The sequence below is a fragment of the Hordeum vulgare genome, chromosome 6H (assembly GCF_904849725.1).
Source record: "Hordeum vulgare subsp. vulgare chromosome 6H, MorexV3_pseudomolecules_assembly, whole genome shotgun sequence".
Taxonomy (NCBI): domain Eukaryota; kingdom Viridiplantae; phylum Streptophyta; class Magnoliopsida; order Poales; family Poaceae; genus Hordeum; species Hordeum vulgare.
The window spans coordinates 278,308,600-278,452,778 of NC_058523.1; positions in this window are offsets into that span (position 1 = coordinate 278,308,600).

Here is a 144,179-nt window from a genome sequence, read left to right on the forward strand (position 1 = left end):
TGTCACTCCAAGGCTTACGGAGGCCACCATGCGGGAGATAGAACTGCACACAAGGTATTGCAATCCGGTTTTTATTGGCCCACTCTCTTCAAGGATGCTCGTAAGTTTGTCTTGTCTTGTGATGAATGTCAAAGAACAGGTAATATCAGTAAATGCCAGGAAATGCCTAACAATTATTCACTTGTTATTGAACCATTTGATGTTTGGGGTTTTGATTATATGGGACCTTTTCCAAAGTCCAACGGATATACTCATATTCTAGTTGTTGTTGATTACGTTACTAAGTGGGTAGAAGCTATCCCAACTAGTAGTGCTGATCATAACACCTCTATTAAGATGCTTAAAGAAGTTATTTTTCCTAGATTTGGAGTCCCTAGATATTTAATGAGTGATGGTGGTTCACATTTTATACATTGTGCTTTTCGTAAAATGCTTGCTAAGTATGATGTCAATCATAGAATTGCATCTCCTTATCATCCTCACTCTAGTGGTCAAGTGGAGTTAAGTAATAGAGAAATTAAATTAATTCTGCAAAAGACTGTCAATAGGTCTAGAAAGAATTGGTCTAAGAAACTTGATGATGCATTGTGGGCTTATAGAACTTCTTATAAGAATCCCATGGGCATGTCTCCGTACAAAATGGTTTACGGTAAAGCATGTCATTTACGTCTTGAGCTAGAGCATAAGGCTTATTGGGCAATCAAAGAGCTCAACTTTGATTCCAAACTTGCTGGTGAGAAGAGGTTATTTGATATTAGCTCACTTGATGAATGGAGAACTCTGGCATATGAAAATGCCAAGTTTTTTAAAGAAAAGGTTAGGAGGTGGCATGATAGAAGGATACAAAAACGTGAGTTCAATGTAGGTGATTATGTATTGCTATACAATTCTCGTTTAAGATTTTTTGCAGGCAAGCTTCTCTTTAAATGGGAAGGTCCTTACATTGTCGAAGAAGTGTATCGTTTCGGTGCCATCAAAATCAACAACGTGGAAGGTAATTTTCCGAGAGTTGTAAATGGGCAAAGAATCAAGCATTATATCTCAGGTACTCCCATAAATGTTGAAAGCAATATTATTAATACCATAACTCCAGAGGAGCACATAAGGGATGTTTACCAGTCTGTTTCAAACTCCGAAAGCAAAGAGGTATGTGATTCGGTAAGTAAACCGACTCTAAAATTTTCCAATAGCAATTTTTCTCCGTTTTGGAATAGAAAAATACAAAAAATTTAAAGTAGTCCGGAAAGCGCACGAGATTTCCCGTTCTTGTTTTTCTTGTTGGGAGCTTTCCCGTGTAAATAGTTTTCTTTTTCTTTGGGTCAAGGTAGAAACCATGATTAAAATGATTAGTGGCTCTCATATGCATTATTATTTATCTATCAAAGAGCCCGTATTACTTTGTCTTCTCCTCTGAGTTTGCTTGCAGATTCCAGCTTAGTCCAATGCACGAACACCCTTATTATTATTCACATCATTCGGTCGTGGAAGTGAAAGGCAATAATAATGATATATGATGAAGTGACTGAGCTTGGAAAAGCTGGTATGAACTCGACCTATTTTGTTTTTGTAAATTTGACTAGCTCATCGTTCCTAATTCAGCATTGTTATGAGAGAAACATGTTTGAAATGACAATTTAGAGATCATAGTTTCTGATGCCATGCTTAATTATCTAGGAGCTTATAATGGTTTGTCTTGGATGCCAACATGAATTTCAAAATGATTATGATGTAGTATGATAGGATGGTATCCTCCTTTGAATGATTCAAGTGGCTTGACTTGGCACATGTTCACGCATGTAGTTGAAACAAAATCAACATAGCCTCTACGATATTCATGTTTATGGTGATTTATATCCTACTCATGCTTGCACTCAACATTGGTTAATTTCAATGCATATAAATGACTATTGTCGCTCTCTAGTTGGTCGCTTCCCAGTCTTTTGCTAGCCTTCACTTGTACTAAGCGGGAATACTGCTTGTGCATCCACTTCCATAAACCCAAAGTTGTTCCGTATGAGTCCACCATAACTACCTATATGCGGTATCTACCTGCCGTTCCAAGTAAATTTGCATGTGCCACTCTCTAAATCTCCAAATAATAATATGTTCTGTATGCCCTAACCGCTCATGTGGTGACAAGGGGCGGTCAGTATCTTCCATGCTAGGCGTGTTATCCTCAATACGTGTTTATTCACTATCACTCACGAGAAAGGGGCCGATAATCGGAATGCCCAGTTCCATGCTCAAATCAAATCGAAAATATAATGGCAAACAAAACTCCCCGTGGATTGTTGTTGGTATGGATGGCACCCGAGGATTCGGCTAGTCGTGGAGCGTGATTGATCGGTGGTGGGGGAGTCAAAACTTTACTATTCTGTTTGGGAACTGCCTATAATATGTGTAGCATGGAAGATGGTGAAACTCTTGGTCATCGCGTTGACAATGAAAGCATGCCACCCAAAATTATTTATCTCTGTTTTAAAAGCTTGAGCTTTGGCACCTCTGCAAATCAATGCTTCCCTCTGCGAAGGGCCTATCTATTTACATTACTGTTGAGTCATCCTCTTCTTATAAAAGGCACCAATTAGAGAGCACCTGTGTCATTTTTATGCTTTGCTATTAATTGATATTGAGTATGACCGTGACTGGATCTTCTTTGCCATGAATCACAATGTTCAGTGAGCCCTTGGTCTTTGAAGGTTCTCTGCATTTATGCTTTGCGGTCTCAGAAAGGGCTAGCGAGATACCATCTGTTCATATTGTATCATGATTGTTTTGATTGAAGTGTTGACGTTTGAAACTTATTATTATTGCTCGCTAGTTGATTATGCCATTGATATGAGTACACCATGAGACCTAAATGTTATTGCTTATGTGGTTAGCTTATGATCTTGCTGAAAATATGAATATGAGTAAGACATAATTACAACAACAAGATCAAACAAAGTTCGTAAAAGTTTTTCTTTTGTCTCTTTCAGTTTGTCAACTGAATTGCTTGAGGACAAGCAAGGCTTTAAGCTTGGGGGAGTTGATACGTCTACATCGTATCTACTTTTCCAAACTCTTTTGCCCTTGTTTTGGACTCTAATTTGCATGATTTGAATAGAACTAACCCGGACCGACGCTATTTTCAACAGAATTGCCATGGTGTTGTTTTTGTGCCGAAATAAAAGTTCTCAGAATGACCTGGAAACTTACGAGGATTTTTTGTGGAATATATAAAAAATACCGGCGCAAGAATTACTCAAAGACACGGAGCCATGGGCCCACGAGCCCAGGAGGTGTGCCCCCCCTACGGCGCGCCTGGCAGGCTCGTGGGGCCCACGTGGCTCCGCAACCTCCAACTCCAACTCTATATAGTCTGTCTCGCCCAAAAAAAAATCAAGGGAGAGCTTTCGGGAAGAAACGCCGCCGCCACGAGGCGGAACTTGAGCAGAACCAATCTAGAGCTCCGGCAGGGCCATCCTGTCGGGGAAACATCCCTCCCGGAGGGGGAAATCGTCGCCATCGTCATCACCAACACTCCTCTCATCGGAGGGGACTCATCTCCATCAACATCTTCATCAGCACCATCTCATCTCCAAACTGTAGTTCATCTCTTATGTCCAATCTCCATCTCACGACTCCAATTGGTACTTGTAAGGTTGCTAGTAGTGTTAATTACTCCTTGTAGTTGATGCTAGTTTGTTTACTCGGTGGAAGATCATATGTTCAGATCCTTAATGCTATTCAATACCTCTATGATCATCAACATAATTACGCTTTGTGAGTAGTTACGTTTGTTCGTGAGGACATGGGATAAGTCTTGCTATAAGTAGTCATGTGAATTTGGTATTTGTTCGATATTTTTATGCTTTGTATGTTGTCTTTCCTCTAGTGGTGTTATGTGAACGTCGACTACATAACACTTCACCATTATTTAGGCCTAGAGGAAGGCATTGGGAAGTAGTAAGTAGATGATGGGTTGCTAGAGTGACAGAAGTTTAAACCCTAGTTTATGTGTTGCTTCGTAAGGGGCTGATTTGGATCCACTAGTTTAATGATATGGTTAGACTTTGTCTTAATTCTTCTTTCGTAGTTGCGGATGCTTGCGAGAGGGGTTAATCATAAGTGGGATGTTTGTCCAAGTAAGGACAACACCCAAGCACTGGTCCACCTAATTATCAAACTATCAAAGTAGCGAACGCGAATCATATGAACATGATGAAAACTAGCTTGACAGAAATTCCCATTTGTCCTCGGGAGCGCTTTACCTTACATAAGAGTTCGTCCAGGCTTGTGCCTTGCTACAAAAGGGATTGGTCCATCTTTCTACACCTTTGTTACTATTATTACTTGTTACCCGTTATGAATTATCTTATCACACAACTATCTGTTACCGATAATTTCAGTGCCTGCAGAGAATACCTTGCTGAAAACCACTTTTCATTTCCTTCTGCTCCTCGTTGGGTTCGACACTCTTACTTATCAAAAGGACTACTATAGATCCCCTATACTTGTGGGTCATCACTTGACAAGATTTTTTTTGCCTTTTCCCTATTTTAGTTTAGAGGCAGCTTTGGCTTTTATGGAAAGTCAAGTACACCCTACACATGCAGTTCTAAGAGTGTAGCAGTGGAATGTGAAACATGCAAGTGTAAAGTAAAGGAGTAAGGTAGGGAGATCAAACGCATGAGGTGGACACAACGATTTTTGGCATGGTTCCGAGAGGTGGCGCTATCGTACGTCCATGTTAGTGAAGACTTCAATCCACGGAGGGTAATGACTGCAAGAGTCCATGGAGGGCTCCACCCACAAGGGGTCCATGAAGAAGCGGCCTTGTCTATTCCACCATGGCTTCCGCCCATGAAGGATTAGCCTTACTCATGGTAGATCTTCACGAAGTAGGCAATCTCCTTGCCCTTACAAACATCTTGGTTCAACCCCACAACATGAAGTAGGAGGGTCCCAAGCAACACCTAACCAATCTAGGAGGCAGCACCCTCCAAAAGGTAATAGATGTGGTGTTGGGTAACGTAGCATAAATTCAAAATTTTCCCACGCCATATTCAGATCTTCCTATGGAGATACCAGCAACGAGAGAGGGGTGAGTTCATATTCATACCTTTGAAAATCGCTAAGCGGAAGCGTTGCTAGAATGCGGTTGATGGATTCGTACTCGCGGTGATTCAGATCGCGGTGTGATTCCGATCTAGTGCCGAACCACGGCACCTCCGCGTTCAACATACGTGCAGCCCGGTGACGTCTCCCGCACCTTGATCCAGCAAGGAGGAGGGAGAGGTTGGGTAAGATCTTTGGCAGCACGACGATGTGGTGTCGATGGAGAGACGAGGTCTCCCGACAGGGCTTCGCCAAGCACCGTGGGAGAGGAGGAAGAAGAAGAGCAGGGCTGCGCCGAGAGAGAGATGAAAAACCGTATCTCCAAAGGCCAAACCCCCCACTATATATAGGGGGAAGGGAGGGGTGGCGCCCCCTTTAGGATTTCCCCCTTGAGGGGGGCGACAACCCTAGATGGGAGAGGGGGGGGCAGGGACGAGAGGGGGTGGCGCACCCCTAGGTGGGCCTTAGGCCCACCAGCGCCTAGGGTTTCCCCTCCCTACCTCTCTGGTGCGCCTGGGCTGAGTGTGCGGGGGTGCACCAGCCCACCTAGGGGATGGTTCCCTCCTGCACTTGGCCCATGTAGCCATACGGGGCTTGTGCCCCTCCCGGTGGGCCTCTGGAACCCTTCCGGTGGTCCCGACACTTTGCCGGTGGTGCCCGAAACAATTCCGGCGTCCAAACCCATCCATCCTATATATCAATCTTTACCTCCGGACCATTATGGAACTCCTCGTGATGTCCAGGATCTCATCCGGGTCTCCGAACAACCTTAGGTAACCTCGTATAACAATTCCCTATAACCCTAGCGTCATCGAGCCTTAAGTGTGTAGACCCTACGGGTTCGGGAATCATGCAGACATGACCGAGACACTCTTCGGCCAATAACCATAAGCGGGATCTGGATACCCATGGTGTCTCCCACATGTTCCATGATGATCTCATCAGATGAACCATGATGTCAAGGATTCAATCAATCCCGTATACAATTCCCTTTGCGTGTCGGTATAGAACTTGCCCGAGATTCGATCGTTGGTATACCTATACCTTGTTCAATCTCGTTACCGGTATGTATCTTTACTCATTCCGTAGCACATCATCCCGTGACTAACTCCTTAGTCACACTGAGCTCATTATGATGATGTTCTACCGAGTGGGCCCAGAGATACATCTCCGTCACACGGAGTGACAAATCCCTATCTCGATTCGTACCAATCCAATAAACACTTTTGGAGATACCCGTAGTGCACCTTTATAGTCACCCAGTTACGTTGTGACATTTGATACACCCAAAGCACTCCTACGGTATCCTGGGGTTGCACAATCTCACGGTCGAAGGAAAAGACACTTGACATTAGAAAAGCTTTAGCATACAAACAATACGATCTAGTGCTATGCTTAGGAATGGGTCTTGTCCACCACATCATTCTCCCAATGATGTGATCCCATTATCAATGACATCCAATGTCCATGATCAGTAAACCATGATCATCTATTGATCAACGAGCTAGCCAATCTAGAAGCTTGCGAGGGACACATTGTGATCTATTTATTCACACATGTATTACTGTTTCCTGTTAATACAATTATAGCATGAAAAATAGACGATTATCATGAACAAGGAAATATGATAATAACCATTTTATTATTGTCCCTAGGGCATATTTCCAACAGTCTCCCACTTGCACTAGAGTCAATAATCTAGTTACATTGTGATGTATCGAACACCCATAGCATTGTGGTGTTGATCATGTTTTGCTCGAGGAAGAGGTTTGGTCAACGGGTATGCAATATTTAGATCCGTGCACACTTTACAAATATCTATTACTCCACTCTAGACATGGTCCTGGATGCAGTTGTAGCGTTGTGCTTGGTGTTCCGGTGAAACCTGGGCTCCTTGGCTATGACAATGGCCCCAGTGTTATCAGAGAAGAGTGTCATCGGACCCGACGCGCTTGGTACCACTCCAAGGTCGGTGATGAGCTCCTTCATCCAAATCCCTTCATGAGCCGCTTCTGAAGTAGCTATGTACTCCGCTTCACATGTAGATGCTGCCACGACTTCTTGCTTGCTGCTGCACCAGCTCACTGCCCCGCCATTCAAAACATACATTTATCCGGTCTGTGACTTAGAGTCATCCGGATCTGTGTCGAAGCTAGCATCGACGTAACCCTTTACGACGAGCTCTTCGTCACCTCCATAGAAGAGAAACATCTCCTTAGTCCTCTTCAGGTACTTAAGGATATTCTTGACCGCTGTCTAGTGTTCCATACCAGGATCACTTTGGTACCTCCCTACCAAACTTATGGCAAGTTTTATATCAGGTATGGTACACAACATGGCATACATTAGAGAGCCCACGGCTGAAGCATAGGGGACAGTACTCATCTTCTCTCTATTTGCTGCCGTGGTGGGTGACTGAGTCTTACTCAATCTCATACCTTGCAAAGCTGGCAAGAACCCATCCTTTGAGTTTTCCATATTGAACTTCTTCAATATCTTGTCAAGGTATGTACTTTGTGAAAGACCTATGAGGCGTCTCAATCTATCTCTATAGATCTTGATGCCTAATATGTATGCAGCTTCTCTAAGGTCCTTCATTGAAAAAATCTTGTTCAAATAGGCCTTTATGCTCTCCAACAACTCTATATTATTCCCCATGAATAATATATCATCCACATATAGTATGAGGAAAGCTACAGAGCTCCCACTCAATTTTCTTGTACAGACAGGCTTCTCCATAAACCTGTATGAATCCAAACGCTTTAATCACCTCATTAAAGCGAATGTTCCAACTCTGAGATGCTTGCACCAACCCATAGATGGAGCGCTGGAGGTTGCATACCTTGTTAGCACTCTTAGGGTCGACAAAACCTTCTGGTTGCATCATATACAACTCTTCCTTAAGATACCCGTTAAGGAACGCTGTTTTGACGTCCATTTGCCAAATTTCATAATCATGAAAAGCGGCAATTGCTAACATGATTCAGACTGACTTCAACTTTGCTACGGGAGAGAAAGTCTCATCGTAGTCAACTCCTTGAATTTGTCGAAAACCCTTTGCGACAAGTCGAGCTTTGTAAACGGTCACATTACTGTTTGCATCAGTCTTCTTCTTAAAGATCCATTTATTTCCTATGGCTTGCCGATCATCGGGCAAGTCCACCAAAGCTCATACTTTGTTCTCATACATGGATCCTATCTCGGATTTCATAGCCTCAAGACATTTGTTGGAATACGGGCCCGCCATTGCTTCTTCATAGTCCGAAGGTTCACCGTTGTATAACAACATGATTTCCATCACAGGGTTGTCGTACCACTTTGGTGCGTATCGTACCCTTGTGGACCTTCGGGGTTCAGTAGTAACTTGATCCGAAGCTTCATGATCATCATCATTAACTTCCTCTTCAGTTGACGTAGGCGTCACAAGCACAATTTCCCGCGCTGCACTACTCTCCGGTTCGAGAGGGGGTGTAATTACCTCATCAAGTTCTACTTTCCTCCCACTTACTTCTTTCAAGAGAAACTCTTTCTCTAGAAAGGATCTATTCTTGGCAACAAAGGTTTTACCTTCGGATCTAAGATAGAAGGTATACCCAATAGTTTCCTTAGGGTATCCTATGAATACGCATTTCTCCGCTTTGGGTTCGAGCTTTTCTGGTTGAAGTTTCTTCACATAAGCATCGCAACCCCAAACTTTAAGAAACGATAGCTTAGGTTTCTTGCCAAACCATAGTTCATACGGTGTCGTCTCAACGGATTTAGACGGTGCCCTATTTAAAGCGAATGCTGCAGTTTCCAATGCATATCCCCAAAATGATAGCGGTAAGTCGGTAAGAGATATCATAGATCGTACCATATCTAATAAAGTGTGATTACAACGTTTAGACACTCCGTTACGTTGCGGTGTGCCAGGCGACGTCAGTTGTGAAACATTTACACACTTCCTTAGGTGTGTGCCAAACTCGTGACTCAAATATTCTCCTCCACGATCAGATTGTAGACACTTAATTATTCTGTCACGTTGATTCTCAACCTCACTCTAAAATTCCTTGAACTTTTCAAACATCTCAGATTTGTGCTTCATCAAGTAGATATACCCATACCTACTCAAATCATTGGTGAGAGTGAGAACATAACGGTAGCCACCGCGAGCTTCAACGTTCATTGGACCACACACATCAGTATGTATGATTTGCAATAAGTCGGTTGCTCTCTCCATTATTCCTGAGAATGGATTCTTAGTCATCTTGCCTATGAGGCACGATTCGCATGTGTCAAATGATTCAAAGTCAAGAGACTCTAATAGTCCATCAGTATGGAGCTTCTTCATGCGCTTAACACTGATATGACCAAGGTGACAGCGCCACAAGTATGTGGGACTATCATTATCAACTTTACATCTTTTGGTACTCACACTATGAATATGTGTAACATCACGATCAAGATTCATCAAGAATAAACCATTCACCAGCAGAGCATGACCATAAAACATATCAGTCATATAAATAGAACAACCATTATTCTCTGACTTAAATGAGTAGCCGTCTCGCATTAAGCAAGAACCTGATACAATAATTCATGCTCAAAGGTGGTACTAAATAACAATTATTAAGGTTTAAAACTAATCCTGACGGTAGATGTAGAGGCAGCATGCCGATGGCGATCACATCGACCTTGGAGCCATTCCCGACGCGCATCGTCACCTCGTCCTTGGCCAGTCTCCGCTTATTCCGTAGTTCGTGCTTTGAGTTGCAAATGTGAGCAATAGCACCGGTATCAAATACCCAGGAGCTACTACGAGCGCTGGTAAGGTACACATCAATAACATGTATATCATATATACCTTTAACGTTGCCGGCCTTCTTGTCCGCTAAGTACTTGGGGCAGTTCCGCTTCCAGTGACCTTTTCCATTGCAATAGAAGCACTCAGTCTCAGGCTTGGGTCCATTCTTTTTCTTCTTCCCGGTATCTAGCTTACCGGGCGTAGCAACGGCTTTGCCGTCTTTCTTGAAGTTCTTCTTACCCTTGCCCTTCTTAAAACTGGTGGTCTTATTGACCATCAACACTTGATGCTTGATACGTCTCAAACGTATCTATAATTTTTGATGGTTTCATGTTGTTATCTTGTCAACTTTGGATGTTTTATGTACCTTTTATATCTTTTTTGGGACTAACTTATTAATTCAGTGCCAAGTGCCAGTTCCTGTTTTTTCTATGTTTTTGACTCTTTTTAGATCTGATTTTGGAACGGAGTTCAAACAGAATAAAATCCCCGAAATAAAGTTTTCCAGAACGGAAGAAGATCAGGGGACTTGAGGGCCAAGGCAGGAGAGCCACAGGGGGCCCACAAGCCCTGTAGCCTCCACCAGGGGGGGGAGCTACCAGGCTTGTGGCCTCCCTAGCGCCCCCTTCCCTAGCTCCTTCGCCTATATATTCCCTAAAATCTAGAAAAAAATAAGGGCATCCACGAAAACACTTTTCCGCCGCCGCAAGCTTCCGTTTTCGCGAGATCTCATCTGGAGACCCTTCCCTGTGCCCTTCCGGAGGGGACTTTGGAGTTGGAGGGCTTCTACATCAGCATCATCGCCTCTCCAGTGACTTGTGAGTAGTTCACTTCAGACCTACGGGTCCGTAGTTAGTAGCTAGATGGCTTCTTCTCTCTCTTGGATCTTCAATACAAAGTTCTCCATGATCTTCATGGAGATCTATCCGATGTAATCCTCTTTGGCAGTGTGTTTGTCGAGATCCGATGAATTGTAGATTTGTGATCAGATTATCTATGAATTATATTTGAGTCTTTGCTGATTTCTTATATGCATGATTTGATATCCTTGTAAGTCTCTCCGAGTCTTGGGTTTTGTTTGGCCAACTAGATCTATGATTTTTGCAATGGGAGAAGTGCTTGGTTTTGGGTTCATACCGTGTGGTGACCTTTACCAGTGACAGAAGGGGAAGCAAGGCACGCATCGTGTTGTTGCCATCAAGGGTAACAAGATGGGCTTTTATCGTAGATATGAGATTGTCCATCTACATCATGTCATCTTGCTTAAGGCGTTACTCCGTTCTCATGAACTTAATACACTAGATGCAAGCTGGATAGCGGTCGACGTGTGGAGTAATAGTAGTAGATGCAGAAAGTATCGGTCTACTTGTTTTGGACATGATGCCTATAGATATAATCATTACCTTAGATAAAGTCACGACTTTGCGCGGTTCTATCAATTGCTCGACAGTAATTCGTTCACCCACCGTCTACTTGCTTTCATGAGAGAAGCCACTAGTGAACACTACGACCCCCGGGTCTATTCACAACTATCGTTTCCACTTTCGCTTTTACTTTGATTTGTTTCTTTTTGCTTTCAGTTCTCACTTTGCAAACAATCTATAAGGGATTGACAACCCCTTCATAGTGTTGGGTGCAAGCTCTTTGTGTTTGTGCAGGTACTTGTGACAATCCTTCACTGGATCGATACCTTGGTTCTCAAAACTGAGGGAAATACTTACCGCCACTGTGCTAGATCACCCTTTCCGCTTCGAGGGAACACCAACGCAAGGCTCCAAGTCCACGGGGGAATTCTTTGCATATTTGCCAAGGAAGTCCCTAAAGGCGTAGCCGTAGCAGAAGGATTCCTGGTGCCATTCCTGAGGAGTATCAAGACAAGAATAGTCTCCCGTCAACACGCTTGTTTCTGGCGCCGTTGGAAGGTCTTTTGTTGGAGTAGCAGAAGTATTTCTGGCGCCGTTGCCGGGGAAGGAGAGATCTATCCAAGTAGGTGTCACAAACTCATCTCTTGCATTTACCTTTTTTGCCAGTTGCCTCTCGTTTTCCTCTCCCCCACTTCACATTTGCCGTTTTCATTTTCCTTTCTCCTTTGCCGTTTCCTTTTGCCTTTTCGCCATTTTCCTTTGCGTTCTGTTTTGCCTGCCTACTTCCTGCTCGTTTGTGTGTGGGATAGTCCATCAAGGGCTAGACCCACCACTCCAAACGATACCTCTGAGAACGAAGTTCTCAATTTCAAGTAGATTGAGGAAGAAAGTTTAAAGGACGCTTGGTACAGGATTTGCAATGCTCAAAGTAGATCTACTCGTAAGCAATCCACCGCCGTTCTTCTTCACAGTTTTTATGTTGGAATCTCTCCTTGGAATAGGTATATTCTTGATACCATTGTAGGCAGAAATTTTTTGGGGAGCCGTACTGTTGACTCCTATGGAGCTATCATGAATTTGGTAGGCTCCCCCCCCTCATGGTTAATGGGACTACCTTGACCTTGGAACACATGATGCAAAGGCTTGATGCTATTGAAAACAAAATTGCCACAATTTAACTTATTGAGGGTTTGGACAGAAAGATCCATAATCAAATTACTCAGTATGGATCCAAAGTGGGAATGGTCTTGAAAAACTTAAGGGAGAAGGAACCTATAGTTAATGATTCCTCTAGAATTGGCAAACTAGAAGATGTCATAACCAACTTGGGTTCCGCTTTTGCCACTGTGCAAAATACTCGAAATCTCACTCTCAAAAAGACCGTCAAGTCTGTTTTTGTTCCTAAAGCTAGTGGTGAGTCATCCAATAAAGATGAAGATATTAAGATGATAAATGATCACGCTACTTATGGTTTGAGCACCAAAGATGACTATACATGATTCCATCACCTTTTGCCTAGCTAAGGGCGTTAAACAATAGCGCTTGTAGCGAGGCAACCCAACGAATCTATCCTTTTTCTTTTTGTTTTGCGTTTTCCACACTTTCATAATTCTGTTATGATTGTGCTTTTTGTGTTTCTTTTTCCTTTTGTGCCAAGCAAAACCGTTATGATTAGTCTTGGGGATGATCGTTTGGTCATGCTGGAAAAGACAGAAACTTTCTGCTCACGAAAAGAATTTTCATTTTTTTTCTGTAAGAGCTTTTGAGTTGATTATTTTGGCTGCTGATTGCTACGCAAATTCTTCCGACTGTCGTAATTGTTCAGAATTGTTGAACTAGGACAAGTATACGAAGTATACAGATTTCTACAGACTAGTCTGCTGTTAACATATTCTGTTTTTGTTGAGTTGGTTGCTTATTTTGATGAAACTATGGATAGTATCGGGGGGTATTAGCCATGGAAGATTGAAAACACAGTAACCCAACATCAACATAAGTATTGCTACAGTACCTAAGGAAGTGTTGGTTTGCTTTCTTATACTAATGTTATCACGAGTTTCTGTTTAAGTTTCGTGTTGTGAAGTTTTCAAGTTTTGGGTGAAGTTCTTATGGACAAAAAGATAAAGAGTGGCAAGAGCTCAAGCTTGGGGATGCCCAAGGCACCCCAAGATTATTAAAGGATTCCATAAAAGCCTAAGCTTGGGGATGCCCCGGGAAGGCATCCCCTCTTTTGTCTTAAATCCATCGATAACGTTACTTGGGGCTATATTTTTATTCACCACATGTTATGTGTTTTGCTTGGAACGTCTTGTATCGTAGGAGTCTTTTATTTTTGTTGTGTCACAATCATCCTTGCTGCACACCTAGAGATAGAGACATGCACTCACCGTGATTTTGTCGAGCTTCACTTACATCCTTTGGTAGACAATTCAGCTCACATGTGCTTCACTTATATCTTTTGAGCTAGTTGATTTTTCTCTATGTGCTTCACTTATATCTTTTAGAGCACGGCGGTGCGTGGCTTGGTAGTTGATCTATGCTATGAAAGTAGTCTCAAAAGGGGTTGTTACCCAAAGGGATATCAAAACTTCCACCTTCATGTGCATTGAATAGTTAGAGAAGTTGTATTCATCTCAATCAGTTTTGAGTTGTGGTTGTGGTAATATTGAAGTTATATTAGTAAGGTGTTGTGGATCTAGAAATACTTGTGTTGAAGTTAGTGATTCCGATAGCATGCACGTATGGTGAACCGCTATGTGATGAAGTCTGAGCATGATTAGTCTATTGATTGTCATCCTTTGTGTGGCGGTCGGGATCGCGCAATTGTTTATACCTACCAACCCTTCCCCTAGGAGTATGCATTGAATGCTTTGTTTCGATTACTACTAAAACTTTTTGCAACAAGTATATGAGTTCTTCATGACTAATGTTGAGTCCATGGGTTAGATGCACTTTCACCTTTCACCATCACTATCTTCTTTAGTGCCGTGCAACTTTCGCCGGTGCACAAAACCCAGCATATAGCCTCCCTCAAAACAGCCACCATACCTACCTACTATGGATTTTTCAAAGCTATTCCAAGATATATTGCCATGCAAATACCACCATGACATGTGCCACCACTTCTACATTGCCATTGCATGATCGTAAGATAGCTAGCATGATATTTCCATTAATGTCTATGCCATGCTAGATCATTGTCACGGTACACCCGAAGGCATTCCATATAGAGTCATCATTGCTCTAAGTTTTGAGTTGTAAGTGTGATGATCATCATTGATGGAGCATTGTGCCATGTGAGGAAATAAAATAGGCCAGCGAAGCCCATATACAAAAAGAGGCGAAAGATGCCCACCAAAAAAAAGAGAGGCCAAAGAGCCCACAAAAAAATGATGAGAGAAAAAGAGAAAAGGGAAAATGATACTATCCTTCCACACTTGTGCTTATTAAGCACCATGATCTTCATGATTGAGAGTCTCTCGTTTTGTCATCACCATATAGCTAGTGGGAAATTTTCATTTTATAACTTGTCTTGTATATTCCAATGATAGGCTTCCTCAAAATTGCCTTCGGTCTTCGTGAGCAAGCAAGTTGGATGCACACCCACTAGTTTTCTTTAAGAGCTTTCACATACTCTTAGCTCTAGTGCATCATTTGTATGGCAATACCTACTCATTCACATTGATATCTATTGATGAGCATCTCCACAGCTCATTAATATGCCTAGTTAATGTGACCATCTTCTCCTTGTTTGTCTCGCAACCTCCACCACACTCCATTCCACTTATAGTGCTAAAATCATGGCTCACGCTCATGTATTGCGTGAGAGTTGAAAAGGTTTGAGAAAGTAAAGGTGTGAAAACAATTACCTGGCCAATACCGGGGTTGTGCATGATTTAAATTCATTGTGGAAGGATGATAGAGCATAGCCAGACTATATGATTTTGTAGGGATAACTTTCTTTTGGCCTTGTTATTTTGAAAGTTCATGATTACCTTGCTAGTTTGCTTGAAGTATTATTGTCTCCACATCAATAGCAAACTATTGTTTTGAATCTAATGGATCTGAACATTCACGTCACATAAGAGGAGTTACAAAGGACATCTATGCTAGGTAGCATGAAAGCATCAAAAATTCATTGTTTATCACTTCCCTACTCAAGGACGAGGAGGAGTTAAGCTTGGGGATGCTTGATACCTCTCAAACATATCTATAATTTTTGATGGTTTCATGTTGTTATCTTGTCAACTTTGGATGTTTTATGTACCTTTTATATCTTTTTTGGGACAAACTTATTAATTCAGTGCCAAGTGCCAGTTCCTGTTTTTTGTGTGTTTTTGACTCTTTTCAGATCTGATTTTGGAACGGAGTCCAAACGGAATAAAATCCCCGAAATAATTTTTTCTAGAACGGAAGAAGATCACGGGACTTGAGGGCCAAGGCAGGAGAGCCACAGGGGGCCCACAAGCCCTGTAGCCGCCACGAGGGGGGCAGCTACCAAGCTTGTGGCCTCCCTGACGCCCCCTGCCCTAGCTCCTTCGCCTATATATTCCCTAAAATCCAGAAAAAAATAAGGGCATCCACGAAAACACTTTTCCGCCGCCGCAAGCTTCCGTTTCCGCGAGATCTCATCTGGAGACCCTTCCCGGTGCCCTGCCGGAGGGGACTTTGGAGTTGGAGGGCTTCTACATCAACATCATCGCCTCTCGAGTGACTCGTGAGTAGTTCACTTCAGACCTACGGGTCCGTAGTTAGTAGCTAGATGGCTTCTTCTCTCTCTTGGATCTTCAATACAAAGTTCTCCATGATCTTCATGGAGATCTATCCAATGTAATCCTCTTTGGCAGTGTGTTTGTCGAGATCCGCTGAATTGTGGATTTGTGATCAGATTATCTATGAATTATATTTGAGTCTTTGCTGATTTCTTATATGCATGATTTGATATCGTTGTAAGTCTCTCCTAGTCTTGAGTTTTGTTTGGCCAACTAGATCTATGATTCTTGCAATGGGAGAAGTGCTTGGTTTTGGGTTCATACCATGTGGTGACCTTTCCTAGTGACAGAAGGGGCAACAAGGCACGCATCGTGTTGTTGCCATCAAGGGTAAAAAGATGGGCTTTTATCGTAGATATGAGATTGTCCATCTACATCATGTCATCTTGCTTAAGGTGTTACTCTGTTCTCATGTACTTAATACACTAGATGCATGTTGGATAGCGGTCGACGTGTGGAGTAATAGTAGTAGATGAAGAAAGTATCGGTCTACTTGTTTTGGACGTGATGCCTATAGATATAATCATTGCCTTAGATAACGTCACGAATTTGCGCGGTCCTATCAATTGCTCGAAAGTAATTCGTTCACCCACCGTCTACTTGCTTTCATGAGAGAAGCCACTAGTGAACACTACGGCCCCCGGGTCTATTCACAACTATTGTTTCCACATTCGCTTTTACTTTGCTTTGTTTATTTTTTCTTTCAGTTCTCACTTTGCAAACATTCTATAAGGAATTGACAACCCCTTCATAGCGTTGGGTGCAAGCTCTTTGTGTTTGTGCAGGTACTTGTGACAATCCTTCACTGGATCGATACCTTGGTTCTCAAAACTGAGGGAAATACTTACCGCCGCTGTGCTACATCAACCTTTCCTCTTTGAGGGAACACCAACGCAAGGCTCCAAGGCCAAGGGGGAATCCTTTGCATATTTGCCAAGGAAGTCACTAAAGGCGTAGCCGTAGTAGAAGGATTCCTGGTGCCGTTGCTGAGGAGTATCAAGACAAGAATAGTCTCCCGTCAACACGCTTTTTTCTGGCGCCGTTGGAAGGTCTTTTGTTGCAGTAGCAATGCTCTTTCTTGATTTCTACTTCTGCAGATTTCAGCATCGAGTACAACTCGGGAATGGTCTTTTCCATCCCTTGCATGTTGTAGTTCAGCACAAAACCCTTTTAGCTTGGTGGGAGAGACTGGAGGATTCTATCAATTACAGCGTCATCCAGAAGTTCGACTCCAAGCGAAGTCAGACGACCGTGTTGTTGGGGAACGTCGCATGGGAAACAAAAAATTTCCTACGCGCACGAAGACCTATCATGGTGATGTCCATCTACGAGAGGGGATTTCCGATCTACGTACCCTTGTAGATCGCACAGCAGAAGCGTTAAGAAACGCGGTTGATGTAGTGGAACGTCCTCACATCCCTCGATCCGCCCCGCGAACCGTCCCACGAACCGTCCCGCGATCTGTCCCACGATCAGCTTCGATGTAGTGCCGAACGGACGGCACCTCCGCATTCAGCACATGTACAACTCGACGATGATCTCGGCCTTCTTGATCCAGCAAGAGAGACGGAGAGGTAGATGAGTTCTCTGGCAGCGTGACGGCGCTCCGGAGGTTGGTGGTGATCTAATCTCAGCAGGGATCCGCCCGAGCTCCGCAGAAACGCGATCTAGAGGAAAAACCGTGGAGGTATGTGGTCGGGCTGCCGTGGCAAAAGTTGTCTCAAATCAGCCCTAAAACCCCCCTATATATAGGAGGGAGGGAGGGTAGGAGGCAGCCTCAAAACCTAAAGGTTTGGCCGAAATTGGAGGTGGAGGAGTCCTACTCCAATCCTACTTGGAGTAGGATTCCACCTCCCCACTTGGAAACTCTTTCCACCTTGTGTTTTTTCCTTCTCAAACCTTATGGGCCTTAGTGGGAACTTATTCCAGCCCACTAGGGGCTGGTTTATCTCTTCCCATAGCCCATGAGACACCTTGGGGCGTGACATCCCTCCTGATGGTCCCCGGCACCCCAACCGGCACTCCCAGTACACTACCGATGAGCCCGAAACCTTTCCGGTAATGCACGAAAACCTTCCGGTAACCAAATGAGGTCATCCTATATATCAATCTTCGTTTCCGGACCATTCCGGAAACCCTCGTGATGTCCGTGATCTCATCCGGGACTCCGAACAACATTCGCTAACCAACCATATAACTCAAATACGCATAAAACAACGTCGAACCGTAAGTGTGCAGACCCTGCGGGTTCGAGAACTATGTAGACATGACCCGAGTGACTCCTCGGTCAATATCCAATAGTGGGACTTGGATGCCCATATTGGATCCCACATATTCTACGAAGATCTTATCCTTTGAACCTCAGTGCCAAGGATTCATATAATCCCGTATGTCATTCCCTTTGTCCTTCGGTATGTTACTTGCCCGAGATTCGATCGTCAGTATCCGCATACTTATTTCAATCTCGTTTACCGGCAAGTCTCTTTACTCGTTCCGTAATACAAGATCCCGCAACTTACACTAAGTCACATTGCTTGCAAGGCTTGTGTGTGATGTTGTATTACTGAGTGGGCCCCGAGAAACCTCTCCGTCACACGGAGTGACAAATCCCAGTCTCGATCCATACTAACTCAACGAACACCTTCGGAGATACCTGTAGAGCATCTTTATAGTCACCCAGTTACGTTGCGACGTTTGATACACACAAAGCATTCCTCCGGTGTCAGTGAGTTATATGATCTCATGGTCATAGGAACAAATACTTGACACGCAGAAAACAGTAGCAACAAAATGACACGATCAACATGCTACGTCTATTAGTTTGGGTCTAGTCCATCACATGATTCTCCTAATGATGTGATCCTGTTATCAAGTGACAACACTTGCCTATGGTCAGGAAACCTTGACCATCTTTGATCAACGAGCTAGTCAACTAGAGGCTTACTACGGACAGTGTTTTGTCTATGTATCCACACATGCATTGTGTTTCCAATCAATACAATTATAGCATGGATAATAACCGATTATCATGAACAAAGAAATATAATAATAACTAATTTATTATTGCCTCTAGAGCATATTTCCAATAGTCTCCCACTTGCAGTAGAGTCAATAATCTAGTTCACATCACCATGTGATTCCAACGAATCCAACACCCATATAGTTATGGGGTCTGATCACGTCTTGCTCGTGAGAGAGGTTTTAGTCAACGGTTCTGAAACTTTCAGATCCGTGCGTTCTTTACAAATCTTTATGTCATCTTATAGATGCTGCTACTACGTGCTATTCGGAAATGCTCCAAATATCTACTCTACTATACGAATCCGTTTCACTACTCATAGTTATTCGGATTAGTGTCAAAGCTTGCACCGACGTAACCCTTTACGATGAACTCTTTAACCACCTCCATAATCGAGAAAAATTCCTTAGTCTATTTAGTTACTAAGGATAACTTTGACCGCTGATCAGTGATTCAATCCTGGATCACTCTGTGTACCTCTTAACAGACTTGTTGCAAGGCACACATCAGGTGCGGTACTCAGCATGGCATACTTTAGAGTCTACGGCTAAGGCATAGAAGACGACCTTCGTCTATTCTCTTTATTCTGCCGTGCTCGGGTTTTGAGTCTTACTCAAATTCACACCTTACAACACAGTCAAGAACTCCTTCTTTGCTGATCTATTTTGAATTCCTTCAAAAACTTGTCAAGGCATGCATCTTGTTGAAACTTCTATTAAGCGTTTTGATCTATCCTCATAGATCTTGATGCTCAATGTTCAAGTAGCTCAATCCAGGTATTCCTTTGAAAAACTCCTTTCAAACAACCTTTTATGCTTCACAGAAATTCTACATTACTTCTGATCAACAATATGTCAACCACATATACCTATCAGAAATTCTATAGTGCTCCCACTCACTTCTTTGGAAATACAAGTTTCTCATAAACCTTGTACAAACCCAAAATCTTTGATCATCTCATCAAAGTGTATATTCCAACTCCGAGATGCTTGCACCAGTCCATTGAAGGATCGCTAGAGCTTGCATACTTGTTAGTATCTTTAGGATCGACAAAACCTTCTGGTTGTATCACATACAATGTTTGCTCAAGGAAACCGTCGAGGAAACAATGGTTTGACATCCTATGTGCAATATTTCAAAAATAATGCAGCAACTACTAACATAATTCTAACAGACTTTTAGCATCGCTACGAGTGAGAAAGTCTCATCATAGTCAACTGTTTGATCTTGTCGGAAACATCTTTGCGACAAGTCGAGCTTTTCTTAATAGTGACTTATCACCATCATCGTCTGTCTTCCTTTTAAAGATCCATCTTTACTCAACAGTACTATGACCATCAAGTAGTTCTTCCAAAGTCTACACTTTGTTTTCATACATGGATCCTCTCTCGGATTTCATGGCTTCCAGCCATTTGTCGGAATCCGGGCCCACCATTGCTTTCTCCATAACTCGTAGGTTCACTGTTGCTCAACAACATGACCTCCAAGACAGGGTTACCGTACCACTCTGCAGTAGTACGCGACCTTGTCAACCTACGAGGCTTGTAGTAACTTGATCTGATGCTCGATGATCACCATCATTAGCTTTCACTTCAATTGGTGTAGGCGCCACAGGAACAACTTCCTGCGCCCTGCTACACACTGGTTGAACTGATGGTTCAATAATCTCATCAAGTTCTACCACCCTCCCACTCAATTCTTTCGAGAGAAACCTTTCCTCGAGAAAGGATCCGTTTCTAGAAACAAACACTTTGCTTTCGGATCTGAGATAGGAGATGTACCCAACTGTTTTGGATATCCTATGAAGATGCATTTATCCGCTTTGGGTTCGAGCTTATCAGACTAAAACTTTTTCACATAAGTGTCGAAGCCCCAAACTTTCAAGAAACGACAGTTTAGATTTCTCTAAACCTCAGTCTATACTGTGTCATCTCAACGGAAATACGCGGTGCCCTATTTAAAGTGAATGCGGTTGTCTCTAATGCATAACCCATAAACGATAGTGGTAATTCGATAAGAGACATCATAGCATGCACCATACCAAATAGTGCGTGGCTATGACGTTCAGACACATCATCACACTATGATGTTCCAGGTAGCATGAACTGCGAAACAATTTCCACATTGTCTTAACTCCGTACCAAAACTCGTAACTCAGATATTCATTTCTATGATCATATCGTAGACAGTTCATCCTCTTGTTACGACGAACTTCACTCCTGAAACAGAATTGAACCTTTCAATATTTCAGACTTGTGATTCATTAAGTAAATACTCTTGTATCTGCTCAAATCGTCATTGAATTAAGAACATAATGATATCCACCGCGTGCCTCAGCACCCATTGGACTGCATACATCAAAACGTATCACTTCCAACAAGTTACTATCTTGTTTCATCTCAATGAAAACAAGGCCTTGCTCATGTGGTATGATTTGCATGTCACTAGTGATTCAAAATCAAGTGAGTATAAAGATCCATTAGCATGGAGCCTCTTCATGCAATTTATACCAACATGACTCAAGCGGCAGTGCCACAAGTAAGTGGTACTATCATCATTACCTCGTATCTTTTGGCACCAATATCATGAACATGTGTACCACTACGATCGAGATTCAATAAACCATTGAAGGTGATTATTCAAGCAAATAGAGTAACCATTATTCTCTTTAAATGAACAATCGTATTGCAATAAACACGATCCAATCATGTTCATGCTTAACGCAAGCACCAAATAACAATTATTCAGGTTTAACACCAATCCCGATGGTAGAGGGAGTGTGCGACGTTTGATCATATCAACCTTGGAAACACTTCCAACACGTATCGTCACCTTGCCTTTAGCTAGTCTCCGTTTATGCCGTAGCTTTCATTTCGTGTTACTAATCACTTAGCAACCGAACCGGTATCCAATACCCTCGTGCTACTAGGAGTACTAGTAAAGTACACATCAACATCATGTATATCAAATATACTTCTTTTGACTTTTGCCAGCCTTCTTATCTACCAAGTATCTAGAGTTGCTCCGCCTCACTGACCGTTCCCCTCATAACAGAAGCACTTAGTCCCGGGCTTGGGTTTAATCTGGGGTCTCTTCATTAGTGCAACAACTGCTTTGCCGTTTCACGAAGTATCCCTTCTAGCCCTTGCCTTTATCGAAACTTAGTGGTTTTACTAACCATCAACTATTGATGCTCCTTCTTGATTTCTACTTTCGCAGTGTCAAACATCGCGAATCGCTCAAGGATCATTGTATCTATCCTTGATATGTTATAGTTCATCACGAAGCTCTCACAACTTGGTGGCAGTGACTTTGGAGAACCATCACTATCTTATCTGGAAGATCAACTCCCACTTGATTCAAGCGATTGTCGTACTCAGATAATCTGAGCACACGCTCAACGATTGAGATTTTCTCCTTTACTTCGTGGACAAAGAATCTTGTCGGAGGTCTCATACCTCTTAACAAGGGCACAAGCATGAAATCACAATTTCATATCTTTAGAACATCTCTTATGTTCCGTGACGTTTCAATACGTCTTCGGAGCCTTGCTTCTAAGCCATTAAGTATTTTGCACTGAACTATCGTGTAGTCATCAGAAACGTGTATGTCGGATGTTCACAACATCTACAGACGACGCTCGAGGTGCAGCACACCGAGTGGTGCATTAAGGACATAAGCCTTCTGCGCAGCAACGAGGACAATCCTCGGTTTTACAGACTCAGTCTGCAAAGTTTGCTACTATCAACTTTCAACTAAATTTTCTCTAGGAACATAAAAATAGTAGATCTATAGCGCAAGCTACATCGTAATTCGCAAAGACCATTAGACTATGTTCATGACAATTAGTTCAATTAATCATATTACTTAAGAACTCCCACTCAAAAAGTACATCTCTCTAGTCATTTGAGTGGAACATGATCCAAATCCACTATCTCAAGTCCGATCATCACGTGAGTCGAGAATAGTTTCAGTGGTAAGCATCTCTATGCTAATCATATCAACTATACGATTCATGCTCGACCTTTCGGTCTCATGTGTTCCGAGGCCATGTCTACACATGCTAGGCTCGTCAAGCTTAACCCGAGTGTTCCGCGTGTGCAACTGTTTTGCATCCGTTGTATGTGAACATTGAGTCTATCACACCCGATCATCACGTGGTGTCTCGAAACGAAGATCCGTCGCAACGGTGCACACTCGGATTTTGTCTTGAAATTTTAGTGAGAGATCACCTCATAATGCTACCGTCGTTCTAAGCAAGATAAGGTGCATAAAGGATTAACATCACATGCAATTCATAAGTGACATGATATGGCCATCATCATGTGCTTCTTGATCTCCACCACCAAAGCACCGACACGATCTTCTTGTCACCGGCGTCACACCATGATCTCCATCATCATGATCTCCATCAACGTGTCGCCATCATGCTATTACTACTAAAGCTACGTCCTAGCAATATAGTAAACGCATCTGCAATCAGAAACGTTAGTTTAAAGACAACCCTATGGCTCCTGCCGGTTGCCGTACCATCGACGTGCAAGTCGATATTAACTATTACAACATGATCATCTCATACATCCAATATATCACATCACATCGTTGGCCATATCACATCACAAGCATACCCTGCAAAAACAAGTTAGACGTCCTCTAATTGTTGTTGCATGTTTTACGTGGTGACCATGGGTATCTAGTTGGATCGCATCTTACTTACGCAAACACCACAACGGATATATATGAATTGCTATTTAACCTCATCCGATTCAACTAAAGTTGGAGAAACCGACACTCACCGGTCATCTTTGAGCAACGGAGTTACACATAGCGATGAAACCAGTCTCTCGTAAGCGTACGAGTAATGTCGGTCCGAGCCGCTTCGATCCAACAATACCGCGGAATCAAGAAAAGACTAAGGAGGGCAGCAAAACACACATCACCGCCCACAAAAACTTTTGTGCTCTACTCGAGAAGACATCTACGCATGAACCTAGCTCATGATGCCACTGTTGGGGAACGTCACATGGGAAACAAAAATTTTCCTACGCGCACGAAGACCTATCATGGTGATGTCCATCTACGAGAGGGGATTTCCGATCTACGTACCCTTGTAGATCGCACAGCAGAAGCGTTAAGAAACGCAGTTGATGTAGTGGAACGTCCTCACATCCCTCGATCCGCCCCGCGAACCGTCCCACGAACCGTCCCACGATCCGCTTCGATCTATTGCCGAACAGACGACACCTCCGCATTCAGCACACGTACAGCTCAATGATGATCTCGGCCTTCTTGATCCAGCAAGAGAGATGGAGAGGTAGATGAGTTCTCCGGCAGCGTGACAGCGCTCCGGAGGTTGGTGGTGATCTAATCTCAGCAGGGATCCGCCCGAGCTCCGCAGAAACGCGATCTAGAGGAAAAACCGTGGAGGTATGTGCTCGGGCTGCCGTGGCAAAAGTTGTCTAAAATCAGCCCTAAAACCCCACTATATATAGGAGGGAGGGAGGGGAGGAGGCAGCCTCAAAACCTAAAGGTTTGGCCGAAATTGGAGGTGGAGGAGTCCTACTCCAATCCTACTTGGAGTAGGATTCCACCTCCCCACTTGGAAACTCTTTCCACCTTGTGTTTTTTCCTTCTCAAACCTTATGGGCCTTAGTGGGAACTTATTCCAGCCCACTAGGGGCTGGTTTATCTCTTCCCATAGCCCATGAGACCCCTTGGGGCGTGACACCCCTCCTGATGGTCCCCGGCACTCCTCCCGGCACTCCCAGTACACTACCGATGAGCCCGAAACCTTTCCGGTAATGCACGAAAACCTTCCGGTAACCAAATGAGGTCATCCTATATATCAATCTTCATTTCCGGACCATTCCGAAAACCCTCGTGACGTCCGTGATCTCATCCGGGACTCCGAACAACATTCGGTAACCAACCATATAACTCAAATACGCATAAAACAACGTCGAACCGTAAGTGTGCAGACCCTGCGGGTTCGAGAACTATGTAGACATGACCCGAGTGACTCCTCGGTCAATATACAATAACGGGACCTGGATGCCCATATTGGATCCCACATATTCTACGAAGATCTTATCATTTGAACCTCAGTGCCAAGGATTCATATAATCCCGTATGTCATTCCCTTTGTCCTTCGGTATGTTACTTGCCCGAGATTCGATCGTCAGTATCCGCATACTTATTTCAATCTCGTTTACCGACAAGTCTCTTTACTCGTTCCGTAATACAAGATCCCGCAACTTACACTAAGTCACATTGCTTGCAAGGCTTGTGTGTGATGTTGTATTACCGAGTGGGCCCCGAGATACCTCTCCGTCACACGGAGTGACAAATCCCAGTCTCGATCCGTACTAACTCAACGAACACCTTCGGAGATACCTGTAGAGCATCTTTATAGTCACCCAGTTACGTTGCGACGTTTGATACACATAAAGCATTCCTCCGGTGTGAGTGAGTTATATGATCTCATGATCATAGGAACAAATACTTGACACGCAGAAAACAGTAGCAACAAAATGACACGATCAACATGCTACGTCTATTAGTTTGGGTCTAGTCCATCACATGATTCTCCTAATGATGTGATCCCGTTATCAAGTGACAACACTTGCGTATGGTCAGGAAACCTTGACCATCTTTGATCAACGAGCTAGTCAACTAGAGGCTTACTACGGACAGTGTTTTGTCTATGTATCCACACATGCACTGTGTTTCCAATCAATACAATTATAGCATGGATAATAAACGATTATCATGAACAAAGAAATATAATAATAAGTAACTTATTATTGCCTCTAGAGCATATTTCCAACACGTGTAACCCACAAATTCTGAGTATATGCTCACTAACAGAACTGTTCTCCTCCATTTTACAACTAAAGAACTTTTCGGAGACTTCATATCTCTTGACACGGGCATGAGCTTGAAAAACTACTTTCAGCTCCTGGAACATCTCATATGCTCCGTGTTGCTCAAAACGCCTTTGTAGCCCCGTTTCCAAACTGTATAACATGCCACACCTAATTAGAGAGTAGTCATCACTCCGCGTCTACCAGGCGTTTTGAATGTCCTGGGCCGCTGCAGGAGCAGGAGGGTCACCTAGCGGTGCATTAAGGACATAAGCATCGAGGATGAGCTTCAAGTTGCGGACCCAGTCTGCATAGTTGCTACCATCATCTGTCAGCTTGTTTTTCTCTAGGAATGCGTTGAAATTGTGGTTGACAGGTGCGTTGGCCATTGGATCTACAATATTTGTAAAGACAACTTTTAGACTAAGTTCATGAAAATTAAGTCCATTTAATCAAATTAAGTATGAAATCCCACTTAAATCGACAACCCTCTAGTCATCTCAGTGATACATGATCCATGTTGACTAACCCGTGTCCGATCATCACGTGAGACGGACTAGTCGTCATGGTGAGCAACTTCATGCTGATCGTATTCAACCATACGACTCATGTTCGACCTTTCGGTCTCTTGTATTAGAGGTCATGTCTGTACGTGCTAAGCTTGTCGAGTCAACCTAAGTGTTTCGCGTGTGTAAATGTGGGTTACACCCGTTGTATGCGAACGTTAGAATCTATCACACCCGATCATCACGTGGTGCTTCGAGACAACGATCCTTAGCAACGGTGCACACTTAGGGGAATACATTCTCAAAATTTTATGAGGGATAATCTTATTATGCTACCGTCGTTCTAAGCAATAAGATGAAAAACATGATAAACATCACATGCAATCATATAGTGACATGATATGGCCATTATCATCTTTGCTCCTTCGATCTCCATCTTCTGGCATCGCATGATCATCATTGTCACCGGCGTGATACCATGATCTCCATCATCATGATCTCCATCATCGTGTCTCCTTGAAGTCGTCACGCCAACTACTACTACCACTACTACTATAGCTAACCGTTAGCAATGAAGTAAAAGTAGTAAACACATGGCGTTGCATCTCGTATAATAAATTAAGACAACTCCTATGGCTCCTGCCGGTTGAAATACTCATCGACATGCAAGTCGTAAATCCTATTACAATAACATGATCGTCTCATACATCACACATGTAACATCACAACTTTGGCCATATCACATCACATGTCAAACCCTGCAAAAACAAGTTAGACTTCCTTTAATTGTTGTTGCAAGTTTTACGTGGCTGATTTGGGTTTCTAGCAAGAACGCCTTCTTTCCTACGTGACAGCCACAACTATGATATGCCAAAGCTATTTACCCTTCATAAGGACCCTTTTCATCAAATCCAATCCGACTAGAGTGGGAGAGACAAACACCCGCTAGCCACCTTTATGCACGGTGTGCATGTTGGTCGGTGGAACCCGTCTCACGTAAGCGTACGTGTAAGGTCGGTCCGGGCCGCTTCACCCCACAATACCGCCGGAAAATAATAAGACTAGTAGCGGCAAGCAATTGACAAATCAACGCCCACAACCTTTTGTGTTCTACTCCTGCATAGAATCTACGCATAGAAAACCTCGCTCGGATGCCACTGTTGGGTAACGTAGCATAAATTCAAAATTTTCCTACGCCATATTCTGATCTTCCTATGGAGCGACCAGCAACGAGAGAGGGGTGAGTGCATCTTCATACGTTTGAAAATCGCTAAGCGGAAGCGTTGCTAGAACGCGGTTGATGGAGTCGTACTCGCAGCGATTCAGATCGCGGTGTGATTCCGATCTAGTGCTGAACCACGGCACCTCTGCGTTCAACACACGTGCAACCCGGTGACGTCTCCCGCACCTTGATCCAAGAAGGAGGAGGGAGAGGTTGGGGAAGATCTCCGGCAGCACGATGGTGTGGTCTCGGATCGAGAGACGAGGTCTCCCGGCAGGGCTTCGCCAAGCACCGTGGGAGAGGAGGAAGAAGAAGAGCAGGGCTGCGTGGAGAGAGAGAGATGAAAAACCGTATCTCCAAGGCCAAACCCCCCACTATATATAGGGGGAAGGGAGGGGTGGCGCCCCCTTTAGGGTTTCCCCCTTGAGGGGGCGGCAGCCCTAGATGGGAGAGGGGGGCGGCGGCCAGGGAGGAGAGGGGGTGGCGCACCCCTAGGTGGGCCTCAGGCCCACCAGCGCCTAGGGTTTCCCCTCCCTCCATCTCTGGCGCGCCTGGGCTGAGTGTGTGTGTGTGGGGGGGGGGCACCAGCCCACCTAGGGGCTGGTTCCCTTGCACACTTGGCCCATGTAGCCATCCGGGGCTTGTGGCCCCTCCCGGTGGGCCTCCGGAACCCTTCCCGTGGTCTCGACACTTTGCAGGTGGTTCCCGAAACATTTTCGGCGTCCAAACCCATCCATCCTATATATCAATCTTTACCTCCGGACCATTCCGGAGCTCCTCGTGACGTACGGGATCTCATCCAGTACTCCGAACAACCTTCGGTAACCTCGCATAACAATTCCCTATAACCCTAGCGTCATCGAACCTTAAGTGTGTAGACCCTGCGGGTTCGGGAATCATGCAGACATGACCGAGACACTCTTCGGCCAATAACCATCAGCGGGATCTGGATACCCATGGTGGCTCCCACATGTTCCACAATGATCTCATCGGATGAAATCAATCCCGTATACAATTCCCTTTGCCTGTCGGTATAGAACTTGCCCGAGATTCGATTGTTGGTATACCTATACCTTGTTCAATCTCGTTACCAGTAAGTCTCTTTACTCGTTCCGTAGCAAATCATCCCGTGACTAAATACTTAGTCACACTAAGCTCATTATGATGATGTTCTACCGAGTGGGCCCAGAGATACCTCTTCGTCACACAGAGTGACAAATCCCGATCTCGATTCGTACCAACCCAACAGACACTTTCAGAGGTACCCGTAGTGCACCTTTATAGTCACCCTGTTACGTTGTGACGTTTGATACACCCAGAGCACTCCTACGGTATCCGGGTGTTGCACAATCTCACGGTCGAAGGAAAAGGCATTTGACATTAGAAAAGCTTTAGCATACGAACAATACGATCTAGTGATATGCTTAGGAATGGGTCTTGTCCATCACATCATTCTCCCAATGATGTGATCCCGTTATCAATGACATCCAATGTCCATGATTAGGAAACCATGATCATCTATTGATCAATGAGCTAGCCAATCTAGAGGCTTGCTAGGGACACATTGTGATCTATTTATTCACACATGTATTACTGTTTCCTGTTAATACAATTATAGCATGAACAATAGACGATTATCATGAACAAGGAAATATGATAATAACCATTTTATTATTGCCTCTAGGACATATTTACAACATGTGGTAGATCAATGAACTCGTTCCTCTTGTGCTTCTAAAGATAGTCTCCTCAACACAAAATCACTCTCTCACGGAATAGGCATGAGTAGGAGAGATTGATTTGGTGGAAAGCTGTTTGGGGAGGCTAGATATCAAGTTTCAAATGGTTGGATTGGAATAACTTGGTCTCAACACATGAGTAGGTTGTTCTCTCTTAGTTAATGAATATGGCAATGAAGTGTGTGTTCTTAGTGCTTCTCCCATGAGTGAGAGGTGGGTGAAGGGGTATATATAGGCAGCACACAAAATCCAACCGTTACACCTTAAGTGGCAAACTCGGTGACACCGAAGTCATAAACTCAGTGCTGCCGTTTCACACAAAGGCAGTAACTTTTGAATCTCGGTGGGACCGATATACACAACTTGGTGGCACCGAAAAGGTAGCTAACACTCAGATGGCCAAACTCGGTGGCACCGATACTCAAACTTGAAAATTCTGATTTTGTGTACCGAGGCAAGAAAAAGTTGGTCACCCTGAACTCGGTAGCACTGATATGGATTCGGTTGCACCGAATTGGTGGGAATGGCTAGGGTTTATGTTTGAGGTCAAACTCGGTGGGTCCGAAATATGAAAGTTGGTGACATCGATTTTGAGTATGTGGAATTGGATAGAATGATTACGTGGGAAAAATGATTGAGTATTTTGGTGGCTAACTTTGAGCACTTGAGCAATCACTTCATTTTACCACATCTCCCCCTTTTATAGTATTGGCTTTCCTATGGACTCAAAAGTGTTTTCTCACAAATATAGAATGAAGAGTATTCTTGCTTGAAGCTTGAGACAATCTTATTCCTTTCTTGCATCAGGGGGCATCTCCACATAAGCCTTTAGCCGTAGCATCTTTTGAACTTTTCTGAAATATACTTGGAAAACATATTAGTCCAATGATGCATATGTTGCGATCAAATATAAAAACCATCCTAGGGAGCAATTGTACTTCACATTACATTAATTGCATCGGTTTAAGTTATCCACGGGAATACGTGGAAGTGAAAAAGTTTGAGAAGCTTATACCGTTGGGTACTTGGTACCCTAGAGATTGTTCTTCGTGGATGCTTTGGTGTCCTAGAAGCATGGTGGTGCCTCAGAGCTAAATCATTGTGGTATAAAGCTCCGGGCAAGCGTCGGGGTCTCCAATTAGTTTATGGAGATTGCCCCGAGCATTTGAGGTCATCTCAGAGACATAGTCCATTGTGGTCAAGCTTCGTGATGTTGTTGGGAGCCTCCAATTAAGCTGTGGGGATTGCCCCAACCTTGTTTGTGCGGGTTCGATGACAACCCTCAAGGGTCCCTTAGTGGAATCACGACATCTTGCATTGTGCGAGGACGTGAGGAGATTACGATGGCCTTAGTAGCTTCTTGGGGAGCACTTTGCCTCCACACCGCTCCAAACGGAGATTAGCATCCATAAGGCTGTGAGCTTCCGGATTCATCGTCGTCTCTGTGCCTCGGTTATCTCTTACACAATCCCTTTACTTTTGCACTTTACTTTGGGATAGCCACATTGTTTTTGTTATATGTCTTTCTACCACTTAATTGTTTATCTTGCTTAGCATAAGTTATTGGTGCACATAGGTGAGCCTAGTTGTTTTAGGTTTTGTGATTGACAAATTCAACGTTAGTTTTATTTTGCATTTGTTCAAGCCTAAACCGTAATTATTTTAAAGCGCATATTCACCCCTCTAGGCGACATCCACATCCTTTCAACTGCTCTACACGAAGATGTGCACTCACATCCGAGCTATTAGCATCCTTATGCCTCCAAATTCTTCGACTTTGAATATCTTGTGTGTAGGTCATCACTCCCCTCCGAACTAGATCATGTAACTCCATCTCTTCTTCCAAGAACAGAATGATTAAGGAGACACGATGATTGTCGTGGAGGAAAAATGAGGGACAAAGCCAATATATGTCGCTAAGTGATTGAAAACCATATGCCATGGCAACACACGAGCATCCAACTAGTTATGAGTATAGTTTCTATTAGGGAATATATATATATATATATATATAAACATATTTTAAAATTATAGATTCATTTATTTTGTTCTATATGGACGGAGAGTTTTTGAGCCCGAGCTCGGGTGAACAATAAAAAAAATACAAAATTACTTCATAAATATCTGTTTTTTTGTGATAAACATCATCAAAAGTTTTTAAGTGCTTGCAAAATTTTGTCATAAAATCACATTCCTACAAGGTGTGGTGAAAAAGAAATTGATACTCTGAAAGCACTACTTTCAGAAGAATTTTGTAGCACTGAATTTGTAAGCACCAAAAACTTTTGATTTTTGCAAGCACCTAAATTTTTTGACTATGATTATTGTAAAAAATCAGATTTTTTGAACTAATTTTGATTTTTTTTTATTTTACTATTCACCCTAGCTCATTTGAGCTAGGGAGCAGAAGAACACATTCCGTTCTATATGTAGTTTTCTAGAGAAATCATTAAAAAAACTTATTCTAACATATAAGGAGGCATCCTTCGAGGCCGTTCGATGTTGGTCAGAATGGTCTTTGGTGTGTTGCCTCGCGTTCGATCTTCGTTTCGTGCATCGCTTCCCATTTTCACCGTCTGGGAGAAATGCAAGGGCGTATGACCTGTTGGATCATGGCTACTGCCGATAGGTTGGGTCAGATTTTTGTGGGTGTTTGCGCGCCTCTCCACACACGCTGCACCCTGCGCGTCGTGCAGCGTGGGCGAGCCGCAGAGGGGTGGGCAACGCTTATGCACCCGATTTTCTGTGCTCGTGTGTGCTGTACCGATGATGGTGGGTCGGTGCTGTCTTTGGTCCCGCTCGTCGGTTGCATTGGATACCCCTCCCATGGTGTAGGGTGTAGACTAGAGTTTTATGGGGTCAACCACTCTTGGCGGGACGCGCTTGGCGCGGTGCACGCGTCATCTGTTGTGGGCAGCACCTACGGAGGGGCCAGCCGGTGCATGTGCACCCGACTTCTTTACCCACCTTTGGCTTGTCGTAGTGATGGATGGGCCAGCGCTGCCCTGGTCCCGTTCATGAGCTACACTGAATGCGGGTCTCATTGGTTGGGTTGATCCTTCCCGGCGTGAGGATGTTTTGGAAATCAACTCCGTGCGACACAGGTTTTTTCCGTATGGCCGTCCATTTTGCTTCCGTTCTTCAATGACCGATGGGCCTCATATCTTTTTTTGGAAAGAAAAGGGGTTTCCCCCTGCTCCACTTTTATTAATGAAGAAAAGTAGTCACCGATTACAACCACAACACCCTCTATTTCAAAAACAGACTTAAAAAGGAAACACAAAAGTTAACTGTCTCCAAACGTAGATAATAGCAACATCCTATTACAGACGAGAATGTAATCTATGGTTACTACTCCATGTCAGGTTGCAGAGCCACCCAGGCGATGCGAAGAAGCTCCCCTCGGTATTTGTCTAGTTTATTCATGAATTGCCGAAGCACCTCCTCCTGTGTGTCGTCGCAGAGCACACCCCATTGCCAAAGAAAACTTCAAAGTTTCACAAGCACGCAGTTCAGACTTTTCCAAGATCGACCCTGGAAACAAAACTCATTCCTTAGTCTTCAAATACTCCACAAGGAGGCAACAACAATCATATTCTGGACTTGTCTTTTTCCTATGCATCTGCCATATGGCACAAATATCTTTAAAACAGGAAATAATGGGCATTTGAAAAGAAACAATAAATATTTTCCAGATGCACTTAGTCACCATACAATCAAAAAATAGATGTTGCACAGATTCCATTTCATTACAAAACAAGCAAGTAGGATCATCAACATTTCTTCGCTTAGCTAAGTTATCCCTGGTTAATATTTTATTATATATACCCAGCTAGAGAAAAAACATGGATATTTTGTGGACAAAGAACCTTCCACATCTTATCACTAATGGCATATACGACACCCCAAAGTTAATAATACTATAAAAGTACTTGACAGAATATATTCCTTTGGACTCCAACATCCACATGGGAACATCAGGGCCATGAGATAGAGGAAACCCTTGAATAATATCAAAAAAATGGTTCCATCTATCAAGACCCCTAGTATCTACACACCTCCTAAAGGAGAGCTTAAGGTCTACTCCATCCCACACCTGAGAACAGTGCAATCAGGTTGGTTGCAAATGTAAAACAACTCCTAGAAGTGCACCTTCAAGGAACATTCCCAGCCCACAAGTCATGCCAAAACTTAATACTTCTACCATTACCTATCTTCCACCTGTAAAAACTCTTGGAAGCATTTAAAGCCCTGGTTACACTCTTCCAAAAGGGTGAGCCATTATCAGATTTGGACCATAATATATTAGGAGAATCCGTGTTCTATTTAAAAGAGATTACATGTTTCCAGTCTTTTTTTTGAGTATAAAAAAAACCTCTTCCCCCAGGAGGCTACTAAGGCCATATTGAAATCCTTTAGGCTGGGTATTCCTAGCCCCCCAAAGCATTTCTTCGTGGTGATCAGCCCCCAGTTAGCGAGTTGATACTTATTTTGATCCCCCATATTTCCCCAGAAAAATGGGCCATTTGTGAGTTAATAACATCTATTGCCTACTTAGGAAATTTGATTATTGCCATAAGATAAAGTTGGGATAGTGAAAATGAAGGCACATAGAAGAATCAATTTCCCTTTATATGTAAGATGTCTGCCGAGCCATCCAGAAATGCAACTAATTATCCTATCAATGATGGGTTGGAGATCTTCCCTATGCAGCTTGTCATAGTGCAAAGGCACCCCAAGTATTTAATAGGAAAGGATCCAACCTTACAACTAAAAATCTGGGCGGAAGATTTAGTCATCTCTTCCTCAATATTAATAGTCAAAAGATCACTCTTATCAAACTTGATTTTCATCCGAGATAAGTTTTCAAAGCAAGACAAGATCCAATTAAAATTTCTTGCTTTCTCACAAGAGTTTTCTTGGAAAAGCAGAGTATCATCTGCATATTGTAAGCTGGTGATCCCTCCCTTAATGACATTAGGTAGAAGCCCCAAGATCAGTTTTTGCTGAGAGACTTTGATGAGCATTTGAGAGAAAACATCTGCAACTAGATTAAAAAGAATTGGAGAGATCGGATCACCCTGCTTAAGAGTTTTTCCTCCTACAAAGTAGGGACCAGTCACATCATTAATACATACACTAAACATACTTATAAGCAGCACACTTTTGATCTAGGAGATCCATCTGGACCCAAGTTCCCTAGGTTCTAACATTTCAAAAAGAAAGTCCCAGCTAACTCTATCATAAGCTTTCTCGTAGTCTAATTTGAGCACAAACCCCTGAGTTTTAGAACGTTTTACTTCATGAATCACTTCATGGACTAACACCACACTCTCAAGTATAAACCTCCCCCGTAATGAAAGCAGTTTGATTGGGAGAAATCAGTCTATCCCCAATAAGGGACAATATAGTAGTCATAGCTTTAGTCAGAATCTTAATCACGTAGTTACCAAGGCTAATAGGTTTGGATTTCTTCATATCTTTGGCATCCACTTCTTTAGTGATTGAGACAATCAAGGCAAAATTCAACTTATAGATGTCGAGCTTTCCCTATTCAAAATATTTCACCAATGCCGTAAAGTCATTTTTAATAAACTCCTAGAAGGATTGGTAAAACAAAAAAGAAAGGCCATCTGGACCCGGTGCACCATGTGCATAGGATCCAAATATGGCCTCTTTAATTTCCTCCTCGGATTTTTTCTGTAAAGACTCGTTTACCTCGGGAGTGACCAGCTCTTCCTCCTTCCAAAAAGAAGGACCCAAGCTTATTTTATGTTTATGCTCATGTGGGGACCCCAACTAGCAAGTCGAGTTCGCCGTGCCCAGTGACCCCAAGGATCAATGTTCACTGAACACATATACTGAATAATAGAGTCTTACGTCCAAGTATCGAAATTATTACATCAAACAACCAGAAGGTTGGGTTCAAGAGCAAGGCCTAAAGCCAAATTAAACGGATACATCGAGTAGCGGAAACTCGTAAGGGCTAAGCGGTGCCCATGCCATCAAGCCTACACCGACAGACATTCTGTCTTGGAAGCGTCCTAGATCGCAGGTTCGTCTCCGACGGCGTACTCGTCGCCAAACTCCGGTCCTTCCATGTCTGGTCAATAATATAACCAGTGGCAAGCCAATGAGTACTTTGAATGTACTCGCAAACAACCCATGATATGAACATTTATAGTGAAAAATAACAGCAACATGCATCTTTAGTGGAATGCAATTTGGTGGAATGATCAGGTATATGCAACAAGTTAAAGAATTACTCTTTAAGAACAGGTTACAGATATCATCATATCTGCTAAGGGTTGAACACACCGGGTTCACCCTAAATGTCAAGTCATCGGACTTGTCATAACCTCAATGTATTAATGAGGGCTAAACCATCCGGGTTTACCCTATATGTCAAGTCACCGAACTTGATCATATTATTGTGATTATCATAACAACACCTTTTTAATACCACACACACACACACACTTGGTTTATGCGGAAACGCTGGACGTAGTTTAAGCAGCACCACCCAACTGTCCTTGACCGTGGACACGGCTATTCGAATAGTTTACACTCTGCAGAGGTAGTACGCTGGACCCACGAGAAACGGGAAACTTCCGTGTCATCCACGACTCGCGGTATATCACATATACCTGAGGTAAGTACCCGATCATCATCTTTCCCCTGACGATACTAGACAAAGAGGTCCACTCGATTGGTACCCAGCCCACATGTTGTACGTCTTACGAGCACCGACTCTGGACTGTATCAACCATGCAGGGACCAACGGTGTGCCTGGAACTCATAATAATGGCATAGTCATCCTACCTGGCACGACCCCATCATGAGAGTGACACCGATCACTCCCGCCACTAGTAATGTGGCTCTTTGCTAGTACCAACCAGAGTAATCAACAAAGTCCCGTCCCATAAAGGGGTATCGTGGTCGTACTGGTAAGGTTGGGACGGTCGACACATCATAAATCTAATCCCATTTCTGAAACCATACTCACACAAAAACACCGGTGCATCACTTCACCAAAAGTGATCACCAACTCATCATCACCCTCGGGCATTAGTGGCACCCGACGGGGTTTTCATAAACTCTTTATTTAACTCATCATCATGCTTGTGATAATATGCTCTATCTTTACTTGTCAACTTGGTAATAACATGACCCTCACGGGGTAGGGTCAAGCTCGATGCAATGATCTTACTCTACTAGTCAACATGACAGTAACATGATCCTCATAAGTGGTAGGGTCAAGCTCATCATGCTCATGCTCCGAGGAGCCATGTGTATAACATTACTATCATGCAAGTGCTTCGAAGAAGCCTTCGGTACCATCACCACAATGATGATCCGGCATCGTGATCACATGCAACGGGAGAATACCAACTATACTAGCATGTAACAATGTTTGTGCTCAAGTCATGGTCAAAGGGCTGCTTGCCTTGGTTAGCTAGGTATCCGGGGTCTTCGAGGTCTTCCGCTCCGGATCCTCCGTCACTCGGTAACTCTACCGTCGAGAAAGGAATAAATAAATAATAGCTCTCACTAAAACAAATCACAAAGTGCTTTTAAAAATGTTGCAAAGTTTGAATAAATTCAGTTTGTTATGTTGGAAAATGTTTCCTATAGTTTTTATTAGCTAAGCATATTTATTTAAAAGCAAACAGAAGCAAACAAAGGCTTTTAATATCATTTTATTATACCAAAATAGTTTCTGTTTTTTGATAAATGTCAAACTCTACAGAATCAATTACTACACATTTTTAGAAAATTACTGGTGGAAGAATCATATTTTTCTACTAGCTAAATATTTTTATAAAAATCATTTAAGTTGCTGGATTAAAATAAAAGGAAAAAGGCCAGGGGGAAGGATCCAGCCGGCCCAGCCAGCAGGCCTGGCCACCAGGCGCGCGCGGGCCAGGTTCAAAGCTGACCTGCGGGCCCCTAGGGTCAGCGTTAGCGGCTGCGCGCGCTGGCTGCCCCAGGACACCGACAGGTGGGCTCCACCTGTCGGGTCCTTCTCCTACCTCCAGCCAGAGAGGTGGAGACGGACGACGGCGAGGCTGCCGTTGTCCTCAGGCCAATCTAGGAGCGGGAACGGGTCCCTCGTGCCTCCGCCTACCTGCTCGTGGTCGGGACGTCACCGGAGGTGGTCTCGGTCGCTGGCGACGAGGTGACCGTGGCGGAAGGGTTTCGGGTCAGCGTCGAACTAGTGGCTAGGAGCACGGATTCGCTCGAGAAAGTTGGGGGAAATGGTCCTGGCGTCAAGGGGAGTGTAATGGGAGGTCGGGCAGCGCAGGAGCCGACGTGTAGCCGGAGATCGACCGGAGCTCCGAGGCGGAGGGGCCTCGGTTGATCTCGAGCACCGGGGCTCTGCGAGCTCGATTGGGTGGCTGGGGGGTGTCTACTGTTTGTGCTGAAGCTGCTTGGAGGGTGCTGGGGTGCCGGGGGGACCTATTTATAGGCCAGCGACGGTAACCCGACTCGGGCGCGCCGGTGACTCACTGTGGCGCGCGTGCGAGCACAGTGAGGTGCTGGCCGCGAAACCACGAGTTCGGGACGTGGTTTAGGACCTCCTGGTGCATCGGCCACAGAGGGAAAGCGAGTGGGGTCGAGCCGCAGCGACCGTGCATGCTCGGCCGCGTCGGGCGCGCACGGGCATGCGTTGCCTGAGCTCTTGCGCGAGGGGAGGGGGTCCCTGGGGGTAGCTTTGCACTGAATGGTTGTCGGGGGAGCGTCTGAACATAACTGGGGAGATTGGGACCGGCCGGGGCGTCGTCCCCTTGCTGGAGGCTCTCTGCAGCGCGCCCAGAGCATAGTTTTGGCATGCCACGGCATGCTGGCGCGCTCTGGGGCACTTGGGACGTGTCCTCCATGTCCTGAGTGTTGCTGGGAGTGTGCCTAGCCGTTGTGGGTTAGTGGGAGCTCGAGCTGGTCAAGGGGGCAAGGAACACTAGTGTTGCCAGTACTGCCCTGCGGCTCAAATTGGAGTTCTTGTCACTAGTGCTTGGAGTTGGGGAGGGGCTGATTGACTGGGTGCTCAGGGTGTTCTGGGGCTCTAACCCACCAAGTTTGGGGCCTTGACATTGGGTAAAACAGTGGCTAGGAGGGTTTTTACCTTCCTGTCATTAGGTGTTCGACAGTGACTTGGGGTGCTTCCACTCCACCACTGGAAATGAAACTTAACAGGTTTGGTCTTGGGGTAAAAACATGGGGTTTCACCAAATTTGAGCTCCATTGAACAAGTTTGGCTTTGTAAACTTGAAAATGCCTCAAAATGACCAGTACTGTCCTTTACAAAGGATGTGTGGCCAAACAGAGTCTCACAAATCCCATCTTTGGTGTGGAGTCCTCATTTTGGGGTGTCAAACACCTCTACAGAGTTTCAGCTCCATTGGAGAAACTTTGCAATGTAGAGTTGTTCCAACTCTTCTCTGGATAGAGAGGGTTTTGGGCTCATTAGGTGCACTTCCCCACCTTGGATCAAGGTGAGATTTTAGGTGAGCACCTAATATGGCTTGGGAGGGCTCCTGTAATTTTATGGGAATTTACTGAGATAATTTCCTTTGGAAACATCTCAAAAAGGTAAAACAGATAGAAATGGTTTTCAGGGTTTTACTCAAATAATATTAATATAAAATAGGGTTGAAAATCTTATAAATGGAAAATATATGTCCTTCTGAGCTTCCATGAATTTACTCAGAATTTTCTAAGGGAGGGAAGCAATTTTCCTAGTGGGAATATCATTACTGGCCTTAGAAACAGACATAGATATAAAATAGGAAAATAATATTTTAAATCACCAATTTATGTTTTTAATGAATGAAAATAATATTTGGATCAGATCACCAACTTTGGTTGGAAGTGCCACTTGGCTTCATGAGCTAGTAGTGTATCCCAACATGGTGAAGGTGATCTTGATATAAAGGAAAAAGGGTTTTTGAAGAGAGCAAAATAATAAGTTTTCATGGGTTTGAGTCATCAAACAAGCAAGCATTCACTCATACAAGGGTTTACATTGCACTCACAACATTATTTGAAAAAGTTTTAACAAGCTCTGTTTTTTGCAACATAAAATACTTGTGGTGAAAAACAGGGTGTGACAGACCTATCCCTCTTACAAGAATCTCGTCCCCGAGATTCCTAAGCTAAGCGTTAAATAGCTCGGGAAATTCTGATCGGAGATAGTCTTCACGTTCCCACGTGGCTTATGCTTCGGTATGGTTGCTCCACTGAACCTTGAAAAACTTGATGGTGCGGCTTCTGGTGCAACGCTCGGCTTCATCCAAAATGCGGATCGGTCTCTCGCGGTAGGTAAGATCCGGTTGAAGGTCAATAGCTTGATGATCAATGTCCTTGTAAAGATCGGGACGGTTCGACACTTGTAAACACTTCCGGAGCTGTGACACGTGGAACACGTTGTGCACACCTGAAAGCTCAGGAGGTAGCTCCAACTGATAAGCTACTTCCCCGTGCCTTGCCGTGATCTTGAAGGGTCCAATGAACCTTGGAGCTAGCTTCCCCTCGACGTGGGAACGCTTGGTCCCCTTGAGAGGCATGACTCGCAAGTACACCTGGTCTCCGGGAACAAACTCCACGTTTCTGCGGCGAGGGTCCGCATAGCTCTTATGCCTTGACTTAGCTCCCTCCAGGTTCTCTCGGACAAGCTGAACCTTGTCCCCTGCTTCCTGCAGTGCTGCTGGTCCGAAAACTAGTCCTTCACCGGTTTCGGACCAATTGAGCGGGGTGCGGCACTTCCGCCCATATAACGCTTCGAATGGGGCCATCTAAAGACTGGACTGGTAGCTGTTGTTGTAAGAAAACTCAGCAAATGGCAGGCAGTCTTCCCACTTGGCACCATGAGCCAAAACACAGGCGCGGAGCATGTCCTCAAGTATCTGGTTTACCCTCTCGGTCTGTCCGCCCGTCTGCGGGTGGAAAGCCGTACTGAAGGAGAGTTTGGTTCCGAGAGCTTCTTGAAACTTCTTCCAGAATCTTGAGGTGAATTGCGTGCCGCGGTCGGACACGATCTCTTTGGGAACTCCATGGAGACTCACCACTCGATGAATGTACAGACTGGCCAGCTGGCTGCCATCGTAGGTGGTGCTAACGGGGATGAAATGGGCCACCTTGGTCAAATGATTGACTATGACCCAAATGGAGTTATGACCCTTATTCGACCGGGGCAACCCGGTGATGAAGTCCATGCCGACTATATCCCACTTCCATTCCGGCACTTGAAGAGGTTGCAACAATCCAGCAGGTCGCTGGTGTTCAGCCTTGACTCGCTGGCATACATCGCATTTAGCGACATAGGAGCCAATTTCTCTCCTCATGCCATGCCACCAGAATCGTTCCCGGATGTCTTGGTACATCTTGGTACCACCTGGATGGATAGAGTACAGTGTGTCATGAGACTCTTGTAGGATCAAGTCCTTAAGTTCGGCCTTGTTAGGTACGCATAAGCACTTCCCGTACCACAGTACTCCTTGCTCATCAATCGAGAATCCTGGGGCTTTGCCTTCTCGCACCTTCCTCTTGAGGCCTTCGATACTCTTGTGCCCCTTCTGGGCTTCCTTGATGTCATCTGCCAGAGTAGGCTTGACTTCGAGGTTGGCCAGGTATCCTGGTTCGACTATCTCAAGCCCGAAGCCCTCCATCTCTTCATACAAGACGGGTAACCTTTCCTTGAGCGTGACGTTCAAGGAGCTTGCCTTCCGGCTCAAGGCATCGGTTACCACGTTCGCCTTGCCGGGATGGTACTGAATGCTGAGGTCGTAATCCTTGATTAACTCAAGCCATCTCCGCTGTCTCATATTCAGCTTCCTTTGAGTGAAGATATATTTCAGACTTTTGTGGTCTGTATATATCTCACATCGCTTCCCCACAAGATAATGTCGCCACATCTTCAGAGCATGCACTACAGCTGCTAGCTCGAGATCATGGGTGGCGTAGTTCTCCTCATGCGGTCGCAGTTGCCCTGACAAATACGCAACGACCCTGCCATCTTGCATCAGGACTCCACCGAGCCCGGTTCCAGAGGCATCACAATATATCACGAATTCCTTGTTGATGTCTGGGGTAGCCAATACCGGGGAGGTAGTTAGCCTCTTCTTCAACTCCTGGAAGCTTGCTTCACACGCCGGTGTCCACTCGAACTTCCGGCCTTTCTTCAAGAGCTGAGTCATAGGTCGAGCGATGCTGGAGAATCCTTCGACAAACTTGCGGTAGTATCCCGCGAGCCCAAGGAAACTCCTGACATCCTTCACGTCCTTTGGTGATTCCCAGTTGGTCACTGTAGTAATCTTGGACTGATCTACGGCCAAACCGCGTGCCGTCAGGGTATGACCCAGAAATCCAACTTCGTTCAGCCAGAACTGACACTTGCTGAATTTGGCATAAAGTTGGTGCTCTTGAAGCTTTCCCAGAACTAGCCTCAGGTGTTGCTCATGCTCCTCTTCGGACTTGGAGAAGATTAATATGTCATCGATGAACACGACGACAAACTTGTCCAAATATTCCATGAAGACCTTGTTCATGAGGTACATGAAGTAGGCTGGGGCATTTGTCAAACCGAAGGGCATGACCGTGCATTCATATAGACCGTACCGGGTCACGAATGCAGTCTTGGGTATATCTTGAGGTCGAATCTTCAACTGGTAATATCCCGATCGAAGCTCGATCTTGGAAAATACCCTGGCCCCGTTTAACTGGTCACACAGGTCTTCGATCTTGGGGAGCGGGTACTTGTTCTTAATTGTGACTTCATTAAGAGAACGGTAATCGACGCAGAGTCGAATGGTACCATCCTTCTTTGAAACAAATAGAACAGGTGATCCCCAAGGTGATGCACTCGGACGGATGAACCCTTTCCTGAGTTGCTCATCTAGCTGCTTCTTCAGCTCTGCCAGCTCTTTGGAACCCATCCTGTAAGGCTTTTTATATATAGGCCTTGATCCGGGCATGAGCTCGATGATGAACTCGATGTCTCGGTCAGGAGGCATTCCGGGTAGCTCGTCAGGAAAGACGTCCGGGTATTCACAGACTACAGACACTTGATCAAGCTCTACCTCGGATAGACTGTTGACTCGAGGCACTTGAGCCGATACTGGCTCAGAGACAAACTTGACCTTGACCCCTTGGTTGCTTGTCATGGTAATGGCCCTGTTGGCACAGTCCAAAAGACTCTGGTGCTTGGCCAACCAATCCATGCCCAGGATTACTTCTACACCTTTCCAGGTTTGAATTTAAAAGTGAGTCACATGATTCTTTTAAAGCAAATTTATTTTCAAGATTACTAAGCTTTTTGTTGTAGGTAGCAAGAAAAAAAATTCATTTGATCCAAATTGGTAATAAGGTTTAAGAGCATTTACACCCGGAACGCAAATCAAGCCGCTCAAACGCCCGCGCACACGACCGGTCAGTGACTGGGCGTGTCTGTTTTGAACTCCTACTTTTTCATTCGTGCAGCCACACCTCTCATATTTTTCCTCATAGGTCTGGTCACCTGCACGTGATTGGTGGAGAATAAGAAAGAGAAAGAAAATAATTAATAAAGAAAGAGAAAAGGTGGTCCGAGGTGGGGTCACATCCTACATGGCGGACTGACTAGGTGTGCCTGTGCGCGTCTGTGAGACCTCATATCGTCCACATATTTGAGATGGATATTAGGGGTGCTGGTCAGTCTGGGCATTTGAGATGGGTTTGGGGGGTTCGTCTGGTTTGACTCTTTGTGACCGGTGAGTGACCGGGCAGGCTACCCGGGCGTTTGGGGCGGGTTTGAGGGGTTCGACTATAGATGCTCTAATATGTTCACTCAACTTTTGTTAATCTATTATATTTTTCTGCATATCCCCTAGTTTCTCTATAATTTGAATTCTTTCTTTGGTATATAAGGGGCCATATTGTATAGGGTGGAATCCAGCTATTCCCTCTATTAAACCATAAGCAGTATTAACATCCCTTTAGATACAATTTCCTTTAGCGACAAAACCCAACATTTGAGTATTAGGCATGGTTAACCCCATGTAAAAATTTATAAGAAGAACCTTGGTGGATTGCTTACAAGTAGATCCATTTTGAGCATTTCAAATCCTATACTAAGTATCTTTCAAACTTTCTCCGCCCCATTGTTTAAAATTAAGCACTTTATTTTCAGAAGTGGAAGTAACAAGCGAAGAAATAACCATAATAGCTAGCGTAAAAAAATTTGTTATCTTTTTGTAACGAAGTCTAATAAAGCAAAAGGCAAGGAAAATAAAACAAGCAAATTTATAAGTGTGTGCGAAGGCACCTAGGTTATTTGGTGAAGCCTCCCCCGCAAATGTGCGAGAAATCCTTCTGCTACTTGGTGTAGGTGTTGGGTGTCCCCGAAGAGAAAGGGTGAAGCAGTATAGTAGCAGATATTATTTCCCTTGGTTAAGAACCAACTTTATCGAACTAATAGGAGGCAACTCATGGATAACATCAACAATACTTGCACACACACAAAGGAAATGACCGCACCCAAAAAAGGCAAGAGGGTTATCAATTCCCTTGTTCCCACCGATTGCGAGGATTAAATTTGGTAGTGATATAAAAAAGATAAATAAAAACAGCAAGCAATTTGTATTTTTAAGTATTTATGGATAAGTGCACTCGGGGATCATAGCATTCACTAGAGGCATCTCTCTCATAAACATATTATCGGTGGGTAGAGAAATTACTGTTGGGCAATTGATAGAAAACTGTATAGTTATGATGATTATTCATGGCATGATTCATATATAGGCACTACGTCTGTGAAAAGTTTTTTTGACAAGCTACTGTAGGGAAACACCCCACAACTTTTCTTTTATTCCATTAAGAGATTATATGTACATGAGAGAGGGTTAGGATATACAAATGGGAAGGGGGTGGGGGGATACAAACCTCAAGGAGGTAAAAAAGATATCCACTTAAGTAAATCATCCCTAAATCTAGCCTTAATCCTGTGAGCCAAAAGGGATATATCATGAGTAAAACCAGACTTCGATTTGTTGAATCGTGGATGCTCATTGTTGAAAATCCTGACATTTCGAACTGTCCAAATATTTCAGCAGGCAGTAAACACTACTTCAGAGAAAAAAGGATGATGAAACTCCTTTCTGGCTGACAATGAAGTGGACCACATAGAAGTAGCCTGCCAAGAGATCTAAAGGTAAGTCCATAGCCTGCTGCTGAAGAGGCAGTTAAAGAAGAGATGATCTCTATCGTCTTTGACTCTAGCATGACAAATAACACAAAGATTTGACTGAGACACCTTCCAGTGCCTTCTTTCCAGCATATCCTATGTGTTAAGTCTGTCAATGATGAGCACCCAGGGAAACATCTTGATTTTCATAGTGCAACAACTTTTCCATATCCACCCAAGCAGTGGGTTGGAAATAATGGGTAGATGCACATGGGTGTAATATTTCTTGGCAGTATAAGTTTTACAGTCACTACTCCACAACGAAAGATCATTGCAGGTTGGATCATTATCAAGATTCTGAAGTAAAGAGATGACTGATTCCAACTCTTGATGGGCCCTGTCAGATAGAGGCAGGTGAAACATGTTGTTCAAACTGTCAGCTTGGTGAGCCTGGAAAACTTCTTCAGCAGTACAGAAAGTGTCAATGAAAAAAGAGAAGAATCTTTGGAAACAAAGAGCTAGAGGCATTGTAGAATCTCCTACTGCCCAGGAATCTGACCAAAAGAGAAAAGTGTCTCCCCTGTTGGGCTGGATATATGTGATAGCTCTGCAATTATCCATTTTTGTAGATATCCTTCCACCAAAAGGAGCCACACAGGGAGGTACCCTGAGGAACTGTGGTACGATAATAGGTGTTCCAGATTAAATGCACCCAGGGTACATCAGCCTTGTTTAAGAACTTATCCGCATGTTTAAGCAACATGGCTTCATTCTGGACAGACAGATTCATAATGCCCAAACCCTTTCATTTTTGGTCTACATACTAAATCCCAAGCAGCAAGAGAAGGGGCATGGTCTTGTCCATTTTTCTCCACAAACACTATCTGTGTATCCTTTCCAACTGTTTAAGAATCCCTGGTGGTATATCCAAACTGCAGAGGAAAAAGATGGGAACACATGACAAGGCAGAATTGAGGTATTGCAATCGCCCTCCCTAAGCCACGAAGGAGGAGCTAGTAGAAACTCTCCTTTCGATACTGTCAACCAAGGGCATTAGGTCAATAATACTTGGTCTGGTTGTCCCAACAGGCAAACCAAGATAGGTGAAAGGTAATGATCCAACCTTACAACCAATATAGGCCGCAAGTGTCTGAAGTTCTCCCTGATCAATGTTGATGGGCAACAGAGCAGACTTGTGGTAGTTTACTTGGAGACCTGTGGATTGGGAGAAGAGCAGGAGCAGCTTTTTGAATTCTAGCAGCTGAGACTCCACAACAGGCAAAATGATGAGTGTGTCATCTGCATATTGGGAAATTGGAAAGTCTTTGTCATGAAAGGGTATTGGTAGCTGGAAGAGTCCATCCTGCAACAATTGATTGGCCAATGTTTGAAGAAAATCAGCAGCAATGGCAAAAAGGAGAGGGGACATGAGGTCCCCCTGCCTGACCCCTTTTTTGCACATAATTTTTTTACCAGGAACTCCATTGAGAAGAACAGAGGAGGAGCCACAACTGAGCAACTGCCGTGTCCATAAAATCCACTTAGCATTGAACCCTTTGTGCTTGAGGATCTGAAAGATGAATTCATGTTCCATAGAGTCAAAAGCCTTTTCAAAATCAAGATTGAGGATGACAATTGGTTGTTTGGAATGGTGACATTGATGTAAATGTTCCAGGGTCCATCCAACACAATCTTGTATGGTTCTAGACTTGATGAAACCATACTGATTTTTATGGATGCATTTCATGATATGCAACTGCAGCCTGTTGGCAATCATCTTGGAGAGGAATTTAAGACCCATACCAGTCAGTGAGATAGGTCCGAAATCACCAACTTGTTCAGGGGATCTTTTTTGGGCACCAAAGTGATATAAGAGGAGTTCATATTTTCCAACTTACATAACCCTGCATGAAAGTCAGCTGCAAGCTGATAGAAATCAGAACAAATGATATGCCAGCATTTCTTGAAGAAAAGACCATTGAAACCATCTGGACCAGGTGCCTTATCAACGGGCATTTCTTTGACAGTCCTATCCCTTTCCTCTTTGATGAAAGGTAGTGTCAAAACATCAAGCCCTTCCACTCTTGGAATGAGAGATTGAATATCAAATGCCAAGTTGATTCCTTGAGAAGAACCCATCCTGTTTTTGAAGGAAGACCAAAAACATCCTGCAATCTGCTCATGGTCAGTGATAACAGATCCATCTTCCAATTTAAGAGATGATATAGAGTTTCTTCTGTATCTTTCAGTAGCCATGGCATGAATTTTTTTTATTATTTTCCTCCCCCACCTTGATGAATCTGATAGTAGATCTCCTTTTCCAATATAGGAATTGCAGTTGCAGCAGGTGATCTAAATGAAGTTTGACAATCATCTTGAAATTAGCTTCAGGTCTGAAAAGCGGTCTTAGCTCCTCTAGGTCATCCAGAAATAGTACCACTTGATTGCACTTATCAATAAGTGTTTTGAGCTTTGAAAGACCAATCTGCCATCTCTTCAGGGCCTGCCTCAGATGCTTAAACTTATCCATGATAATGGCAGAGATGTGACCTTTCGTGGAAGGGGTATTCCAAGACTGTTGCACACATTCCAGAAAACCATCCATGTCAACCCAATAATTTTCAAACCTAAAGAGGTTACATTTAGGGATGGAGGTGTTGACTGTCACCACACAGAGAACATGATCAGATGCAAACTTTGCTAAGGGCAGAACTTGAGTCAGGGGATATGATGATATCCAATTAGCAGAAGTGAAAACCCAATCCAGCTGCTCCAGGAGGGGTGAGTCTTGCATGTTGGACCAAGTGAAATACATACCTTTGAGAGGAAATTACAAAAGACCCAGGTGGCTGATGATCTCATTAAAAATGAACATGTCATTCACATCAGCACCAGGGAGATTTCTATTGGAAGGGGGTCGAATAAAATTGAAATCTCCAAGCAGCATCCAATCATCATTTGCAGGAATATTAAGATGGTATAGCCAGCTGAAAAATTGGTCTCTAGCTTCTCCTTGAAAAAGGCCATATACATTTACCAGAGGCCAAGCCTCAAAGGTGTGATTGGAGGTGAATGGCACAATTAGACCGAAAATCTGAGTTTCAACCAGAGTGCCAGTTAAAACTGAGGAGTTCCAAAGGGTGATCAATCCACCAGAGGCGCCATGCGATGGGATGTACACAAATTGATCAAATCTTTTGAGGCAAAACCTTCTAACAGTCTGAAAATCAGTATGTTGCATTTTGGTTTCCTGGAGGCAAACAACCATAGCCATGCTTTCATCAATTTTGTTTCTAACCGCTCTTTGCCGTGAAACCGAATTTAAACCATGCACATTCCAGCAAAGAACACGCCAGCTTCTCGTAGATCGACTATCCACGGCAAGGATGTAAAGAAGTAAAAGTGGAGTTACATAATAACCCACACATCCAAAGTTTCTGACGGCTGTGATACACAGCCAGAGGTAGAAAATAAACCAAACAACAATAAGAACATAGATACATAGATCGTGGTTTAATCATGAGCAGGTGCAGGCTTGGAAACATCAGGATCTTCCATAAGTCGATCCTCTGACAGCTTCTCAGGTGCAATGCCAAGGATGTGGACAACTGCCTGAATTACACGCACAAGAGTCGCTGGTGGGAGAGCCTCCTCCTGAGATGAAGCCGGCGCTGCCTCGACCTCCGGGGTGTCTAGGGGTTTTGCTCTTGGCTTCCTCTTCTTGGGCACATGCATCGAAAGCTCCTGCAACACCGGCTTGAAACCATCCCTCTTGATCGATCCCCTGGTACAGCGGCGTACCGAGGAATCCACAATGGGCGTGGCCTTCTTGCATGGCCCCCGCTTCAGGGCAGCCGGAGTCTCAAAGGAGAACAATTCACCTGATGGAGTAGAGATGCTGTCAGATGAAGCAATTACCTCGGGAGCAGGTTCAGGAGTGTCGTCTTGGTAGACGATGCGAGGTTCAACGATGTCTTCATCAAAAGCCAATGACCAGGAGCGCTTGGGAAGCACAATTGGCATGGCCGCAGGCATGGTGAGGTGACGAGGAACATCCTTGGAGGTGAAAATCCCCATTATCGCTTCAAAGGAGCGTGTCCAAGATACAACTGGCGGGAGTGAAGGTCCATAGGCGACCCGAACCACTCCAATCATCAGTTGATCAGATCGGAACAGGGGCTGCTCGTAAGGAACAATCGCCAGAGGATTGAAAATTTCAGCTTCCGCCTCAGCATCTTCCTCCTCAGGGGCCATATATCCACCAGCCTCGTCCGCAACAGCATTGTCCTTATTAGGAGCAGCAAGAGGATCGACATCATCATCGTTAACTGCCTCCTCTCCTGCAGCATCATCCTCTGCAACAGCTTCAGCATCGATCGGCTGGGGATCAACCACCACAATCTCCTGAATAGAGTCAGAAGAAGCTGGCTAATCAATGACCACGGACTTCTGGTCTTGTTCCGGTGCAGCAGGTTCCTCCACAGGAGCCTCAGAGTGCCAGCCCCAACTGCCATCATCGTGTTGAGCCGGCGGCTCAGGCATTGGGGGTGGTGGTGATGGCGGCACAACATTCCAGCCCAGCACTGGAAATGGCGGAAGAGCGAAGAGCATGTTATTCTGCTCCAACTGTTCTGGCAATGGACGGGGATTGCCATTGAGGGGCATTGGATCCTCATCATTCAGCATTTGCTCAGCAAAACCTGCACCCAAGATGAACAGAGGTGGAAAACAAGAGACCCTCGTCCCACCCCAAGCAGCATATTCCGAAAACGTGACATTGCGGGGAACCAGATTATCATCTGGGAAAGATGCAAAAACGATGGAGCGGACTAGGTATGGATCATCACTGACCCAATGATGAAATTCACCAAAAGTATTAACCGCAGCCCAGAGATCATTAGTATTGCGGTAATCCAAAGGTACGCCTAAATACATCAGACAACCCTGACGAAAACCAGCAGCCCCTCTAAAACCTACTCCCTCATTTTGTTGCATGCATCTGATAAAAGTATCATTCCCCAAATCTTGGGGAACCATCCGAGCGGCAGCAAAGCTTTCTCCAGCATCCCTAAGCTCAAATAAACCTACCCCTCAATCCATGGCTGAGCAGAGCGGACATGAAAGCCCAAGTTGTGCAGAAGATGAACAACCTCCTGCCGTACCTGAGCGACTTGATCAGCAGGGGGTGCAGGCATGACCTCGATGATGACATAATGTTCATGTGTGCGGGCAATGGGGATTGCCAGCGTGATGAACGTCCGCGGGAGGCGGTCAGGGCCTCCGTCGATGATGTTATGGCCCGGAGGCACGAACCTCTCAGGGTCAAGCTCGAAGTTGGCCATGTCAGGGAGAGTTGTAGGAGGAAAAGGCATTAATGGCGGTGGCTCTGATGGAGTCCTGGGAGGCGATGAGTGTGATAGGACAGGCAGGAACTGTTTGGCAGGCTGTGCGGCTTCCCCAAGAACAACAGAGGTTCCCGAGAAATCGGCGACAGGGGAGGTGGTGGGGCTCTTACGTTGCCAAGTAAGACAATTGTCACGCATAAAAGAAGCACAATTAGATTTGGAATGGCCCACATAGCCGCAGGAGGAGCATATCGGCGATGTGCAGTTGGGGGCTAGATGCCCACGTTCACAGCAGATCGTGCAGGAAAATATCTCATGAACCATGCCGTTGATCAAATCGTCAAATTGCTGATGGACATCTTGCGAGGAAGGAATATCTCGACCCATCAAAGGAGAGTTCACCGATGGCCCAATAGGTTTAACAGAAGCAGGCCCGCAGTCGAAACCATCCATCCCCGAGGAATCCAAAGTTTTTGAAATTTCGCTCGAAGAGGAGGGCATCCGAACTACGACAAGTTGACCGCCATCCAACTGCTTCTACTACTATTACTCCACCCCAAAACCGCTATCCAGCATTTGTACACTCATTTTGCATCATGAAATAGTATTGATATTTGTGTTGATCCTGTCCATTATCCATTATTATCATACAATTGTTATGCATTTTCTCTTTGAATATGCAAGGTACATCAGTGTGAGGGAAATATCTTGAAACATGAATTCTGGACCGGGAAACCGAGAAAAAAGGTAGAAAATCAACTTGCTCCAAATTACGTGAAATTTTATTCCATAGAGGATAGTAACAAGCTATAGGATGGTAATTGATTTCATGCAGTTGAATAAATCTACTATAAAAGATTATTTCGCCTTGCCTTTTATTGATCAAATGTTAGAAAGATTATCTAAGCACACACACTTTTTATTTCTTGATGGTTACTCTAGATTCTCTCAAATACGTGTGCCAAAAGAGGACCAAGAGAAAACTACCTTTACTTGCCCCTTTGGAACTTATGCTTATAGGCGCATGCCTTTTGGTCTATGCAATGCACCAACTACCTTTCAAAGATGTATGACTGCTATATTCTCTTACTTTTGTGAAAAGATTGTTGAGGTCTTCATGGATGATTTTTTTCTGTTTGTGGGACTTCGTTTGATGATTTCTTGAGCGACCTTGATCGAGTTTTGCAGAGATGTGAAGAAACTATTCTTGTATTGAATTGGAAGAAGTGCCACTTTATGGTGGATGGCGGTATAGTGCTTGGGCATAAATTTTTTGAACGTGGTATTTAGGTGGATAAGGAAACAGTTGATGCAATAAAGCAAATGCCTTGCCCAAGAGATATCAAAGGTATAAGAAGTTTCCTTGGACATGCTGGTTTCTATAGGCGTTTCATTATAAATTTCTCAAAGATTTCTAAGCCATTAACTAATGTTCTCCAAATAATGTTCCTTTTGTTTTGATGATGATTGTGTAGAAGCCTTTGAAATACTTAAGAAGCCTTAATTTATGCACGTATTTTTCAACCACCTGACTCGAACCTACCCTTTGAAATTATGTGTGATGCTAGTGATTATGATGTTGCTACTGTTCCAGGGCAAAGACTAGACAAGAAACTGAATGTTATTCATTATTCTAGTAAGAGCCTACACACCGTTCAAGGGAATTATGCTACTACTGAAAATGATTTTTAGCAGTTTGCATGTCAAAAGAATCATTGTTGACTCTAAAGTAACTATTTACACTCGTCATGCTACTATTAAATACCCTATGGAAAATAAAGATGCTATACCTAGACTCATTATATGGGTGTTACTACTGCAAGAATTTGATGACCCACTCCCCATTGATGATAATTTTCCCGATGAGCAACTTTTTGTTATAAAGACTTCACGTAGTACTCCTTGGCATGCGAATTATGCTAATTAAATTGTTGGTAAATATATTTTGTCTTGTTTCACCTATCAACAAAAGAAAAAAACATCTTCTACGATTTATGACATTACTTTTGGGATGACCCACATCTTTATAAACAAGGAGTAGATGGTGTTATTTGACGTTGCATACCTGAGCATGAGCAGGAAAAATTCTAAGCAAGTGTCATTCAGAGGCCTACGAAGGACATCATGCCGGTGACAGAACTGCACACAAGGTGATAGAGGCGAAGTTCTCCTTGTCTTTCAATGAGATGGTGGTTTATTTTTGGTGGAGTCGACTTTGACGATCCGATTATGAACGCGTGAGGACGTCGCACCTTAGAAATCGCCAAACCAACTCCGAGAGGTTATTGACCATGCCGAAGCATGACCAATCTGACCACGAAGGTCTGTTTCCTGCACGCAAACGAAGAACAAGCAAGAAACTAAGATTGCAATCCAGATATTGCTAATATAAGAGGAATGCTTTATTGATTAAGGTGGGGTTCTGTGACGCCTTTGTCTGGCCATGGAACACAAACGAAGAATGCAAAGTTGCAGCTATGGTGAACCTGTAATCTAAACAAAATCCAAGTCTAAGTGGTGCCCTAAGGGCTGTATATACGAGGGAATAGAGAGGCAATTTCGTGACCCTTGGAGGAGGGGTCCGAAAACAGCCCTAAACTCGGTTTCCCCACACATACGGACTCTCAAAACAACATATATTATGGTATTTCGAAATTACATGGGCCTGGCCCAAAAATAAGGTGGCGCAACACCTATAATATCCTATGGACGAAATTTATAAAGTGGCATCTTGAATATTTCGTCCAAGCCTTCATGCTATCCTTAGGGTGGCTTTAAAGTGTAAAAGTCACCAGTGGAAGCTCCATTGTTCTTTCCCGCGCGTGCACCTTCTTCTCCATGCTTGATCCCGCTCCAACAGATATCCTTCTTGTCCATGCTAGGTCCTTCATTCATGAGTACGACAAAAGTATCTAACTTAGGCAGCATCATATGTTCCTGAACATTAGAAATATTTCCAAGATACGAAAGTACCCGGTAATTCTATTGGCGTGCGCGAGCTCTAGTAAGTGGATTAGTATCTATAGTAGCTCGGGTTCTGGGTGTAAAAATGGTGTTGATGTCCCCATCATCCTCCCCTTCTTGAACTGAAGTTGTCCTTGAGGGAAGCTCATCTTCCTCACCCAAATATGGATTCCAATCAGCAATGTTAAAAGTTGGACTAAGTCCAAAATCTGCAGGCAGCTCAAGTCTATATGCATTATCATTTATTTTCTCTAAAACTTTGAAAGGACCATCAACATGCGGCATTAGCTTTGACTTGCACAAATCAGGAAACCTATCCTTACGCAAATGCAACCAAACAAGATCTCGAGGTGCAAAGACAACATGTTTTCTACCCTTATCTCCAACAAGTTTATATTTAGCATTCGTGCGCTCAATGTTTTCCTTAGTTAACTCATGCATCTTTAATATCAAATCACCACATTCTTTAGCATCAAAATTAACCTTCTTTCAAGATGCAAGAGGTAACAAATCAATAGGTGCCCGAGGTAGGAAACCATACACAACTTCGAAAGGACACATCTTAGTAGTAGAATGCAACGAACGATTATAAGAAAATTCAGTATGAGGCAAGCATTCTTCCCACAGTTTTAGATTGTTCTTCAAAACAGCCCTAAGCATAGTAGACAAAGATCTATTGACTACTTCAGTTTGTCCATCAGTTTGGGGTGACATGTAGTACTAAAAAGCAATTTTGTCCCCAACTTAGCCCATAAACATCGCCAAAAGTGGCTAAGAAATTTAGCATCACGATTTGAAACAATCGTATTTGGCACACCATGCAAGAGAATAATTTCACGAAAGAACAAATCAACTACATTACCAGTATCACCACTTTTATGACATGGTATAAAGTGTGCCATTTTTGAAAATCTGTCCATGACAATAAATATGATATCCCTCCCCTTGTTTGCTCGAGGTAAACTTAAAACAAAGTCCATAGATATATCCTCCCAAGGAACACTAGGTATAGGCGAATGCATATATAAACCATGAGGATTGAGTTGTGACTTAGCTTTTTGACATGTCGTGCAGCGAGTAACAAAACGCTCAACATCTCGCCGCATCTTTGGCCAAAAGAAACGTGTAGCAAGTACGTCCTCTATCTTCTTTACGCCAAAGTGTCCAATCAATCCTCCTCCATGCGCCTCCTGTAACAACAAAAGACGAACGGAGCTAGCTGGAATGCATAGCTTGTTAGCACGGAACATAAATCCATCATTAATGATGAACTTGTTCCATGTTCACCCATCTTTACAATTCACCAACACATAATTGAAATCAACATCATGCACATATTGATCTTTGATGGTCTCCAAACCAATTATTTTAAAGTCAAGTTGTGAAAGCATAGTATAACGACGAGACAAAGCATCACCAATAACATTTTTTTTACCCTTCTTGTGTTTAATGACGTACGAGAAAGTCTCAATGAATTCAACCCATTTAGCATGTTGACGGTTCAATTTTGCTTGACTTCTAATTGTTTCAAAGATTCATGATCATAATGTATGAAAAATTCTTTGGGCCATAAATAATGTTGCCATGTTTCCAAAGTCCGAACAAGATCATATAATTCCTTATCATAAGTAGAATAATTCATACTAGGCCAACTTAATTTTTCCGAAAAGTACGCAACATGTTTACCATTTTGTAATAACACACCTCCTAACCCAATTCCACTAGCATCACATTCAAGTTCGAAAGTATTAGTAAATCAGGAAGTTGTAGTAAAGGAGCATGTGTTAACTTATCTTTCAAAACCGTGAAGGCTTCTTCGTGTGTGCTACCCCAAGTATGTGGCACATTCGAGAGGTGCAACAATGGTGCTGAAATCTCTCACAAAACGCCTATAAAACCCGGCAAGTCCAAGGAAACTCCACACTTGTGTGACCGTTTTGGGCCGCGGCCAACTCTCAATAGCTTCAATCTTGGCTTTATCAACTTCAATTCCCTGTGGAGTAACAACATAGCCAAGAAAAGATACTCGGTCTGTGCAAAAGGTGCACTTCCCAAGGTTACCAAACAAAAGTGCATCACGTAGAGCAATAAAAACAACACACAAATGATCCAAGTGTTCCTTTAAAGATCTACTATAAATCAGTATATCATCAAACTAGACTACCACAAATCGTCCTATGAAAGCACGTAAAACCTCATTCATTAATCTCATGAAAGTGCTAGGTGCATTAGTCAATACAAAAGGCATAACTAACCACTCATATAATCCAACTTAGTTTTAAATGCTGTTTTCCATTCATCTCCCAATTTCATGCGAATTTGATGGTATCCACTACGCAAATCAACTTTGGAGAAAATTGTACATCCAATTAATTCATCAAGCATATCATCTAGCCTAGGAATAGGATGACTATAATGAATAGTAATATTATTAATGCCTCTACAATCAACACACATACGCGATGTACCATCCTTTTTGGCACTAGAATAATAGGAACAACACAAGGACTAAGAGATTCATGTATATAACCTTTGCCAAGCAGCTCCTGTACTTGAGCATAATCTCCTTCGTCTCCTGTGGATTGGTACGATATGGTGCACGGTTGGGTAGCGATGCACCGGGAATTATGTCAATCTGATGCTCAATCCCTCTAATAGGTGGTAATCCCGGTGGCACGTCTTGTGGAAAGACGTCAGCGAACTCCTGCAGAATGTTAATGACAACAGGAGGCAAAGAGGTTCGCATGTCCTCGAATGAAAATAATACCTCTTTGCATACGAAAGCATAGCAAACTGATGTAGTAATATCCAAATCAGTAATATTAGATTTAGTGGAAAGTAAACAACCACTCTTTAGTTTTATTTCAAATGCAACACTAGATGATGATTTAGTAGGCTTATTGTGTTGCTCAAATTCCTTTGCTACAATCAGATTTTCACTCTTATGTAGGTCCTGTTTTGCTTTACTAGCAATGTCATCTTTCATAATATGTTCAGGAGACATAGGAAGCAAAGTTATATTTTGATCCTTATGAATAAGAGTATACTGATTTGTTCTACCATGGTGTACAATTTGTTTATCAAATTGCCATGGTCTACCAAGTAAAACGGAGTATGCTTGCATGGGTACCACATCACAATGAACAAAATCAGAATATGTAGCAATTATAAAATGCACACGAATAGTACGTGTTACCTTAACCTTGCCACTGTTGTTGAACCACTGGATATAATAAGGATGAGGATGTGGTCTAGTGGTGAGAGACATCTTCTCCACCATCTCCATGCTCGCTAAGTTATTGCAACTCCCTCCATTGATGATTATCTGCACAAAACGTTCCTTTACCACTCCCTTGGTATGGAACAAGTTGTGCCTCCGAATTTTCTCAGTCTGTGTTACCTGCACACTTAAAACATGTTGAGCCACTAAGCTTTCATACCTATCAACGTAGTCATCAGCCATGTATTATGTCTCTTGTTCAGTATCATCTACACCGTGTTCTTCACTTGCAATAAGAGCCAGAGTCTCCTCGTTATAATAATAATCACTAGTGGAGTCATATCCACCATCCGCAGTAATAATCATCACACGCTTGGATGGGCACTCTCTCGCATAATGACCTCCCTTTGCAACGATGACAGATAACCTCATGTGTTCTCTGTGTGGATGACATGGATGAAGAAGAGCTTTGTGTGGGCCCGGAAGGTGTGCTCCTGGTGAAGGGTGGTGCAGGGGCCTGTTTCCTGGTATCTCCGGTGGAATTGGCGGCTGAAGTAGGCGGTGCTGATGCAGGAGGACGTGTGGAAGTAGATGTGGTTCATGGCATCCATGAGGAAGTGCGACCTGCATAAAAATTAGTTCTCGCCAATGCCTGTCGATTCTGCACTTCACGTTCATCTTTGCAAGCAAGATGGAATAAACGAGTGATAGTGTTATAATCCTTATATTCTAGAATAGTCCGAATATCTATATTTAATCCACCCATAAAAGGTGCAATCATAGCTTCATTGTCCTCAACAATACCAAATCTAATCATTCCAGTTTGTAATTCGTGATAATATTCTTCTACAAACTTTTTTCCTTGTCTTAAATGCTGCAAGTTTTGAAGTAATTCACGTTGACAATATGGTGGAACCCAACGAGTATGCATAGAAGTTTTCAAAGCAGCCCAAGTAGTTGGAATATTAGCATGATGTATACGACAATATTCAGACCACCAAACACAAGCAAAACTAGTGAATGAAAAAAACAACAGCAACACGTCTATCGTCAGGAAATTGCAAGCATGTAAAACGTTGCTCTGTTTCTAACTCCTAAGTAAGATATATATTAGGAACATATCGACCATCGAAAGTAGGAATATTGAATTTAATTTTATGGTGATGGTCATGATCCCGTACCTGAGGGTGTGGTGCATCCCTACCATTGCGATTGTATCCATGTGGACGACCGATGGCTTGTGGTGGTTGTTGTTCCTGGTGCTGAACTGGAGCAACCTCTCCCTCATCATTGTAATAACCATCATAATCCTCATTCTCCCAGCCACAAAAACCTCGGTAGTAGCAGCAGGAGGAGCAGCAACAGTAGGAGCAACAACACCAAAATTCTGAACTTGGCCGATAGGCACACGTCGCGCTCGTAGGCATTGTTGTTGTTATGGTTGAAGAGGGACAGAAGCTGCAGCTGCTGGTGGTAAACGGGCAAAGCACCTCATTGAACTTGGCATTCATCTCGGCGTCGAATTTCTTCTCCATTCCTTCAAGCTTCTCCATGGCCTCTCCAAAGGTGGTCACAAAATCCTGTACCTGGTCAGACATCATTTGCTGAAATTTATCATGGAGCTCCCGGTTGGTCAGTTTCTCCCAGTCGATCTCCTCGTCATGTGATCCTGGCATGGTTAGCAGCAATAGGAACACATAAGAAAATGAACCTACAGACTACTAGGAAGTGGTGGTGGTGGTGGTGGTGTGTCACAAATCCGTCAAGCAAATCTCAATTTCTTACCAATTCTTACCCAGCAGCAGGTGGCGATCGACAACCGGTGTATTCAAACCTCTCAAAGCTTGGATAGAGCGAATGCGAGGTGGTGTGACACACACGATGTAGATGTATGTGGAGCTGGGAAGGCTTATAATATGGTAGGAAGAAGGGTCAGCAATAATTAGTTCACAAATGCAAAGTTGAAAAGATGCTCAACGACGGTACCGTGCTGGTCCTAGGCTAGACCATAATAGAGATGCGAGCCTACAACACCAACAAACTCATGACGACACGTAATCAAGGGAAGAGCCACTCTGATTTTCTCTTTTTTGCGCCGTTTTTCCAGAAAATCACTATAATGGCGAGTGTCTCAAAAATCTTCTGAAGGACCAAAAACAGGATGGGCACGAAATTTGATTTCACAATTTTTTTTCTGGAGCAATTCGGGGATGCGACGACCAAAAATTGCGGCAAAAATCACTATGATGGCGAGTGTCTCAAAACTATCTAAAAAGCCTAACAAAAAGGTTGGGAAAAAAATTCACCGTTGGAAATTTTGGCGTAAAAAGTGCTCTGAGAAGCATGCCAAACTATTTTTTTCCGAAACCTACTCACGAAAGGAAACGCGAAACCAAAAATAAACTGATCTCGAAATTAACCTAAGGCGAAAAGGATGAAGACTAGGATTGTAGTGGATATATGGTGGTACTATATGGCAGCAAGGATAATGGTGGCATGGTGGTGGTATATGGCAGCAACGATGATGGTAGCATGGAGGTGGTATATGGCATCGATGAAAGACGGTGCATTGGCAGCGTGACAACCTGTGAATAGAACTTGAAACTCTAAATGACTAGACACTAAGACCAGCAACTCGACATGATGATGTAACCGCAAATTCAATAAAGCAAACTACTGAAAAGACTATGCAAAGGCTCAGATTGGTTCGGATATGATGATATAACCCTATTTTTTTGGCTTTTCCGTGGACTATAGGTATGAAGAACAAATGCGATCTAACTATGAAAAACTGGTAAAATCTCACCGAGCAACCTAGAAATCTGATACCACTTGATAGAGGCAAAGTTGTCCCTGTCTTTCGATGAGATGGTGGTTTCATTTTGGTGGAGTCGACTTTGATGATCCAACTACGAACGTGTGAGGACGTCGCGCCTCAGAAATCGCTAAACTAATTCCGAGAGGTTATTGACCACGCGGGAGCACGATCAACCTGACCACAAAGGTCTGTTTCCTGCACGCAAATGAAGAACAAGCAAGAAACTAAGATTGAAATCTAGATATTGTGAATATAAGAGGAAAGCTTTATTGATGAAGGTGGGGTTCTGTGACGCGTTTGTTTGGTCGTGGAACCCAAACGAAGAACGCGAAGTTGCAGCTATGGCAAACTTGTAATCTAAACAAAACCCAAGTCTAAACGGTGCCCTAAGGGTTGTATATATGAGGGAATAGAGAGGCAATATCGTGACCCTTGGAGGAGGGGTCCAAAAATAGCGCTAAACTCGGTTTCCCCACACATACGGACTCTAAAAACAGCCTATATTAAGGTATTTCAAAACTACATGGGCCTGGCCCAAAAATAAGGTGGCGCAACACCTATAATAGCCTATGGACGAAATTTATAAAGTGACATCTTGAATATTTCGTCCAAGCCTTCATGCTCTCCTTAGGGTGGCTTTAAAGTGCGAAAGTCATGAGTGGAAGCTCCATTGTTCTTTCCCGCGCGTGCACCTTCTTTTACATGCTTGATGCCGCTCCAACGGATATCCTTCTTGTCCATGCTAGGTCCTTCATTCATGAGCACAACAAAAATATCTAACTTAGGCAACATCATATGTTCATGAACATTAGAAGTATTTCCAAGAAACGAAAGTACTTGTCAATTCAATTGGTGTGCGCGAGTGATGACCCACAAGTGTAGGGGGTCTATCGTAGTCCTTTCGATAAGTAAGAGTGTCGAACCCAACGAGGAGCAGAAGGAACTGACAAGTGGTTTTCAGCAAGGTATTCTCTGCAGGCACTGAAATTATCGGTAACAGATAGTTGTGTGATAAGATGATTCATAGCAAGTAGCAAGTAACAATAGTAACAAAGGTGCAGCAAAGTGGCCCAATCCCTTTTGTAGCAAGGTACAAGCATGGACAAACTCTTATAGGAGGTAAAGCGCTCCCGAGGACACATGGGAATTTCTGTCAAGCTAGTTTTCATCATGTTCATATGATTCGCGTTCGCTACTTTGACAGTTTGATATGTGGGTGGACCGGTGCTTGGTTGCTGCCCTTACTTGGACAAACCTCCCACTTATGATGAACCCCTCTCGCAAGAATCCGCAACTACGAAAGAATAATTAAGACTAATTCTAACCATAGCATTAAACTAGTGGATCCAAATCAGCCCCTTACGAAGGAACGCATAAACTAGGGTTTAAGTTTCTGTCACTCTAGCAACCCATCATCTACTTATTACTTCCCAATGACTTCCTCTAGGCCCAAATAATGCTGAAGTGTTATGTAGTCCACGTTCACATAACACCACAAGAGGAAAAACAACATACAACACATCAAAATATCGAACGAATACCAAATTCACATGACTACTTATAGCAAGACTTATCCCATTTCCTCAGGAACAAAAGTGACTACTCACAAAGCATAATTATATTCATGACCAGAGAGGTATTGAATAGCATCAAGGATCTGAACATATAATCCTCCACCGAGTAATCCAACTAGCATCAACTACAAAGAGTAATTAACACTACTAGCAACCTTACAAGTACCAATCGGAGTCGTGAGACAGAGATTGGCTACAAGAGATGAACTAGGGTTTGGAGATGAGATGGTGCTGATGAAGATGTTGATGGTGATGAGTCCCCTACAATGCGAGGAGTGTTGGTGATGATGATGGCGACGATTTCCCCCTCCGGGAGGGAAGTTTCCCTGGCAGGACGGCCGTGCCGGAGCTCTACATTGGTTCTGCTCAAGTTCCGCCTCGTGGCGGCGGCGACTCCTCCCGAAAGCCTCCTCCTGATTTTTTCTGGAACGAAACCCTCCTTATAGAAAAAGATGGGAGCCAGAGGGGCACCAGGGGGTCCACAAGCCACCTAGGCGTGGCCAGGGGGTAGGCCGCGCCTCGCAGGCTTGTGGCCTCCTGGTGGATCCCGTCTGGTACTTCTTCCGCCCAGTATTTTTTATAAATTCGAAAATAATTCCTCGTTGATTTTCACGGCTTTTGGAGTTGCGCAGAATATGTATCTCAAACTTGCTCCTTTTTCAGACCAGAATTCCAGCTGCCGGCATTCTCCCTCTTCATGTAAACCTTATAAAATAAGAGAGAAAGGACATAAGTATTGTACTGTGAAGTGTAATAACAGCCCAAAAAGCGATAAATATCAACATGAAAGCATGATGCAAAATGGACGTATCAACTCCCCCAAGCTTAGACCTCGCTTGTCCTCAAGCGAAAGCCGAGATCAATAAATATGCCCACATGTTTAGAGATAGAGGTGTCGACAAAACAAAATATGTACATGCAGGCATCATGATCATAATTAGCACAACAATATCATCATATAATCTCTCATGCTAAAGTGATAATTCCCTCACAAAGTAAAGTATGGATCAAGAACCTTATTGAGAATTAATAACCAATAGACTTTAGTCACTAAAGAAATTGCAATTTATCAAAACATGGGAAATAGTCAAATAAGAGCTTGTAAAGCAAATCCACATACTCAATCATTCTTTCGACTTCTACAACTGCTAAAACTCACATGGTACTCATGAGATCAAAGTTTCAGTTGGACACACAGAAAGATAGGGGCTTATAGTTTCACCTCCCAACTACTTACCTCAAGGGTAATGTCAACAATAATAATTCATGAAGACTTACTTCCAAGCTGACATATGAAATAGATCTTTCCATAGCACATGACGTTAGCCAAGATAAAGGCGAAATAAGGAAATGGTGTTGATCACCATGACACTTTTAAGGACAAAAAGTAAAGGTACAAGATAGGCCCTTCGCAGAGGGAAGGTTGTCATGAGATTTTGAGGTTTAGATGTGCGACCTCTTAGTGTGAAGGAACGTCACTTTATATTGCCTTCTGTGATAAAGAACTTTATTATGCAGTCTGTCGCTTTTATGCCTTCCTCATCACAGGTTCGTACAAAGCTTATTTTCCATACACTAATAGATCATACATATTTAGGGAGCAATTTTTATTGCTTGCACCGATGCCAACTTACTTGAGGGATCTTCTTCAATCCATAGGTAGGTATGGTGGACTCTCATGGCAAAACTGGGTTGAAGGTTTATGGATGCACAAGTAGTATCTCTACTTAGTGCGGAAGTTTTGGCTGATTTGAAGTGGAAGCAATCGTCACATGCTAAGGGACCTCTAGTCATATAACATTGTTCGGAACCAAGCAAACATAATTCATTATGTTGTCTTCCTTGTCCAACATCTATATCTAAGCATGTAATAGTTTAATGAGTGTTCACAATCATAGACGGTGTTAAAGATGATATATTTATATGTGAACCTCTCTTTGTTTATCACTTCCTATTACTTGCAACAATAACCAAGGTCTACGTTTGTCCGCCCACAACAAGTTTCAATCAACATTCTTTTTATATGTGAAGCCATCACTTCCCATAAGATCATTACATGACCTTTCATGCTTTTGTTCTTTAGATCATGGCATGAGGCAAGGCCCTCAACTAGAACACTCTTTATTATATGACTCACGAGCTCGGATACATTGGGGGTGACACAAAGCAAAACTCAAGCCTAGAACACTAAGAACTTTATTCTACTAGAAAAGATAAAACCTAAAAGAAACAAACTAAGAAAAAGGTAAAGGCAAAAGATGAGATGGTGATACGATACCTGGGAAACTCCCCCAAGTTTGGCACAAGCCAAGGGGATTGCCCATACCCGTGCTTAGTTGTCTTCCTTCGGAGGTGATGGTGGTGGAGTTGTTGCAGAGGTCTTGAACTTATTTAATTTCGTCTTGAGAAAAAAATTCTGCTCCTTTAGATCGTTAATTTCCTCTTCAAGCCTCAACACCCTTTGGCATAATTCTTGCTTACTCTCATTCAAAAGACGAGAAGGGATAAACAAAATCTTAGGCTTCTTCCTTGAGTCAGGGAGGCTCGACTTCTTGAACCCCACATGCGTGTCTCCAGGTTGGGGTAGAGGAGCCTCCTCTTCATCGGAACTTGTTCCTTCCTTCCCCTTGTGATCATAATCTTCTTCCTCATCAGTGGTCCAACCATAATGACCCAAGTCCCCATAGACCTTGGGGTTAGCAAGGTAATCGGCCACATAGCTCTCCCCCTCTAAATCTTGAGAAGACATCTTGCCCTAAATCTGCGGCAAAACAGAGGATATTTGCGCGATACGAGGGTCAGACCTTCCGGGAGAATATATAATGAATTTTCCCGACCAAAAGGAGTACTCCGCAAGAAAACGGAGTCCGGGAGGCACACGAGGTGGCCACAAGCCACCCAGGCGTGGCCAGGGGGGTAGGTCACGCCTGGCAGGCTTGTCGCCTCCTCGTTCGCTTTCCGGACTACTTTAAATTTTTATATTTTTCTAAAAATTCCAAAACGGAGAAAAATTGGTACTGGAAAAGTTTTGGAGTCGGTTTACTTATCGAATCACATACCTCTTCGTTGGGAGTCTCAAACAGGCTGATAAATATCCCTTATGTACTCCTCCGGAGTTATGGTATTAATAATATTGCTTTCAACATTTATGCGAGTACCTGAGATATAAGGCTTGATTCTTTGCCCATTTACCACTCTCACAAAATTACCTTCCGTGTTGTTGATCTTGATGGCACCAGAAAAATATACTTCCTCAACAATGTAAGGACCTTCCCATTTAGAGAGAAGCTTGCCTGCAAAAAATCTTAAACGAGAATTCTATAGCAATACATAATCACCTACATTGAACTCAGGTTTCTGTATCCTTTTATCATGCCACCTCTTAACCATTTTTTGAACAACTTGGCATTTTCATATGCCTGAGCTCTCCATTCATCAAGTGAGCTAATATCAAATAACCTCTTCTCACCAGCAAGTTTGAAATCAAAGTTGAGCTCTTTGATTGCCCAATAAGCCTTATTCTCTAGCTCAAGAGGTAAATGACATGCTTTATCGTAAACCATTTTATACGGAGACATGCCCATGGGATTCTTATAAGCAGTTCTATAAGCCCATAATGCATCATCAAGCTTCTTAGACAAATTCTTTCTAGACCTATTAACAGTCTCTTGCAGAATTAGTTTAATCTCTCTATTGCTTAGCTCTACTTGACCACTTGACTAAGGATGATAGGGAGATGCAATTCTATGATTGACATCGTACTTACTAAGCATTTTAAGGAAAGCACCATGAATGAAATGTGAACCACCATCAGTCATTAGATATCTAGGGACTCCAAATCTAGGGAAAATAACTTCTTTAAGTATCCTAATAGAGGTGTTGTGATCATCACTACTAGTTGGCATAGCTTCTACACACTTAGTAACGTAATCAACAACGACTAGGATATGAGTATACCCGTTGGACTTTGGAAAAGGTCCTATATAATCAAAACCCCGAACATCAAATGGTTCAATGACAAGTGAATAATTCATAGGAATTTCCTAACGTTTACTGATATTAACTATTCTTTGACATTCGTCACAAGACAAGACAAACTTACGGGCATCCTTGAAGAGAGCGGGCCAATAGAAACCTGATTGCAATACCTTGTGTGCAGTTCTATCTCCCGCATGGTGTCCTCCATAAGCCTCGGAGTGACACTTCTGTAGGATTTGTCCCTGTTCATTCTCAGGTACACAACGTCTAATAACACCATCTACTCCTTCCTTATAAAGGTGAGGATCATCCCAAAAGTAATGTCTCAAATCAAAGAAGAATTTCTTCTTTTGCTTGTATGTGAAACTAGGTGGTATATATTTGGCAACGATAGAATTTGCATAATCAGCATAACACGGTGTACTACGTGAAGCATTGATGACATTCAATTGCTCACCAGGAAAGCTATCATCAATAGGTTGTGGGTCATCAAGAACATTCTCTAACCTAGACAAGTTATCTGCTACGGGGTTCTCAGCACCCTTCCTATCAACACATGCAAATCAAATTCTTGTAGCAAGAGAACCCATCTGATAAGTCTAGGTTTAGCATCTTTCTTTTCCATGAGGTACTTAATAGCAGCATGATCAGTGTGAATAGTAACCTTGGAATCAACAATGTAAGATCTGAACTTTTCACATGCAAACACGATTGCTAAAAATTCATTTTCCGTGGTAGCATAGTTTCTTTGGGCACTGTCTAGAGTTTTGCTAGCATAGTGAATAACATTCAACTTCTTATCAACTCTTTGTCCTAGGACAACACCCACAACATAACCACTAGCATCGCACATAATTTCAAAAGGTAAGTTCCAATTAGGTGGTTGAACAATAGGTGCAGTTATGAAGGCCTTCTTAAGTATTTCGAAGGCTTCCTTGCAATCATCGTCAAAAACAAAAGGAATATCCTTTTGTAAGAGATTGGTAAGAGGCCTAGAAATCTTAGAGAAGTCCTTAATGAACCTTCTATGGAAACCAACATGACCAAGGAAACTTCTTATAGCTTTAATGTCTGTAGGGCATGGCATTTTATCGATCGCATCAACCTTAGCCTTATCGACTTCAATACCTCTTTCACCAATTTTATGCCCTAAGGCGATGCCTTCATTAACCATAAAGTGGCACTTCTCCCAATTCAAGACAAGGTTGGTGTCTTTACATCTCTGCAAAACTCGATCAAGGTTGCTGAGGCAATCGTCAAAAGAAGACCCGTAAACGGAGAAGTCATCCATGAAAACCTCAACAATCTTTTCACAAAAGTCAGAGAATATAGCCATCATACATCTTTGAAAGGTAGCAGGTGCATTACATAAGCCAAAAGGCATACGTCTGTAAGCAAAGGTACCGAAAGGGCAGGTGAAAGTGGTTTTCTCCTGATCAGATTGTGCAACAGGTATTTGGGAGAAACCAGAATAACCATCTAGAAAGCAGAAGTGTGTGTGTTTACACAATCTTTCTAGCATTTGGTCAATAAAAGGCAAAGGGTAATGATCTTTCCTAGTGGACTTATTCAATTTCCTAAAATCAATCACCATCATATTGCCAGTAATAATCCTCCGTGGGATCAATTCATCCTTATCATTAGGGACAACGGTAATACCTCCCTTCTTAGGGACGCAATGCACCGGACTTACCCAATCACTATGAGCAACATGATAGATAATACCTGCTTCCAGGAGCTTTAGTATTTCTTTTGTTACCACCTCTTTCATCTTAGGATTTAATCTCCGTTGATGTCAGCAACTGGTTTGGAATCAGGATCGGTTTTAATTTTGTGCTGGCATAGAGTGGGGCTAATGCCCTTAAGATCATCAAGAGTATATCCAATAGCAGCACGGTGCTTCCGCAGAGTTTTCAATAATTTCTTTTCTTCATGCTCTGAAAGGCTAGCACTAATAATAACATGATATATCTCTTTTTCATTAAGGTAAGCATACTTAAGAGTATCAGGTAGCTGTTTAAGCTCGAACACAGGATCACCCTTTGGTGGGGGTGGATCTCCAAGCAGTTCAACATGCAAATTATTCTTAGGGATAGGATGTTGTTCAAAGATAACTCTATCTATTTCATTCCTTTCATCCATATGCATATCATTGTCATACTCAAGCAAGTATTGCTCTAAAGGATCAGCAGGAGGCACATCAATAGAAGATAGAGCAATAATTTCATCCTTACTAGACAACTCTTTTTCATGGGGTTGTCTACCAAACTTGGAGAAATTGAACTCATGTGACACATCTTCAAAGCCAACAGTGATAGTTTGCTTCTCACAGTCAATATGAGCATTGACAATATTGAGAAAAGGTCTGCCAAATATGATGGGACAAAAGCTATCTTGTGTGGTAGCAAGAACGAGAAAATAAGCAGGATACTTAGTTTTACCACACAAGACTTCAACATCTCTAACAATTCCCAAAGGGCAGATAGTATCTCTATTGGCAAGCTGAATAGTGACATCAATAGGTTCCATCTCGACAGGTGCAATCTCGTCTTTAATTTCATCATATAAAAATTGAGTTATTGCACTAACACTAGCACCCACGTCACATAAACCATGATAACAATGATCTCCTATCTTAACAGAAACAACAGGCGTGCCAACAACATGCCTATGTTTGTCTCTAGCATGAGGTTTAGCAATTCTAGAAGCATCTTCACAAAAGTGAATATCATGGCCATCAACATTGTCGGACAGGAGATCTTTGATAAAAGAAATGCTAGGTTCAACTCTAATTTGCTCAGGGGGTGTAGGTGTTCTAATGTAACCCCTACGTATCACAGTTGAAGCTTTAGAATGATCCTTCATTCTAACAGGGAAAGGTGGTTTCTTAATGTAAGCACTAGGAACAATAGGATGATTATAAGCAATGACTTTCTCTTCAACTGGATTGGGTTCAACTACATTGACTTCTAAGGGAGGATGATATTTAAACCACTTCTCTTTAGGGAGATCAATATGAGCAGCAAATGATTCACACAATGAGGCTACTATCTCAGAGTCAAGTCCATATTTAGCGCTAAAATCACAAAAAGTATTTGTTTCAACAAAGGATTTAACGCAATTGAACTTAAGATTTATACCTGGCTCCTTACCTTCATCAAACTCTCAATCTTCATAGTTGCATTTAATTCTTTCCAATAAATTCCATTTGAAGTCAATATCTCTCTTCCTAAAAGAACCGGTAAAATAAGTGTCAAGCATGGTGCGATTATCATGCGAAAGCCAAGCATAAAAGTTTTGAATAATAATTTCTCTCGAGAGCTCATGGTTGGCGCATGAATATAACATTGATTTAAGCCTCCCCCAAGCTTGAGCGATACTATCTCTGTCACGAGGCCAAAAATTATAAATATAATTCCGATCAGGATGCACCAGATGCATAGGATAGAACTTTTTATGAAATTCCAATTTCAATCGGTTGTAGTTCCATGACCAGTATCATCACATAGCCTATACCATGTCAATGCTTTATCCCCCAAAGATAAGGGAAAGACCTTCTCCTTGACCTCATCCTCGGGCAAACCTGCAAGCTTAAATAAACCACAAACTTCATCTGCATAGACTAGATGCAAGTCGGGATGTGATGTTCCATCTCCTGTAAAAGGATTAGCCAACAGTTTCTATAGTATACCCGAAGGGATTTCATAGAAAATACTTTCAGTAGGTGCAGCAGGTTGAGGAGCAACTCTTTGTGCTTCCGTTCAAGGTGAAGATACCCCGAACAAGCTCCTCAAAGGATTAGTTTCCATAGTGACAAGTGACAATAAATTTCAGCACACGATATAAATGTTTCCTTACCAAATTCCACTTACCAAAGGCGCTTCACTCCCCAACAACAGTGCTAGAAAAGAGTCTTGATGACCCACAAGTGTAGGGGATCTATCGTAGTCCTTTCTATAAGTAAGAGTGTAGAACCCAACGAGGAGCAGAAGGAACTGACAAGTAGTTTTCAGCAAGGTATTCTCTACAGCACTGAAATTATCGGTAACAGATAGTTGTGTGATAAGATGATTCGTAGCAAGTAGCAAGTAACAATAGTAACAAAGGTGCAGCAAAGTGGCCCAATCTTTTTTGTAGCAAGGGACAAGCCTGGACAAACTCTTATAGGAGGTAAAGCGCTCCCGAGGACACATGGGAATTTCTGTCAAGCTAGTTTTCATCATGTTTATATGATTCACGTTCGCTACTTTGATAGTTTGATATGTGGGTGGACCGGTGCTTGGGTGCTGCCCTTACTTGGAAAAACCTCCCACTTATTATTAACCCCTATCGCAAGCATCCGCAACTACGAAAGAAGAATTAAGACTAAGTCTAACCATATCATTAAACTAGTGGATCCAAACCAGCCCCTTACGAAGCAACACATAAACTAGGGTTTAAGCTTCTGTCACTCTAGCAACCCATCATCTACTTATTACTTCCCAATGCCTTCCTCTAGGCCCAAATAATGGTGAAGTGTTATGTAGTCGACATTCACATAACACCACTAGAGGAAACACAACATACAACACATCAAAATATCGAACGAATACAAAATTCACATGACTACTTATAGCAAGACTTATCCCATGTCCTCAGGAACAAAAGTGACTAATCACAAAGCATAATTATATTCATGACCAGAGAGGTATTGAATAGCATCAAGGATCTGAACATATAATCTTCCATCGAGTAATCCAACTAGGATCAACTACAAAGAGTAATTAACACTACTAGCAACCTTACAAGTACCAATCGGAGTCGCGAGACAGAGATTGGTTACAAGAGATGAACTAGGGTTTGGAGATGAGATGGTGCTGATGAAGATGTTGATGGTGATAAGTCCCCTCCGATGAGAGGAGTGTTGGTGACGACGATGGCAACGATTTCCCCCTCCGGGAGGGAAGTTTCCCCGGCAGGACAGCCCTGCCAGAGCTCTAGATTGGTTCTGCTCAAGTTCCGCCTCGTGGCGGCGGCGACTCCTCCCGAAAGCCTCCTCCTGATTTTTTCTGGAACAAAACCCTCCTGATAGCAAAATATGGGAGCCAGAGGGGCACCAGGGGGCCCACAAGCCACCTAGGCGCGGCTAGGGGGAAGGCCGCGCCTGGCAGGCTTGTGGCCTCCTCGTGCCTCCCCTCTGGTACTTTTTCCGCCCAGTATTTTTTATAAATTCCAAAATAATCCCTCATTGATTTTCACGGCTTTTGGAGTTGCGAAGAATAGGTATCTCAAACTTGCTCCTTTTTTAGACCAGAATTCCAGCTGCTGGCATTCTCCCTCTTCATGTAAACCTTATAAAATAAGAGAGAAAAGGCATAAGTATTGTACCATGAAGTGTAATAACAACCCAAAAAGCGATAAATATAAACATGAAAGCATGATCCAAAAATGACGTATCAGCGAGCTCTAGTAACTGGACCAATATGTATAGCAGCTGGGGTTGTGGGTGTAATAATGGTGTTGATGTCCTCATCACAAGGTATTACAATCTGGATTTTATTGGCCTACCCTTTTTAGAGATGCTACTAAGTACGCATTTTCTTGTGATGAATGCAAAAGATTTGGTAATATTGGTAAACGTCACGAAATGCCTATCTACTATTCACTTACTATTGAACAATTTGATGTATGGTGTTTTAAATTTATGGGACATTTTCCTTCCTCGAATGGATATAGTCATATTCTAGTTGATGTTGATTACATTACTAAGTGGGTAGAAGCTATTTCAACTAGTAGTGCTCATCATAAACGTTCTATTAAAATGCTTAAAGACATTATCTTTCCGAGGTTTGGTGTCCCTAGATATTTAATGACTAATGGTGGTTCACAATTTATCGATGGTGCTTTCTATAAACTCCTAGCTAAATATGATGTTAACCATATAATTGCATCATCTTATCATCCTCAGTCTAGTGGTCAAGTCGAACTGAGCAATCGTGAAATAAAACTAATCTTGAAAAAGAATGTCAATAGGTCTAAAAAGAATTGGTCTAAGAAACCTGATGATGCTTTGTGGGCTTATAGGACTGCTTATAAGAATCCCATGGGGATGTCCCCATATAAAATGGTCTATGGAAAAGCTTGTCATTTACCTTTTGAGATAGATTATAAAGCTTATTGGACAGTTAAAGAACTTAATTATGATTTTAAATCTGCCGGTGAGAAGAGGTTATTTGATATTAGCTCATTGTATGAATGGAGGACATAAGCTTATGAAAATGCTAAGTCGTTTAAGGAAAAGGTTAAAAGATGGCATGACAAAAGAATTCAAAAATTAGAATTCAATGTAGGAGACTTCGTGCTTTTGTAAAATTATCGTTTTAGATTTTTTGCAGGGAAAATTCTCTCCAAATGGGAAGGACCTTATGTTGTCGAGGAGGTTTATAGCCCCGGTGCTATAAAAATCAATAACTTCGAAGGTAAAAACCCGAGAGTGCGAATGGGAAAAGAATCAAGCATTATATTTCAGGCACACCCATTAATCTGGAAACTTATTTCATCCAAGTCATAAGACCGGAGGAGCACATAAAGAAAATCTTCCGGAACACTCGAGAAACCAGAAAAGGGGGAAGGTCCATGGTACAATAAGTAAACCGAATCCAAAAATTCGAAAAAAATAAATTTTACTGGTTTTGATATTTTGGAAAAAATACAAAAACAAAACAGAGTCCAAGGGACACATGAGGGAGGCACAAGCCAACATGGGACACCCCCTGTGTTAGAAATATGCATTAGAGGCAATAATAAATTAGTTATTATTATATTTCCTTGTTAATGATAATCGTTTATTGTCCATGATATAATTGTATTGATTGGAAAGTCAAATACATGTGTGGATACATAGACAACACACTGTCCCTAGTAAGCCTCTAGTTGACTAGCTCATTGATCAAACATGGTCAAGGTTTCCCGGCCATAGACATGAGATGTCGATTGATAACGGGATCACATCATTAGGAGAATGATGTGATGGACAAGACCCAAACTATGAACGTAGCATGTGATCGTGTCATTTTATTGCTACTGTTTTTCTGCATGTCAATGTATCTGCTCCTATGAACATGAGATCATGCAATTCCTAGACACCAGAGGAATACCTCGTGTGTATCAAACATCGCGACATAACTGGGTTACTATAAAGGTGCTCTACAGGTATCTCCCAAGGTGTCTATTGGATTGGCATGAATCAAGACTGGTATTTGTCACTCTGTATGATGGAGAGGTATCTTGGGGCCCACTCGATAAAACAATATCACAATATGCCTTGCAAGCAATGTGACTAAGGAGTTAGTCACGGGATCTTGTATTGTGAAAAGAGTAAAGAGACTTGCCGGTAACGAGATTGAACTAGGTATGGAGATACCGACGATCGAATCTCGGGCAAGTAACATACCGATGGACAAAAATAACATACCGACAGACAAACTAACATACCGATGTTCAAGGTCCCAAGAAGGAGGGAAGCGAGAAGGCCACACTTGAAGCGGTGGAACACGAGATCTTCAGGTGCCAAGGGATGGTGGAGCGTGGTCCGAGTGCTAACCACTCCATGATCACGTATTTCATCTGGGAAAACAAGATGGACACTAAACGTGCGTTATATCGACTAGAGGGGGGGGGGTGAATAGGATATTTTTAGAATTTCATCGCTTAGGAAATTCCTTTTGAGGAAATTCATCACTGATGAATAACTTGTAGTTTCCTTGATGAGGAATATGAAAAACAGTTTGCACAGTACGCAGGCACAGAGTAAGTAGGTGAGGATTAACTAGCGTGAAGAATTTGAGGTTGAGGAAATTCAGAGAAAGTCTTCAGCAAATTCTTCAAATAGAGACAACGAAAATCTTCAACATACAATATTGAGGAATTGAAAGAGTTGAAGAAATAAAACCCGTATCACAGTGAAGACACTGGTTGATGACCTAGTTCCAACTACTGTGACAGTCGTACGTCTGGTTTCGAGCGGCTCGGTATTGAAACCAAAAGACACAAAGTCCTGGGACACACAGTCCCTACCATATTCTCCTTGAGCTAAGGACAAACAGTCCTCGCCCAACACTCGTGGTAAGTCTTTAGGACAGACTTCCAAACCCGCACAAACTTGGTCACCCGACGATCCAGAATTGACTGCTGGATTGTTTTAGACCATGACGCTTAACCGTCTGGAGGATACACAGTCCTCAAAGGTAAAAGGCTTCGGTTCCACACAGGAAAAAAATTCTTCAGTGATGCTCAATCACTTGGTTTTCGGTTTGTGGTTTGGTGTTTAGGGTATTTCCTCACTGATGATTCACTCTCGAAGACTCTAAGGAATTTGGGTTGCTCTAAATGATAAGTGTCAGTTTCTCACGGAGCAGCCAACCAGCTATTGGTTGCGGGGGGCGGCTATTTATAGCCTAGGAGAATCCCTACATGATTTGACATTAATGCCCTTAAATATTATAACCGTTGGTGCAGATAAGATCGGTGACGTGGCGCGAATCACGACAACGGCCGAGACTCTCAACTGTGAGAGTCCTCATGCCTCTCATATTCCTCACTTGAGGCTTCTGTAGGTTTAGGCTTGGGTTGAGCATCATGAGGAAATTCATTCCTTAGTGTTACCTTGACCCCCTTTAACAGTACGGTGTTCCTATGACTCAAGGGTGAAGAAAATGAAACAGAAAGAATAAATCTTCACGCTTGAAATTCTTCGGACTAATTTTCTCTAGGACACACCGAGTTCCTCATCTTCAGTATCTTCATGAGGAATATCAATTTCATTGCAATTTCTTCGCGATTCAAATCTTCAGCATAGGACCAATTTCTTCAGCCGAAGATATACATTTTTAGGGGTCGATATTCATCGTATAACTCAAACTCCTCAGTGACTTATATATCCTATGTACACTCATGAACACATTAGATACTTAACATATAAGTGTTCAAACCACCAAAATCACTAAGGGCACTAGATGCACTTACAATCTCCCCCGTTTTGGTGCTTGATGACAATTAGGTTAAGTTTTCAACGAGGATAAAAATATGAAGTGTAAATACTCAGTTGAGGAATTTGAAAACATGATACTGAGAGACTCCCCCTGAAGATGTGCACACTTTGGGGAATTTACTTTTCAAAGCAAATGCACATTGATGATTTATATCATGGAGATCTCCCCCTGTATCTTGTAAATCATGCATACATATGACATATAATATGAGGAATTTGAGAATGTATGATGAGAAGTGGTATTTGACGAATTTCAACATGCGTGCATTAATATTTTGAGGAATAAGCATGCGAAGAAAAATGTTCAAAAGAGTGAGAGTACCATCGCGCTTAAGTTACAACTCATTACGTAAAACACTGCACTAGAACCAAGAGTTTGTAACTTATTAAAGTTTATAAGCTCCAAAATTTTTCCCGCGTGAAGGGTAACTCAGTTTTCCCCCTTTGTCATCAAGTAACGAAAAAGGGAAAAGCTGAGGACTAACGCCCCATGAAGACTTTCACTTCTTGGCTGATGAAGAAGAGGCGTGAGGATTCTTTGCGACGGGCTTCTTCCTTGGGCCGGTAGCAGTGTCTTTTGGGTCTTCATCAGATTCTGCAGTGCGGAATGAAGAAAAGGAACTGTCCTCAAGGTCTGGAACTTGAATTGGCTTGAATTTCTTCTTGGGAGGCCATGACCAGTTGAAGTCCTGGGTAAACTCCAATTCATCAAGTTCTTTTTGAGTCTTCAGATGAGCCAGGGTGCCCCAGGTACGATCAAATACCTCATGAAGATAGTAGTGATTTTTCTTCACTGCATTCTGAGTCTCTTTCAGGGTTTTCACAATGGCACTGAATTGATGTTTTACCCATTTGTGATTGTGATCGACCTTCTCATGAAGACCGATGAGTAGTTCTTTGTTAGTCATTATCCTTGGGGCACCAGGGCTAGGCGGATCCTGAGTAGCAGTGTCATCATATGAAGAATATGATTCTACTTCGCAAAACTGGCCATCAAGGGGCCGACTTCCTTCATCTATGACAGATTTGCCTTTTCCTTCAACAGGCTCAAATGTGTTCTTGATGGCTCTGATCAGAGGAAGATATCCAATGTGATTGTTGAAATCAGCATGATAGTTAATGCCTGACGTGCGTCTGATGAATCTCATGATCCACGGAGCGTAATACCTCATGTCAAATGGCAACATTGCATTATCAGCCAAAGTCCTTTGGAAGAAATCATGAAGATTTACAGGAATGCAATGGATGATGTTGAAGAGGATATTCTTCATGATGCCTACAACATCTTCCTCATCATCATGGCCTTTGATACGTGCAAGGGTATTAGCCAAAATTCTGTAAACGGTTTGTGGTTCATACTTCAAGTCTTGAACCAGAAAGTGAGTCCTTGGAGGTTGATTCTTGGTCAAAGGTTTCATGAGGACTTCCATTAGTTTGTTGGGCATATCCCGTTCATCATACATCAGCACAACTTGTTTTGAGGGAATTGAAACTGGAAGCACTCGCAACATTTCAGTGGCAGGAGGTTTGTAGTGAGTGTGCTGAGTCATCCACTGCAGGACCCAAGTGTTAATATCCTTCGGGTCTCCACAGATGTCCAAAGTAGCATAGAACTGAAGAATTATATCACTGTTCCTCATAGAACACTTCCTTTTGAAACTTTGGCCTCTTCGAAAAAGGCTGATTTTGCTTTGGTTGAAGATTATGCCGCTCTTCTTGAGGAGATACTATCATTGGTGTTTCAGTGTTGACTACAACAATAGCAATTTCAGTATTGGGTGCAGGAGCATTTTCTTCAGCCTGTTCCTCTTCAGGTTGAGGATTTTCCTCAGGTTGAAGATTTTCCTCGGCTTGAGGAATTTGCTTGGTGGAGGAGGCAAAGTCTTCAGCTGTTGCAGCTGATCCTTGAGCGGTTTCGACAAATGTCTTGCGATGAATGAAGGACTGATGAATATCATCAATTTGAATTTCCTCATCCATGGTTTCTTCAGATTTAGCATCTTTCATTTCCTCATCTTCTTCAGGAATGAAATAGTCAATTCCGAAGGGAAGAAGTGAATATGATGGAGCTACCTTGAGAGGCATAGCATCCACTCGAGCAGTTGAAGACTCTGTCTTAGTTAGCTTGGGGAGCTTGGCCTCTAATGATTCTGAGGTCATTGAAGCTTTTATTTTCTTTGCTTCTTTCTCGGTAGCCTTGGTTTCTTCACGTCTGATGCAGACGTAACCATTTTCTTCACCTTTGAGGATTGAGGTGAAGGAATTCTCTCTTCAAGAGCTGGTGAAGATCAGTCCTGGAAGTTTCCTCAGTTGAAGCATTTTCTTCAGCTGGAGCAGATTCATCAGCTGGAGTATCTTGAGGTATTTAGGTATTTCCTGAACAGCAGGTTCATTAGTTGGAATATCTTGAGGCATTTCCTCAACAACAGGTTCTTCAGCTTCATCTTCTTCAGTCAACTGAACAGAATAGCTGGACTCAGGCAGCTTTTGTTTCACTGGAGGAGCAACCTTCTTGGTATATTCATCAACTGCATCACTTGCAAACTTGATGAAATTTACCTTGAGATTTTGACGATCAGATAGATTCATGTACTTGTCAGTCAAAGTCTTGAGTTCAGCTTGGGTGGACACAAGATCTTCAGGCGTTAGATTGAAGAGATTCTGCCCTAGGAATTTTGCCTTCTTCAGTTTTGCAACCTTTGCTTGCTTGGCTTGCGTCTCTTTCCATTTAGCCTCATTGATGAATGTGGCAACCATATGACTGAGACCTGGGGGAAACTTCAAATCATAAATGGGGGTGCTTGGGTCTTCATACCAGAAATTGATGAAGTCCAGCAGAACCTTGGGATCCATGGCAAGAGGAATAGAGCTACCTGAGGCTTGTGCAACTTGTTCCTGCTTGTTTCTCATGATGGCTTGAAGAGTTTCATCATCAAATTCATAACTTCCTTCTGATGCAGAAGGGATGTTGATGACTTTGCTTGGTCTAGCCTGATGCCCCTTCGAACAGTCATTTTAGTCTTCAAGGGTGTTGGTGAAGACTTTGTCTCTGAGCTCATGGCAGATGGTATAGAGGAGCTGGAGTGAGCAGGCTGATGCTTGACAATCTGCTTTTGTTTAGGCTTTGAGGCCTGTGTAGCTGTTGAAGGTTTTGGCGCAGGTGCAGCCTTCTGAGGCAATTTCTCTTTAGGCTTTGAGGCCTTTGGTTTCTTTGGCACAGACTTCACTTGAGGAATAGTTGTACCAGAAGCTTCAGTAGCAGAAGATGTGGCTGCAGTGGCAGAAGCAGATTACTCATTGTATTTCTTCACTTCAGCTTCTACTTTCTTCTGAAGTTTAGACAAGTGGTTGTCTTTCTATTCAGGGTAATCCTCAACTGTTTTGATGCTTGAGGGATCTGCAACCTGATGATCACCAAGAGGAGGCCTTTTGCAATGTGGCTTGAGGGCGTATTTCTTCGCATAATTTGGAGTGACGAAGCGATATTCCTTCCACTCCTTAGTCCATGTGTTTTCTATCTTTTGAAGCCTAATTTTCCGCTTCGCCATAGGTTCTTTCTAATCTAGCGTGCAGTAATCAAGGTATATATCCTGAGGGATATCAACTGCAGTGTTCTGTTCAAGTTTCTTTCCACCCTTTTGCTTTGTGTCATCTTCCATTTTCTTCAACTGATGCTTTTGTTGAGGCATTTGCACTCTTGAAGATTCTGATGACACTAGCAAAGTTTCTTCGAGAAACGCTGCAAATGAGTTAAGTTGATGAGAACCTAGAGATTCATCAACTGACAATTTGTACCTGTGAACAGGGTATAGGTGCAAGGAATTTGGAGAGGTCATATGCATTCTCTGATTTCAAGAAATTGAAATTTTAAAAGTTGAGGAATTTGACCAGTGGGTTGAGGAATTTATCTAAGCATTCTGATCTTGGGTTCCAGAGTTGTGCAGATTCGAAAATTTGCACAATTGAGGAATCACATGAAGAATTTTATTGGCTTAGTGAAATTCATCAAGTGTTTGAGGAATTGAGTGTGCAAAGCTGATAGACACTGAGGGAGGAAAAAACAAATTTCTCGGATCTAAGATAAAATAGTAGATCAAAAGGGGCAGTAAAAATAAGATTTTAATTACCCTGTGTGGTGAACACGAAGAACAGAGGCAATAATAGTAAGAAGCTGTTCGGTTTGACTCCGGTGCGCCCTAACTTGGCGGCAAAAGACAACTACAGCGGCGGAGATGTAGATGTTTTGCTTTCGGCGTGAGTTCGGCGACGGAGAGGTCGAGGTAGTGAAGCTATTCCACACTAGCGACGAGATTGCTAGCGGTGGCGCTAGGTTTGTGCTTGAGGCGGAGAGAAGGACGAGAGGACGAAGAATTTTGACAGAGGGGGGTAAGGACCTATTTATAGCTCACGTGAAAATGGTCCGGCCGAAACTTTCGGACCGAACAACCCTTGCCAATTCGGCTTGACACGACACGTGTAGCCCATGATAGAAGTGGTGGAGATCGTTCTTATCGAAGCGTGGGAAGTGGGTTCAATTACTGTGTTACGTCATAAAATTCATTTTTGAAGATTTGAGGATTTCGTTGCAAAATCCTTAGCTGACAAGGACAGAGTTAGGATTTTGAACAAAGTTTCAAGTAGAACGCATATGAGGAATTGAAAAGACTGGGTTGAGCATATCATAGATGGGAGTAGGGTCCGATCACACTCGCTTAGATGAAATATCAAATTGAAGAAATAGCTATAAGTGAATGCTATTGAGGACTTTGAAATCTCAGTCTATATATATATATATATATATATATATAGGCAAATGAAAATCAAATCATCAAGTGTTTTGAAGATTTTGAAGATATTGAAAAACTTGAGGATTTTGTGACAAAGCGTCAGGTTGATGGATTTCAAGTTTGAAGAAAAAGGAGCTTGATGATTTCCAAAGTTGGGTGGTGGCGTGACCCACCGTATAAGAATGATGATTTCAGGCATCACGTACAATTGTCGTAGGGCCCTGAGAACGCATATTAATTTCCTCACACTAAGAGTGATATTCTTCATTGAATGAACAAAATCGATTCTTCGTGTGTTGCACATCTAAGTCATCAATTTTGCATAAGTGTTAGGATGTGTGCATGTTTTTACAGAACATTTGAAGATTCTAGGATACTGAGCTCACACCTCAACTTGCAAAACATTTTCTCATCCAAGGGCTTAGCGAAAATATCTGCTAGTTGATCGTCAGTCTTCACATGGTCGATGAGGATATTGCCCTTGAGGACATGGTCCCGAACAAAATGATGACGAATCTGGATGTGCTTAGTCTCCGAATATTGTATTGGGTTGTATGCAATCTTGATTGCACTCTCATTGTCGTAGTAGAGAGGCACTTCTTCATGTTGATGCCATAGTCCTTGAGAGTTTGCTTCATCCATAGCAATTGAGCACAGCAGGATCCAGCAGCAATGTACTCAGCTTCAGCAGTGGATAGCGAAACACAGTTCTACTTCTTTGAGGACCATCAGACTAATGATCTTCCGAGGAAATGACAGGTGCCAGAAGTTGACTTGCAATCCACATGGTCACCAGCATAGTCAGAATTAGAGTATCCCACTTCATGAAGAATTGAGCCCTTGGGGTACCATAATCCTAGTGTTGGTGTGTGAGCTAAGTCTCGAAGAATATGTTTCACATCCTTATGGTGTGATTCCTTCGGTTTTGCTTGAAAACGAGCACACATGCAAACACTAAGCATTATATCTGGCCTATATACACACAAATACAGTAAAGAGCCAATCATTGAGCGATATACCCGCTGATCGAATTCTTTACCATTTTCGTCAGTGCAGAGGTGGCCGTTGGTAGGCATGGGAGTCTTGGCGCCTTTTCATTCATGCATGTCGAATTTTCTCAGAACATCCTTGATGTATTTCTCCTATGATATGAAGATGGCATTGCGTTGTTGAAGAATTTGAAGACGTAAGAAGAATTTCAGCTCCCCCATCATAGACATCTGATATTGTTCACTCATCATGTAAGAAACTTCATCACCGTAACGTTTGTCAGTACAGCAAAATATGATGTCATCGACATATATTTGACACACAAATAGTTCATTGTCATAGGATTTTGTGAAAAGAGTTGGATCGAGTGAACCAGGTTTGAAGCATTTCTTCATGAGGAATTCCTTCAATGTGTCATACCACACCTGAGCGGTTGCTTGAGGCCATAGAGTGCCTTTTTGAGTTTGAAGACTTTGTCTGGATTCTTCGGATCCTCAAAACCTGGGGGCTGAGCAACATATAATTCTTCCTCAAGCTTACCATTGAAGAATGCACTTTTCACATCCATTTGATATAAAGTAATGTTATGATGATTAACATAAGAAAGTAGTATTCGAATAGCTTCAAGTCTAGCAACAGGTGCAAAAGTTTCATCGAAATCAATTCCTTCGACCTGTGTGTAGCCTTGGGCTACAAGTCGTGCCTTATTCCTCACCACTTGACCATCCTCATCTTGCTTATTTCGGAAAATCCACTTGGTGCCGATGATATTGTGCTTGCGAGGATCTGGTCGTTTGACGAGCTCCCACACGTTGTTTACCTTGAATTGAAGAAGTTCATGTTGCATGGCTTGAATCCACTCAGGTTCCATTAAAGCCTCAGCAACTTTTGAAGGTTCTGTGATAGACACAAAAGAATAATGAACACAAAAGTTAACTACGTGTCAAGCTTTTGAGCGAGTGAGAGGACCTGGCGCGTTGATGTCATCAAGGATTTTGTCAAGTTCTACTTCATTTGCAATCCTCGGATGAGCTGGTTGAGGATTTTGTGTGGGATGAGGAATTTGTTCTGGAGCAATTTCCTTAGGAGCATCTTCTTGATTTTCATTAGTGCTGGGAGTGATTTCTTCAGCAATTTCCTTGATAGGAACAATGTCTTCAGTAGCTTTGAACTTGATTGCTTCCTCACGAGACAATTTATCTGGATGAGGAGGCAATTGCTCTCTTTGCAAGCCATTAATTTCATCGAACCGCACATATACAGTTTCAACAACCTTGTTGTGATAGTTGTTGAAGACTATGTAGGTGTGCGAGTCTTTTTCGTAACCGAGCATAAAACCCTCATGTGCTTTAGGTGCAAACTTTGAGCTATGGTGAGGATCTCTAATCCAGCATTTTGCACCGAAGACTTTGAAATAACTTACATTGGGTTTCTTGTTAGTGAGGAGTTCATATGAAGTTTTCTTGAGCAATTTGTGAAGATATACCCTATTGATGATATGGCAAGCAGTGTTGATTGCTTCAGGCCAGAAACGACGAGGAGTCTGATATTCTTCAAGCATGGTTCATGCCATCTCAACCAGAGTCTTGTTCTTTCTTTCGACGACGCCATTTTGTTGAGGATTATAAGGAGCACATAATTCGTGAGTAATACCAAGTTCATCAAGATAATCATCAAGACCTGTGTTTTTGAATTTTGTCCCATTATCACTCCTTATGTGTTTGACCTTGATGTCGAAGTTCATCGAGGCCCTTGAGGAAAATTGTTTGAAGACTTCCTGCACTTCAGTTTTATACAGAATGATATGCACCCAAGTATATCTAGAATAACCATCAACTATGACAAAGCCGTATAAAGATGCTGCATTTGTTAGAGTGGCATAATGAGTAGGTCCAAATAGATCCATGTGAAGCAATTTAAATGGATGAGTAGTAGTCATGATAGTCTTTGAGGGGTGTTTGGATCTGGTCATTTTTCCAGACTCACAAGCACCGCAGAGGTGGTCCTTGAGGAATTTGACTGATTCGATGCTAATGACATGCTTCTTCTTCCCTAGTGTGTGCAGATTCCTCATGCGTGCATGACCAAGTCTTCGATGCCATAGCCAACCTTCTGAGGTTTTTGCTAGTAGGCATGTGGCTGGTTGAGGACTTGTGGAAAAATCAACAATGTACAAATCTCCTCTCCTTACACCTTCGAAGACTTTGGATCTGTCAGATTACATGATGACAACACATCTATATTTTCCAAAGATAACAACCATATCAAGATCACAAAAGCATTTAGACTGACATGAGGTTAAACCCAAGGGATTCAACAAGCATCACTTTGTCCATGTGCGTGTCCTTGGAGATAGCCACTTTTCCAAGTCCCAATACCTTGCTTTTACCTTTGTCAGCATAAGTGATTTGCTTCAGTGGTGATGGAGTCAGTGGGATATTCATCAACAAGCTTTTGTCACCAGTCATGTGGTGTGTGCAGCCACTATCAAGAACCAACTTAGTACTCTTGGGTTTGTCATCCTGCAGATGAATTAGTATAGCTTACCATCTCATATGCTTTAGACTTGAAGAATATGATATCAATTTCATTAGATAGGAATTTCATCATAAACAGTAAATTTGAGGACGTGTGAAATGTCATCATTTCATCAATGTTAGCTTGCATTCAATCAAGCATTTTCCTCAGGTCTCCACCAAATTCTTCAGATGATGATTTTCATCTGGAGACCTGACCTGCAGAAGTGATTAGTTCTGTTTCTTCACCGCCCACATCTGAAGGGGTGGTAAAGAGTTCATCATCCTACGAGCACCATATGAGAAAGGGGGCATTGAAGCTAATGCACTTCTCTTAACAGTAAGGGGGTTAGAGTAATCAAATGAATTGGCAGAGAAATTCTTGGAGGATTTATGAACATAATGATTTGAGGAGTAATGTTCATATTCATATCCCTTGTAATTTCCCTGCATATCAGGAGCATTAGCACGAGTACGAGCATTGTTTTGACCAGTTGAGGATTTTGATCCTCTTGAAGACTTTGGTCCACCCGAGGAATTTGATCTCGGGTTCAGATTCTTCACGGGTAGTGTCATGAGGATATTCACCTGAAGATTTTCCAAATAGCTTTTGGGGACCCGGATTTTACTCAACGGTGGTCCATTCCTGTAGTTAGTTCCAATATATCGAGCAAATACTTCACCAGATTGATTTTCGAACAATTTATAGTTAGAGTCAAATGACTCATCTGAGGAATAGGATAATTCACATGCAAAGCCTGTTAGATTGGATGGATCAACATGAGGTCCTTTAGCAGCAACCCATGAGGTTTTGGGATACTGCTCAGGTTTCCAGTATGATCCATCAGTATTCAGTTTCCTTTCAAAAGCAATTCCTTCTTTCCTCGGGTTCCCGTTCAAAGTCTTCTTTTTGAGCACATCGCAAAGGGTTTGTTGCCCTTTGAGACTTTTGTATATGCCTGTCACATACAATTCCTTCAGCCCTGCATTTTCGTTAGTGACATTTGTGGTTTCCTCAAGTGAGGAATTTGATACCACATGAGCAGTTGAAGAATTTGTAACAATAGAAGCATTTGATGATTCTGGTGAAGAATTGGCAGTTTCACGTTCCATGCATTTAAGACATGGTGGAACGAATTTAACCTGAGCGACACTGATCTGTTGAGCAAGTAATGAATCATTTTCCATTCGAAGATCATCATGAGATATCCTCAACTTATCAAGATCAAGTTTCCTTTGAAGAAATTCATAGGAAAGTTTCTCATGATCAGCGAAGAGTGTGCCATGACGATCTTGAAGATTATCAAATCTAGACTGAAGAATTTTCATATCTTCAATGAGGATTTGGGTAAGATTCATTTCATCGTTCAACAGGTCATCACTTCTGTCTAGCAATTTTTGAACCTTTTCTAGGGCAGTTTGTTGTTTAGTTGCAATATTGGCAAGTTTATTGTAACTATGTTTCTTATAATCATCAGGTTCACAGTCACTAGAATCTGAGGAGGAAGTATCATTCGGTACCTTTGAACCTTTTGCCATGAAACAATAGGTTGGAGCGAAGTCATCAGTGTAGATGGCGTTGTCATTTTGTTTAAGGTTGCAGATTGACTTGCTGACGAATGTGGTAGCCAGTGCAAGACTTGAGGATGAGGATTTTGAAGATTTCTTCTTCTTCTTCGAGACACTAGACTCTAAGTCTATTTCAGATCCTTCCTCTTCATCACATTCCTCAGATTCTTCCTCAGAATCCATTTCCTTGCCAATGAGTGCCCGAGCATTTCTGAAACTAGTCTTCTTGTGCGATGAGGACTTTGAGGATGAGGATTTTGAAGATTTCTTCCTCTTCTTCGATTCATCAGAACTTTCATCCTTGTATTTCTTCTTCTTTGATTCTTTCACCCATCGAGGACAATCAGAAATATAGTGACCTGATTTCTTGCATTTGTGGCAGGTTCTTTTCTTGTAGTCCTCAGATGAAGATTCTGATTTCCTCATATTTCTTCTTGAAGATTTACCAAACTGGCCACGTCTTGTAAACTTCTGGAATTTCCTCATGAGCATTGCACGCTCCTGTCCAAGTTCTTCAGGATCACCAATGCTGCAATCCGAGTCTTCTTCTTCAGATGAGGAAATTGCTTTGGCCTTCAGTGCACGAGGTCTAGAATAGCTTGGTCCATACAAATCTCTCTTTTCTTCTTGTTGGAATTCATGAGTATTGAGTCTTTCGAGTATATCAGCAGGATCAAGCATCTTATCGTCTGATCTTTCTTGAATCATCAGAACCAAAGTGTCAAATGATGAATCCAAAGATCTTAGCAGTTTCTTCACAACTTCATGGTCAGTAATGTCTCAAGCTCTGAGTGCTTGTAATTCATTTGAGATGTCTGTGAGGCGATCAAAGGTATCTTGGCAGCTTTCATTGTCAAGCCTCTTGAAGCGATTGAAGAGATTGCGAAGAACATCAACACGAGAGTCACGCTGAGCTAATATTCCTTCATTGACTTTGGACAACCTTTCCTAGATTTGTTTTGCTCAGCCCAAAGCACTCAGTATTCCATACCAAGCTTTGCTCAGATGGCCACAAATGATATTCTTCGCTCGAGAATCAAGTTGCTTGAATTTCTTCACATCAGCGGCAGAGACAGTAGCAGTGATGGAGGGAACGCCATGTTCCACAATATACGAGAGATCATTGTCAATTGCTTAAAGATGCATTTGCATCTTGGTCTTCCAGTAGGGGAAATCCTTTCCTTCGAAAGTAGGACATCCTGCAGTAACCTTGATCATGCCTGCAGTTGACATAACTAAAACTCCAGGTGGTTAAACCAAAATCACACAGAACAAGAGAGTACCTTGCTCTGATACCAATTGAAAGTGCGTTATATCGACTAGAGGGGGGTGAATAGGAGATTTTTTTGAATTTCATCGCTGAGGAAATTCCTTTTGAGGAAATTCTTCACTCATGAATAACTTGCAGTTTCCTCGATGAGGAATATGAAAAACAGTTTGTATAGTACGCAGGCACAGAGTAAGCAGGTGAAGATTAACTAGCGTGAAGAACTTGAGGTTGAGGAAATTCAGAGAAAGTCTTCAGCAAATTATTCAAACAGAGACAATGAAAATCTTCAACATACAATATTCAGGAATTGAAAGAGTTGAAGAAATAGAACCCGTATCACAGTGAAGACAGTGGTTGATGACCCAGTTCCAACTGCTGTGATAGTCGTACGTCTGGTTTGGAGCGGCTTGGTATCGAAACCAAAATACACATAGTCCCGGGACACACAGTCCCTACCGTATTATCCTTGAGCTAAGGACACAGAGTCCTCGCCCAACACTCGTGGTAAGTCTTCAGGGCAGACTTCCAAACCCTCACAAACTTGGTCACCCGGCGATCCACAATTGACTGCTCGATTGCTCTAGACCATGACGCCTAACCGTTTGGAGGATGCACAGTCCTCAAAGGTAAGAGGCTTCAGTTCCACACACGAACAAATTCTTCAGTGATGCTCAATCACTTGGTTTTCGGTTTGTGGTTTGGTGTTTGGGGTATTTCCTCACTGATGATTCACTCTCGAAGACTGTGAGGAATTTGGGTTCCTCTGAATGACAAGTGTCAGTTTCTCGCGGAGCAGCCAACTAGCTAATGGTTGTGGGAGGAGGCTATTTATAGCCTGGGAGCATCCCGACATGATTTGATATTAATGCCCTTAAATATTATGACAATTGGTGCGGATAAGATCGGTGAGGTGGCACGAATCGCGACAACGGTTGGGACTCTCAACTGTGAGAGTCCTCATGTCTCTCATATTCCTTGCTCGAGGCTTCTGTAGGTTTAGGCTTGGGTTGAGCATCATGAGTAAATTCATTCCTTAGTGTTACCTTGACCCCCTTTAACAGTATGTTGTTCCTATGACTCAAGAGTGAAGAAAATGAAACAGAAAGAATAAATCTTCACGCTTCAAATTCTTCGGACTAATTTTCTTTAGGACACACCGAGTTCCTCATCTTCAGTATCTTCATGAGTAATATCAATTTCATCGCAATTTCTCCGTGATTCAAATCTTCAGCCAAAAACTAATTTTCTTCAGCTGAAGATATACATTTTTAGGGGTCGATATTCATCGTATCATTCAAACTCCTAAGCGACTTATAGGTCATGTATACACTCATGAACACATTAGATACTTAACCTATAAGTCTTCAAACCACCAAAATCACTAAGGGCACTAGATGCACTTACAAACACCAAGAACGTGGGGGAGATTCTCTCTAAGCTTCAAGATCGGATCTGGCGGATTTCGGGCTTCGCAAAACCCTGAAGATTCGAACTCAGGGGCGTGTATGAAGATCTCTCACCGCCTGACCTCGCCTAGCACGCCACTCGATGGGAACGACGAAGAACTCACTCGATGGTGAGGGAAACACATAACACAACAGTTTACCCAGGTTTGGCCCGCTATGAAGCGTAAAACACTACTCCTGCTTTGGTGGATTGCCTCTCGTGGAGGTTGGCGGATGAACTAGTAAAGTGTTCTTCGGCCTTGTGAGGCTAAGCGGCCTTATTGGTGCGAAGGTGGGAGAATGAATGGTTCAAGGTTGGATCCAGTCCCTTTCTATGAAGCAACCTATCCTCTATTTATAGTGGCGGCCCCGGTCCTCTTCCCTTATCGTTTCGACAGGAAGGGATCCCACAATGGCCAATTTCTAAGGGGGACAAGGGAACATGCTTCCCTGCCCAAAAGTGGTCTTCGCCTGCACAGTAGCTGCCAGCGCTGCAGGGGATGGCTCAGGGATGACGTCCGTCCTATCGGCGGGCGGACAGGGTCTTGTGGCACCAGAATGGAAACCTTTAGAAGATGCCTTGGGAACCCGCGTTCGTCCTTGCCCCCTTTGCACCAAAGGGGAAACTTCTCCGTCCTGCTGTCTGCTGCCCACATGTCCTTCCTCTGTGTCATCCTTGATTCCTGAGGCTAGGCCTTGCATTGGAATATCGGCCGCTCCGAAGGGGTCCTAAGGAGGCTCCCTGCGGGTCCTGATGTCGTTCCTCCTCACGAGGCTTGGCCCCTCGCGAGGGCCTTGTCTTGAGTGATGCTAGGCCTGTTGGTTTGCTTGATGTAGTGGGCCAGCCCTGGGTCGTAGGTAGGCAGGTCTGGGTACCCCCATTCCCATAACGCTGATAGGATCGATCACCTCCAATATAAAATCTATGAACTCCAAGGTAAAACTGTGAGTATGAATCTAGGTTTGATAGGATGAGCTTCGCTGCTGGTTTCAGGACTCCCGAGACAAAATTTTCTTTCTAGGGAGTCTACGCCTTGGAGTACTCAGGACATTCCTACTACACCACCACCATCACCTAAAGAGGACGCTTGAGTACATGGGTATGGGCACCACCCTTGGGTTGTTCCAAGCTTGGGGGAGGTTTCCCAGTACCGTATCATCATCACCTCCACCATCACTATCTATCTTACTTTGATCCTTAGTTGTTTCATGATTTAGAGAAATAAATTTCAAATTTGCTTTGCTTTTCTTAAGATTTTTGCTTTGACTTCCATCTATCCTTGTAATCGAGTATGCGAGATATATAATAAAGATAACTTGAGTTTTTGTGGTTTACCCATGGGCACCCATCATCATAGCATGTCAATAAAAAGAAAGATAGATATCATATAATCATCTCATGAGAAGTAATGACTTCACACAAAAAGGGTATAAGTGATAAAAGTTATTGATAGTAAACAAACATAGTATTAGTTGTTGTTGCAATCTAAGCAAGATTATGATAGAGGAGAGAAGACTCACATATACATACACTATCTTGGAAATCTTTTATGAATGTGAGCCTTCATCAAATATTATATAATGATCAAGTGTTGATGTTGGACTTGGAAGACAACATAGTGATCATGATAGTTTATATTCACATAGAAGTTATATGGTCTTGGATCCTTCAACATGTGATGCTTACCTTAGATGCTTTGCTAGCCCAGAAACTCCGCACCAAGTAGAGATACTAATTGTGCATCAATAACCTTGAAACCAAGTTTTTTGCCATGAGAGTCCACAATACCTACCTATGGATTGAGTAAGATCCTTCAACTAAGTTTTCATTGGTGCATCAAGCAATAAAAATTGCTCCTAAATATGTATGATCTTTTATTGCAAAAGAAAATATGTTTTTTACGTTCTTGTGATGGACAAGAAATAAAAGAGAGAGACTGCATAATAAAGTTTGCTATCATAAGGGGCAATAGAACTCTTAATGCAAAGGAACGCCACTTTATATTGCCCCATCTAATAGCAAACTTTGGTATGCAGTCCGTCATTTTTATTTCTTTTCCATCACAAGATCGTGCAAAGTTCATTTTCCCTTCCAATAAAAGATCATACATGTTTAGGAGAAACTTTATATTTCTTGGTGCACCTATGACAACTTACTTGGAGGATCTTACACAATCCATGGGTAGGTATCACTACAGGAATCACCTTCTTTGTCGTCTGCCATCACAGACGGCAAAGACAAAATCCCGGACGGCAAAGACAAAACAACAGACGACAAAGAATCTCACGGCCGGCAAAATTCTGCGTCAGCCTACGATGGCATAGGACCTTCTTTGCCGTTTGTCCCCCCAAAGTGGACGACAAAGCTCTTTGCCGTCAACTTTCCTTAGTAGCAGTCGGCAAAGTGCTCGAGACGGCAGCCGACAGGCGTTGCCTCCGTTAGGGGTTAACGGAGGCGTTGCCGTCTGCCTCCCCCTTTATCTTTGCCGTCTGCCTCCTCCTCCCCCCTCCACTCTTTGTCGTCTGCCTCCTCCTTATCTTTGCCGTCTGCCTCCTCCTCCTCCCCCCTCCACTCTTTGCCGTCTGCCTCCCCCTTTTATCTTTGCCGTCTGCCTCCTCCTCCTCCACCCCTCCACTCTTTGACGTCTGCCTCCTCCTCCCTCCCTCCTCTGTGCCCTCTTCTTTGCCGTCTGCCCACCCTGGAGGCAGACGACAAAGTACCTATATAGACACCCCAGGATGCACAGCTGGGTGCCATGTGGCACCTTTGCCATCTGCCAGCTGATGGCACATGTCTTTGCCTTCAGCTGGCAGACGACAAAGAGCCCATATAGTACCTATTTTTTTGTTTTATATTATTTCACATCACACACACACACACATATATATATATATATATATTTGACATCACATTTATATAATTCACCACACATATATGATATATAGTTCACCACACATATACTTGCCAACACATATATAATTCACCACACATATATGATATACATAGAAATCAATGTACATCCCCATATATCGAAAGAACCAACATACAAAGCATTGCACTGTTTATCCATATATACATATACATATAGTTCGACATTGTTCATCAACTCAAATGAAAACTAGATGATATACATATAAAGTTCATCCATCGACATTGGTCAACTCCATGAATGCCAGCTTCCATGCATGTAGTATATCCAATCTGCAAAAATGTGAATAAGAAAGTCAGAAGAAGAACAAAATATGATGTTTTACAGCTAATTATGTCATTTTAGCGGAAAACAAGCTAAGAATATAATATTCATGAGCTAACGAAGGTGCTTATGCCATTTTGAGCTTATTATGGTATTTTGGAGCTAAATGGGCTAATTATGTCATTGTTGGGGAAATTAAAGCAAGGATAATATCAAAGAGGAGAAGAAAGAGGAGGAGGAGGAGAAGAAGAAGAAATCAAGAAGAAGGAGGAGAAGGAGGAGAAGGAGGAGGAGGAGAAGGACTAGAAGGTCCTTGGCCTTCTCCTTCTCCTCCACTTCCTCCTCCTTCTCCTTCTTCTCTTCTTCTTCTTCTTCTTCTTCTTCTTTCTTTTCATTTTGCCTATTTCTTCTCCTCTTCTCTTCTTGTTGGAGCTAAATTACCTAATTATGTCTTTTTGGAGCTAAATGAGCTAATTATCCCATTTTAGAGGAAAACAAGCTAAGTATATAATATTCATGAGCTAACGAAGGTTCTTATGCCATTTTGAGCTTATTATGGTATTTTGGAGCTAAATGGGCTAATTATGTCATTGTTAGGGAAATTAAAGCAAGGATAATATGAAAGAGGAAAAGAAAGCGGAGGACGAGGAGAAGAAGAAGAAATCAAGAAGAAGGAGGAGAAGGAGGAGGACGAGAAGGACTAGAAGGTCCTTGGCCTTCTCCTTCTCCTCCTCCTCCTCCTCCTTCTCCTTCTTCTCTTCTTCTTCTTCTTCTTCTTTCTTTTCATTTTGCCTATTTCTTCTCCTCTTCTCCTCTTGTTGGAGCTAAATTATCTAATTATGTCTTTTTGGAGCTAAATGGGCTAATTATCCCATTTTAGAGGAAAATAAGCTAAGTATATAATATTCATGAGCTAACGAAGGTTCTTATGCCATTTTGAGCTTATTATGGTATTTTGGAGCAAAATGGGCTAATTATGTCATTGTTGGGGAAATTAAAGCAAGGATAATATGAAAGAGGAGAACAAAGAGGTGGAGGAACAGAAGAAGAAGAAATCGAGAAGGAGGAGAAGGAGGAGAAGGAGGAGGAGGAGAAGGACTAGAAGGTCCTTGGCCTTCTCCTTCTCCTCCTCCTCCTTCTCCTTCTTCTCTTCTTCTTCTTCTTCTTCTTCTTTCTTTTCATTTTTCCTATTTCTTCTCCTCTTCTCCTCTTGTTGGAGCTAAATTACCTAATTATGTCTTTTTGGAGCTAAATGGGCTAATTATCCCATTTTAGAGGAAAGCAAGCTAAGTATATAATATTCATGAGCTAACCAAGGTTCTTATGCCATTTTGAGCTTATTATGGTATTTTGGAGCTAAATGGGCTAATTCTGTCATTGTTGGGTAAATTAAAGCAAGGATAATATGAAAGAGGAAAAGAAAGAGGAGGAGGAGGAGGAGAAGAAGAAATCAAGAAGAAGGAGGAGAACGAGGAGAACGAGGAGGAGGAGAAAAACTAGAAGGTCGTTGGCCTTCTCTTTCTCCTCCTCCTCCTCATCCTTATCCTTCTTCTCTTCTTCTTGTTCTTCTTCTTCTTTCTTTTCATTTTGCCTATTTCTTCTCCTCTTCTCCTGTTGTTGGAGCTAAATTACCTAATTACGTCTTTTTGGAGCTAAATGGGCTAATTATCCCATTTTAGAGGAAAACAAGCTAAGTATATAATATTCATGAGCTAACCAAGGTTATTATGCCATTTTGAGCTTATTATGGTATTTTGGAGCTAAATGGGCTAATTATGTCATTGTTGGGGGAAATTAAAGCAAGGATAATATCCTAGAGGAGAAGAAAGAGGAGGAGGAGGAGAAGAAGAAGAAATCAAGAAGAAGGAGGAGAAGGAGGAGGAGGAGAAGGACTAGAAGATCCTTGGCCTTCTCCTTCTCCTCCTCCTCCTCCTCCTCCGCCGCCTTCTCCTTCTTCTCTTCTTCTTCTTCTTCTTCTTCTTCTTTCTTTTCAATTTGCCTATTTCTTCTCCTCTTCTCCTCTTGTTGGAGCTAAATTACCTAATTATGTATTTTTGGAGCTAAATGGGCTAATTATCCCATTTTAGAGGAAAACAAGCTAAGTATATAATATTCATGAGCTAACGAAGGTTCTTATGCCATTTTGAGGTTATTATGGTATTTTGGAGCTAAATGGGCTAATTATGTCATTGTTTGGGAAATTAAAGCAAGGATAATATCAAAGAGGAGAAGAAATAGGAGGAGGAGGAGAAGAAGAAGAAATCAAGAAGAAGGAGGAGAAGGAGGAGAACGAGGAGGAGGAGAAGGACTAGAAGGTCGTTGGCCTTCTCTTTCTCCTCCTCCTCCTCCTCCTTCTCCTTCTTCTCTTCTTCTTCTTCTTCTTCTTTCTTTTCATTTTTCCTATTTATTCTCCTCTTCTCCTCTTGTTGGAGCTAAATTACCTAATTATGTCTTTTTGGAGCTAAATGGGCTAATTATCCCATTTTAGAGGAAAACAAGCCAAGTATATAATATTCATGAGCTAACCAAGGTTCTTCTGCCATTTTGAGCTTATTATGGTATTTTGGAGCTAAATGGGCTAATTATGTCATTGTTGGGGAAATTAAAGCAAGTATAATATGAAAGAGGAGAAGAAAGAGGAGGAGGAGGAGAAGAAGAAGAAATCAAGAAGAAGGAGGAGAAGGAGGAGAAGGAGGAGGAGGAGGAGAAGGACTAGAAGGTCCTTGGACTTCTCCTTCTCCTCCTCCTCCTCCTTCTCATTCTTCTCTTCTTCTTCTTCTTCTTCTTCTTTCTTTTCAATTTAACTATTTCTTCTCCTCTTCTCCTCTTGTTGGAGATAAATTAGCTAATTATGTCTTTTTGGAGCTAAATTGGCTAATTATCCATTTTAGAGGAAAACAAGCTAAGTATATAATATTCATGAGATAACGAAGGTTCTTATGCCATTTTGAGGTTATTATGGTATTTTGGAGCTAAATGGGCTAATTATGTCATTGTTGGGGAAATTGAAGGAAGGATAATATCAAAGAGGAGAAGAAAGAGGAGGAGGAGGAGAAGAAGAAGAAATCAAGTAGAAGGAGGAGAAGGAGGAGAAGGAGGAGGAGGAGAAGGACTAGAAGGTCCTTGGCCTTCTCCTTCTCCTCCTACTCCTCCGCCTTCTCCTTCTTCTCTTCTTCTTCTTCTTTCTTTTCATTTTTCCTATTTCTTCTCCTCTTATCCTCTTGTTGGAGCTAAATTACCTAATTATGTCTTTTTGGACCTAAATGGGCTAATTATCCCATTTTAGAGGAAAACAAGCTAAGTATATAATATTCATGAGCTAACCAAGGTTCTTATGCCATTTTGAGCTTATTATGGTATTTTGGAGCTAAATGGGCTAATTATGTCTTTGTTGGGGAAATTAAAGCAAGGATAATATGAAAGAGGAGAATAAAGATGAGAAGGAGGAGAAGAAGAAGAAATCAGGAAGAACGGGGAGAAGGAGGAGGAGGAGAAGGACTAGAAGGTCCTTGGCCTTCTCCTTTTCCTCCTCCTCGTCCTCCTTCTCCTTCTTCTCTTCTTCTTCTTCTTCTTATTCTTCTTTCTTTTCATTTTTCCTATTTCTTCTCCTCTTCTCCTATTGTTGGAGCTAAATTACCTAATTTTGTCTTTTTGGAGCTAAATGGGCTAATTATCCCATTTTAGAGGAAAACAAGCTAAGTATATAATATTCATGAGCTAACCAAGGTTCTTATGCCATTTGGAGGTTATTATGGCATTTTAGAGCTAAATGGGCTAATTATGTCATTGTTGGGGAAATTAAAGCAAGGATAATATGAAAGAGGAGAAGAAAGAGGAGTAGGAGGAGAAGAAGAAGAAATCAAGAAGAAGGAGAATAAGGAGGAGAAGGAGGAGGAGGAGAAGGACTAGAAGGTCCTTGGCCTTCTCCTCCTTCTCCTTCTCCTCCTCCTCCTCCTCCTCCTTCTCCTTCTTCTCTTCTTCTTCTTCTTCTTCTTTCTTTTCATTTTTCCTAGTTATTCTCCTCTTCTTGGAGCTAAATTACCTAAGTATGTATTTTTGGAGCTAAATGGGCTAATTATCTCATTTTAGAGGAAAACAAGCTAAGTATATAACATTCATGAGCTAACCAAGGTTCTTATGCCATTTTGAGGTTATTATGGCAATTTGGAGCTACATGGGCTAATTATGTCTTTTGGGGGAAATTAGAGCAAGGATAATATGAAAGAGGAGAAGAAAGATGAGGAGGAGGAGAAGAATAAGAAATCAAGAAGAAGGAGGAGAAGGAGGAGAAGGAGGAGGAGGAGAAGGACTAGAAAGTCCTTGGCCTTCTCCTCCTTCTCCTCTTCCTCCTCCTCCTCCTCCTTCTACTTATTCTCTTCTTCTTCTTCTTCTTCTTTATTTTCATTTTTCCTATTTCTTCTCCTCTTCTCCTCTTCTTGGAGCTAAATTACCTAATTATGACATTTTGGAGCTAAATGGGCTAATTATGTCATTGTTGGGGAAATTAAAGCAAGGATAGTATGAAATAGGAGAAGAAAGAGGAGGAGGAGGAGAAGAAGAAGAAATGAAGAAGACGGAGGAGAAGGAGGAGAAGGAGGAGGAGGAGAAGGACTAGAAGGTCCTTGGCCTTCTCCTTCTCCTCCTCCTCCTCCTCCTCCTCCTCCTTCTTCTCTTCTTCTTCTTCTTCTTCTTCTTCTTCTTCTTCTTCTTTCTTTTCAATTTGCCTATTTCTTCTCCTCTTCTCCTCTTGTTGAAGCTAAATTACCTAATTATGTCTTTTTGGAGCTAACTGGGCTAATTATCCCATTTTAGAGGAAAACAAGCTAAGTATATAATATTCATGAGCTAACGAAGGTTCTTATGCCATTTTGAGGTTATTATGGTATTTTGGAGCTGAATGGGCTAATTATGTCATTGTTGGGGAAATTAAAGCAAGGATAATATCAAAGAGGAGAAGAAAGAGGACGAGGAGGAGGAGAAGAAGAAATCAAGAAGAAGGAGGAGAAGGAGGAGAAGGAGGAGGATGAGAAGGACTAGAAGGTCCTTGGCCTCCTCCTCCTCCTCCTCCTTCTCCTTCTTCTCTTCTTCTACTTCTTCTTATTCTTCTTTCTTTCCATTTTTCCTATTTCTTCTCCTCTTCTCCTCTTGTTGGAGCTAAATTACCTAATTATGTCTTTTTGGAGCTAAATGGGCTAATTATCCTATTTTAGAGGAAAACAAGCTAAGTATATAATATTCATGAGCTAACCAAGGTCTTATGCCATTTGGAGGTTATTATGGCATTTTGGAGCTAAATGGGCTAATTATGTCATTGTTCGGGAAATTAAAGCAAGGATAATATGAAAGAGGAGAAGAAAGAGGAGTAGGAGGAGAAGAAGAAGAAATGAAGAAGAAGGAGGAGAAGGAGGAGGAGGAGAAGGACTAGAAGGTCCTTGGCCTTCTCCTCGTTCTCCTCCTCCTCCTCCTCCTCCTTCTCCTTCTTCTCTTCTTCTTCTTCTTCTTCTTTCTTTTCATTTTTCCTATTTCTTCTCCTCTTCTCCTCTTCTTGCAGCTAAATTACCTAATTATGTCTTTTTGGAGCTAAATGGGCTAATTATCTCATTTTAGAGGTAAACAAGCTAAGTATATAATATTCATGAGCTAACCAAGGTTCTTATGCCATTTTGAGGTTATTATGGCATTTTGGAGCTAAATGGGCTAATTATGTCATTGTTCGGGAAGTTAAAGGAAGGATAATATGAAAGAGGAGAAGAAAGAGGATTAGGAGGAGAAGAAGAAGAAATCAAGAAGAAGGAGGAGAAGGAGGAGGAGGAGAAGGACTAGAAGGTCCTTGGCCTTCTCCTCCTTCTCCTCCTCCTCCTCCTCCTCCTTCTCCTTCTTCTCTTCTTCTTCTTCTTTCTTTTCATTTTTCCTATTTCTTCTCCTCTTCTCCTCTTCTTGGAGCTAAATTACCTAATTATGTCTTTTTGGAGCTAAATGGGCTAATTATCTCATTTTAGAGGAAAACAAGCTAAGTATATAATATTCATGAGCTAACCAAGGTTCTTATGCCATTTTGAGGTTATTATGGCATTTTGGAGCTACATGGGCTAATTATGTCTTTTTTGGGAAATTAAATCAAGGATAATATGAAAGAGGAGAAGAAAGAGGAGGAGGAGGAGAAGAATAAGAAATTAAGAAGAAGGAGGAGAAGGAGGAGAAGGACTAGAAGGTCCTTGGCCTTCTCCTCCTTCTCCTCCTCCTCCTCCTCCTCCTCCTCCTCCTTCTCCTTCTTCTCTTCTTCTTCTTCTTTCTTTTCATTTTTCCTATTTCTTCTCCTATTCTCCTCTTCTCCTCTTCTTGGAGCTAAATTACCTAATTATGGAATTTTGGAGCTAAATGGGCTAATTATGTCTTTTTGGGGAAATTAAAGCAACGATAGTATGAAAGAGGACAAGAGAAACTTACCGTAGTGGTCATCAAGGAGGAGAAACACCACGGTTGCTCGCGACGGCTTCGTTTAGAGACGGTTGCCCTAGAGAAGGGTCGTGCAATGCCGCTCGGGAGTTATTCTGCAGAGAAGATATTTTGCAATGTCTCAGTTAGCATGATGACACTCAATTATTAATACTAGTTTATAATGAAACTCACCGTGCCAATCGAAGAGTAGACGGGCATTGGCGGAGGGACTTGACCGCTCTTCTCGCACAGACCCTGAAGAGTGGGTCGTATTAGTTAGTAATGAAACAGACATTACACACATGATTTGGCTAATGTGAAAAAAAAACATACCACAGAAAGCTCGTACAGGGCCCGTTGACCCGCCTCATTCCAGGCCCTCTCCTCCTCAAGCAATCGTGCTGTGGTTTGGTCCCTCTCATCAAGAGCAGCCTGAAGAGCAGCCTGGCTTGCCAATCTCTCTTTCTCAAAAGCAACCTGGTTTGCCGCTCTCTCTTTGTGAAGAGTAGCCTGAAACACCATTCCTCGTTACCACAATAATGATCTATGGTGACACACATAATGAAATGAATGAAACTGTTCTTAGTCCGTATAACTAACCTCGATGGAAAGTTCGACAGGCCGTGGACGATGCGTTATCTCAGGACAGCTACTCGACTGGTGCGCCTTGATCTCCGGAAGAGTGAGTGGACAACGTATTATCCCATCTCCAATGGCTATCGAGCCATCGGGCCTCCCGCCACCAGATATCATCACCAGATCTGGATCCAAAGGTTACTGGCTAGGGTTAAAGTCATCCCCTTTCGTAGCCTTCCCCGCATCCCTGTATGCCACGAGCTTCTGGTGGGATGATATGTTGGTGAAGTTATTGGGATCATCCAGGTCAGACTCAGAGAATGCCTTCGCTTTCTTGTACGAGGCAGTATGGGCCATGCCATAAAGGTCGTAAAAGTGTGGCATCTCAGTCTTATTTTGATGCGCCTAAAAGAGAGGAAAAATATATGAGCATCAAGAATGAATTGCATGAATCATGAAGCAAATCACATACCTAGTTTCGTCCAAACTGAAGTAAGTTGGTGCTGCCTTGATTGTGTGGCACACCAACCATTTGGCTACGTTGATCCTTCGCATTCTCGTGGACGGCTCGCCAGCTGCCTGTGCACCACTCATCAACCAACGCCTCCCAACAATCCATCTTGTCCGCACACCATCTCGGGGGCACCTTTAAGTTATTACAAAGAATTTTCAGCGCTACACCTATGAATGAAATCAAGAAAACTACGTAGAAGGACTTAAGAATAGGTAATTACCTTCATGCATTGCTCCTTCTTCAGAAACTTTCCGCGGCAATCCTTCTTCTGCTTCTTAATAACACATGTGGCATAGTAATCTCGAATAGCCTGCGGCCGAGCCTCGTGGCGCAAGTTCTGTAGTAACCGCCTACACTCGGCCTCGAGAACCCTGGCCGCCTCCTCCTCATATCCATCCTCACACCTATAGAAGGTCTACAATCAAACGTGAAAACACCGATTAGTACAATAATTAGCTATATTGTTAATTTTAGATTCTGTAAAAGGATAATTTACCCAAAAGCTCTTGATCACCATCTTGGCCCTCATGTGGCACAAGACACCATCTATAATATCGTCCGGCGGGGCCTGCGCAGCCTGGTAGTGGTCCCAGGAAAATCCTAGTGTAGGAACCTAACCCTCACCAGGCAACGTGACAAACCCCGGGAAATTTGTCCGGCAAAGCACACCAAGGACGGAGTTCGGCCTGCGGACTCCAAGAGGGTGTACCCATCCCATGTAGTATGATAAGGTCAACGCATTAGATATTTGAACAAACTTGAAGGCAAAAGCTAAAAAAAGGGTAAATGTACTTACCTATCTCCTTCAGGTTTAATCACCGGCCTCTGCTCGCGGGTAGCCGGGGCGACCGGGAGACGTGTACTACCACGCTTGTACATGGTGTCCCCGTCCACCTGCACATCGCCCTCACTATCCGTAAGCTCATCCCAGCCATCCCCGCCCCGTGAGCCACCCGGACCCTCGGTCCAATCTGGCAACTCGGTACGATCTGGCCAGGTCTCCCATCCGGGCCTCTCCACGTCGGGTGAAGCCTTCGGAACCGTACTATCCTTCGGCTGCTCCTGGGCCGAATGCACCTCGACCCGAGGCTGCTCCTGGACCGGAGTCTCATGGGACGAATGCCCGTCAACAACAGGCTCTTGGAATGGAGTCCCCGTAGCCTCCTCCACAAACGGGTCGACCATACTAGTCCTATGCTCGGGTGAATGAGCTGCTGGTGGTGGCGAGGACAGCTCAATAGTCCTCCTGGATCTTCCGCGGCTACCACCTCTCCCTGTACCCTTCCCCTTCTTCCCTACCCGACCAGCACCTCTTCCAGTGGGCAATGCCGCTGACGAAGAAGAACCCACGGGTGGTGTCGACAGACTGTCTGCCAAGGCTCTACGGAGAGATGGGGGTGGAAGGGAAGTACCACCCCTCGTGCGGGGCGCCTGGGAAGAACCCGTCGAGCGATCTGGACCAGCGCCCACCATCTTTCCACACCTGGTGACCTGCCATGTTAAAGATTAAAAGAAATTAGTACAACATAAAAAAATTGAAAAACTGACATGAATAATAATATGTACATGAATAATAAAGATTAAAATATATATAATTTAAGTTGTGAATCTTACAAACTAATAATCATCATCAATAAATGCATCATCATCATCACTATCACACATGTCTTCATGAATGACGTGCTCGTCGGGTTCAACGGCGTGAAGTTGTGAACGGCCTTCCTTTAATCGTTGAAGCATTGACAGGTTATCCGCATCAGTAACCTCTACGAGTTCCAGGTCTTCTGGTTCCGGCTCAGAGTCGGATTCATTGTTGCCGTCTACTTCCATGTTCTTGGGTGAAGCACGGCGGTTCGTGAAACGTTTCTTGGAAATATGTGTTTCTTAGAAGAATTCTCCATCATATGTGTCTGGGTTAATGTGAGGTTCATAATCCTGTTCATTTGGGAGAGGTGGTCTGACATGTGGCGGCACTTCATAAACAACATACCAACCTTCCAGATTCTTATCCGTTTGGCATGCCCACGGTAGATAGAAAACTTGGGTCGCCTGTTGAACCGTAATATAGATATCGGGAACATATAAATGGGTGTTTGGATTGATTTCGACTAGTCCTATATGCTCATGAGTCCTTCTAGTCTTTTTCGGCTGGAACCAATAACATTTGAAGACTACGACGTTCGGTGGGTTTTCACCCTAGAATTGCAGTTCATAAATTGCTTCAACTCTTCCATAATACTCGATAACACCTTCGCCGATAGCAGAGACACCACAATTTGTAGATTTCCGGTCGGGCATAGATAGCTCTTTGCCAAAGGTACGAAAGAGACACCCGTTGATGTTGTATTTCTCAAATGAATGGACCTTATAGTCAAAACCATTAGCGACTTGTCTCAATTCGGCGTCCATAGACTCTGAATTAGCCTACAAGTTTAATACGAAATGGTTGTTGCATTAGCCGCAAGTTAGACCAAGAATGAAATGGTCCATTATTGATAATTACCGTTTGTTTGAACCAAGAGATGAAACCGGGATAGCCGCCTCCTGTCTTTGACAGAAGCTCATACTCTTCAACGGAATCATTTTCAATCACCACTCCATCTGAGAATTTGACGACATAATGTCTGTTTGAAATATCCGGGAATAAGAGCAGTTCAAATGAATTAGAAGTTACGGGAAAATGTGCCGAGAACTCACTTGATGTACGGCCGCACTTCTGTTAGGTTGTTGAAGATATACAACGAAATGTTCCGCCATTCTTCGACATCCAACGTTATTGGTTTCGAAGCACCGGCTGGTGCGAGCTTCCCTTTGAATAGGCTGAGGTTGGACCCACCTTTTTTAGGGTCTGCATCATTGTGCTGAGGCTTTGGATTATGCAAATGATGATTTTTGGCTTCGTAGTGTGCTGTGATAAAGTTTGCCACCTCCTCAGTAATGAATGCCTCAACCATCGATGCTTCAATTCTACGCTTATTTTTACATTTAGCTCGAAGGGTCTTCTGCATCCTCTCAGTTGCATAGCACCAACGATCTTGCACGGGCCCACCCAATCTTACCTCGGTCGGTAGATGTAAAATCAAATGCTGCATTGGATTAAAGAAGCCCGGTGGAAAGATCTTCTCTAACTTGCACAACAACTCCGGTGCAAACTCCTCCATGTCTTCTACCATGCCAGGCGACAATTCTTTCGCACAAAGAACACGGAAGAAATAGCTCAGCTCCGCGAGTACTAGCCATTCATCCTCACGAATAAAGCCACGTAACATCACCGACATTACCCGCTCTAGCCATATGTGCCAATCATGACTCTTGAGACCAAAGATTTTTAATTTTTCAAGACTCGCTCCCCTATTTAGATTCGCTGCATCTCCATCGGGGAACATCAAGTGCATTTTCACCCACAAGATAATTTCCCTCATAGCTGACCTTCCAAGATTGAACCAGGCCTTTGGCTTCGACCACTTCTGCTTTCCTTTGCCTTCTCGCATGTTTTGTAACGGTCTATGACATAGTGTCTCTTGATCGACTCTAGCCCTAATATTATCCTTTGTCTTCCCATCTATGTCGAACAATGTACCAAAAATAGCCTCTCCGATATTCTTTTCAGTGTGCATCATGTCGATATTGTGTGGAAGAAGGAGGTCTTTGAAGTAAGGCAGATCCCAGAAGCATGGCTTGTGAGTCCATGCGTGTATTGAATTATACCCCTTGAAATACCCTGGACGTTCTGGATCAGGCTCGAGGGTGTTTAACTGATCCAGGATCTGTTGGCCTGTGAACGCAGGTGGTGCCAAGTTTTTGACAACTTTACCTTAGGTAAAGTTCTTCTTGTCTTTTCTGAACTGATGGTTAGGATCCAGGAACTGTCTATGCAAGTCAAAGCAAGAATACTTCTGACCCTCCTGCAACCAATGAAACTGAAGAGCTGCCTTGCATTGGGGGCACGGGAACCTTCCATGCACACACCATCCAGAGAATAGCGCATACGCTGGCAAGTCATGCATAGAGTACATGTACCACACATGCATTATGAAGTTTTCTTTTCTAGCGGCATCGTATGTCTTGCCCCCATTATCCCAAGCTTCTTCCAATTCATCCTTAAGCGGTTGCAGGTACACATTCATATTCTTCCCCGAATAATTGGGCCCTGGAATTATCAACGTCAGAAATATGTTCTTTCATTGCATAATCTGCCCGAGGGGGGGGGGGGAGATTGAGTGGAATGACAAATACATGCCAACAACTGTATTGGGTTGCCATCATGCCGAAGGGATTAAAACCATCCGTGGCGACGCAGAATCGAGGATTCCTTGGATCTGCCGCTTTATCCTGATGCAATCCATCAAAATGTTTTCACGCTTCCCCATCCGATGTGTGTACCATCATCTTATTCCCATCCGCATCTAGTTCGGTTCTTTTGCCCAATTTGTGCCATGTCATCTGTCTGGCTGTCTCTTCAACCATGAAAAGACGTTGAAGTCTTGGTACGATTGGCATATACCGAAGAACACTAACTGCGATTTTGGTCTGCCTCTTCTCACCCATACCGTTGTCTACCACAAGATACCTGCAAGACTCGCAATTGGGACAATAGTCCAAGTGTGCATACTCCTTCCTAAATAAGACACATCCTTTCTCACATGCATCTATCTTCTCATAGGGCATCTTAAGTACACGAAGTATTTTGTCCGACTGGTACAGGTTTGCAGGCATGACATGGCCTTTGGGTAGGAAACGTCCAAATAGTGTCATCATCGCGTCGTAGCATTCTCTTCCCAAGTTGAACCGAGCCTTCAGAGCCATTACTTGTGCAATTGCATCCAGCTGACAGAGCTCAGTGTGCTCATGGAGAGGACGTTTTGAAGACTCCAGCATTTCATAAAAGGCCTTTGCAGATTCCTCCATCTCATCTTCCGAATCCCGAGCATCATCAAAGTCTTGCACAATGTCTTCGATCCCGGTACCATGCTCGTCCGTGCGACGACGGACCACCTCAGCTCTTGTGCGTTGTGTAGACTCACCATGAAATGTCCACACCATATAATTAGGCTTAAAACCCCTCCTCTGTAGGTGTTTAATCATTACAGCCTCTGTCGTCTTTTTATAGTTGTTGCATCCAGGACAGGGGCAATAGTTTCTTTCCTGGCCATTTGCAAATGCGGCTTTCACAAATTCTTTTCTTTTTACAAACCATTATTTCGTCTTCTCTTTCTGACTAGGGTGACCGGTATACATCCACACACGATCACCCATCTTGCGTAGCTACTAAAGACAAAAGAAATATATTTATATATAATTTAGCATTTATATTCATCGGTTAATCAGGTTCTCCATTTTTATTACGTCCAGGCAACATACACACTAATAGGTAAAGATAGGTCCTAATCCCACTCGAGTATGTGTAGATTGGGTTCATTTTCCCATGCTCTGCTCCGGATCCAACGCAAGATTTCGGCAGCACCTCCGCGCTGTTCTCCTGATACACGTCTCCGCAATAAACAGAGAGGATGTGCATCCGGAGAACAACGGGGGAGGCATTGACGAAATTCCGCATCGGATCCAGAGCACAACATACGGGAAAACGAACCCAATCTACACATACTCGGGCTGTCCATGGATAATGTTGGACAATTCGAAAGGATGGCAGTTATAAATATGCAAAGACATGCATATTTATAGATGTCGCCCTTTCGAACTGGAGACGCATACTGGTCACGCATACTCATGATTGAAGAAACCTATATATAGATAGCAAGTTTCATCGGCACGAAGACCGGGACAGAGAAAATTATGGGGGTAGGAGGAGAAGTCATTTGTGCTCACCAACAAACGTAGGGCGGAGCTCGTCCAACGCACGTGGAGGTCGTCGAACAACTGCACATTGAAATTCACCTGATCAACACAAATATGATGTTTTTATAAGATAATCAAAAAATATGTGACCTAACTCTTATTTTTTTTTCTTTTTTCCTCTTATTCTTCTTCTTCTTATTTTCTTTTTTCTTTTTTCCTCTTATTCTTCTTCTCCTTCTTCTTCTTTTCTTCTCTTCTTCTTCTTCTTCTTCTTCTTCTTCTTATTTTATTTTTTCTTTTTTCCTCTTATTCTTCTTCTCCTTCTTCTTCTTTTCTTCTTGTCTTCTTCTTCTTCTTCTTCTTCTTCTTCTTCTTCTTATTTTCTTTTTTCTTTTTTCCTCTTATTCTTCTTCTCCTTCTTCTTGTTTTCTTCTTCTCTTCTTCTTCTTCTTCTTCTTCTTCTTGTTCTTCTTCTTCTTATTATTATTATTTTCTTTTTTCCTCTTATTCTTCTCTTCCTCTCCTATTTTTCTTCTTCTTCTTCTTCTTCTTCTTCTTCTTCTTTCTTCTCCTTCCCTTCCTTTTCCTTCTTCTTCTTTTCCTTCTTCTTCTTAGTTTTTTTTCTTCTCCTTTCTCCTTCTTCTTCTTCTTCTTCTTTCTCCTTCTTCTTCTTCTCCTTCTTCTTTCTTCTCCTTCCCTTCCTTTTCCTTCTTCTTCTTCTTCTTCTTCTTATTCTTCTTCTTCTTCTTCTTCTCCTTCCCTTCCTTTTCCTTCTTCTTCTTCTTCTTCTTCTTCTTCTTCTTTCTTCTCCTTCCCTTCCTTTTCCTTTTAACTCCCCCTGTTCGTGCGACACCACAACATAAGCCCCCCTGTTTGCCTGGCTCCCTTTTAACCCCCTAGTTGTGCTAACGATGTTGCTAATGGCCCCCTTTGAGTTGATTAGCTCTACATTAAGAAAATAATAGCACAGTCTAGTCTAATTATTTTCTGAAATGACAAAACTGCACTCCCTCATCTAGTATAAGTCACACGAGCTGGGCAGAAGCTGCTCCCGTTCTCTACTCGTTCCCCTCCCTGACCTAGCCGCCCCAAGCGCTGCTGCGCCTCGCCTCCGCCGCAGCTGCCCCAGCCGCCGCATCTGCCCCAGCCGCCGCATCTGCCCCAGCCGACCCATCTCCATTGCTGCTCCAAGGTAAGGCAAGCCTCTTCCCTTTGCTAGCTTCCCCATTGCTGCTACACCAACAAAGTCTCCAGCAAAAGGAAAGAAGAAGAAGATGACTCCAAAGAAGAAGAAATTAAGTGAACTGTGAACTCGTTTGTGCTGCCGTGAACTACTTTTGCTGCTGCTACACCAACAAAGTCTCCAGCAAAAGGGAAGAAGAAGAAGATGACTCCAAAGAAGAAGAAATTAAGTGAACTGTGAACTAGTTTTGTGTATTGATGTACCCATTTGTTATTTATCCATTGACAAATCTGTTAAACATTGCAAAGGGGGGCATCAGCTACAGCATGGTGAAAACTGGGGGGGGGGGGGGGTTAAAAGGGAGCCAGGCAAATAGGGGGGGCTTATGTTGTTGTGGCACACGAACACGGGGGGTGATAATAAATTCTCCCCTTCTTCTTTTCCTTCTTCTTCTTATTTTTTCCTTCTCCTTTCTCCTTCTTCTTCTTCTCCTTTCTCCTTCTTCTTCTTCTCCTTTCTCCTTCTTTGTCTTCTCCTTTCTCCTTCTTCTTCTTCTCCTTTCTCCTTCTTCTTCTTCTCCTTTTCTCCTTTACTAAACAGGAAACTAACCTAACTAAACCTAAACTAAAACTGAACCTAAACTAAACTAATTTAACAACCTAACTAACTAGCCTAACTAACCTAATAAACTAAAAAACTAACCTAACTAATTTAACATAAATAAAAATAAGGAAAAACAAAAAAAATGGGGGGACTCACCAGCGGGGGCGGCTGGGGCGTTGGGGCTGCGAGGAGGACGGGTGCGACGGGGCAGTGGGGCGTCGCCGGGGGCAGTGCGGCGGCGGGGGGTAGTGGTGGCGGCGGGGCGGCTGTGGAGGCGATAGGGGCGACAGGGGCGGCGGCGCGACGGTGGTGGCAGCGGCAGTGGGGGCGAGGTGGGGAGAGAGAGAGGGGCGGCGGCGGGGGCGACAGGGGCGACAGTGGGGGCGACAGGGGCGGCGGCGGGGGCGACACGGGCGGCGACGCGACGGGGGTGGGGGCACGATGGTGGTGGCGGCGTCCGTTACAGAGAGAGGGGCGCGCGGGGTGGGGAGAGAGAGAGGGGTGCGCGGGGTGACTGTTATAGAGAGAGAGAGAGGGGCGGACTGGGGGGGGGAGGGGGAAGGAGCCGTTAACGGTGTTAGAGCATTGCCGTGTGCCGGCGGACGGCAAAGAGTCTAGACTCTTTGCCGTCTGCCTCCGGACTCTTTGCCGTCCGCTAGCAGACGGCAAAGGTCCGACTCTAGTTTGACCTAGCCACCCCGCGGTCAGGTGGGCCTATCTATATCTTTGCCGTCTGCCTCTGGACTCTTCGCCGTCCGCTAGCAGACGGCAAAGATGTAACTGATGGCAAAAAGGCTTTATGCCATCAGCCTGTGCTTTTCCATCTGTTCTGCTGAAGCTGAGGGCAAAGACACTCTTTGCCATCAGCTAGCAGACGACAAAGACTAGGCAGATAGCAAAAAACTGTTTTCCAGTAGTGTATGGTGGACTCTCATGGCAAGAAACTAGGTTTCAGGGTTATAGATGCACAAGTAGTATCTCTACCTAGTGCGATGTTTTTGGGCTAGCAAAAGTTCTAAAGTAAGCATCACATGTTAAAGTATCCAAGACCATATAACTTCTATATGAATGTGAAATACCATCGCCATTATGTTGTATTCCATGTCCTACGTCAACACGATCATTATATAATATTTGATGATGGTCCACAATCACAAAAGATGTCCAAGATAGTATATTTATATGAGAATCTCCTCTCCCCCTTCATAGTCTTGCTTAGATTGTAACCATGACTAATACTATGTTTGTTTATTTTCAACAATCTTCATCACTTATACTCTTTACTATGTGAAGTCATTACTCCTCATGGTATAAGCATATGATATATATATTTATTTTTATGGACATGCTATGATGACATGTGCCCAGGGGTAAACCACAAAAACTGAACTAATCTTTACTACATATCTCACATACTCAATTACAAGGGTAGATGGGACTTGTAAGTGCATCTAGTGCCCCTTAGTGATTTTGGTAGTCTGAAGACTTATAAGTTAAGAGACTTATATGTTTGTGAGTGTACATAGGCTCTATAAGTCGCTGAGGAGTTTGAGTTATAGAAGAATATCGACCCCTAAAAATGTATGTCTTTGGGTGAAGACTTTGGTCATTCCTTGAAGACTTTGATCGCGAAGAAATTATGAAGAAATTGATATTCCTCATGAATATATTGAAGATGAGTAATTCGGTGTGTCCCGAAGAAAATAATCTGAAGACTTTGAAGCTTGAAGATTTACTCTTTCTGTTTCATTTTCTTTATCCTTGGTTCATAGGAACACCGTACTGTTAAAGGGGGTCGAGGTAAAACTACTGAATGAATTTCCTCATGATGCTCAACCCAAACCTACACCTACCAAATCCTCAAAGTGAGGAATATGAGAGTCATGAGGACTTTCATAGTTGAAAGTTCCGACCGTAGCCGTGCCACGCGCCACCCGTCCCAGATCTTATCCACCCAACTATCATATCATTAAGGGCATTTATGTCAAATCATGTTAGAATGCTCCCGGGCTATAAATAGCCACCCCCACAACCACTAGTGGAAGTGCGTTATATCGACTAGAGGGGGGTGAATAGGAGATTTTTAGAATTTCATCACCGAGGAAATTCCTTTTGAAGAAATACCTCACTGATGACTAACTTGCAACGGAAACAACAAAGGATCAGGGGTGCAAAGTACCACTACAACAGTTTTCAAGATGAGGAATATGAAAAATAGTTTGCACAGTACGCAGGCACAGAGAAAGCAGATGTGGATTAACTCGCGTGAAGAATTTGAGGTTCAGGAATATCAGAAAACTCTTCAGCAAATTCTTCAAATAGTGACAATGAAAATCTTCAACATACAATAATGAGGGATTGAAAGAGTTGAAAATCTTCAACATACCCGTATCACAATGAATACATTGGTTGATGACCCAGTTCCAACTAATGTGACAATTGTACGTCTGGTTTGGAGCGGCTTAGTATTGAAACCAAAAGACACACAGTCCCGGGACACGCAGTTCCTACCGTATTCTCCTTGAGTTTAGGACACACAGTCCTCGCCCAACACTCGTGGTAAGTCTTCAGGGCAGACTTCCAAACCCTCACAAACATGGTCACCCAGCGATCCACAATTGACTGCCGAATTGCTCTAGACCATGACGCCTAACCGTCTGTAGGATGCAGAGTCCTCAAATGTAAAAGGCTTCAGTCCCACACAGGAACAAATTCTTCAGTGATGCTCAATCACTTGGTTTTTGGTTTGTGGTTTGGTGTTTGGGGTATTTCCTCACTGAAGATTTACTCTCGAAGACTCGGAAGAATTTGGGTTCCTCTAAATGACAAGTGTCAGTTTCTCATGGAGTAGCCAACCAGCTAATGGTTGTGGGGGCGGCTATTTATAGCCTGGGAGGATCCCGCCATGATTTGACATTAATGCCCTTAAGTAATATGACCGTTGGTGTCGATAAGATCGGTGATGTGGCGCGAATTGCGGCAATGGTCTGGACCCTCAACTGTGAGAGTCCTCATGTCTCTCATATTCCTCACTTAAGGCTTTTGGTAGGATTAGGCTTGGGTTGAGCATCATGAGGAAATTGATTCCAAAGTGTTACCTCAACCCCCTTTAGTAGTACGGTGTTCCTATAACTCAAGAGTGAATAAAATGAAACAGAAATAATAAAGCTTCACACTTCAAAGTCTTCGGATTGATTTTCTTCACGACACACCGAATTCCTCATCTTCAATATCTGCATGAGGAATATCAATTTCATCGCAATTTCTTCGCTATCAAAGTCTTCAGCAGAAGACCAATTTCTTCAGCCAAAGATATACATTTTTAGGCATTAATATTCCTCGAATATTTCAAAATCCTCAGTGACTTATAGATCATGTGTACACTCATGAACACATTAGATACTTAACCTATAAGTCTTCAAACCACAAAAATCACTAAGGGGCACTAGATGCACTTACAATCTCCCCCTTTTTGGTGGTTGATGACAATTAGGTTATGTTTTCAACAGGGATAAAGATATGGAGTGTAAATACTCATTTGAGGATTTTGAAATCAAGATACACAGAGACTCCGCCCAAAGATGTGCATATCTTGAGGATTTTGCGTTTCATAGAAAATGCATATTGATGATTTATATCATGGAGATCTCCCCCTGAGTCTTGTAAATTGTGCATACATATGAAGAATTTGAGAACGCATGATGAGAAATGGTATCTGACGAATTTCAGCATGCGTGCATTAATATTTTGAGGAGTAAGCATGCGAAGAAAAAACGTTCAAAAGCGCCAGAGTACCATCGGGCTTAAGTTACAACTCATTACATAAAACACTTCAGAAATCCAAGAGTTTGTAACTTAATAAAGTTCATAAGCCCCAAAAAATATCCCGCGTGAAGACTAACTCTCAGATTTCTCCCCCTTTGTCATCAAGTGATGAAAAGGGACAAAACTGAGGACTAACGCCCCATGAAGACTTTCACTTGTTGGCTGATGAAGAAGATGCATGAGGATTCTTGGCGGGCTTCCTCCTTGGGCCGGTGTCAGTTTCTACTTGATATTCATCAAACTCTGCGGTGCGGAATGAAGAAAAGGAGCTTTCCTCAAGGTCTGGAACTGGGATTGGCTTGAATTTCCTCTTGGGAGGCCACGACCAGTCGAAGTCCTGAGTAAATTCCAATTCATCAAGTTCATCTTGAGTCTTCAGATGAGGCAAAGTGGCCCACGTGCGATCAAAAACCTCATGAATTTAACAGTTATTTTTCTTCACTGCATTCTGAGTCTCATTGAGGGTTTTCACAATGGCACTGAATTGATGTTTGACCCATTTGTGATTGCGATTGACCTTCTGATGAAGACTAAAGAGTAGTTCTCTGTTAGTCATCACCCTTGGGGCAACTTGGCTTGGCGGCTCCTGAGTTTCAGTATCATCACATGAAGAATATGCATATGGTTAATGAAACTGGCCATCAAGGGGCTCACTACCTTCATCGATGACTGATTTTCCTTTTCCTTCAATAGGCTCAAAAGTCTTCTTGTTGACTCGGATAGGAGGCATATATCCAATGTGATTGTTGAAATCAACATGATAGTTGATCCCTGACCCGCGTCTGATGAATGTCATGATCCAAGGAGCGTAAATATTCAGATTGAAGGGTGACATAGTATTGTCTGCTAGAGTCCTCAGGAAGAAGTCGTTAAGATTTATTGGGATGCCATGGATGATGTTGAAGAGGATATTCTTCATGATGCCTACACCATCTTCTTCATCATCATGGGCTTGATTGGAGCAATGCCACTGCACAGAATCCTGTAGACAGTCCTGGGTTCATACTTCAAGTCTTGAACCAAAAAAGTCAATCTTGGAGGTTGATCCTTGGGCAAAGGCTTCATGAGGACTTCCATCAGTTTATTGGGCAACTCTCGTTCATCATACATCATCACAGCTTGTTCTGAGGGAATTGACACCGGAAGTACTCGCAACAGCTCAGTAGCAGGGGCTTTGTAATGTGTGTGCTGTGTAATCCAGTCCAGCACCCAAGTGTTGATATCCTTTGGGTCTCCAGAGATGTGCAGAGCTGCATATAATTAAAAAATGATATCACTGTTCCAATCACAGTTATCCGTGCAAAGTGGTAGCAGTCCAGCTTCATGAAGAACGTTGAGGACTGGGGTGAAGCAAGGAATTTCTTCCAACTCAACATGAGGAATATGAATGTGCTGAAATATTTTGTTTCTTCCACAGAGCATAGATGCATAATAGTTGAGCTGAGTCCTTGTCCAAAACTTCCTGTGCCTGATGCGAAGCTTGTCATAAGGATTGTGGCCGATGAAATACATACGTTCTTCATAGAACGCTTCCTTCTGAAACTTTGGCCTCTTTGAAAAAGGCTGATTTTGCATAGGCTGAAGATTATGCTGCTTCTCTTGAGAAGATACTATCATTGCAGTCTCAGTGTTCACCACCACAATAGCAGTTTCAGTATTGGGTGCAGGAGCATTTTCTTCAGCCTGTACCGCAGGTTGAGGATTTTCTTCGGCCTGAACCTCAGGTTGAGGATTTGCTTCAGGTTGAGGGTTTTCCTCAGGATGAGGATTTTCCTCGGGCTGAGGATTTTCTCGTGGGTTTTCCTCAGCTTGTGGAATTTTCTTGGAGGAGGAGGCAAAATCTTCAGCTGTTTTAGCTCATCCTTGTGTAGTTTCATCAGACATCTTGTGAGGAACGAAGGACAGAGGAATGTCATCAATTTGAAATTCCTCATCCATGGTTTTGTCAGAATTAGCGTCCTTCATTTCCTCATGAACTTGAATCTCCTCATCTTCTTTAGGAATGACATAGTCAATTCCGAAGGGGATCATAGTGTATGATGGAGCTATTTTCGGAGGCACATCATCTAGTGGAGGAGTTTCATCACGAGTCTTTTGACGCTTGGCCTCTGATGATTCTAGAGTTAAAGAAGCTTTTCTTTTCTTTGCTTCTTTCTTGGCAGCCTTGGTTTTCTTCACGTTTGATGCACACGGAATCATTTTTTTCACCTTTGAGGATTGAGGTGAAGGAATTTTCTCTTCAGGAGCTGGTGCAGTATTAGTCCTGACAATTTCTTCAGCAGAAGCATTTTCTTCGGCTGGAGCAGATTCATCAGCTGGCACATATTCATCAGCAGGAATGTCCTTAGCTATTTCCTCAATAATCGGTGCATCAACATGGCTTTCTTGAGGCATTTCCTCAGCAGGGGTTTCTTCTTCTTCATCTTCCTCCGTGAGCTGAACAGAATAGCTGGGCTCAGACTGCTCAGGCTTCTTTGGATCTGCTGGAGGAGCAATCTTCTTCTTGTATTCATCAACTGCATTGATTGCAAACTTGATGAAATTGGTCTTGAGACTTTGACGATCCGATAGTTTGGTATACTTGTCGGTCCAAGTGTTCAGTTCTGCCTGGGTTGACACAAGAGCATCAGGCGTCAGGTTTAGGAGATTCTGTTTGAGGAATTTCTCCTTCTTCAGCTTTGCAGCCTTTGCTTGTTTGGCTTGCGTCTCCTTCCATTTGGCCTCATTGATGAATGTGGCCACCATATGACTGATACCAGGGGGAAGATTCAAGTCATCAATGGGTGTGTTAGGGTCATCATACCAGACATTGATGTAGTCCAACGGGACCTTTGGGTCCATGGCAAGAGGAATGGCACTGCCTGAAGCTTGTGTGACGCGTTCCCGCTTGTTTCGGATGATGGCTTGAAGAGTTTCATCGTCATATTCATCACTTCCTTCTGATGCAGAAGGGACTTTGATGACTTTGCTTGGGATGGGTCTGATGCCTCTTCCAGCAGTCATTTTAGTCTTCAAAGGTGTTGGTGAAGACTTTATCTTTGAGCTCATGGCAGATGGTACAGAGGAGCTGGAGTGAGCACGCTGTTGCTTGACGACCTGCTTGTGTTCAGGCCTTGAAGCCTGTGTAACTGTTGAGGGTTTTGGCATAGGCGCAACCTTCTGAAGCAATTTCTCTTTAGTCTTTGAAGCCTTTGGTTTCAGTGGCACATGCTTCACTTGAGGAATAGCTATGCCAGAAGCATTAGCAGCAGAAGAGGTGGCTGCAGTGGCAGCAGCAGATTCCTCATTGAATTTCCTCACTGCAGCTTCTGCTTTCTTCTGAAGCTTAGACAAGCGTTTGTCTTTCTCCTCAGGATAATCATCAACAGTTTTGAGGCTTGAAGGATGTGCAACCTGATGATCATCAAGAGGAGGCCTTTTGCCAGGTGGCTTGAGGGCGAATTTCTTCGTATACTTTGGAGTGAGGAAGCAGTATTCCTTCCACTCCTTAGCCCACCTGCCTTCTATCTTTCGAAGCCTGATTTTCCTCTTTGTCATTGGTTTTAGCTCCTCTGGCATGCAATAATCAAGGTATATATCCTCAGGGATATCAATTGCACTATTTTGTTCGAGTATTTTGCCACCCTTGTGCTTTATGTCATCTTCCATTTTGTACGTGTGAATAGAGTATAGGTTCGAGGAATTTGGAGAGGTCATATGCGTTCTCGGATTTGAAGAAATTGAAAATTTTAAAAGTTGAGGAATTTGACCAGTGGGTTGAGGAATTTGTCTAAGCACTCTGGTCTTGGGTTCTAGAGTTGTACAGATTCGAAAATTTGCACAATTGAGGAATCACAGAAGAATTTTAGTGGCTTAGTGAAATTCATCAAGTGTTTGAGGAATAGAGTGTGCGAGGCTGATAGTCACTGAGGAAAAACTTTTTCACGAATCTAAGGTAAAATAGTAGATCAAAAGGGACAGTAAAAATAGGTTTTCATTTACCCTATATGGCAAGCACGAAGAACAGAGGGAGCAACAGTAGATGCTCTTCGGTTCAAGTCCGCTGCACCCTAACTTGGCGGCAGAAGACGGCTCCGGCGGCGGCGGATGAAGATGTTCCGCTTCCGCGTGAGCTCGGCGACGGAGAGGTCGAGACAGTGAAGCTTTTCCTTGCTGGCGACGAGATTTCTAACAGTGGCGCTAGGTTTTGCTTGTGGCGGAGAGAAGGTCGAGAGAGAGAACGAAGAGTTTGGATAGAAGGGGTAAGGGCATATTTTTAGCTCTGGTGAAAACTGTCAGGCCGATTCTTTCGAACCAAACTGCCCTTGCCTATTCGTCTCCCCATGACACGTGTAGCCAGAGTTTAAAGCGGTGGAGATCGCGCTTATCTGATCGTGGGAAGTGGAGTTCAGTTACTGTGTAACAATATAAAAATCATTTTTGAGGATTTAAGGATTTCGTTGCAAAATCATCAGCTCACAAGGACATAGTGAGGATTTTGAACAAAGTTTCAAGTAGAACGCATATGAAGAATTGAATATAGTAGGTGAGTAAAGCATAGGGGGGGAGTAGGGTCCGATCACATTCATTTAGATGAAATATAAAGTTGAAGAAATGGCTATGTATATATATATGTATATATATATATGTATATATATAGGCAAATGCATATCATCATGTGTTTTGAAGATTTTGACTTACTTGAGGATTTTGTGACAAAGTGTCACGTTGATGAATTTCAGCTTTGAAGAAAAAAACTTTGAAGAAAATCAACTTTGAAGAAAATCAACTTGAGGAATTTGAAAGTTGGTTGGTGGCGTGACCCACTGTATAAGAATAATGATTTGAGGCGCCGCGTACAATTGTCATAGGGCCATGAGAACCAAATACTTCATTAATTTCCTCACACTAAGAGTGACATTTTTCAATTGTTTAAGAAAATCGATTCTTTGTGTGTTGCACATCTAAGTCATCAATTTTGCATAAGTGTTAGGATTTGTGCATGTTTTTAAAAAACATTTGAAGATTCTAAGATATTTAGCTCACACCGCAACTTGCAAAACCTTTTCTCATCCAAGGGCTTGGTGAAGATATCAGCTAGTTGATCATCAGTCTTCACATGGTCGATGATGATATTCCCTTGCGGACATGGTCCCGAAGAAAATGATGAGGAATTTGGATGTGCTTAGTCTTCAAGTGTTGTACCGGGTTGTATGCAATCTTGATTGCACTCTCATTGTCACAGTAGAGATGCACGTTCTTCATGTTGATGCCGTAGTCCTTGAGGGTTTGCTTCATCCATAGAAATTGAGCATAGCATGATCCAACAGCAATGTAATCAGCTTCAGCAGTAGAGAGAGAAATGCAGTTCTTCTTCTTTGAGGACCAGCAGACTAATGATCTTCCGAGGAAATGACAGGTGCCAGAAGTTGACTTGCGATCCACACGGTCACCAGCATAGTCAGAATCACAACATCCCACAGGATGAAGATTTGAGCCCTTGGGGTACCATAATCCTAATGTTGGTGTGTGAGCTAAGTATCGAAGAATATGCTTCACAGCCTTATGGTGTGATTCCTTCGGTTTTGCTTGAAAACGTGCACACATGCCAACACTAAGCATTATATCTGGCCTAGATGCACATAAATACAGTAAAGAGCCAATCATTGAGCGATATACCTGCTAATGGAATTCTTTACCATTTTCCTCAGTGTAGAGGTGGTCGTTGGTAGGCATGGGAGTCTTGGCGCCTTTGCATTCATGCATGTCGAATTTACTCAGAACATCCTTGAGGTATCTCTCGTGTGATATGAAGATGCCATTGCGTTGTTGACGAATTTGAAGACCTAAGAAGAATTTCAGCTCCCCCATCATAGACATCTAATATTCTTCACTCACCATGTAAGCAAATTCATCACTTTAACTGTTGGGGAACGTTGCATGGGAAACAAAAAAATTCCTACGCACACGAAGACCTATCATGGTGATGTCCATCTACGAGATGAGATTTGGATCTACATACCCTTATAGATCGCACTGCACGAAGCGTTAAGAAACTCGGTTGTTGTAGTGGAACATCCTCACGTCCCTCGATCCGCCCCGTGAACTGTGCCACGAACCATCCCGCGAACCGTCCCACGATCCGTCCCGATCTAGTGTCGAACAGACGTCACCTCCACGTTCAGCACACGTACACCTCGACGATGATCTCGGCCTTCTTGACCAACAAGCAAGACGGAGAAGTAGATGAGTTTTCTGCAGCGTGACGGCGCCCCGGTGTTGGTGAGGATGTACTCCTGCACGGCTCCGCCCGAGCTCCGTAGAAATACGACCTAGAGGTAAAACTATGGAGTCTAGATCTGAGTTGCACGTGGTAAAAGTTGTCTCAAATCATCCCTAAATCACCACTATATATAGGAGGGAGGGGGAGGAGAGTGCCTTGAGGGCCAAGCCCTCAAGGGTGCGCCGGCCAAGGGAGAGGAGGAGTCCTACTCCAATCCTACTCCAATTAGGATTGGAAAGTGGAGTCCTTCTCTTCCTTCCCACCTCTTTTCTTTTTCTTTTTCTTTGGTTTTCTATCCTTGGCACCAAGGCCCTCTTGGGCTATCCCACCAGCCCACTAAGTGCTGGTGCACCACCCCTAGGGCCATTGGGCTTCCCCCGGGTGGGTTGCCCCCCTCCCGGTGAACTTCTAGAACCTATTCATCACTATACTAAAACATCGTAATGCCCAAAAACCATCCGGTAACCAAATGAAGTCATCCTATATATCAATCTTCGTTTCCGGACCATTCCAGAAATCCTCATGACGTCCGTGATCTCATTCGGGACTACGAACAACATTCGGTAACCACACATATAATTGAACTATACTAAAACATCATCGAACCTTAAGTGTGCAGACCCTGTGGGTTCAAGAACTATGTAGATATGCCCCGAGGCACTCCTCGGTCAATATCCAATAGCGGGACCTGGATGGCCATATTGGATCCCACATATCCTTCGAAGATCTTATCGGTTGAACCTCAGTGTCAAGGATTCATATAATCCCGTTGTCATTCCCTTTGTCCTTCGGTATGTTACTTGCCCAAGATTCGATCTTCGATATCTGCATACCTATTTCAATGTCGTTACCGGCAAGTCTCTTTACTCGTTCCGTAATACAAGATCCCTTTACTTACACTTAGTCACATTGCTTGCAAGGCTTGTGTCTGATGTTGTATTACCGAGTGGGCCATACTAACTTAATCCATACTAACTTAACAGACACCTTCGGAGATACCTGTAGAACACCTTTATAGTCACCCAGTTACGTTGTGACGTTTGATGCACACAAGGTATTCCTCCGGTGCCAGTGAGTTTTATGATCTCATGGTCATAGGAATAAATAGTTGACACGCAGAAAACAATAGCAATAAAACGACACGATCAATATGCTATGTTCATAATTTGGGTCTAGTCCATCAGATGATTCTCCTAATGATGTGATCCAGTTATCAAGCAAGAACACTTTGCACATAGTCAGAAAACCTTGACTATCCTTGATCAACTGGCTAGCCAACTAGAGGCTTGCTAGGGACATTTTTTGTCTATGTATCCACACATGTATCTATGTTTTCATTCAATACAATTATAGCATGGATAATAAATGATTATCACGGCCAAAGAAATATAATAATAACTAATTTATTATTGCCTCTAGGGCATATTTCAAACAGTCTCCCACTTGCACTAGAGTCAATAATCTAGTTCACATCACCATGTGATTTTAACGAATCCAACACTCTTACAGTTCTGGGGTTTGATAATGTCTTGCTTGTGAGAGAGGTTTTAGTCAACGGTTCTGAATCTTTCAAATCCGTGTGTGCTTTACAAATCTTTATGTCATCTTATAGATGTTGCTACTATGTGCTATTCGGAAATACTCCAAATATCTACTCTACTATACGAATCCGTTTTACTACTCAGAGTTATTAGGATTAGTGGCAAATCTTGAATCCACGTAACCCTTTATGACGAACTCTTTAACCACCTCCATGATCAAGAAAAATTCCTTAGTTCATTAGTTACAAAGGATAAGTTTAACCGTTTTCCAGTGATTTAATCCTATATCACTCTCTGTACCTCTTAACAGACTTGTGGTAAGGCACACACTAGGTGCGGTACACAGTATGGAATACTTTAGAGTCTATGGCTAAGGCATAGGGGACGACCTTCGTCCTTTCTCTTTATTCTGTCGTGGTCGGGCTTTTGAGTCTTACTCAAATTCACACCTTACAATACAACCAAGAACTCCTTCTTTGCCGATCTATATTGAACTCCTTCAAAAACTTGTCAAGGCATGCATTTCATTTGAAAGTTCTATTATACGTTTTTGATCTATCTCTGTAGATCTTAATGCTCAATATGCAAATAGCTCTATCCAGGTCTTCGTTTGAAAAACTCCTTTCAAACAACCTTCTATGCTTCACAGAAATTCTACATTACTTCCGATCAACAATATGTCAACCACATATACTTATCAGAAATTCTGTAGTGCTCCCACTCACTTCTTTGGAAATACAAGTTTCTCATAAACCTTGTACAAACCAAAAAGCTTTGATCATCTCATCAAAGCGTATATTCCAACTCCGACATGCATGCACCAGTCCATAGAAGGATCGCTGGAGCTTGCATACTTGTTAGTAACCTTAGAATCGACAAAATCTTCTGGTTGTAGCACATACAACCTTTCCTCAAGGAAACCGTCGAGGAAACAATGTTTTGACATCCTATGTGCAATATTTCATAAATAATGCAACAACTACTAACATAATTCCAACAGACTTTTAGCATCGCTACGAGTGAGAAAGTCTCATCATAGTCAACCTTTTGAACTTTTCGGAAACATCCTTGCGACAAGTCGAGCTTTCCTTAATGGCGACCTTACACCATCATCGTCTCTCTTCTCTTTAAAGATCCATCTTTACTTAACAGTCCTACGACCATCAAGTAGTTCTTCCAAAGTCTACACTTTATTTTCATACATGGATCCTCATTCGGATTTCATGGCCTCCGGCCATTTGTTGGAATACGGGCCCACCATCGCTTCTCCAGAGCTCGTAGGTTCATTGTTGTTCAACAACATGTCCTCCAAGACAAGATTACCGTACCACTCTGTAGTAGTACGCGAACTTGTCGAACTACGAGGTTTGTAGTAACTTGATCCGAAGCTCAATGATCACCATCATCAGTTTCCACTTCAATTGGTGTAGGCGCCACAGGAACAACTTCCTGCGCCCTGCTACACACTGGTTGAAGTGACGGTTCACTAACCTCATCAAGTTCCACCACCCTCCCACTCAATTCTTTCAAGAGAAACATTTCCTTGAGAAAGGGCCCGTTTTAGAAACAAACACTTTGCTTATGGATCTGAGATAGGAGATTCATTTATCCGCTTTGGGTTCGAGCTTATCAGACTGAAACTTCTTCACATAAGCATCGCATCCCCAAACTTTTAAGATATGACACCTCAGGTTTCTCCAAACCACAATCTATACTGTGTCATCTCAACGGAAATACGCGGTGCCCTATTTAAAGTGAATGCGGTTGTGTGTAATGCATAACCATAAACGATAGTGGTAATTCGATAAGAGACATCATAGTATGTACCATAACAAATAAGGCGCGGCTATGACGTTCGGACACACCATCACACTATGGTGTTCCAGGTGGCATGAATTGTGAAAACAATTTCCACATTGTCTCAACTACGTACCAAAACTCGCAACTCAGATATTCATCTCTATGATCTTATCGTAGACAGTTTATCCTCTTGTCACGACGATCTACACTCTGAAATAGCTTTGAACTTTTCATTACTTCAGACTTGTGATTCATCAAGTAAATAATCGTGTATCTACTCAAATCATCAGTGAAGTAAGAACATAACGATATTCACTGCGTGCCTCAACACTCATTGGACTGCACACATAAAAAATGTACTGCATCCAACAAGTTACTTTCTTGTTCCATGTGGTATGATTTTGCATTCTCAAGTGATTCAAAATCAAGTGAGTCCAAACGATCCATCTGCATGGATTTTCTTCATGCGTTTTACACCAACATGACTCAAGCGACAGTGCCACAAGTAAGTGGTACTATCATTGTTAGTTCGTATCTATTGGCACCAATATTATGAACATGTGTGACACTACGGTCGAGATCAATAAACCAATGAAGGTAATTATTCAACCAAATAGAATAACCATTATTCTCTTCAAATGAATAATTGTATTGCAATAAATACGATCCAATCATGTTCATGCTCAACGCAAACACCAAATAACAATTATTTTGGTTTAACACCAACCACGATGGTAGAGGGAGCGTGCGATGTTTGATCACATCAACCTTGGAAACACTTCCAACACTTATCATCACCTCGCCTTTAGCTAGTCTCCGTTTATTCCGTAGCTTTTATTTCGAGTTACTAATCACTTAGCAATCGAACCGGTATCTAATACCCTCGTGCTACTAGGAGTACTTGTAAAGTACACATAAATATCATGTATATCAAATATACTTATGTGGACTTCGTCAGCCTTCTCATCTAACAAGTATCTAGGGTAGCTCCGCCTCAGTGACCGTTCCCCTCATAACAGAAGCACTTAGTCTCAGGTTTGGGTTCAATCTTGGGTTTCTTCATTAGAGCGGCAACTGGTTTGCCGTTTCATGAAGTATCCCTTTTATCCCTTGCCTGTCTTGAGATTAGTGGTTTTACTAACCATCAAAAATTGATGCACCTTCTTGATTTCTACCTTCACAGTGTCAAACATTGCGAATTCCCCAAGGATAATCATATCTATCCTTGATATATTATAGTTCATCACGAAGCTCTAGTACCTTAGTGGCAGTGACTTTGGAGAACCATCACTATCTCATCTGGAAGATTAAATCCCACTTGATTCAAGCGGTTGTTGTACTCAGACAATCTCAGAACATGCTCAACGATTGAGCTTTTCTCCCTTACTTTGTAGACAAAGAATCTTGTCGGAGGTCTCAAACCTCTCAACAAGGGCATGAGCATGGAATATCAATTTCATCTCTTAGAACATCTCTTATGTTCCGTGACGTTTCAAAACATCTTCAGTGCCTTGCTTCTAAGTCATTAAGTATTACGCACTGAACTATCACGTAGTCATCAAAAACGTGTAGGTCAGATGTTCGCAACATACACAAACGACGCTCGAGGTGCAGCACACCGAGTGGTGCATTAAGAACATAAGCCTTCTGCGCAGCAATGAGGACAATCCTCAGTTTTACGGACTCAGTCCGCAAAGTTGCTACTATCATCTTTCAACTAAATTTTCTCTAGGAACATATAAAAAACAGTAGAGCTATAGCACAAGGTACATCATAATTCGCAAAGACCTTTTGACTATGTTCAGGATAATTAGATTTTAACTAATCAAATTACTGATAAACTCACACTCAAAAAGTGCATCTCCCTAGTCATTTGAGTGGTACATGATCCAAATTCACTAACTCAAGTCCGATCATCACGTGAGTTGAGAATAGTTTCAGTGGTAAGCATATCTATGCCAATCATATCAACTATACGATTCATGCTCGACCTTTCGGTCTCATGTGTTCCGAGGCCATGTCTGTACATGCTAGGCTTGTCAAGCTTAACTCGAGTGTTCCGCGTGTGCAACTGATTTGCACCCGTTGTATGTGAACGTTGAGTCTATCACACCCGATCATCACGTGGTGTCTCGAAAGGACGAACTGTAGCAATGATGCACAGTCGGGGAGAACACAATTTCGTCTTGAAATTTAAGGGAGAGATCACCTGATAATGCTACCGTCGTTCTAAGAAAAATAAGGTGCATAAAAGGATTAACATCACATGCAATTCATAAGTGACATGATATGGCCATCATCTTGTGCATCTTGATCTCCATCACCAAAGCACCGGCACGATCTTCTTTGTCACCGGTGCCACACCATGATCTCCATCAACGTGTCTCCATCGGTGTTGTCGTGCTAGTTATGTTGGAAATATGCCCTAGAGGCAATAATAAATTAGTTATTATTATATTTCATTGTTCATGATAATCGTTTATTATCCATGCTATCATTGTATTGATTGGAAACACAATGCATGTGTGGATACATAGACAAAACACTGTCCCTAGTAAGCCTCTAGTTGACTAGCTCGTTGATCAAAGATGGTCAAGGTTTCGTGACCATAGGCAAGTGTTGTCACTTGATAACGAGATCACATCATTAGGAGAATCATGTGATGGACTAGACCCAAACTAATAGACGTAGCATGTTGCTCGTGTCATTTTGTTGCTATTGTTTTCTGGGTGTCAAGTATTTGTTCCTATGACCATGAGATCATATAACTCACTGACACCAGAGGAATGCTTTGTGTGTATCAAACGTCGCAACGTAACTGGGTGACTATAAAGATGCTCTACAAGTATCTCCGAAGGTGTTCGTTGAATTAGTATGGATCGAGACTAGGATTCGTCACTCCCTGTGACAGAGAGGTATCTCGGGGCCCACTCGGTAATACAACATCACACACAAGCCTTGCAAGCAATGTGACTTAGTGTAAGTTGCGGGATCTTGTATTACGGAACGAGTAAAGAGACTTGCCGGTAAACGAGATTGAAATAGGTATGCGGATACTGACGATCGAATCTCAGACAAGTAACATACCGAAGGACAAAGGGAATGACATACGGGATTATATGAATCCTTGGCACTGAGGTTCAAACGATAAGATCTTCGTAGAATATGTAGGATCCAATATGGGCATCCAGGTCCCGCTATTGGATATTGACGGAGGAGTCTCTCGGGTCATGTCTACATAGTTCTCGAACCCACAGGGTCTGCACACTTAAGGTTCGACGTTGTTTTATGCATATTTGAGTTATATGGTTGGTTACCGAATGTTGTTCAGAGTCCCGGATGAGATCACGGACTTCACGAGGGTTTCCGTAATGGTCCGGAAACAAAGATTGATATATAGGATAACCTCATTTGGTTACCGGAAGGTTTTCGTGCATTACCGGAAAAGTTTCGGGCTCATCGGTAATGTACTGGGAGTGCAGGGAGGGGTGCCGGGGACCATCAGGAGGGGTGTCACGCCCCAAGGGGTCTCATGGGCTATGGGAAGAGATAAACCATCCCCTAGTGGGCTGGAATAAGTTCCCACTAAGGCCCATAAGGTTTGAGAAGGAAAAAACACAAGGTGAAAAGAGTTTCCAAGTGGGAAGGTGGAATCCTACTCCAAGTAGGATTGGAGTAGGACTCCTCCACCTCCAATTTCGGCCAAACCTTTAGGTTTTGAGGCTGCCTCCTCCCCTCCCTCCCTCCTATATATAGTGGGGTTTTAGGGCTGATTTGAGACAACTTTTGCCACGGCAGCCCGACCACAGACCTCCACGGTTTTACCTCTAGATCGCGTTTCTGCGGAGCTCGGGCGGAGCCCTGCTGAGATTAGATCACCACCAACCTCCGGAGCGCCGTCACGCTGCCGGAGAACTTATCTACCTCTCCGTATCTCTTGCTGGATCAAGAAGGCCGAGATCATCGTCGGGTTGTACGTCTGCTGAACGCGGAGGTGCCGTCTGTTCGGCACTAGATCGGAGCGGATCGTGGGACGGATCGCGGGACGGTTCATGGGACGGTTCGCGGGGCGGATCGAGGGACGTGAGGACGTTCCACTACATCAACCGCGTTTCTTAACGCTTCTGCCGTGCGATCTACAAGGGTACGTAGATCGGAAATCCCCTCTCGTAGATGGACATCACCATGATAGGACTTCGTGCGCGTAGGAAATTTTTTGTTTCCCATGCGACGTTCCCCAACAGTGGTATCAGAGCTAGGTTCATGCGTAGATATAATCTCGAGTAGAACACAAAAGTTTTTGTGGCGGTGATGTGGGTTTTGCTTCCCTCCTTAGTCTTTTCTTTATTCCGCCGTATTGTTGGATCGAAGCGGCTTGGACCAACATTACTCGTACGCTTACGAGAGACTGGTTTCATCGCTACGAGTAACTCCGTTGCTCAAAGATGACCGGCGAGTGTCGGTTTTTCCAACTTTATTTGAATCGGATTTGACCGAGGAGGTCCTTGGATGAGGTTAAATAGCAATTCATATATCTCCGTTGTGGTGTTTGCGTAAGTAAGATGCGATCCTACTAGATACCCATGGTCACCACGTAAAACATGCAACAACAATTAGAGGACGTCTAACTTGTTTTTGCAGGGTATGCATGTGATGTGATATGGCCAACGATGTGATGTGATATATTGGATGTATGAGATGATCATGTTGTTGGGGAACGTCGCATGGGAAACAAAAAATTTCCTACGCGCACGAAGACCTATCATGGTGATGTCCATCTACGAGAGGGGATGAGTGATCTACGTACCCTTGTAGATCGTACAGCATAAGCGTTAGAGAACGTGGTTGATGTAGTGGAACGTCCTCACGTCCCTCGATCCGCCCCGCGAACAATCCCGCGATCAGTCCCACTATCTAGTACCGAACGGACGGCACCTCCGCGTTCAGCACACGTACAACTCGACGATGATCTCAGCCTTCTTGATCCAGCAAGAGAGACGGAGAGGTAGAAGAGTTCTCCGGCAGCGTGACGGCGCTCCGGAGGTTGGTGATGACCTTGTCTCAGCAGGGCTCCGCCCGAGCTCCGCAGAAACGCGATCTAGAGGAAAAACCGTGGAGGTATGTGGTCGGGCAGCCGTGAGAAAGTCGTCTCAAATCAGCCCTAAAACCTCCGTATATATAGGTGGGAGGGAGGGGGGCCTTGCCTTGGGGTCCAAGGACCCTCAAGGAGTCGGCCGAGCCAAGGGGGAGAACTCTCCCCCCCCCAAACCGAGTTGGACTAGGTTTGGTGGGAGGGAGTCCCCCTCCCTTCCCACCTCCTCCCTCTTTTTTTTCTTTTCCTTTGATTTCTTATCCTTGCCGCATAGGCCCCTCTTGGGCTGTCCCACCAGCCCACTAAGGGCTGGTGCGCCACCCTCATAGCCTATGGGCTTCCCCGGGGTGGGTTGCCCCCCCGGTGAACTCCCGGAACCCATTCGTCATTCCCGGTACATTCCCGGTAACTGCGAAAACCTTCCGGTAATCAAATGGGGTCATCCTATATATCAATCTTCGTTTCCGAATCATTCCGGAAACCCTCGTGACGTCCGTGATCTCATCCGGGACTCCGAACAACATTCGGTAACCAACCATATAACTCAAATACGCATAAAACAACGTCGAACCTTAAGTGTGCAGACCCTGCGGGTTCGAGAACTATGTAGACATGACCCGAGAGACTCCTCGGTCAATATCCAATAGCGGGACCTGGATGCCCATATTGGATCCTACATATTCTACGAAGATCTTATCGTTCGAACCTCAGTACCAAGGATTCGTATAATCCCGTATGTCATTCCCTTTGTCCTTCGGTATGTTACTTGCCCGAGATTCGATCGTCAGTATCCGCGTACCCTTTTCAATCTCGTTTACCGGCAAGTCTCTTTACTTGTTCCGTAATACAAGATCCCGCAACTTACACTAAGTTACATTGCTTGAAAGGCTTGTGTGTGATGTTGCATTACCGAGTGGGCCCCGAGATACCTCTTCGTCACACGGAGTGACAAATCCCAGTCTTGATCCATACTAACTCAACTAACACCTTCAGAGATACCTGTAGAGCATCTTTATAGTCACCCAGTTACGTTGCGACGTTTGATACACACAAAGCATTCCTCCGGTGTCAGTGAGTTATATGATCTCATGGTCATAGGAATAAATACTTGACACGCAGAAAACAGTAGCAACAAAATGACACGATCAACATGCTACGTCTATTAGTTTGGGTCTAGTCCATCACGTGATTCTCCCAATGACGTGATCCAGTTATCAAGAAACAACACCTTGTTCATAATCAGAAGACACTGACCATCATTCATCAACTGGCTAGCCAACTAGAGGCATGCTAGGGACGGTGTTTTGTCTATGTATCCACACATGTAAATGAGTCTTCATTCAATACAATTATAGCATGGATAATAAACTATTATCTTGATACAGGAATTATAATAATAACTATACATTTATTATTACCTCTAGGGCATAATTCCAACAGTCTCCCACTTGCACTAGAGTCAATAATCTAGCCCTCACATCACCATGTGAATTACATTGTAATAAATCTAACACCCATACAGTTCTGGTGTCGATCATGTTTTGGCCGAGGAAGAGGTTTAGTCAGTGGGTCTGCTACATTCAGATCCGTGTGCACTTTGCATATATTTACGTCCTCCTCCTCGACGTAGTTGCGGATGAGGTTGAAGCGTCGTTTGATGTGTCTGGTCTTCTTGTGAAACCTTGGTTCCTTTGCTAAGGCAATGGCACCAGTGTTGTCACAGAACAAGGTTATTGGATCCAGTGCACTTGGCACCACTCCAAGATCCGTCATGAACTGCTTCATCCAGACACCCTCCTTAGCCGCCTCCGAGGCAGCCATGTACTCCGCTTCACATGTAGAATCTGCTACGACGCTTTGCTTGGAACTGCACTAGCTTACTGCACCCCCATTAAGAATAAATACGTATCCGGTTTGCGACTTAGAGTCGTCCGGATCTGTGTCAAAGCTTGCATCAACGTAACCTTTTACGGCGAGCTCTTCGTCACCTCCATACACGAGAAACATCTCCTTAGTCCTTTTCAGGTACTTCAGGATATTCTTGACCGCTGTCCAGTGATCCACTCCTGGATTACTCTGGAACCTTCCTGCCATACTAATGGCCAGGCTAACATCCGGTCTAGTGCACAGCATTGCATACATGATAGAACCTATGGCTGAAGCATAGGGGACGGAGCGCATATGCTCTCTATCTTCATCAGTTGCTGGGCACTGAGTCTTACTCAATCTCGTACCTTGTAACACTGGCAAGAACCCTTTCTTGGACTGTTCCATTTTGAACCTCTTCAAAACTTTATCAAGGTATGTGCTTTGTGAAAGTCCTATCAGGCGTTTTGATCTATCCCTATAGATCTTAATGCCTAGAATGTAAGCAGCTTCTCCTAGGTCCTTCATAGAGAAACTTTTATTCAAGTAACCTTTTATGCTCTCCAAAAGCTCTACGTTGTTTCCAATCAGTAATATGTCATCCACATATAATATTAGAAACGCCACAGAGCTCCCACTCACTTTCTTGTAAATACAAGATTCTCCAACCACTTGTATAAACCCAAATGCTTTGATCACCTCATCAAAGCGTTTGTTCCAACTCCGAGATGCTTGCACCAGTCCATAAATGGATCGCTGGAGTTTGCACACCTTGTCAGCATTTTTAGGATCGACAAAACCTTCGGGTTGTATCATATACAACTCTTCCTTAAGGAAATCGTTAAGGAACGCCGTTTTGACATCCATCTGCCAGATTTCATAATCGAAAAATGCAGCTATTGCTAACATGATTCTGACAGACTTAAGCATCTCTACGGGTGAGAAAGTGTCATCGGAGTCAACTCCTGGAACTTGTGAAAAACCTTTTGCCACAAGTCGAGCTTTATAAACGGTCACATTACCGTCAGCGTCCGTCTTCTTCTTAAAGATCCATTTGTTCTGAATAGCCTTGCGGTCCTCAGGTAGTATCTCCAAAGTCCACACTTTGTTCTCATACATGGATCCTATCTCGGATTTCATGGCTTCTAGCCATTTGTTGGAATCTGGGCCCACCATTGCTTCTTCATAATTTGCAGGTTCATTGTTGTCTAACAACATGATTGATAAGACGGGATTACCGTACCACTCTGGAGCAGCGCGTGATCTCGTCGACCTGCGTGGTTCAACAGAAACTTGAACTGGAGTTTCATGATCATCATCATTAACTTCCTCCTCAACCGGCGTCGCAACGATAGAGGTTTCCCCTTGCCCTGCGCTACCATCCAGAGGGATGAGAGGTTCGACAACCTCGTCAAGTTCTATCTTCCTCCCACTCAATTCTCTCGAGAGAAACTCCTTCTCGAGAAAAGCTCCGTTTTTAGCAACAAACACTTTGCCCTCGGATTTGAGATAGAAGGTGTACCCAACTGTCTCTTTTGGGTAACCTATGAAGACGCACTTTTCCGCTTTGGGTTCCAGCTTTTCAGGCTGAAGCTTTTTGACATAAGCATCACATCCCCAAACTTTAAGAAACGACAACTTTGGCCTTTTGCCATACCACAGTTCGTATGGTGTCGTCTCAACGGATTTTGATGGTGCCCTATTTAAAGTGAATGCAGCTGTTTCTAATGCATAACCCCAAAATGATAACGGCAAATCAGTAAGAGACATCATAGATCGCACCATCTCTAACAAAGTACGATTACAACATTCGGACACACCATTACGCTGTGGTGTTCCAGGCGGTGTTAACTGCGAAACAATTCCACATTGTCTTAAGTGAGCACCAAACTCGAAACTCAGATATTCACCCCCACGGTCAGACCGCAGGAACTTGATCTTCTTGTTACGATGATTTTCCACTTCACTCTGAAATTGCTTGAACTTTTCAAATGTTTCAGACTTGTGCTTCATCAAGTAGACATAACCATATCTACTTAAATCGTCAGTGAAGGTGAGAAAATAACGATATCCGCTGCGTGCCTCTACGCTCATTGGACCACACACATCGGTATGTATGATTTCCAACAAGTCACTTGCACGCTCCATTGTTCCGGAGAACGGAGTTTTAGTCATCTTGCCCATGAGGCATGGTTCGCACGTGTCAAGTGAATCAAAGTCAAGTGACTCCAAAAGTCCATCAGCATGGAGTTTCTTCATGCGTTTTACACCAATATGACCTAAACGGGAGTGCCACAAAAATATGGCGCTATCATTGTTTACTCTAACTCTTTTGGTCTCAATGTTATGTATATGCGTATCGCTATCAACATTCAATATGAACAATCCTCTCACATTCGGTGCATGACCATAAAAGATGTTACTCATAGCAATAGAACAACCATTATTCTCAGACTTAAAAGAGTAACCGTCTCGCAATAAACAAGATCCAGATATAATGTTCATGCTCAACGCAGGCACTAAATAACAATGATTTAAGTTCATCACTAATCCCGATGGTAGCTGAAGTGACACTGTGCCAACGGCGATTGCATCAACCTTGGAACCGTTTCCTACGCGCATCGTCACTTCGTCTTTCGCCAGCCTTCGTCTATTCCGCAGTTCCTGTTTCGAGTTGCAAATGTGAGCAACAGAACCGGTATCAAATACCCAGGCACTACTACGAGAGCCGGTTAAGTACACATCAATAACATGTATATCAAATATACCTGATTTTTCTTTGCCCGCCTTCTTATCTGCCAGATACTTGGGGCAATTGCGCTTCCAGTGACCCATACCCTTGCAATAGAAGCACTCTGTTTCAGGCTTAGGTCCAGCCTTGGGTTTCTTCGGTGGATTGGCAACAGGCTTGCCGCTCTTCTTCGAATTGCCCTTCTTTCCTTTGCCGTTTCTCTTGAAACTAGTGGTCTTGCTCACCATCAACACTTGATGCTCTTTCCGGAGTTCAGACTCTGCGACTTTCAGCATCGCAAACAACTCGCCGGGAGACTTGTTCATCCCTTGCATGTTGTAGTTCAACACAAAGCCTTTATAGCTTGGCGGTAGTGATTGAAGGATTCTGTCAGTGATAGCTTCTTGCGGGAGTTCAATCCCCAGTTCAGCTAGACGGTTTGAGTACCCAGACATTTTGAGCACATGTTCACTGACAGACGAGTTTTCCTCCATCTTGCAAGCATAGAATTTATCGGAGGTCTCATACCTCTCGATTCGGGCGTTCTTCTGAAAGATAAACTCCAACTCCTGGAACATCTCAAATGCTCCATGACGCTCAAAGCGACGTTGAAGTCCCGGTTCTAAGCCATACAAGACTGCACATTGAACTATTGAGTAGTCCTCCTTACGTGCTAACCAAGCGTTCTTAACATCCTGATCAGCCGTAGCGGGTGGTTCATCTCCTAGCGCAGCATTAAGGACATAATCCTTCTTCCTAGCTTGTAAGATTAGCTTAAGATTACGAGCCCAGTCTACAAAGTTGCTTCCATCATCTTTCAACTTAGCTTTCTCTAGGAACGTATTAAAATTCAGGCTGACTGTCGCGTGAGCCATGATCTACAACACAAATATATTCAAAGTGGACTTAGACTATGTTCAAGAAAATTAGAGTTCAACTTAATCAAATTATATGCTAAACTCCCACTCAAAAAGTACATCTCTCTAGTCATTTGAGTGGTTCATGATCCACTTACACTATCCCAAGTCCGATCATCACGTGAGTTGAGTATAATTTCAGTGGTAAGCATCCCTATGCTAATCATATCAACTATATGATTCATGATCGACCTTTCGGTCTCATGTGTTCCGAGGCCATGTCTGCACATGCTAGGCTCATCAAGCTTAACCCGAGTGTTCCGCGTGCGCAACTGTTTTGCACCCGTTGTATGTGAACGTTGAGTCTATCACACCCGATCATCACGTGGTGTCTCGAAACGATGAACTGTAGCAACGGTGCACAGTCGGGGAGAACACAATTTCGTCTTGAAATTTTAGTGAGAGATCACCTCATAATGCTACCGTCGTTCTAAGCAAAATAAGGTGCATAAAAGGATTAACATCACATGCAATTCATAAGTGACATGATATGGCCATCATCACGTGCCTCTTGATCTCCATCACCAAAGCACCGGCACGATCTTCTTGTCACCGGCGCCACACCATGATCATCCATCAATGTGTTGCCATCAGGGTTGTCGTGCTACTTATGCTATTACTACTAAAGCTACATCCTAGCAAAATAGTAAACGCATCTGCAAGCACAAGCGTTAGTATAAAGACAACCCTATGGCTCCTGCCGGTTGCCGTACCATCGACGTGCAAGTCGATATTTCTATTATAACATGATCATCTCATACATCCAATATATCACATCACATCGTTGGCCATATCACATCACAATCATACCCTGCAAAAACAAGTTAGACGTCCTCTAATTTTGTTGTTGCATGCTTTACGTGGTGACCAAGGGTATCTAGTAGGATCGCATCTTACTTACGCAAACACCACAACGGAGATATATGAGTTGCTATTTAACCTCATCCAAGGACCTCCTCGGTCAAATCCGATTCAACTAAAGTTGGAGAAACCGTCACTTGCCAGTCATCTTTGAGCAAAGGGGGTTACTCGTAACGATGAAACCAGTCTCTCGTAAGCGTACGAGTAATGTCGGTCCAAGCCGCTTCAATCCAACAATACCGTGGAATCAAGAAAAGACTAAGGAGGGCAGCAAAGCGCACATCACCGCCCACAAAAACTTTTGTGTTCTACTCGAGAAGACATCTACGCATGATCCTAGATCATGATGCCACTGTTGGGGAACGTCGCATGGGAAACAAAAATTTTCCTACGCGCACGAAGACCTATCATGGTGATGTCCATCTACGAGAGGGGATGAGTGATCTACGTACCCTTGTAGATCGTACAGCAGAAGCGTTAGAGAACGCGGTTGATGTAGTGGAACGTCCTCACGTCCCTCGATCCGCCCCGCGAACAATCCCGCGATCAGTCCCACGATCTAGTACCGAACGGACGGCACCTCCGCATTTAGCACACGTACAGCTCGACGATGATCTCGGCCTTCTTGATCCAGCAAGAGATACGGAGAGGTAGAAGAGTTCTCCGGCAGCGTGACGGCGCTCCAGAGGTTGGTGATGACCTTGTCTCAGCAGGGCTCCGCCCGAGCTCCACAGAAACGCGATCTAGAGGAAAAACCGTGGAGGTATGTGGTCGGGCAGCCGTGAGAAAGTCGTCTCAAATCAGCCCTAAAACCTCCGTATATATAGGTGGGAGGGAGGGGGGCCTTGCCTTGGGGTCCAAGGACCCTCAAGGAGTCGGCCGAGCCAAGGGGGAGGACTCTCCCCCCCCAAACCGAGTTGGACTAGGTTTGGTGGAGGGAGTCCCCCTCCCTTCCCACCTCCTCCCTCTTTTTTTTTTCTTTTCCTTTGATTTCTTATCCTTGGCGCATAGGCCCCTCTTGGGCTGTCCCACCAGCCCACTAAGGGCTGGTGCGCCACCCTCATAGCCTATGGGCTTCCCCAGGGTGGGTTGCCCCCCGGTGAACTCCCGGAACCCATTCGTCATTCCCGGTACATTCCCGGTAACTCCGAAAACCTTCCGGTAATCAAATGAGGTCATCCTATATATCAATCTTCGTTTCCGGATCATTCCGGAAACCCTCGTGACGTCCGTGATCTCATCCGGGACTCCGAACAACATTCGGTAACCAACCATATAACTCAAATACGCATAAAACAACGTCGAACCTTAAGTGTGCAGACCCTGCGGGTTCGAGAACTATGTAGACATGACCCGAGAGACTCCTCGGTCAATATCCAATAGCGGGACCTGGATGTCCATATTGGATCCTACATATTCTACGAGGATCTTATCGTTCGAACCTCAGTGCCAAGGATTCGTATAATCCCGTATGTCATTCCCTTTGTCCTTCGGTATGTTACTTGCCCGAGATTCGATCGTCAGTATCCGCATACCTATTTCAATCTCGTTTACCGGCAAGTCTCTTTACTTGTTCCGTAATACAAGATCCCGCAACTTACACTAAGTTACATTGTTTGCAAGGCTTGTGTGTGATGTTGCATTACCGAGTGGGCCCCGAGATACCTCTCCGTCACACGGAGTGACAAATCCCAGTCTTGATCCATACTAACTCAACTAACACCTTCGGAGATACCTGTAGAGCATCTTTATAGTCACCCAGTTACGTTGCGACGTTCGATACACACAAAGAATTCCTTCGGTGTCAGTGAGTTATATGATCTCATGGTCATAGGAATAAATACTTGACACGCAGAAAACAGTAGCAACAAAATGACACGATCAATATGCTACGTCTATTAGTTTGGGTCTAGTCCATCACGTGATTCTCCTAATGACGTGATCCAGTTATCAAGCAACAACACCTTGTTTATAATCAGAAGACACTGATTATCATCGATCAACTAGCTAGCCAACTAGAGGCATGCTAGGGACGGTGTTTTGTCTATGTATCCACACATGTAAATGAGTCTTCATTCAATACAATTATAGCATGGATAATAAACTATTATCTTGATACAGGAATTATAATAATAATTATACATTTATTATTGCCTCTAGGGAATAATTCCAACACATGTTGTAATAGTTAATATCGACTTGCACGTCGATGGTACGACAACCGGCAGGAGCCATAGGGTTGTCTTTAAACTAACTTTTGTGCTTGCAGATGCGTTTACTATATTGCTAGGACGTAGCTTTAGTAGTAATAGCATGAGTAGCACGACAACCCCGATGGCGACATGTTGATGGAGATCATGATGATGGAGATCATGGTATGACGCCGATGACAAGAGGATCGTGCCGGTGCTTTGGTGATGGAGATCAAGAAGCACATGATGATGGCCATATCATGTCACTTATGAATTGCATGTGATGTTAATCCTTTATGCACCTTATCTTGCTTAGAACGACGGTAGCATTATGAGGTGATCTCTCACTAAAATTTCAAGACGAAATTGTGTTCTCCCCGACTGTGCACCGTTGTGACAGTTCTTCGTTTCGAGACACCACGTGATGATCGGGTGTGATAGACTAAACGTTCACATACAACGGGTGCAAAACAGTTGCACACGCGGAACACTCGGGTTAAGCTTGACGAGCCTAGCATGTGCAGACATGGCCTCGGAACACATGAGACCGAAAGGTCGAGCATGAATCGTATTGTTGATATGATTAGCATAGAGATGCTTACCACTGAAACTATTCTCGACTCACGTGATGGTCGGACTTGAGATGGTGGATTTGGATCATGTACCACTCAATTGACTAGAGAGATGTACTTTTTGAGTGGGAGTACTTAAGTAATATGATTAATTGAACTAATTGTCATGCACATAGTCTAATGGTCTTTGCGAATTACGATGTAGCTTGCGCTATAGCTCTACTGTTTTTATATGTTCCTAGAGAAAATTTAGTTGAAAGTTGATAGTAGCAAACTTTGCAGACCGAGTCTGTAAAACCGAGGATTCGTTGCTGCGCAGAAGGCTTATGTCCTTAATGCACCACTCGATGTGCTGCACCTCGAGCGTAGTCTGTAGATGTTGTGAACATCCGACATACAGGTTTCTGATGACTACACGATAGTTCAGTACAAAATGCTTAATGGCTTAGAAGCAAGGCGCCGAAGACGTTTTGAAACGTCACGAAACATAAGAGATGTTCTAAAGAGATGAAATTGTGATTTCATGCTTGTTCCCTTGTTAAGAGGTATGAGACCTCCAACAAGTTTCTTTGTCCACGAAGTAAAGGAGAAAGGCTCAATCGTTGAGCGTGTGCTTAGATTATCTCAGTACGACAATCGCTTGAATCAAGTGGGAGTTGATCTTCCAGATAAGATAGTGATGGTTCTCCAAAGTCACTACCACCAAGCTATGGGAACTTCGTGATGAACTACAACATATCAAGGATAGATACAATGATCCTTGAGCGATTCGCGATGTTTGACACTGTGAAAGTAGAAATCAAGAAGGAGCATCAATAGTTGATGGTTAGTAAAACCACTAAGTTTCGAGAAAGGCAAGGGCTAGAAGGGATACTTCGTGAAACGGCAAAGCAGTTGCTGCACTAATGAAGAGACCCCAGATTAAACCCAAACCCGGGACTAAGTGCTTCTGTTATGAGGGGAACAATCACTAAGGCGGAGCAACTCTAGATACTTGGTAGATAAGAAGGCTGGCAAAAGTCAAAAGAAGTATATTTGATATACATGATGTTGATGTGTACTTTACTAGTACTCCTAGTAGCACGAGGGTATTGGATACCTGTTCAGTTGCTAAGTGATTAGTGACACGAAATGAATGCTACGGCATAAACGGAGACTAACTAAAGGCAAGGTGACGATACGTGTTGGAAGTGTTTCCAAGGTTGATATGATCAAACGTCGCACACACCTCTACCATCGGGATTGGTGTTAAACCTAAATAATTGTTATTTGGTGCTTGCGTTAAGCATGAACATGATTGGATCGTGTTTATTGCAATACAATTATTAATTTAAAGAGAATAATGGTTAATCAATTTTCTTGAATAATCACCTTCAATGGTTTATTGAATCTCGATCGTAGTGTTACACATGTTCATGATATTGGTGCCAAAAAGATACGAGGTAATGATGATAGTACCACTTACTTGTGGCACTGCCGCTTGAGTCATGTTGGTATAAATTGCATGAAGAGGCTCCATGCTGATGGATCTTTATACTCACTTGATTTTGAATCACTAGTGACATGCAAATCATACCACATGAGCAAGGCCTTGTTTTCATTGAGATAGTAACTTGTTGGAAGTGATACATTTTGATGTATGCAATCCAGTGGGTGCTGAGGTATGCAGTGGATATCATTATGTTCTTACTTCAATGACGATTTGAGTAGATACAAGAGTATTTACTTAATGAATCACAAGTCTGAAATATTGAAAAATTCAGTTCTGTTTCAGAGTGAAGTTCGTCGTAACAAGAGGATAAACTGTCTACGATCATAGAAATGAATATCTGAGTTACGAGTTTTGGTACGCAGTTAAGACAATGTGGAAATTGTTTCGCAGTTCATGCCACCTGGATAGTGTGATGATGTGTCTGAACGTCATAGCCACGCACTATTTGGTATGGTGCATGCTATGATGTCTCTTATCGAATTACCACTATCGTTTATGGGTTATGCATTAGAGACAACCACATTCACTTTAAAATAGGGCACCGCGTATTTCCGTTGAGATGACACAGTATGACCAATTGAAGTGAAATATGATAATGGTGATCATCGAGCATCAGATCAAGTTACTACAAACCTCATAGGTTGACAAGGTCGCGTACTACTGCAGAGTGGTGCGGTAACCCTGTCTTGGAGGTCATGTTGTTGAGAAACAGTGAACCTACGAGTTATGGAGAAAGCAATGGTGGGCCCGGATTCCGACAAATGGCTGGAGGCCATGAAATCCGAGAGAGGATCCATGTATGAAAACAAAGTGTAGACTTTGGAAGAACTACTTGATGGTCATAGGACTATTGAGTAAAGATGAATTTTTAAAAGGAAGACAGACGACGATGGTGATAAGTCACTATTAAGAAAAGCTCGACTTGTCGCAAAGAATATTCCGACATGATCAAACAGTTGACTATGGTGAGACTTTCTCACTCGTAGCGATGCTAAAAGTCTGTTAGAATTATGTTAGTAGTTGTTGCATTATTTTTTAAATATTGCACACAGGATGTCAAAACATTGTTTCCTCGACGGTTTCCTTGAGCAAACATTGTATGTGATACAACCAGAAGGTTTTGTCGATCCTAAAGATACTAACAAGTATGCAAGCTCCAGCGATCCTTCAATGGACTGGTGCAAGCATCTCGGAGTTGGAATATACCCTTTGATGAGATGATCAAAGATTTTGGGTTTGTAGAAGGTTTATGAGAAACTTGTATTTCCAAAGAAGTGAGTGGGAGCACTATAGAATTTCTGATAAGTATATGTGGTTGACATATTCTTGATCAGAAGTAATGTAGAATTTCTATGAAGCATAAAAGGTTGTTTGAAAGGAGTTTTTCAAAGGAATACCTGGATTGAGCTACTTGAACGTTGAGCATCAAGATCTATGGAGATAGATTAAAACGCTTAATAGAAGTTTCAACAAGATGCATGCCTTGACAAGTTTTTGAAGGAATTCGAAATAGATCGGCAAAGAAGGAGTTCTTGACTGTGTTGTAAGGTGTGAATTTGAGTAAGACTCAAAACCCGACCACGGCAGAATAAAGAGAATAGACGAAGGTCGTCTTCTATGCCTTAGCCGTAGACTCTAAAGTATGCCATGCTGAGTACCGCACCTGATGTGTGCCTTGCAGCAAGTCTATTAAGAGGTACACAGAGTGATCCAGGATTGAATCACTGATCAGCGGTCAACGTTATCCTTAGTAACTAAATAGACTAAGGAATTTTTCTCGATTATTGTCACATCCCTAACCCTTAAGCAAGATAGCATTGTGCTCATGTCTTCTTTGCATTTGCATCTAAGAAGTTTCAACAAAAACAACAAAGTGGCAAAGGAAAAACTCAAAACCCTAGCCACCATTTCAATTAAAGGAAATTTCAAACTAGTTCAAAATCAATGAACCCAAAATGGCCTCAAGAAATGTTCAAACTTTCTGATAAATCATGAAAGTAAATGAGCATTGGAGAAAACTATTTTCTTGACACTTTAAGCATTTTAAATAAATGCAAAAGCCACTGGTTTCAAATTTAAAAATTGAAATCAGAAACTATAATTTTCCAAAAATGTTGAAAACCTTGGAAATGAGTGGGGATATTGTAACAAATATTTCAGGAGGTCTAAAATAGTTTTTACTTTTTGTTTTGGAGCTGAATTAATTAGCAAAACAATAATTAGCAAAACAGAAAAACAAAAACAGAAAAAAAGGAAAAACCTTACCTGTCGCCTAAGCCTGGCCCGCCCATCTGCCCGCTCGTCCCCTCCCTCGCGCCAGTAGGCAACAGGAGGTGGCCGCCGCCCCCTCCGGCGCGGCCACGCACCTGCGTGCCTGCCTGGCCGTCGCCTCGCGCTGGCAACGACGGGGATAAGCTCCCTAGAGCCTCCCCTATCCATTCCCCGCCTCGGTTCTCCTCCTCTTCCCGGATCTCCTCCTCCTCCTTGCTGCCGCCATTAGAGCCGAGCTCGAGCTCGAGCTGCCCGTGCCCCTGGCCATAGGATCCCCTCCCAGAGCACGCCATTAGCTCCGGCTCGTCGCCCTGGTCATCTCTGCAAAAGCCGAAGCTTCCTCGAGCCCTGCAACGCCCGCAACGCCGTCGTCTTCCACCTCCGGCCGCCGGACCTCTCCCGTCGATTTGTCGCCCCCAGGCCTTCCCCGAGCCGTCTAAGCTCTGCTCTGCACTCCCCGTGAGCATCCGGTCGTTTCCCCTAAGTTTTCCCCGTCGATCCCCTCCTCTAGCTCTATTTTCATCGGAGCCCGACGAGGACCGCCGCTGCCGCTCGTCGCCGGTAGCCCTCCGATGATCAGCTCGTCCTTCCGAGGGCACCAGCAGCCCCAAGACGACGCGTAGATGCCGTAGCAGCTAAGAACCGAGCGTAGATCGCCCTGATTCAAAGACCCCGATGACGCCCGAGCCTTGGCCGCCGCCAAGCTCGTCGCCGGCGTCAGCTCCGGCCAGATCAGCCCCGGCTAGGCGCAGAAATGAAGCTGCGGGAGACGTGTCGTTCCTCTGGTGCTCTCCGCGCAGCATTTGGCCCCCTGTGCGCCGTTTCCGAGCCCCTCCGCCGTGCTGGTGGTCGCCGGAGGCTCCCCGCCGGCGAGGACGACCTCGCCGCCGGTGGACGTCGACGTGGCAAAGCTAACCCAGCATCTCAGGGCTTAATCACTCGCTGACAAGTGGGCCCAAGGCCAAGTCAAACCTCAATTAGGGCTGGTCAGCGCGGGATTAGTCCCACAGAGGCTGACCAGTGGGGCCCCCCTGTCAGGTTTGACCTGAACAGGTCGGCTGACCTGCTGACGTCAGTCTGACGCAATAATTAGAATTTCCAGTATAAAACTAATTCCAGGAAATTGCTAAAACTTGTAAAAATCATAGAAATTAATCTGTAACTCCAATGAAAATAATTTATATATGAAAAAGCATCAGAAAAATTCAAGGATTCTGATTATGCTATTTTCAACTATGTTTGAAAAAGTTACAGAACCCTAAATTGTGAAATAAGGAATAATTCAATTCTTTTAATCACTCTATAAATGGAATTTGCAATAATATTCAAATTTCATTATATATGCAATGATCACACACTGCCCTAATTACAAATCAGTATCATAACATGACATTTCAAGCATGTTAACATCAAGTTGATCTGAGCATCAGGTCGAATCAATTAAACCGGTATCCGAGAATACCCCGTTTGAATTGCTATTCGAATGTGATTCAACTCAACTCTAAACCTAATACATGTTGAAAATAATAACTTATCACCTTGCATTCTCATGCTATGCTCATGCATCATTTTGAGTGCATATGATTGTTATTGAATGTTGCCATTCTTTTCGGTAGGCTCCGCACCCCTGGATTCCACCGAATATCTGTCTGACGGATATCGTTCCTCCTCTGAGCAACAAGGCAAGCAACCCTTTTGATCATCCTGATAAATCCCATGTTCTTGCTCCTGCACCTATTTATTGCATTAGGATCAAATGCTTCAACTGCTTTTTCCACGATAGTTGAACCCACTTCCTTTGCATGACTTAACCTTGTCACAGTAAATAGCCGAACCTTGCAACCTAGCATACCTGGTAGTTGCTTGAGCTATGATGTGCCTTATCCTGCTATGCATGCTATGCTTAGAGTTGTGTATGGTCTGTCATCTGGGAGATGAACAGAAATGTGGAATGTGTTCGCTGAGCAAAGGTTGTGTGTTGAACTTGATTTGGTAAAGGTACCGGTGAAAGGCTGTGTAGGAGTACATGGCGGGTTGTTTCATTGGAACCGTCCTTAGGAACTGAGTTCCGTGTATGTAATCCAAGACTAGATACTACCACATGCTGGGCCCTGAAATATGACCCCGCTCGGCCTATTAATCGCTTAGTACTCGGTCCAGGAGTTGCAAGTAGTTTCTGGTGTTTATAGTAATGCTGGAGGCCGTGCATGGTGCTGACCTGAGAGGTGGGCCGTGATGCGGTAGGCAGTGGCACGGTGTACCAAGTGGCACCCGGATGGTGGGCTTGGGAACCCTGCGCACATCGTTTGAGGCTGTGGTGGAAACCCCGGCCGGACTTCCGTACGGGTTACTCTCAGATAGGCGATAAACCTGGACTAGGTACTAGTGTGGTTAACGGTCGTGGCCGACTCCCTCGCTGAGCTTCCGCTTGAAGGTTGCCAAGGTGCATGACGTGCACATGGCGATAAGTGGCTAGAGCGTGTGTGACGAAGTACACCCCTGCAGGGTTATGATCTATTCGAATAGCCGCGTCCGCGGATATGGACTACTTGGAGACATATGTTGTTCATAGATAACTTCAATGGCTACTCATAAAATTTGTCAAGATAAGCGTGAGTGTCGTGGACGGCATTTCCGTATGGATACGGAATGATTCCATGATAGTGTATTGTTGTGGTGTTAGTGGACTCGTGTGCGAGAAACCAAGTTGTCAAAACTAATTTCAAAATGCAAGTTGTCTAGCCACGAGTCAAATGTTGGCTTCCCGCATGAAACCCCACCGTACCTTTTGATACCTTGCATGAGTAGTTAGTTCTCCTAAAGTCTTGCTGAGTACCTTCGTACTCATGTTTGCTTAATAAATGTTGCAGAGGTTGCTAATGACCCTAATGGAGGGTTCTTCGTAGACATCGACGACGACGAGTAGCTGGTGTCCCAGCTACGATCTGGCCCTACGTCGGCTCTGTAGTATAGTCAGGCCACGTGCCTTCTAGTTGCACTGTCCGTACCCAGACAGTTTATAACTTTTCCGCTGGCTTTTATTTGTATGACTGCTATTATGGGTCGAGAGACCTTAATGTGTAATATTATGTGTGTGGCTCTTCCGAGCCTCTTGAATAAAGGTTGTATGTTTATGGTTATGTTGTGATGCCATCGATGTATCTATACATATCGGTATGCCATGCGTACGTGTGTCATACTTGATATGTATGGGGTTCGAATACCTAGTCGTGAACTTTAGTAGCACTCCTTACAAGGAAATGCCCCTTTGTGATCCAACGAACCTTGGTAGTCCGCTACTGCTCCGGACACATTGGTTGACCGGCATGTGTCCTTCTTAGCTACTGTGTCTGTCCTCTTTGGGGAAATGTCACGCGACGGAATGGAGTCCTTGTAGCTTGCTACGACTCGTCTATGTTCGCTGATGACCGACACCTGCTTTGTTGGGTCATGTATGCCTGTCCTTGTGCGGAACTGCCACTTTGGTTTATGACTAGACATGTCGATCCGGGTTCTTTGACATTGGATTGCTAGCGACACCTATCGCATACGTGAGTCAAAAGACGCAAACGGTCCCGGCTAAGGTAAGGCTGCAGCCGTGGAGTTAACCGTGCGTGAGACCACAAAGAGATGCGATGTGTTACAGGCTGGATTCCTATGGCTTAGGATCGCGGTCCCGACAGCGTTGGTATCAGAGCCTGACTGACTGTAGGATTACTAAGCCAAACTGGTCGAAGTTGAGTCTAGAATTGCTTTAGTTATATATAAGGGAATTGTTTGTGGAAGGGAACGTAAGAATCTTGTTCTCTTCTCAAGTTATTCTATTCTGGTCATCCTCGTCTCTTCTGCGGGAATTAAGGACTAGGTTACTCATCTTCTCCTAGGCTCGTGTTTCCAATCGGTAGCTTATAGGACTACGGGTCGAGAGATATTGGGTTTCTTTTATTCCTAGGAAGCAGTAAGTAAGTTTGGTGACCAGAGAGTTGAACTTGATAGTTGAGTGGTTACGCTATTCCATTTTGGGTTGTCTCAAATTTTTTTTGAGCATTTACAGCCGTTATGCTGCCCAATTTTGCATTCAGAGCTCTAATGCTTTTGCATTACTCTCTATTTACAGATGCCTGGCCGTCCTTCTCGTCAGGTGGTACGTCTGACCAAGTGCATTGATGTACCGGGTCATACGGCCATGCTGGTCAGGGTGATATCGGTGTGCGGTTACCGCTGGTACCCCGAGTACATAGTGGAGGAACAGTACCGGGACTTCAACCAGAGCCAGTACATCTGCACTGTTAGGGTATTCCCAGACTACCCTGGGGCAGAGAAGCCAATTCATTGGTCCTATGGGTTGGGAGTCACTGTTGACATGGCAGTACAAGATGCTGCCTATTCAATGCTGACTATTATGAGAGCGAGACATGCACTGCTGCAGAATTCAGAGTTCTGCTATGTTCCGGCCTCTCAGCCTGGTGAAGAGGGATACCTCAGTGGAGTCTATTTTGATTCTTCTATGGAGGATCCACTACCGCAGTCCACTTTTGAGATGCTAGAGAACAGAGACAGGGATGCTCGTGCTCTCCGCATGGAGCTTTATGCTACCCGTGCCCGTCTGTGGACAGCTTTGACGCAGTTGGCACCGGTAGTCCAGACAGGGTATGGAGAGATGGAGATGCTGAACCCTGTTAGGACCCATCTTCCGGCCCACGTTGACTGGCCAGCTATAGGAGGAGTCACACCTCTTTGGGGACCCCTCTTACCACCAGTAGGGGACCAAGGCCACATCCGTGTCCTTATGGATCCCAGGGATCTCAGGCTAGAGTGTTTCCTGATCCGCAGGTTGAGCTTCCAGGCCATGGAGGTAATCTCTATGAGATGTTCTATGCGGATGCCTCAGCTGTGAGCGGAAGGATAGTATGGTAGTAGCCGTACGATCACAGTCCTGCGTGACTTGTGAAGTATGTATGTAATGTGAAATGAATTCCGGAGGTCTAGATAAATAATGTATAGGCAGCTTGTAAGCCTCTGATGAGTAGTTTCACAATTTTAGTAGTTTGCTCTTCGGTTAAGGGTGTACTGAACTATGTAAGGGTGTGTATGAACCATGGTGTATATATAGAAGTTGCTTGTTACCATGCTGTTCGGATATTCATTTCCGCATTCCGTGTGTTCAGTACATTCTTAATCCATAGTTAGTATTGATATGATATTGGTCTAAGCTATGAGTTTGTTTGTCAGGATGGTGTTCACCAGGTTGAACCGTGCCCCTGCTCATGAGCAAGGTGAGGGTAGTCAAGCGTCGCAGGAAGACCTGCCTCATGCGCCTTCTCTGGTAGAAGTGATGCTTGAGGCAGAAAGAAATAAAAGGGAGACCAATCGACTGCTAGAGCGTATTGAGCAGAATACGGCTCGACAGCCTAGGAATGCTGCAGTGTCCCTCAATGACTTCGTGAAGCTGAATCCTCCAAAGTTTCATTATTCCGTCGATCCCCTCGACGCTGATGACTGGCTGTGCAGCATCTCACGCAAGATTCGCTCTGCGAATGTGTCTGAGGCCGACAAGGTGAACTTCGCGGCGTATTTCCTGGAGGGACCCGCCAATCTATGGTGGGAGAATTTTGAAGCTATGCGTCCCGCTGAACCAGTGGCCACATGGGCAGACTTCAGCGCAGCTTTTCGTCTGCACCATATTCCAGAGGGCCTGATGGACAGAAAGAGAGAGGAGTTCTGTGCCTTCACTCAGGGCAAGTTGTCTGTGGATGCCTATAGCCGCGAGTTTGGTAACCTCGCGCGCTATGCAACAGAGGAGGTGTCTACTGACGCCAAGAAGCAAGCAAGATTCCGTAAGGGTCTGAGCCCTGAGCTCCGTCGTGACTTGCGCCTCCATGAGTGTGCAAGTTTTCAAGCCCTAGTCAACAAGGCGATCAGTGCGGAGACTGGCCATACTGACTTCGAAGCCACAAGGAAGCACTCCCGTGACTTCGGCTCGTCTTCTGGTTCCGCGTTTCCAAAACGCAGGCTGTGGGTTCCAAACAGTTCTCTCCCGCCAAGATACACTCCAAGGCCATCCTACGTGGCGCCTTAGACGAATCAGGCCAACCCTCCAACAAAAGCTTATGGTGGTCCAGCTAGCAATGCTGCACCACGTGCCCACCAGGTGATATGCTACAAGTGTGGAGAACCAGGGCATTATTCCCGTGAGTGTCCTCCGAATGTGGGTGCCAAGCAACCCGGAAAGTCCGTCGGGCAGGCCAAGTCGGGCAAAGCTTATTATGTGAAGCCAACTCCTGCACGTGGCCGTGTGAACTATGTGTCAGCAGAAGAAGCTGCAGAGGATCCCGACGTCATGCTGGGTACGCTTCTTGTTAATCATCACCCAGTGTCCGCTCTCTTTGACACTGGGTCTTCTCACTCCTTCATTTCAGAAAGTTATGCACAGTTGCATAACATGTCATTTTGTGATATGCCAATCCCATTGGTTGTCCAAACCCCTGGTAGTAAATGGCAAACCTCTAGGATAACCTATGACAATGAAATTCTAGTAGACAGGCTAGTTTTTTTAGCCTCATTGATAGCATTGAAATCTTCGGATATTAATATCATCTTGGGCATGGACTGGATGTCAGCTCACTATGCCAAGATTGATACTCACTCTAGAAATGTCCAGCTTACCCATCCCTCGGGTGAGATAGTAAATGTCTCTACTCGAGTTGCCAAATGACAGCTCTATTCCTTAAATGCCAACCCTCTTCCGGAACTTGAAGACATTCCGGTAGTCCGTGACTTCCCGGATGTTTTTCCAGAGGAACTGCCAGGAATTCCACCTGACAGAGATGTAGAGTTTGTGATAGATCTTGTTCTGGGAACTGTCCCAATAGCCAGAAGACCTTATAAGATGGCACCCCTAGAGCTAGCCGAACTTAAGAAGCAATTAGATGAGGCCTTGAGCAAAGGTTTCATTCGTCCTAGCTCTTCTCCTTGGGCTTGTCCCGTCCTCTTCGTCAAGAAGAAAGACGGAACGGATCGGATGGTTGTAGATTACCGACCAGTTAATCTGGTCACCATTAAGAACAAGTATCCGCTCCCCAGGATCAACGATTTGTACGATCAGCTCGCTGGATCCTCAGTCTTCTCCAAAATGGATTTGAGGTTGGGATACCATCAAATCAAGATTAAGAACGGGGACATTCCAAAAACGGCCTTTGTTACTCGTTATGGCCAATATGAGTACACCGTTATGTCCTTCGGTTTAACCAATGCCCCAGCCACTTTCTCTCGGCTGATGAATTCAATCTTTATGGAGTATTTGGATAAATTCGTCGTAGTATACCTCGATGATATTCTCATCTACTCAAAGAATGAACAAGAACATGCCGAGCATCTAAGGCTGGTATTGATGAAACTTCGAGAGCATCGCCTTTATGCCAAATTTTCGAAATGTGAATTCTGGTTACCAGAAGTGACCTATCTAGGCCACGTAATCTCTGGTAAGGGTATTGCTGTCAATCCCGAGAGAGTTCAAGATGTCCTTGATTGGACTCAACCTGAATCGGTTAAGCAAGTAAGGAGTTTTCATGGTCCAGCGAGCTATTGTCGCCGCTTTGTCGAGAATTTCTCCAAGGTTGCAAAGCCTCTAACTGAACTCCTCAAGAAGGATAAAAAGTTCGAGTGGACACCACAGTGTGAGCATAGTTTTCAGGAACTGAAAAGACGCCTGACTTCCGCACCTGTGTTGCTACCACCAGATTTTTCTAAGGACTTTGTTATCTATTGCGACGCCTCGCGACAAGGATTAGGTTGCATTCTCATGCAAGATCGTCATGTGATCGCATACGCATCTCGACAGTTGCGTCCACATGAGGATAATTATCCCACACATGACCTTGAGCTTGCAACTGTGGTCCATGCACTAAAAACCTGGCGACATTACCTTTTGGGTAATCGCTGCGAAATATTCACTGATCACCAAAGTCTGAAATATATCTTCACCCAGCCGGATTTGAATCTCAGGCAAAGATGGTGGGTTGAGTTGATCTCGGATTACGACTTAGGGATAACTTACACCCCGGGGAAGGCCAATGTTATGGCCGATGCACTAAGTCGTAAATCTTATTGTAACAATTTGATGCTACAACAAGGTCAACCACATCTCCATGAGGACTTTCGGAAGTTGAATCTTCATATTGTTCCTCAAGGATTCCTTTCTACCCTGGTGGCGAAGCCTACTCTTAAGGCTCAAATTATAGCTGGCCAAAAGCGTGACAAGGGTATATCAAGGATCAAGGAGAATATTTTTAGCGGAAACGCTAAAGAATTTTCCATGAATGATCAAGGTGTTGTGTTCTTCCAGAATCGTTTAGTGGTTCCTAAGAACCCACATCTAAGGCAGTTAATCCTTAAGGAGGCTCATGATTCTCCTCTCACCATTCA